This window comes from Gobius niger (genome assembly GCF_951799975.1).
Source record: "Gobius niger genome assembly, chromosome: 7".
NCBI lineage: Eukaryota > Metazoa > Chordata > Actinopteri > Gobiiformes > Gobiidae > Gobius > Gobius niger.
This window is the reverse complement of record NC_136858.1, coordinates 38,147,336-38,291,514: the sequence shown is the minus strand read 5'-3', so window position 1 is coordinate 38,291,514 and position 144,179 is coordinate 38,147,336. Positions and strand designations below refer to the sequence as shown.

Here is a 144,179-nt window from a genome sequence, read left to right as displayed (position 1 = left end):
ACATTCAAGTCACGAACATTTTTTTGTTGAACCAATTTATAATATTCACAGTTACAGATGAAACATTTATAGTTGGACTAATGAATATATATCATTATGAACAACTAGTAACATGCAGATGTGAATGATTTCTATACATTTTGCAGATTAAGCCGATGTTTTACTTTTCTCCCCTGGGGAGATTTGTGGTTTGTCATGGTGTAGTTTTGTTGCCGTGCGCCTCTGACACGTGGGAGGATGAGGACGATGACTCATCAAGGCCCTAAAGTTTGTAATAGTTTAAAAAGAAAACCAGCACAAACCGAAATCTTTACACCACAAAACAGCACAGAGGTACAGGAAGCGGTGACACCTCACCGCTTCCTGTACCTCAGATCTGACCAATAAAACAATCATCAATATCTCAAAAACAGTAACAGCACAAAACAGCACAAACGATGGACATATTTTTCATGTACATTTGAGTTTGATGGGGGGCCAGGTTCTCTCTGCAGGTGCGGTTTTAGAGTGGACACATTTAGGTCCAGAACAAGCTCATCCACGTCTGAACTAGAGGCTCCTCCGCCTGGTTTATAAGCGCGTGTTTCCAACATTCATTTGCGCAGTGAAGGATTCAATAAAAAAAAAGAGCCGGATCTCGGAGACCTCAGTGATAGATACGGCCATGACTAACTCCTGCTGAGCCACTGCTGCTCTCAGCTGAGTGGACAGAGGACTGACCATAGACAGAATCATCAGTCCAGACCTAGCGCTCCATTCAAACTATTGGATCCCGTTTTGGGACAGTTCAAACGTGTAATGACGTCACTGACCTGAAAAGCAGAGAATCCTCTTCAGGGAAACAGCAGAAAGTCTCTCAGAGCGCGTCCTTTAACCCTCAGCCTCCGGACAGATAACTGCTCTGTCCTGGATCACATGTGGCCTTACTGTAATAAGTGAGGAGCCAGTCCTCACGCCTCCTCCGTCCTGGGACCACCCCCTGGGCCAATGTTATTTGACACCTCATTACACATAAATTATGGTGCTCATCCGCAGGCCCGCCTTATCCAACGGGCTAACAGGGGCTGGAGCCCAGGGGCCTACTATTGTCAAGGGCCTATCAGAATTAAAGGAAAAAGGAAAAAGAAAAGATGATTCGTCGATTTCCATGTCAATCACTTCACTTCACGCTGTGTACCTGGAGTAGGCCCGCCCTTCTTGGCCCAGAGGGCCTATCAGATATAATCGAATTCCATAATATTGTAATTTGTTTGTTTTACCTGTCAATCACATACTGCAGCGTCAACTGACCAATTGGCTAGAATTTGTCATCGCATCGCATTGATACTATGACAAATTCTAACCAATCCACGCGCATAGAAAGACGTAACTTCTGTACGTAACGCATCTATTCACTTTCACACTTCTTGATGGCGACTCGTAGCGACAGACAGAAATGTCAGGGAAGGAAAAGTTTGAGAGCGGTGCACAGAAAAGAAAGACGCAAAAGGAGAAGGAGCGTCGTGATACAGAGCTGATGAGCCATATGCCGAAGCTAACGGGCTTTTTAAAATCAACACCCAGAGGTGGAACCAGCGCCGCGGACGCAGGCACCTCCACACGCCTCGGCGAACTGGCCCCCGCAGCCGCTGCAGCAGCGCCCCTGACACGGGAGGCGCAGGCCGCGCAGCTGACAGCGAGAGCCAAGAGGAGATTGTTGGCTCTCAATCCGGTGAGGAGGAGCTGCTAGAGGAGGTGCCACTGCCTTCCCCGTATAGCCAACCCAGCCTTCAACCAGTAGCTCTGCAGCTGCCATTTCACCGCTACGCCCAGACGAGTCGGGGGGGGGAGAGCGCGGACCAGTTAGGAGCAGAGAAGGAAAAAGACGCCGCTGAAGCTCCTCCCGCAGCAGGAGGAGGAGAGGAAGAGGACTCGAACATTGTGGACCCTTTTAACTCAGACTCTGTTCGATGGCTGGGGTCCTTTTCAAAGCTTTCATTGGTAAATCTCGCCTGAGGTCAGGGATGCACCAAGAGAGACTTAGCCATCTTTCACTGATGTCACTTGAAAATGACATCGCTCGTGACTTGGACTTTACGGACATAATTAAAGACTTCTCAGCCAGAAAGTCAAGAAAAAGACCTTTTTAAGATGTAAAGCTATGCTCATTTTTATTATTTCTGCCATATTTTTGAAGCATGTTTTCTGTTTGCAAGAGACAGTCTGTTTTAGTTGAGTTGTAGTTTTTTTTTAAATTTGCATTAAAGATAGAGATTTTGATACACATTGCAAGATGTCATTTAACATTTATTTTTGACACATGTAGGAGTTGCAGGTTGGGTTTTTTATGGGATTTAGGGTTAGGGTTTGCGCTGAGGGGGGGCCTACAATTCTATTCAAGCCCCGGGGCCTATGGGTACATTAAGGCGGGCCTGCTCATCCGTATGCGAGCGCGTGGTGTTGTTGGAGCTTTGTCAACTATATTGTGGTTTGACACCACTTCTGCTCTTCTGCATTCGAGCGTATCAGGGGTTGCGGGCAGACTTTGTTTGCAAACCACATATGCACCACACACACGCGCATGAATTAAAATGTCATTTTCATCACTGCTTGAATAGAATTGGGTCTAAACATAAGAGTTACATTATTCCAGCATTTTAAGGCTTTGGAGAAAAAAGCCTTAAAATATTATATAGATTAATATTAAAATATTAATCTATTATTCTATAGATTAATACAGAATAATAAAGAGCCTAATTATGAACTAGGACAACTCCGAACTAAACCAGGATTAAACCAGGGCCTGGACAGAGCCGGAGGAGAATGTTGGCCTGTGGTCCATGTCCTGGTCATCTGTTACACGGTCAGTTATGATGAACAACATCACCAGTGACAAAAGGGCTGCCCTTCATTGATCAGGAGCGTCAGCGCCGCCGCGGCTCCAGAGTAGAGATTAGATCGGGCCCAAAAAATCAAGCCCGACCCGACCCAAGCCCGCGGTTATAAAGCCCGACCCGACCCAGCCCGAGCAATTAACGTGAATTGTCAGCCCGAACCCGAAACAAACCCGACGTAAATAATGATTTATTTAAGGCTCAGATCGGTGCATCTGCACAGCAGCACCATGTTTGTGAGGTACGCGGCTACGCGCACGGCACACGTGCACGCAGCACGCGGCGCGGAGCAGCCAGCGCCGCAGCTCAATGTGTCTGTCTCCTCTTTTCCGTCTCTCTCTCTCCTCCTTCATGTTTCATAAACATGGCGCTGTATTTACAAAAGCTACTTTTACGCAGTAACAGGAACCAAACTGCTGATTTATCCACTGTTAATAAAACGCTGTCCTGAGAGAAAGACTGAAGAGTGATGTTCTCTGTGTGGCGCCGGTATCACAGCCTGACCTGCTGCTGAAACACTTCACTTTTTACACTCGAAGAAAAACGAACCAACCGTAGAATAACAGTAAAAAGCGCTGTCAGAAAAAGAGCAGGACCTGATCCGTGTTTGGTTCAGAATGAGCTGAAACTGTGACAACTGTGAATTTACAGCAAACGATCCGTGAAATTCAAATGACAGAAAAACAGAAGGTAATAAAGGTTTATTTTCCGTAAAGTTCCTGCTCCTCAGAAACGGGTTTATATGTAGATACATTAACTACATTTATAGTTTATATCTTGTGTTTAAACTTTGTTTTAATTCAACAGAAAACATTATTCAAAGATAATGGGCGAAATCTTTCTATTTATTAACAAACCAATGTAAAACAAATCAGTTTAAAGACACTGAACTGCCCCCCCCCCCCCCCCCCCCCCCCTTGGTTTAAACGCGGCTCAGCTATAGGCCCATCTCACAGATCAGCTCATGGGGCAGGAAGTTCAACTTAAAAACTCCTGACAGTTTTAAGGCGAGACACTGCAGGTGAACAATGTAGCGATATTTACAGTTATCAATTTGAAACTGTTGCTGTCGATCACTGGCATAAATGTGAGAAAAAAATACAAGTTTTCTGTCATTTTATCTTTTCATATAAGAACAAGGTGTTTTATGCCTAAAAATGCCCCAAATTTCACATCTTTTCGGCGACTAAATCTGAATAATGGACAGAGCTACATTCAAACTTATGGTTTCATTTTATTAATGAATGAGTTACCAAGACTTTCTCAGAGGGGATTTAGGATTTCTTGTTTAGTTTTAAAATAAGCTGTTTTTTAGTGGAAAATGTTGTAAAAATGTAATTTTCACCTTATTTTCTGACATTCAAAACTCAATAAATGGGGCTTAAGGGATTAAATAATAAAAAATCCCTCTGAGAAAATCTTCCAAATCTTGTTCAGTCCAAGGCTGGAAAATGTGACGTCTTTAGGTCCGACTGACGTGGACATAGTGTCGCCACAATGACAGAAACATGTGTTTGGAGAAAAAGGCCCTTGAAATTGTGTTCTCCCATATAAGTCTATGGGGGAACATTGAATCAGCGCAATATTTAAACATGTTATTGTGAAGATTAGGTATATTTTCTGTGAAAGTTTATATGTTCAGAGACCAAGTTGGCCCAAAACCCCTTAAGTCAAGAACAACTTTACAGTTTCAGCTCATCGCCTTAAAATCACCTTTTCTTTAGTCCCATCAGTTTGTTTTAACCAAAACCCCAAAAAACAACAAAACGGCAAATTGCAGATTTTTACTTTCATAAAATAATCTTCGACGTGCCTTAAGCTGTAACATAGAGTTATTCAGAATGTATTAAAGATACATAACATTAGGGTGTTCATCACATTGTTTTTGGCTCCAACATCTGAAAAATGTGGATAAAGTCTGTCAGAACAAATCAAGAAATGAAACCAAGTTCAATATCATGTGAGTGTTGGTCTCTGGAGCGACACTCTTCATACCAGTGGGCTTGTGTGAGTCTGTGACAGTAACAATAGAACAAAACATCAAATGATTAGATTTACCATCTATAGCCCGATAAATTAGTCCATGTAATGCCACAACATAAAAAAATGCCCCACTATGAGAAACAGTTTAGAGCAGAGGTCACAATAACCGAACATTCTCCGTCATTTACGGGATATTTTTTACTTTGACGAAAAATGTCAAAGTCCGCAGCTCTGTTGTTTTTCATAGTGCGGGGCCCCGTGTGCGGAGCGGGACCGGTAAACATTGTCCCGTTCACCCCGTCTCTTGATATTGATGAGCAGGTGACTCTGAAAGTCGTCTCCTCTGACACTTTTACGCACGAGTTTATTCACATTTCTGTTGCAAAATGTACCAAGACTGTTCAGATCAGGTTTAGTTCAGCTCCATTTGTCCTGCAGTCTCGCATTTTTACTAACATAAATAATGTGCAGCCTATATATATATATATTTATTTAAATTTATTTAATGAGAGATTAGTTCATGACGGATAAAAAATGCTCATGATGGATTTTTTCAACCCTGTCCTTCAAAATGAAGGAGAGAAATTATCCCGAGCGAAACCACTGGTTCAGAGCCAGCGAAATACATAGTAAAAATGAAAGTAAGACACAACTTTAGCCAGAACATTTGCTCACATTTTATAAATAAAAAAGAGCTGAGGATCTTTGGAGGAGTGAGTCTCATCCCCGGCGGCTTCAGGTCAACGAACAAAAACATTAAAGAACATGAACATTTGTAAATACTTTGGTAACAGATGAAACCGGACTCAGCTCTCCTTCCATTGTGACTGAGTCGCTGAGTCCTTCCTCACAGCGTGTGCTCCTCTTCCCTGCATTCTCCACATAAAGCACAACATGGTGGACACTGAAAGCCTTCATCTTCATCCTCACAGGCCTTCAGATCAGCAGCTCCTCCTGTGTTTGTAAAATGGACAAACACACTGAGGTCAGGACGCTTCACCTTCACACAAACATGGCCGTGGTCACTTTACCTTCTTTGTGCTTCAATGAGCTCCAGTTTAGTGATGCTGTTTTTAGACTTGTTTCTCTGTCTCTGTCTCTGGCTCTGCCTCTGTAGAAACCGTAGGTCCGTCGCTCGTGCGTAATTGCGCACGACTCCGTGTTGTATAAGACCCGACCGGAGAACAGCTGATCCGACAGAGGCTCATGAACAGTCTCGTGCCTCACGCTCATAGACTCTGTCCCTGTTCACCCCCCGCTCTGAGAGGCACCATGTCGTTCCTCTCTCTGCGCAGCGGCTCGTGGACATTTCTGGGCAAAGGCAGTGACGGGCGCGGGCCGGTAACACGCGGCCTGTGCTGCAACAACGTGACCGCGGAAAAGACCCGCGTGTTTGTTAGAAGTGTGCGCGTTACTGAAGGCTTGAAAAAGACTGAAAAGTGGACGCGCTAATTATAGCCTAAGCTTTGTTTTCAATAGGCCTCTCTGTTTTTGCAAATGAAGCCTTAAAATGTCGCCTACAGGAAACTATAAATCACTAAATCACTCAGAGCCACGAAACAAACAGACATAAAATATACAATATTCACCTACAACAATATGTTTTATTGAATATAGAAACGAAAGATTTAAACACAAAGCTCCCTGAGATCTCTGATCTTAGCCTGTGTTTGCCTGACCATTGATCGAAGGGCATAGGGGCCTTCACTATTCAAGGGCCTATCACGGGGTTGGGGCGGAGGGGGCTTGAGCCCCTGCCCCTTTTACTCCATGCCCCTGAAGTGCCCTTTTCCCTCCAGGGGAGACTGGGGTCAGTTGTAACATGTGCCAATGTGTGTTCAAATAGTTTCTTTTTTTAAATTTCACCATCTCCACACATACTTCAACAATGCACGTGTGTAGGTGACAGATATGGGTTTGTAGTGTTTAAATGTTATGTTTGTACCACACAGTCCCTGAGGAACTGAAGTCATTGGTTTTGTCCCAATAAGCTTTGTTATCTTATATTAATAAATCAAATAAGAAATGCCCCTGGTTCATCGTGTGTTTCGGCCCTGCAGCAGCAGAGAGCGGAGGGAGGGAGGGCCGAGGCCTCTCCTGCAGAGCAACGATCTCCGCAGCGCGTGCTTCAGATGGATCGCTCTTTATTTAGTACCAATCGGCCTCATAATCACGGACCAATGAGGTCAACAAGCCGACAGTTTGTACGACCTGAAAAATAAACCTTGTGTCAGACGCGAGCGCCGCATCCGCGCGACGTATTTCAGCTCTATGTTCTCTTAAAACAACGTGAAATTCTCAACAGTTTATGTCATTTTCTTAAGCCCCTGTTTTCAGCCACAGCCCAGAGAAGAGCGAGACATGAGGGAGACGGTGGTGAAAGTCTGTGTTTCTGCAGGGGCGCTGCGAAGATCCCTGTGGCCTGGGGCAGAGGCCCCATGCAAAATACCCCACTAGCAAAAGATACAGGCAAGAAATAGTATTAATAAACTGAAATAATAATAGCAGTTGGCTTTCCCCAAATCTATATTTTAGTGCCAATACAGCTCCTTTTACTCTTGTATAAAATAACAAATAACAAATAACAAAATGGTTTCAACATAAATGTGATTGTGATTTAAGAGGACCCGGAATGGTCGGTTTGTCCGGGGTGGCGGGGGGAGTGGTTGGGTGAAGTGCCCTTTTGATTTTTGAGCCCCTGCCCCTCTGTAGCTCTCTGCACGGCCCTGCTGATGAGTGATCCATCAGAACATGTGACTCCTTCATTAACGACGCCTCTTATTGATCCGCTTTGCGCCGCAGCCTCTTTATACGATAAACCTGCAGGCGCGGAGCCGCTGCAGATACACGCCCGCAGATACACGCCTGCAGATACACGCCCGCAGATACACGCCCGCAGATACACGCACCACTCGCACCGTCCCAAACGTCTGCGCTGTTTTGGGATCCACGCTACACGTTGTAAAGAGCCCGTCTGAATCTGTCCTCTTCATACACGCTCACACTGCAGCTGCTGCGTTATTAAGAACCAAAACAAAGCGCACGAGCTGAAACACGCGCTTTTGCCGCTCGCTCGGATCATTCAGAAACTACGACACTGAAGGGCTGAGAACATCCTTCGACCCTCGTTCATAAAAATAGAGCGTCTGCCACTGAAATAGCTTTAAATCCTGTTCATTTAATAAACATTCTACATTAGCTTTACAAAAATGCTTTGAGGAAGTTTATGTCAAAATAGGTCATTTCTTTTCAAATTATAATTTATAGCCTATTTTTAATTGATAAGCGAAACAATAACGTATCAATAAGAGAAACTATCAATGGTATTAACATCAATTAAAACAAAAAAAACATCGGGGCGAGGGGGGGGATCCTGTTTACGCCCCGGGCCCTGTGGGTACAGTAAGGTGGGCCTGCAGGGGCTACCAGTCAAGGGCCAATCAGAATTAAGGGGAACTTCACTTTGCGATGTGCTCCTGTACCTGGAGAAGGCCCGCCCCTCGTTTTTCTGTTGGAGGACAGTCTTTGGTTTTCTAAAGGCCTTACTTGTTCATCTCTCGCCGATTTTATTCTCATTTTATTCATTGATTTGAATGGGCCAGAGCAGATTAATGAGCAGACAACAAGTCTCCCCTCCTGGAGCCGCCACCTTAACGTGGTGGAGGGTTTGAGCCTGGATGATCCTGGAGCTCTGTTGTCGGGGGCTTCGTGCCCCTGTAGGCAGTGGTGCAGTCTTCAATTTTCTTGTGGGTATACTGTATTTTTAGCAGGCGTGGGGGATAGCCAAATATGCGCTGAAAAAAATAGCCCGTCACATACTATTACTAATATTAAATGTATCAGAGAATTAAATAGATTATAAACCAAACTGTGAATATAAATGTTATTGAAATAACAAGCAATAGACCTGTAGGAATGTTCTAGAAATTCAAAGTCTGTAGCTATAAGGCTGTGGGACTGAATCCAAAATGAAAACTTCAATGAATAAAGCCCAGTCTGCTTTTACCAACCCTCCACCGGTCAAACACCGGGCTCTCGCACCTGCAAACTCCCCCACACACAAAACCATGCGCGCTGCTTCTGGAGAACGACTCTTTTAGGACATTTTTTTAGGAGCGCGCGTGGCTCGGTCAGCGCTGTGGGCGTGGCTCGGTCAGCGCTGTGGGCGTGGCTCGGTCAGCGCTGTGGGCGTGGCTCGGTCAGCGCTGTGGGCGTGGCTCGGTCAGCGCTGTGGGCGTGGCTCGGTCAGCGCTGTGGGCGGGGCACATCCACTTTTCAGTCTCTGTCAAGCGACAGCTTCAGTGTCTGAGAGTAAAGCGCACACTTCGAACAGTCTGCGCGGTCTTTCCCGTGGACTTCAGCGCTTTGTAATACAGGTTGTTTCCCGCCTGCACCTGTTGTTGCCTTTGCCCAAACCCGCTCTCACGCGCTGCTGCAGGGGGGGGGGGGAGAGAAGCGCTCGGCATTGTGGACTCCCAGAGCGGGGATGAACAGGGAAAGAGTCTATGAGCTGAGACGTAGCGACTCCTCCAGCGCCGTGAGGACGGTTAATAAGCCTTTATCATTATTATTATTTTATTTTTTTATTTTTTTTATTTTGTGCTCATGTGCACCGGAGCTGTGCGCAATTGCGCACGAGCACAGCTGAGAGGGAACAGTCGGTCTGTCGGAGGGACAGAGAAAGAGAGAGGGATGAGGCTGTGAGTGGAGTTTGTGCTGGTCTCCAAACGGAAAACGCAAAAATATCACTGCGCAAATGAGTGATGCGTATCTTTTCCCACTTTGTAGTGGTTATACGGTAATTCTGCAGGCCTTCTAGTGGTTATACGGCGTATACCTGCGTATCACGTAGACTACACCACTGCCTGTAGGGTCTCCCAGGGCAAACAGGTTCAGAAGCCCCTTACGAGAGACCAGCAGGCCCGGTTAGAATCGTGAGGCCGTCCTTCTGTGGACCCACCACCTGCAGGAGGCGCCATAAGGGAATGGTGCAATGTGACAGCTCCAACAGCTGCCCCCCCGACCCGGCAACGGACAAGTGGAAGAAAATGGATGGATGGATGTGTGTAGTGAGAATTTGTCAACAAAAACTTAAACTTAAACTGCGACATAAGAAAACTTCAAATAAACACTTCAGACGCGCCCTGGGTTTTTGGTTTACGCAGCGTTCAAAAGAGAGCAATGTCCAAACACACTTAAAGGTTCAAACAGAGGGTTTATTTTCCAGATTTGGACGGCAAACAGCAAGACTTCATGTAAAGGCCGACTTGCTGCCTCTCCGACGTGACTGGTAAAAAACCATTAGCCCCCCAGGTGCGTGTTGGACAATGTGCGCTACTCCCCTATATCCCCTAGGGGCGCAATAACAGACTAACCAAGAAAAATAAAACAAAAGTAAGCAAACTAGACTTAACTTGTAGAAAACTACATAACAAAAAATAAAACATACTGATGTGCAACTAATAAACAAAAAGTGACATTTTAGCTTTAAATCAAAAAACTGACAAATAGCTCCTACAATGTGTAATCTGGTGCCTGGGACATGGCCTTGTTTTACGTTTGCTGTGTTTTGTTGCTGCACCTTTAGTTTTTAGTTTTACGCACCTGGCCTGTCGCCACGGCAACCCTGCCCATGTGGAAGCAGCAGCAGCAGCGCCAGGACGGCAACATCCCGTGACCACAGGACGCTGATCACACACAGCGGCAGGGGGAACCCGTGAGGAGAGTGTTTATTCTGTAGTGGTGCTCGTTTTGGGCCTTATAATGATTATTATCATTATTTATTGAAACAGGGACAATGTACAGAACCATCAGTCTTTACAAGAGGAGATGTTTGTACCAGATTTAGCTCAGCAGATGTTTTCCATCCGCAGCCCCTGGACAGATGTGAACATAAAACATTACAATTACAATCTATAAATCCAATAATAAAATCACTGTATAAAATACATTCTTTGCTTTTCCTAAAAGTGTACACACACACACACACACACACAACAACAACTAAACTAAACAATCTCTATAGTTTACATTCATTAATGCTGACACGACTGATCATCTAAAATGTACATTTTCATTGGATCGAGCAGCTCTTGTATTTTGCTCAGAACAAAGTCTGACAAAGTTCTTCAGTGGTGGTGGAGCTGCGTTATTGGTGATTTTGAATCTAGTTCTTAGATTATTGTATAAAATTAGAGCAGTTTGTACTTACTCAGGATATTGCAGTGATGATGATGATGAAGTGGTGCCTTTAAAGCCTGATTATACACGGGTCTGAGTGGTCTGAGCCTGGTCTCCTTTGCCTGTGCTGGATAAACAGTCAGTAAAGTGAGGAATTATCATGGCGTTGAAATAAGTGAAGCCGCCGCGACTGTCAGGCTGTTCCTCATATGTTTTAGAGGAAATATTATATTTAATTGTGTTGGTTAGTTTTTTAATCTGCTTTTTGAACGTCAGTGTTTGGTCTAAATAGAGCCCTGAGTATTTTGTTTCTGTTACATTCTTCAGTGCCTCCATTCACATAGATGTCAGGCATCTCTTTTGTGTTATTTGCTTTGTGAAAATACAAACCAACTGTTTTACGAGTGTTTAATGTCAGACAGTGGTGTAGTCTTCAGTTTCCTAGTGGGTATACTGTATTTTTTAGCAGGCGTGGGGGAGAGCTAATTATATGCGCTGAAAAAAATAGCCCGTCACATAGGCCGACTATTACTAATATTAAATGTATCAGAGAATTAAATAGATTATAAACCAAACGGTGAACATAAATGTTATTGAAATAACAATAATAGACCTGTAGGAATGTTCTAGAAATTCAAAGGCTGTAGCTATAAGGCTGTGGGACTGAAGCCAAAAGGAAAACTTCAATGAATAAAGCCCAGTCTGCTTTCACCAACCCTCCACCGGTCACACACCACTGGGCTCTGGGCCTGCAAATTCCCCCGAAACCATGCGCGCTGTTTCTGGAGAACGCCTCTTTTTGGACATTTTTTTTGGGAGATTTTTCTGGAGATTTTTTTAGGACATCGGCATTGTGGACTCCCAGAGCGGGGATGAACAGGGAAAGTGTCTATGAGCTGAGACGTAGCGACTCCTCCAGCGCCGTGAGGACGGTTAATAAGCCTCTGTCATTATGAGCTATTCTCAGGCCGGGTTTTATTTTGTGCTCATGTAACCGGAGCTGTGCGCAATTGCGCACGAGCACAGCAGAGAGGGAACAGTCGGTCTGTCGGAGGGACAGAGAAAGAGAGAGAGAGGGATGAGTCTGTGATCTCTCGTTTTCAGGGGAGGAAATAGTTTGTGGTGGAGTTTGTGCTGGTCTCCAAACGGACAGAAAACACAAAAATAACACTGCGCAAATGAGTGATACGAATCTTTTCCCACTTTGTAGTGGTTATATGGTAATTCTGCAGGCCTTCTAGTGGCTATACGGCGTATACCTGCGTATCACGTAGACTACACCACTGATGTCAGACATGAGGATTGGAGCCAATTTTGGATTTCTTCCAATGCTGAGGACAACTTTGAGGCCACTGTCTGCCAGTGGTGTATCTACGTGATACGCAGGTTTACGCTGTATAATCACTAAGGCCTGCAGAATGACCGTATAACCACTAAGGCCTGCAGAATGACCGTATAATCACTAAGGCCTGCAGAATGACCGTATAACCACTAGAAGTCCTGCAGAATGACCGTATAACCACTAGAAGTCCTGCAGAATGACCGTATAACCACTAGAAGTCCTGCAGAATGACCGTATAACCACTAGAAGTCCTGCAGAATGACCGTATAACCACTAGAAGTCCTGCAGAATGACTGTATAACCACTAGAAGTCCTGCAGAATGACTGTATAACCACTAGAAGTCCTGCAGAATGACTGTATAACCACTAAGGCCTGCAGAATGACTGTATAACCACTACAAAGTGGGGAAAGATTCGTATCACTCATTTGCACAGTGTTATTTTTGTGTTTTCTGTCCGTTTGGAGACCAGCACAAACTCCACCACAAACTATTTCCTCCCCTGAAAACGAGAGATCACAGCCTCATCCCTCTCTCTCTTTTTCTCTGTCCCTCCGACAGACCGACTGTTCCCTCTCAGCTCCGGTGCACATGAGCACAAAAGAAGAGCTCATAATGATAGAGGCTGGAGGAGTCGCGTACGTCTCATAGACTCTTTCCCTGTTCATCCCCGCTCTGGGAGTCCACTTCTCTCCCTCCCCTTTGCAGCAGCGCGTGAGAGCGGGTTTGGGCAAAGGCAGTGACAGGTGCAGGCGGGAAACAACCTGTATTACAAAGCGCTGAAGTCCGCGGGAAACTCCGCGTAGACTGTTCGAAGTGTGCGCTTTACTCTCAGGCACTGAAGCTGTGGCTTGACAGAGAGAAGCCCTGCCCGGGGCGTAAGTGCATTCAGGGCCTTTAGACTCTCCGTGCTGGTCAGGCGGGTCCGGCCTGGACAGGAGCTCCTGGACTCTCCCCTTTCAGTGCTCGTGCCTTTTTAAAACTAGCAATTTTAAAACTTTGTTCTGCAGGTTTTGACTGTTTTAACTTTTATTTAAATCTCTTAATACATTGTAAACTTTTTAAACTGTCTCTTTTTGGCCACACCAGCCGCTCTCGCCCCAGTGTGTTCTCCCTCTAACCACTGGGCCATTAGATTCACACCATTCAAACCATAGACACAAACCCTCCTTACAGATGGACAACAAGTCTCTAATATCCCGGATTTAGCTCCTCAGTCTGCTGTAACCTGTGTTTGTACAGGGGCAGAGACTAAATGTAATGTGTAGATGTACATTATTTGTTCTTGAATTTAATTTAATAACTACTGTTGAATATTCTTTTTTTCTCATTATGATAAGACATTCTGAATCTTATAACCCAGCAATTTTTGTCATTTTTTCATCTAATTTTTGTCATTTTTTGGTCACATTTTTATAAATTTTTTGTCACATTTTTGTCATTTTTTTTGTCATTTTTGTGACATTTTGGCCACTTTTCCATCAATGTTTCGTCACTTTTTTGTCATTTTTTCGTCTAATCTTTGTCATTTTTTGGTCAATTTTTTAGCAAATTTTTGTCACTTTTTTTTGTCATTTTTTGTCACTTTTTTTGTCATTTTTTGTCACTTTTTTGTCACTTTTTTGTCACTTTTTATCTATTTTTGTCACTTTTTTGGTCATTTTTTGTCACTTTTTTTGTCATTTTTTGTCATTTTTTGTCACTTTTTTGGTCATTTTTTATCTATTTTTGTCACTTTTTTGGTCATTTTTTGTCACTTTTTTTGTCATTTTTTGTCATTTTTTGTCACTTTTTTGTCACTTTTTATCTATTTTTGTCACTTTTTTGGTCATTTTTTGTCACTTTTTTGTCACTTTTTTGTCACTTTTTATCTATTTTTGTCACTTTTTTGGTCATTTTTTGTCACTTTTTTTAGTCATTTTTTGTCATTTTTGGTCATTTTTTGTCACTTTTTTGTCACTTTTTATCTATTTTTGTCACTTTTTTTGTCATTTTTTGTCACTTTTTTGTCACTTTTTATCTATTTTTGTCACTTTTTTGGTCATTTTTTGTCACTTTTTTTGTCATTTTTTGTCATTTTTGGTCATTTTTTGTCACTTTTTTTAGTCATTTTTTGTCACTTTTTTTTGTCATTTTTTGTCATTTTTGGTCACTTTTTTGTCACTTTTTTGTCACTTTTTTGTCACTTTTTTGTCATTTTTTTGTCAATTTTATCTAATTTTTGTCACTTTTTTGGTCATTTTTTGTCACTTTTTATCTAATGTTTGTCATTTTTTTGGTCATTTGCCGTAAACTGTGTTTGTACAGGGGCATAATGATTATTAGCACCACTAAACAGGAGGGACTGAGGGTCAATGTGCAGGAATCACAGACTTGAAAACAGACATTCAAATGCCCTTTTACAAAAACTATTGTCTCTGTGGCCGCGCACACAAAACTAATATCACCTCGAATCTCGTATGTGCCAATGTGCTCAGTGACTACACTGGACCTGGTCTGGGAGCGCCATCTACTGGTAAAACACAAGTACTACAAATCCAATATGGCTCTTTGTCAATCAGAGGCGGCTCTTGCACGACTGGATTATGTTAAACACAAAGCGTCTCTTTACTAAAGAGTTGGTACATATTTCCATCAATCAATAAATCTTTAAAGGAGCTGTACCTGATTGTTCAAAGAAACAGCGTCACTCACATTACAAATGGCTGTTTTCTGGTCCAAACTCATCTCAAACTAATGCTTTTACAACATCAACATTTAAAGCAGGTTTTTACAACTTTCACTGTGAAAAATGCTGATACTAGCCTGACATTTTCTGACTGTTTAAAAGGCTTTAAAAGCAGTATTTTTTGGGGGGGATAAATGTCTGATTTTACCAAATACTGAAGGACAAAACAAATTTTATTCCAATACAGAAAATAAAAAAAATCAAGGACAGCTCCTTTAAGAATCTTGAGTAAAAATCCACCCATCGTCCTACAGACCCTGTTTCCATCTCCACACACATGAATGAGAGTCTGTATCTTCATCCTTTTTGAGAAAAAAACAAACACTTTTAATGGAGGTCGATAAGACTAAATGTAATGTGTAGATGTACATTATTTGTTCTTGAATTTAATTTTCATAACTACTGTTGAATATTCTTTTTTTTTTTCATTATGATAAGACATTCTGAATCTTATAACCCAGCAATTTTTGTCATTTTTTCATCCAATTTTTGTCATTTTTTGGTCAAATTTTTATAAGATTTTTGTCACATTTTTGTCATTTCTTTTGTCATTTTTGTGACATTTTTGCCACTTTTCCATCAATTTTTCGTCACTTTTTTGTCATTTTTTCGTCTAATTTTTGTCATTTTTTTGTCACTTTTTTGTCATTATTTTGTCACTTTTTTGTCACTTTTTTGTCATTTTTTTGGTCATTTCTTTTGTCATTTTTTCATCTATTTTTTGTCATTTTTTGGTCAATTTTTTATAAATTTTTTGTCACATTTTTGTCATTTCTTTTGTCATTTTTGTGACATTTTTGCCACTTTTCCATCAATTTTTTGTCATTTTTTTATCTAATTTTTGTCACTTTTTTGTCTTTTTTTTGGTCATTTCTTTTGTCATTTTTTATCTAATTTTTGTCATTTTTTTGTCACTTTTTTGTCACTTTTTATCTATTTTTTGTCACGTTTTAGTCATTTTTTTGGTCATTTCTTTTGTCATTTTTGTGACATTTTTGCCACTTTTTCATCAATTTTTGTCACTTTTATGTCAATGTTTTCTCGCTCTTTTGTCACATTTCCATCATTGTTTTCGTCTCAGTTCTGTCGCTATTTTCACACCTTTTTCCCAGAAGCTTTTGGATTGGGGTAAAGCCAAACTGGAGAAAATGTGCTTGGTTCAGGCGGGAGTTAAGGGGTTAAAACAAAAGCATCCAAAAACAAAAATGCGCTGGAAAAGCAACAAAAACATGAAAAAAACCCCGAAAAACAAGAGACGAAAACACAACGAAAACGCAACAAAAAAATGAGGCGTTACAGTGTTGCTCTCCAGTCAAGAAGCCTTTAGATTTGGGTAAAGCCGAGCTGGAGAAAATGCTCTGGGTTTAGGCGGGGGGTCAGAGGTTCACATGTGTCTTTGTGGAAGTGTCACATTCATGCTCACTTGGGCCAGACTGACCAGAGTCCAGGGCTGGTTTTCGGTTCCAGTCCGGCCCTGGGCAGCAGCGCCCCCTTGAGGTAGCCTACCACCATTACAAACATTACTTGAAAATGTCCGTTTTTTATTATTTTGAAAACGAGGCTGCGGATCAGAAGGTCTCGGAGCGCCATCTGCTGATACAACAGAAGTACTACAAACCCGCCTTCAGAGTGCGGGATCATGTTAAACACAAAGCGTGTCTTTACTAAAGAGTTGGCAGGGCCTGTGTGTGACCGGTGACTTTAAGTGTAGTTTGTGCAGTTTGTGAAGTGTTAAGAAGCCACGAGACACAGCGGTCACTTTTGGAGGCGTCTCCGTTTACTCTGGCAAAAATATATACACATATACAATCAGCAAGAAGATAACAAGATCCAGCCCAGACTACAGGGGACAATATCAGCATCTCCCGCATTACTTCACATGAATACATTAAAACATCGGGGCAGGGGCGGACTGGCCATATGTCCTGTATTCTGGAAGAGACACAGAAGGGCCACCGGCTCCAGGGCCACCGGTCTGGCCTCTCACTTTACCTCACCCTCACCCCCGGGCGAAACCGAGCTTTACCCAAATCTAAAAGCTTCACCTCTTAACTCTCGCCTGAACCGAGAGGATCTTTTTCCTCACGTCAGCACATTTTTTTTACAGCATTTTTATTTTTATTTTTTGTCACATTTTTGTAATTTTTTTGTGTCATTTTTTGTCATTTTTTGGTCACATTTTAATCAAATTTTTGTCACTTTTTTGTCATTTTTGTGACATTTTTGCCATTTTTTCATCCATTTTTCGTCACTTTTTTGTCCTTTTTTTTGTCAAATGTTTGTAATTTTTTTGGTCAAATTTTAATCAAATTTTAATCAATTTTTTGTCATTTTTTGTCACATTTTTGTCATTTTTTTGTCAATTTTTAGTCAATTTTTTGTCATTTTTTTGTCATTTTTTCGTCCATTTTTCATCAATTTTTTGTCACTTTTTGTCACATTTTTTGTCACATTTTTGTCATTTTTTTTGTCACATTTTTTGTCACATTTTTGTCCCATTTTAGTCATTTTGTTGTCATTTTTTTGTCCCATTTTTTGTCCCATTTTTTGTCCCATTTTTGTCATTTTTTTGTCACATTTTTTGTCATTTTTTTGTCATTTTTTTGTCACATTTTTTGTCATTTTTTTGTCATTTTTTTGTCACATTTTTCGTCACATTTTTTGTCACATTTTTGTCATTTTTTTGTCATTTTTTTGTCATTTTTTTGTCATTTTTTTGTCACATTTTTTGTCACATTTTTTGTCACATTTTTTGTCACATTTTTGTCCCATTTTTGTCATTTTTTTGTCATTTTTTTGTCACATTTTTTGTCACATTTTTTGTCCCATTTTTGTCCCATTTTTGTCATTTTTTTGTCACATTTTTGTCACATTTTTGTCACATTTTTGTCCCATTTTTGTCATTTTTTTGTCACATTTTTGTCCCATTTTTGTCACATTTTTGTCACATTTTTGTCCCATTTTTGTCATTTTTTTGTCCCATTTTTGTCCCATTTTTTGTCACATTTTTGTCACATTTTTTGTCACATTTTTGTCATTTTTTTGTCACATTTTTGTCACATATTTGTCCATTTTTCCCCCATTTTTTTTCATTTTTTCGTCCCATTTTTGTCACCTTTTGTCAAACTGTTCTCACTTTTTTGTCACATTTCCATCATTGTTTTCGTCTCAGTTTTGTCACTTGTGAAGCAACTACGACTGAAGCATCATTATTTTTACCCACCGACCACAGAAGGCTCCAGATCCACGTACAGGGCGCGGGGGACATGTTTCCCGGACATGTGTTTCACACCTTTTTTTTCCAGAAGCTTTTGGATTGGGGTAAAGCCAAACTGGAGAAAATGTGCTCGGTTCAGGCGGGAGTTAAGGGGTTAAAACAAAAGCATCCAAAAACAAAAATGCGCTGGAAAAGCAACAAAAACATGAAAAAAACCCCGAAAAACAAGAGCCGAAAACACAACGAAAACGCAACAAAAAAATGAGGCGTTACAGTGTTGCTCTCCAGTCAAGAAGCTTTTAGATTTGGGTAAAGCCGAGCTGGAGAAAATGCTCTGGGTGAAGGCGGGGGGTCAGAGGTTCACATGTGTATTTGTGGAAGTGTCACATTCACGCTCACTTGGGCCAGGCTGACCAGAGTCCAGGGCTGGTTTTCGGTTCCAGTCCGGCCCTGGGCAGCAGCGCCCCCTTGAGGTAGCCTACCACCATTACAAATATCACTTGAAAATGTCCGTTTTTTATTATTTTGAAAACGAGGCTGCGGATCAGAAGGTCTCGGAGCGCCATCTGCTGATACAACAGAAGTACTACAAACCCGCCTTCAGAGTGCGGGATTATGTTAAACACAAAGCGTGTCTTTACTAAAGAGTTGGCAGGGCCCGTGTGTGACCGGTGACTTTAAGTGCAGTTTGTGATGTGTTAAGAAGCCACGAGACACAGCGGAAACTTTTGGAGGCGTCTCCGTTTACTCTGGCAAAATATATACAAAAATACAATCAGCAAAAATACAATCAGCAAGAAGATAACAAGATCCAGCCCAGACTACAGGGGAGAATATCAGCATCTCCCGCATTTCTTCACATGAATAAATGAAAACATCGGGGCAGGGGCGGACTGGCCTTATGTCCTGTATTCTGGAAGAGCACAGAAGGGCCACCGGCTCCAGGGCCACCGGTCTGGCCTCTCACTTTACCTCACCCTTACCCCCGAGCTTTACCCAAATCTAAAAGCTTAACCTCTTAACTCCCACCTGAACCGAGAGGATCTTTTTCCTCACGTCAGCACATTTTTTTTACAGCATTTAAAAAAAAAATTTGTCCCATTTTTTTTGTCATTTTGTCGTGTCATTTTTTGGTCAATTTTTTATCAAATTTTTGTCACTTTTTTGCCATTTTTTTGTCTTTTTTTTGTGTGGCATTTTTGTCATTTTTTCATCCATTTTTCGTCACTTGTTTGTCAATGTTTTCTCACATTTTTGTCTTTTGTTTTGTCAAATTTTAATCAAATTTTTGTCATTTTTAATCAAATTTTTGTCATTTTTTCGTCCATTTTTAATCCATTTTTTGTCACTTTTTGTCACATTTTTGTCATTTTTTTGTCAATTTTTTATAGATTTTTTGTCACTTTTTTGCCATTTTTTTGGGTCATTTTTTTGTCATTTTTGTGACATTTTTCGTCACTTTTTTGGTCACTTTTTTGTCTTTTTTTTTGTCAAATTTTAATCAAATTTTTGTAAATTTTTGTAATTTTTTGTCACATTTTTGTCATTTTTTTGTCCATTTTTTTGTCCATTTTTTGTCAATGTTTGTAATTTTTTTGTCAAATTTGGTCAAATTTTAGTCATTTTTTCGTCCATTTTTTAATCAATTTTTTGTCACATTTCCATCATTGTTTTCGTCTCAGTTTTTTTTGTCAAATTTTAATCACATTTTTGTCATTTTTTGTCCATTTTTTTAAATCATTTTTTGTCATTTTTTCGTCCCATTTTTTGTCACCTTTTGTCAAACTGTTCTCACTTTTTTGTCACATTTCCATCATTGTTTTCGTCTCAGTTTTGTCACTTGTGAAGCAACTACAACTGAAGCATCATTATTTTTACCCACCGACCACAGAAGGCTCCAGATCCACGTACAGGGCGCGGGGGACATGTTTCCCGGACATGTTTCACACCTTTTTTACAGAAGCTTTTAGATTTGGGCAAAGCCGAACTGGAGAAAATGCTCTGGGTTAAGGCGGGGGGTCAGAGGTTCACATGTGTATTTGTGGAAGTGTCACATTTACGCTCATTTGGGCCAGGCTGACCAGAGTCCAGGGCTGGTTTTCAGTCCCAGTCCCGCCCTGGTGCTGCAGTGTTAGCGATGAGCTAACTGCGACTCTTCACAGCATCTTCTTCATGTTCTTTTATGTCATTGTCCCGTACGGCAGTGTTGAGTTCAGGCCTGTTTAAGCCTCTGCAGCACGTCCTCCGGGGCGAGAGACGAGTCCAGTTTGATCACTTTGTCTCTCGACCTCGAGCCCTAAACACACAACGTGTTAGTATAAATAATTACAATAAAGTTACAAAATATAAATGACTGAAACTGGAAGAATGCGGCGCAAAATGCTCTCGATGATAAAGTTTCTATTCAGGGTTTATAAAGGTAGAACAAGGTCAACTGTAATGCTTTTTAATGCCATTTTAATGCCCGGATGTTTTCTTAGGGTTTGATCAAACAGAGGAAAGAAAACTGGACAAAACAGGCAACGTATAAGCAAAAAATGTGGTCAATTTCAGCCAAAGCTACATAATGTTTTAGACCAGAAATTGGTATTTTCAATGAATTTATTGTCTAATAATTACAAACATAAATCTGTCTTTTTACTCATATGGTTCATGAGACAGACCTTTAAAGAGAAAAAGAGAGAAACACAGCTTCTTCTTCTTTGTCCTTTTTTGTCAATTTATTGTCACTTTTTCATAATTTGTTCAAAATTTTTCGTAAATTTTTTGTTAATTTTTTGTCCTTTTTTTGTCAAAGTTTTCTCACTTTTTTGTCACATTTTTGTCACATTTTTGTCACATTTTTGTCATTTTTTAAATGATTTTTTGTCACATTTTTGTAAATTTTTTTGTCACTTTTTTGTCCATTTTTTTGTCCTTTTTTGTCCATTTTTTGTGACATTTTTGCCACTTTTTCATTATTTTTTCTAAATTTTTCGTCATTTTTTTGTCACATTTTTGTTAATTTTTTTCAGTTTCTCTGGCACACTGTATACTTGCAACAGCGTTCCTTTATTAATGCAACGTTTGTACGAAGTAAACCTTCTTTAACCTCTTAACTCCCGCCTGAACCGAGAGCATTTTCTCCAGTTCAGCTTTACCCAAATCCTGTAAGGCCAGTGTAACGCCTCATTTGAAAGCTAAGATCTACAAAACTCATCTAAATGGATCTTTTTCTTCACGTCGTCAGATTTTTTTTCCAGCATTTTTTGGGGGTTTTCAACTCATTTTTGTAACTTTTTTGTCAAATTTTTGTCACATTTTCATAATTTGTTGTCAATTTTTTTGTCCTTTTTTGTGACATATTTGCCACTTTTTCATTATTTTTTCTAAATTTTTGTCCTTTTTTGTCAGTTTTTGTTGAAGTTTTCTCACTTTTTGTCATTTTTTGTCATTTTTTCATAATTTTTTTTGTCACATTTTTGTTAATTTTTTGTCAGTTTTTTGTCAAAGTTTTCTCACGTTTTTGTCACATCTTCATCATTTTTTGTCCATTTTTTGTGACATTTTTGTGACATTTTTGTGACATTTTTGCCACTTTTTTCTAAATTTTTCGTCAATTTTTTGTGCTTTTTTGTCAGTTTTGTGTCACATTTTTTGTCATTTTTTCATAATTTTTTTGTCACATTTTTGTTAATTTTAGTTTTTTCATTTTTTTGTCACATCTGCATCATTTTTTGTCAATTTTTTGTGACATTTTTGTCATTTTTTATTAAGTATTTATTAAGTATTTAAGTTTTTTGTCTAAGTTTTCTCACTTTTTTGTCATTTTTTAAATAATTTTTTTGTCACATTTTTGTCTAAGTTTTCTCACTTTTTTGTCAATTTCTTTGTCCTTTTTTGTCAATTTTTTGTGACATTTTTGCCAGTTTTTCATTATTTTTTCTAAATTTTTTGTCAGTTTTTTGTCAGTTTTTTGTGACATTTTTGTGACATTTTTGCCACTTTTTCATTATTTTTTCTAAATTTTTCATCAATTTTTTGTTCATTTTTTGTCCTTTTTTTGTCTAAGTTTTCTCACTTTTTTGTCACATCTTCATCATTGTTTTCGTCTCAGTTCTGTCGCTCTTTTCCCACCTTTTCTCCAGAAGCTTTTGGATTGGGGTAAAGCCAAACTGGAGAAAATGCTCTCTGTTCAAGTGGGAGTTAAGGGTTTAAAAAAATCTGATTAAAAAGGTAAATGAAATGGCTCCTTCAAGGCTTTTAAAGAAATTTAAATAGCACATTTTGTTGAAAGCGTGTCTTGTTTTTTCTTCTAAAAATGTTGACCTCCTTACAAACCTTGTCCAGTGTGATCTGACTCTTCTTCAGGCCGAGGACTTCAGACAGAAACCGAATGAGCTCAGCGTTGGCCTCCCCGTCTGTAGGGGGCGCTGCAATGGCGACGCCCACCGCCTCCGCAGACACATCTATAACAAAACGAACATCCAGCTCAGTTATAGCAGCGGTGAGACTGTGAAAGGTAGTGTAGCTTGATAATACTAGAGCTTGATGCTGTTGTTTATGAATAAAAAGTGACTCAAAGTTTAGTACCGGTGATGGCGCTGAGTTTGGAGCCTGGTTTGGCGTGGACTGCGATGGTTACGGACCCGCTCTTGTCTTTAGAAACTGGTCCTGGAGGTTCAGGGTCTGTTTTGGCCACAGCCGCTTGTCCCTTCCCCTGTTCATGACACACACAGTCTGATTAGTTTAGGCTGATTTAGGCAGTGGCTGTTCTGTAATACATGCTTTTCAGTCATGTGACTTTTGTTGTTATGGCGGCCATTTTGAATACCGAAGTAGAATTATGCAGTACTACTGTCTGTTTACAGGTGGGTTGAGTACATGAAGCACTGTACGGGTAACATTAGTGGGACAATTGTTAATTTTGAGAAGATGTTTCATTTATGAGAATTGTATGTTTTGGCTGTTCTTTGTACAAAACGACAACCGCCGCGAGCTACCGTTAGCGTCTGGTTACAAAAGACGTTGGTCCGATATTTTCATTGTTGTTTCATATTGTTGACACACATTGGTGTTTTGAAGCAGTTGAGCACATTTAGTGAGCTGGAGATCTGTAACTAGTAATTCTTATGCCAAGTTTAAGGTTGTTTTTCTTTTTGTAGCAGAATATGTATCAGAGACTGACGTCCCCGGTCTCGCGCAGAGTTAGCTCAGTTCTGCGTCAGGTTTTCAACTGACGTCCCGAAAGGCAGAGCCGCGTCTGAAAACTATATTTGTCTGTTTACAGAATAAAGCCCAAATGTTACATCCCAGCCTGTGTCTGTCTTCACGGGGGCAACATAATCTTGGAACATGTAACAATATCTTTACTCAGGATCAAAATGAAAAACAACTGATCATTGCTCAAGAAGTAAAAACACAAGCAGCTCAAGATGTTAGCATGCTACCGGCTAGCATGAACAGTATCTTCAGGGACAATGCACAAACAACATTAGTCTAAGAGAGAAGAGATGTCATGTGCCAGGTTATAGCAAAAAAAATGCTTATTTCCACACGCAGTCCCCGGACAGGGACACACTGTTATACTTACAAAAGTTCATAAAATATATACAGAACAATACACAGAAGCTCACACGATAAAAGCACTTTCTACTTCAGGAATCTATGACTCACTCACAGTTTACAGCGTTCATATCACAGTCATTCAGTGCGTGCATTTTTGCTTTGATAATGACCACATTGGTTTATACTATAGTATAAATGTACTACAAAAACTCCAAAGTTTCCTGAAAGTGTGCCCCTTATAGATCCAAATGTCCCATGGGGCCTGCAACTAATAAAAGAAAAAAATAAAATTACTAGGGCTGCTCGATTAAGCTTCTGGAAAAAAGCTGTGAAAATAGCAACAAAACTGAGACGAAAACAATGATGTAAATGTGACAAAAAAGTGATGAAAAATTGATGAAAAAGTGGCCAAAATGTCAAAAAAATGTCACAAGAAATTGACAAAAAAATGGACGAAAAAATGACAAAAAAGCAAGGAAAAATGTATGAAAAAGTGGCAAAAATGTCACAAAAATGTCACAAGAAATTGACAAAAATGGACGAAAAATGACAAAAATGTGACCAAAAGATGACCAAAAAATGACAAAAAATTGACAAAAAATGGATAAAAAAATGACAAAAAAGTGACAAAAAATTGATGAAAAATTTAAGAAAAATTACGAAAAAATGACACAAATTTGACAGAAAAATAACAAAAAAATGACAAAAATGTGACAAAAAAGTGACAAGAAATGGATGAAAAATTGAAGAAAAAATTGAAGAAAAAATTGAAGAAAAAATTGACGAAAAATGACAAAAATGTGACCAAAAAATGACCAAAAAATGACACAAATTTGACAAAAAAATTACTAAAAAATTACTAAAAAATTACTAAAAAATTACAAAAAAGTGACAAAAAAGTGACAAAAAATTGATGAAAAATTTAAGAAAAATTACGAAAAAATTACAAAAATTTGACAAAAAAATTACAAAAATGTGACAAAAAATTTATGAAAAATGGACGAAAAAATGACAAAAATCGGACAAAAAATGGACAAAAAAAATGACAAAAAAGCTACAAAAATGAGTTGAATACCCAACAAAAAAATGATGGACAAAAATCTGATGACGTGAGGAAAAAGATCTCGGTTCAGGCGGGAGTTAAGAGGTTAACTCAGCTCATTCTTCACCACTATAGTCTGATACTACATCCTCCCCTCACTCATAAAGTATATAACCTTAATATTATTGTGCTGTAAAACAAAGCAGGACCCACTCCCCATCTTCTACAGATCCACAATGTTCATATTTAAACACATTTATTGGTAGAATTAGTCGATACTGGAAAAAGAATAAAGAAAAACTGACCGATTTGTCTTTTTTTTTAGGCATTGGACTCTTCTTTGAGCTGAGCCGCTCTTTACTGCAAACTAACGATGACCGCGGGAAACACCGGGGACAAACCGGAACAAGGAAGGTGCATGGAGGTAAAGTGCGACACGATTTATATATGATTTGTGTTTTTATAAAGCTTCGTAGAGCTAAAGATGTGCGGGGAAACATCTAAAGCTTTAGCCTGCTGCTAGCATTCACACGGGGCAGTATGCTAACGTAAACACGGGCACTTCCGGTTTTCAAAATAAGATAGCTCAATCGCCTCCCACTAAACCGAAACAATTTAGATGTTTTATATTTTGCTATAATTTTGTTTATTCATAATTTTTCTTTCTTTCTTAAAGTTATAATTCCTTGTAGGCTATAAAAGACGCCTTTATTCTATCGTTATTACTTGTTTGCACATTTATCTTGTCTTTCTTTGAGTCTACATTTTCTACCAGAGGTGCCCAAAGAACGTTGGCCCGCCAGAGAGTGACCCACTTTTGCGTCGCATATGGTTAATACTATATTCTCAACAATAATGTTTAGCTGCAGACCCGGAGCCGAGACAAATCTACCGTGAAAAGCGAATCCACCGCGATAGTGCGCCCTCTGCTGGCAAAGACAGATATACGACGGTATTTAGCTCGTGTTTTACAGTTGTGTCGTTGGGATTATTTTGTGTGATTTAGAATGTGTTGACATGTAGCTTAGTTTAGGCGACATGTACTATTATTTGTTTTGTTTTTTAATGAAATTAAAAAAGGAGAGAAATCGGGTTAATAATGTTAGTTTGCAGATGCAAAACAAAGTAAAAAGTAATATTTGTACCGTCAGGGTCGTCCCTGTTTCCTAAATTCAGCAGCAAAACAAAAGATCAACACTGATGTCATTAATGTGTAAAAATCAAATGTTGTAATTCTGGGCTAATGATGATAATGATAATGATGATAATAATAATAATAATAATAATAATAATAATAATAATAATAATAATAATAATAATAATAATAATAATAATAATATGGTCAAAACTAGTCTGGAATGACATATACATGCAACTATGTGCCATTAATAATGGTGCCATAACTTTTTATTTTTTTTGTCCTTTATTTATCCAGGATAAAACTCGTTGAGATCAAAAATCTCAAGACTGTCCTGGTCAAGATTCTTTCAAATTAGAATATGCAGTAATTTACCACAGAAAGTAAAAAGTACCCTTAATACATCATTATGAATAAATTATGTATTTACTTCACAGCCTGCAATTACATTTTTTGGATGGCATGTAATTGGGATTTTTTTTATTGATTTTACTAATTTACAACTACGCATCTACGATTTCAAAACTGGTTCATAAGAAATCAAAAAATGAAATATCTCGGTTAAAGTCTCACGTTCGTTGAGTTGATCAAATCAATCTTCCCAAGACCTAATGCCGTCGTATATCCGTCTTTACCAGGAGAGGGCGCACTCTCACTGTGGATTCGCTTCACGGTATTTGTCTCGGCTCCGGGTCTGCAGCTTTCCCTACTAATTCTCAATGGCAAATGTGGCTGCAGTGCATGTTTTGGCCACCATGATCAAATGGGGGGCGCTGTTTCACTCCTTTCGCAAAGTTAAGGAAACACATGAAGTTTCCGGCTCAATCCGAAACCATCAAATTGTAGCCTCTAAGCACTAACACTAGCAACTAACTCCTTAACCTTTCATGGGGTCGACTGTTAGATCTATGCAGTTAGTGAACTAGAGCTTCAGCAGCATTTGAACAATCCGTCCGTCCTTAAACAGGGGAAAGGGAAGTGACATCACCAACAGCTGTTTTTCTTCTTCTTTAAAGTTATTGGTGGAGTGCAGGTTAAACAAAAGTGCATGTCGCCCCCTAGTGTCCAACAACAACATAGTGTCCAAACAAAGACATTTAAGGAGAAAAATAAATCCAAATGAACCAAACATTTCCCTTTGTGTTATTTTATTTCAACAGCTGTTTCTTAAAACTACATTATGCAAATGATCCATGTGGCTTAAGTTTCTTCTAAATGAAAACAAAAGCATTTAATCTGTTTCCTGAGTTTCCTCTTTAACACTGACATGTGACTGAGCTGTGGGGACGACAACATGGATTTATCACTTTTATAAAGTTTGGCTTGTGCAGAATCTTAATTTTTAATTATTATTGGGTGGGGGGGTTTGGCGCAGTGGCTTGTGGGACGGCACATAGCTCCTAATCACTGGTTAGTTAGCATCCGAGGTCCCTATGCTAAAGTGGCTATGATAGTTAGCATCAGAGGTCCCTATGCTAAAGTGGCCATGATAGTTAGCATCAAGGCTCCTTTTCCTAACTCCTTCCTAACTGACAGACCAATTCGGAGGCAACTTGCCATGGCGGACGCTGACGCACATCCGGTTTGGCGTAAGAGCTCTTAGCAATCTGACCGTTTCGGAAGCAGCCTCCGACTTTTACTGCATTGGTTGTTGACGTCAACAAAGGTACATGTTAGAAATTGACTGATAAAAGAATGAACACTTTCAAAATGATCTAAGGTGGCATTTTCTTGGTTAACAAATGAATGAGGTAAAGTCACTGCAGGTACAGTGTTTGTACTATATCGCTGCAATAGTTGATTTTGTTCTACTAAAACTAGGCTTTTGCCATAGTTAATATTTGTAGTAGACAGATAGAATCAACTACAAATGTAAACCATCAAATCAAATAACTATTATTATTTGCAGTTATGTGTTTACTGAATGAATACAGGCTACAACAGGCTACATGAGTAAAATCATCTGATTCATTAATGCTCTTTCTCTTGAGTTGACGGATGTTTTTCCGTGTTCTTAGGGCGACTTCAAAGTTACATAAGTATTTTCTTTGAGTAAAACCCCATAACTGCCTGTGTTTCTGTCACATCAGCAGCTCCTCAGGCATCTCTATGTGTGTGTCTGTCTCCCCCCTCTCTCTCTTCTCCTTCTCTCTTATTCTCTCTCCCTCTCTCTTCTTCTCCCTCTCACTCTCTCTCTCCCTCTCTCTCGTTAATTGTGGTAAAACAGATGTTGAACACTAAAGCACTGCTGGGAGTGTCTGGTCTACAGCACTTTCAGACTTCCTCCTCCTCCTCCTCCTCCTCCTCCTCCTCCTCCTCCTCTTTTTCTCTCAGACTCTCATTCATCAGAAACTCTGCACAGCCCGAGGACACACAGGCTCTGAACACACTCTGAACACCCTCTGAACACCCTGAAACATCAGCGTCTGCCATGGAGAACACCCAGAGTCTGGAGGCAGAGGACGGCTCGTTTCTCTGGTAAGGACGTGTTTGGGTTCAGGAGCTTTTTGATGTTTTAAGGATTAAGGATTATTGTATATAAAGGATCACAATTAAATCTTGAATGGGTCAAATCAACTATTGTAGCAGGGAAATCAATGTTAGCATTTTCATTTCATTTGTTGACTTCTTTATCAGATTTAAACCAGATTATGGTATAAAATATGGATGAAGTTTTGAAAGTTTATTGTACTTTTGTAATTTTATCTATTGGCTAAATGGTGGTGCTGCCTGTGTGATTGTAGGGTCTTCATGCTTTGATAGAATGAGAATAATTTGCCGGTGAGAGGTTTACAAACTAGGAATTGTCTTTGGTGCAACAGGAAACATAGACAGGCTTTTAATTAAAATGGCCGACAATAGAAAAAGCACCACCTTCAATTAGATAAATGACTTAACACTACTTTAATTCAGGAGCCTTATGTTGAGTTTGAGTTGGTTTGAACTAATCTAATGTGAATGTAACGAGCATGAATCCCACCTTGAAATCAGTAACTTTACCTTTAAAAGTATGTTTTTTTTAGCTGAATCAAGAAAAGAAAGTCTTCATCACATCCTGTCTAAGACCCGACCAGGTCTACTACATTTTTAGATTGAATCTCTTTATCAAGATTTATGTCGTTTCTTCCTTGGAATGATTTTTTTTTTTCAGTGTAAAATGAAAAATAAACATGATACACTGGAAAAATGAGCATTTCAATGACATGAATGATGTAAAATTTCTTCAGTAAAGGCTTTTTAACCTCTTAACTCCCGCCTGAATCGAGAGGATCTTTTTCCGCACGTCATCAGATTCTTTTTTCCATCATTTTTTTGTTGGGTATTCAACTTCAATTCATTATTTTTGTAATTTTTTGTCATTTTTTAATCACATTTTTGTCATTTTTTGTCACATTTTTTGTCACATTTTTTGTCATTTTTTCATCAACTTTTTATCAATTTTTGTAATTTCTTTGTCAAATTTTTATCACTTTTTTGTCACATTTTTGTCATTTTTTTGTCATTTTTTGTCAAATTTTTTGTCACATTTTTTGACACATTTTTTAGTCATTTTTTGTCACATTTTTTATCATTTTTTTGACATTTTTTGACACATTTTTGTCATTTCTTTGTTAAGTTTTTATCACATTTTTTGCAATTTTTTTGTCACATTTTTGTCATTTTTTCGTCAATTTTTTATCAAATTTTTGGCATTTTTTGACACATTTTTGTCTTTTTTTGTCCAATTTTTGGCATTTTTTGACACATTTTTGTCTTTTTTTGTCAAATTTTAGAAATTGTTTTGTCAAATTTTTTCACATTTTTGTCTTTTTTGGTCATTTTTTGTCACATTTTCGTCATTTTTCTGGTCAATTTTTTGGTCAATTTTTTGTGACATTTTTGTGACATTTTTGCCACTTTTTCATCCATTTTTCGTCACTTTTTTGTCATATTTCCATCATTGTTTTCGTCTCAGTTTTGTTGCTATTTTCACACCTTTTTTTCCAGAAGCTTTTGGATTGGGGTAAAGCCAAACTGGAGAAAATGTGCTCGGTTCAGGTGGGAGTTAAGGGGTTATTGTTAAATTTTTGTCAGTTTGAATGAATCTAAGATAAAAGTGTGAATTGTACGAGTATAAATCCCACTTCAGACAAATTCACTTCTACTTTTCAAAATATTTCTTTTTTACTTGAGGAGAAAGAAGAAGTTTGTTCCATTGACAAATCTGATCTAAGGCGAGACCAAACCCGATTGATCTTTAGATTTAATCTCTTAATTCCTTAAAGGGACGGAGTTTTAAAGTGATTATGTATTTTCCTCCCTTTACTTGTTCCAACAATGTCCTAATGTGTAGAATGAGCTCAGACCTTTTCACCACAACTGCCGTCACGCACGAGCTTAATGTAGAAGGTGCAGTTACACGTGTGACCTGAGGTGGCAGTAGTGAGTATAAAATGGCCAACTTGCATCTAACTCCTTTAACACCTTAACTCCCACCTGAACCGAGCACATTTTCTCCAGTTTGGCTTTACCCCAATCCAAAAGCTTCTGGAAAAAAGCTGTGAAAATAGCAACAAAACTGAGACGAAAACATTGACAAAAAAGGGCGAAAAATTGATGAATAAGTGGTAAAAATGTCACAAAAATGTCACAGGAAATTGACAAAAAATGGACGAAAAAATGGCAAAAATTTGACAAAAAAAAAGACAAAAATGTGACAAAAAATTACAAACATTTGACAAAAAAAAAAGACAAAAATGTGAGAAAACATTGACAAAAAAGTGACAAAAAATGGATGAAAAAATGACAAAAATGTGACCAAAAAATAACATAAATTTGACAAAAAAAGACAAAAAATTGACCAAAAAAAAGACAAAAATGTGACAAAAAAATGACAAAAAATTGATAAAAAATTGATAAAAAAAATTGACGGAAAAATGTCAAAAAATTACCAAAAATTACCAAAAAATGACAAAATGTGACAAAAAAATGACAAAAATGTAACAAAAAATACATTCTAAAAATGTCAAAAATGTGACAAAAAATGACCAAAAAGTGACAAAAATGAGTTGAATACCCAACAAAAAAAATGATGGAGAAAAATCTGCTGACGTGAGGAAAAAGATCCTCTCGGTTCAGGCGGGAGTTAAGAGGTTAAGGTGATTATTTTTTCAGTGTAGACTCAGGTCAAACTGGCTCAACCATAAATATACAGAACATACATCACCAACACTGTGATATCTGGATTACATGTTGAGTATTTCATATCTGGCTTACATGTAGAGTATTTGCTGATCAGTGCGAGTCTCTCTGTTGGTGGTTCCGCGTTGGCTCAGTTTTTTAAGGCGTTCCAGGTTTACATTCCTCGTGAGTCGCTGAAGGACAGGCTGAGACGTGGCAGCCGCCAACACAAAGGAAACGGACACTCAGCAAAAAAAAAAAGTGTTTCAGATCAGCGGTTCATGTGGTGGAATGAGGTCGTGCACTTGAGCAAGACACTCACTGACACCTACTGACATGACTGTGGTGGGTCGGTGAATGATTGGCCGACCACCCCCTTTTGTGAATTCACAGCTTTCAATGATTTCAAGCAGCAAAACGTCTGACATGGCCTTGAATCACATTTATTAAGCTGTTTTCTGTATCTGCCAGCGTAGGGTTAGGTTTAAGGATGAAGAGTTCCAGCGTATGTGCCAGTGCAAGGCCTCATTTGAAAGCCAAGACCTTCTAGTTTCCAAAAATATGTGTAAGATCTGTGTGATTTTTTTGACTTTTTTGTAGAATTTTTGTCACTTTTTTGTTGAATTTTTGTTGAATTTTTGTTGAATTTTTGTTGAATTTTTGTTGAATTTTTGTCACATTTTTGTTGCATTTTTGTTGAATTTTTGTCACTTTTTTGTTGAATTTTTGTCACTTTTTTGTTGAATTTTTGTCACTTTTTTGTTGATTTTTTGTCACATTTTTGTTGATTTTTTGTCACATTTTTGTTGAATTTTTGTCACTTTTTTGTTGAATTTTTGTCACTTTTTTGTTGAATTTTTGTCACATTTTTGTTGAATTTTTGTCACATTTTTGTTGAATTTTTGTCACTTTTTTGTTGAATTTTTGTCACTTTTTTGTTGAATTTTTGTCACTTTTTTGTTGAATTTTTGTCACATTTTTGTTGAATTTTTGTCACATGTTTGAATAATCCCTGTGTGAGTGAAGAACAACTTACATCACACTTGCCGATCCTAAACCAAACCTAAACATATCTCCCTGATCGCCGGCATGTAACGGGTTAAGGCCTGAGATGGCTTGATTCCAGCAGGTCATTAATCTAATCTAATTAATGTATTTTTTTATAACATGCTGTTACTTGTGGACATTATTTGCTTCATAATTTCAGTGGAAATATGTTCAGCAGCAAGTTTTGTAGCTCGTATTTTTCTCTAGATGCAAGTTGGCCATTGTTTACTCACTACTGCCACCTCAGGTCATACATGTAACTGCAGCTTCTTTATTAAGCTCGTGTGTTCTACACATTAGGACATGCAGTACTAAGTAACGTGTTTACCTTAATAAACCCTCCCCGTAGTCCCTGTGGGGGTAACACAAGTGTTTATGGGATGATTGGAGGGTCTTTCATCGCCCCCTGGTGTCTCTGGCCACAAAACCACAATTGCAACTTGACTGCCACCGGACCGGAGCCACCAATACACACTAATGGAATCACGAAGAAGGAGCTAACAGGCTAACTGTGTGCTAGCGCCACTTTAAAGGGACTATACAGTAAAAATGTTAAAATGAAGTGTTTTCCTCCCCCTACATGTTCCTCCATCTCCTAATGTGTAGAATGAGCTCAGACCTGTTCACCACAACTGCCTCTAAAATCCTGCACTGCCGCTCAGAAAGGTGTTAATCCGCACGAGCTTAATATAGAAGCTGCAGTTACACGTATGACCTGAGGTGGCAGTAGTGAGTATAAAATGGCCAACTTGCATCTAGCCCCTTTTAAACTGTATTTACAGCCAAGTTTGAGTGAAAAAAATTATCTCCATTGTGTAATTGGATGAATAATAACCCTCTGTCCCTTTGTCTTTCCTGTCAGCGTAGTATTTACTCTCACGGACAATTAATGAGTAAAAAAATCACAACTTGCTACGACACCTGCAGTGGCGGTTATGGCCTCTAGGGGTGAGAGTTACTTAGTCCTGCTTTAAAGCTTAAACTACTACTATAGAATATATTACAATTTTAAAGTATCTTGCCCAACACTGGTCACAAATGATATTAGCCCATCCTCCACTTTTGGAACCCTACTTTATACAACATATTATTGTAGAGCTGCTTTGTTGTTTCATGTCTTGTAAAACTTTCTCGTGCAGTTTCCAGAGAACTCCGTCCCTGAGGCGAAAGTGGAGGAAGCGCTACGGAGGTTTGGACGGAAACAAACTCCTGGAGCCGAGCAAAGACCAGGACTCCACAGGTCTGGACTCGGGCTTTAATGGTTATTTTAAAGAGGGGTATTTTGCAAAATGTACTTTTTCCAGCTTTCCATCATGTTATTCTGTCACTCCCTCATTAAAAACATGGCTGAAGTGTTGCCTTGGCACATTCACGTATTTCTGAGTAATCTGTAAAAACTCTGATGGCGGCCATTTTAGGGATAGGTTTGCCTGAGTCCTCCTAGGAACGCCCCAATCCAAAAGCTTCTGACAAAAAAATTGACAAAAAAATGACAAAAAAAGACAAAAAAAGACAAAAAAAGACAAAAATATGACAAAAAACTGACAAAAAATTAACAAAAAAACGACAAAAAAACGACAAAAATTGACAAAAAAATGACAAAAATAGGATAAAAAATTGACAAAAAATTGACAAAAAAATGACCAAAAAATGACAAAAAAAGACAAAAAAAGACAAAAATATGACAAAAATATGACAAAAATATGACAAAAAAACCACAAAAATTGACCAAAAAAATGACAAAAAAATGACAAAAATATGACAAAAAAAAACAAAAAAAATACCAAAAAAAGACAAAAAATATGACAAAAATATGACAAAAAACTGACAAAAAATTAACAAAAATTTGACAAAAAAACGACAAAAATTGACAAAAAAATGACAAAAAAATGACAAAAAATATGACAAAAAATTGACAAAAAAGACCAAAAAAAGACAAAAATATGACAAAAATATGACAAAAAACTGACAAAAAATTAACAAAAAAATGACAAAAATGTGACAAAAAATTGACCAAAAAAAGACCAAAAAATGACCCAAAAAAAGACAAAAAAAAGACAAAAAAAGACAAAAAAAAGACAAAAATATGACAAAAAATGACAAAATATGACAAAAATATGACAAAAATATGACGAAAAGTAACCAAAAATTCACTATTTGACAAAAAGTTACTAAAATTAGTTGAAACCCCCCCCAAAAATGATCTGATCTAAAAAAAAAATATCTGACGACGTGAGGAAAGAGATCCATTTAGATGAGTTTTGTAGATCTTAGCTTTCAAATGAGACGTTACACTGGCCTACAGGATTTGGGTAAAGCTGAACTGGAGTTAAGAGGTTCTTAAAGAGACAGAGGCCTATTTCAAGACATTCACTACAGCCATTTTGAGAGAGACATTTTATACAAGGCAGTTATTCTAATTTACTGCATTTACAGACCAACAGAAGGTTTGTCATCATTGTAGTGAGATATAGACTGGTGCTATGGGACTGACAAAAGCAGAACACCCCCTCTTTAACCTCTTAACTCCCGCCTGAACTGAGAGGATCTTTTTCCTCACGTCATCAGATTTTTTTTCCATCATTTTTTTGTTGGGTATTCAACTCATTTTTGTAACTTTGTCGTTATTTTTTTATCAATTTTTTGTCAATTTTTTGTCATTTTTTTGTCTTTTTTTTTTGTCATTTTTTGTCATTTTTTTTTGTCATTTTTTTATCAAATTTTTGTCATTTTTAGTCAAATTTTTGTCATTTTTATCAATTTTTTTGTCAATTTTTTGTATTTTTTTATCAAATTTTTGTCATTTTTTTTGGTCATTTTTTGTCATTTTTAGTCAATTTTTTCAAATTTTTTTGTCATTTTTTTATCAACTTTTTGTCAATTTTTCGTCAATTTTTTGTCATTTTTTTGTCATTTTTTTGTCAAATTTTTCAATTTTTTTGGTTAAATTTTTATCAATTTTTTGTCATTTTTTCATCAAATTTTTCGTCACATTTTTGTCACATTTCCATCATTGTTTTCGTCTCATTTTATACAAGGCAGTTATTCTAATTTCCTGCATTTACAGACCAACAGAAGGTTTGTCATCATTGTAGCGTGATATAGACTGGTGCTATGGGACTGAAAAAAGCAGAACACCCCCTCTTTAAAAGTTCCTTCAGCGAACTCCTTCAGAATATCACGAAGTACGAGAAATGTGTCTGGAGGAGGGGGCTCGGATGAAGCTGTCGAGCCTCTGGTTAGTGGTTGAATACTTCGAAAATACTCCAAAACATGTTGTACCCAGAGTCACTTCCTGGTTGCCTTCATGTCCGTGCTGCGTCAGGAATAGCGTCCCCTTTAACCCACCCAGTGATTAGTGGTAACAGCGACATCCTGAAGAGGGCGTCGTTTCTAAATTAAGCCCCTGCCCTGCCCTCTGATTGGCCGAGGGACCGCCTGACCCCGCCCACTAAATAGGTTTCTAAAGTTAAATCCACCAAAGAATGTCGAGCGCCGCTTTCTCAACATGTGAGACGCTTCTTATTGTTTAGACCGAAAAGCGAATTCATTTAGTTTAGTCCATGTTTGTTTTACTCAGTTTGTTATTTATCCGGACCTGCTTGTTGATTAGTTTAAATGTCTCAAATTGAGTATAATATTGTAAATTTTATTAACCCCTTAACTCCCACCTGAACCGAGCACATTTTCTCCAGTTTGGCTTTACCCCAATCCAAAAGCTTCTGGAAAAAAGCTGTGAAAATAGCAGCAAAACTGAACGAAAAAAGCTATGGAAATGTGACAAAAAAGTGATGAAAAATTGATGGAAAAGTGGCAAAAATGTGACAAAAAAATGACAAAACTTTGATTAAAAAAATTACGAAAAAATTACAAAAATGTGACAAAAAATCGCTACGCTTCGTGTAGTGTTTATCGCAGTAACAGTTTCTGTAAAAAAACAAAATTGATGGAAAAAGTGGCGAAAATGTCACAAAAAGGTCACAAGAAACTGACAAAAAATGTACGAAAAAATGACAAAAATGTGACAAAAAAATGACAAAACTTTGATTAAAAAAATGACGAAAAAATGACAAAAATGTTATAAAAATGTGACAAAAAATTGATGAAAAAATGACAAAAAAATGACAAAAAAATGACAAAAATGTGACAAAAAATGACAAAAATTTGACCCAAAAATACAAAAAAAAATTATTTAAAAAATGACGAAAAAATGACAAAAATGTGACAAAATGTTACAAAAAACAACAAAAAATGGACAAAAAAAAATTACAAAAATTTGATTTAAAAAATGACAAAAATGTGATAAAAATGTGACAAAAAAGTCACGAAAAATTGATGAAAAAGTGGCAAAAATGTCACAAGAAAATGACAAAAAATTGACAGAAAATATACGAAAAAATGACAAAAATTTGATTAAAAAAATGACGAAAAAATGTGACAAAAAATGACAAAAATGTCAGTGGGACTTTAAAGGTTCAATAAAGGTCAAATAATAATAATTAGAATAAGAAAAGACATGTTATTCCACAGGCAGAGTCATGTTTTCTTAATCCCAGTCATTTTAACCTTGATTACACCCCACAGTGTATCAGTGACTTTCTTCCCAGAGTGTGTTGCCAATTAGCTGCAGTCTAGTCTTTAACTGAAACCTTTCCTCTGACCTGAAGCGACTCTGCAAACACCTGGCTTCGTGTAGTGTTTATCGCAGTAACAGCTTCTGGAAAAAAAAAATGGATGGAAAAAGTGGTAAAAATGTCACAAGAAACTGACAAAAAATGTACGAAAAATGACAAAAATGTGACAAAAAATGACAAAAATTGGATTAAAAAAATGACGAAAAAACGACAAAAATGTGACGAAAAATTGATGGAAAATGTCACAACGAAAATGACAAGAAATTGACAGAAAATTTACGAAAAAATGACAAAAATGTGACAAAAAATGACAAAAATTTGACCCAAATATACAAAAATAATTGATTTAAAAAATGACGAAAAAATGACAAAAATGTGACAAAATGTTACAAAAAACAACAAAAAATTGACAAAAAAAATTACAAAAATTTGATTTAAAAAATGATTAAAATGTGACAAAAATGTGACAAAAAAGTCACGAAAAATTGATGAAAAATTGGCGAAAATGTCACAAGAAAATGACAAAAAATTGACAGAAAATGACAAAAATTTGATTAAAAAAATGACGAAAAAATTTGACAAAAAATGACAAAAATGTCAGTGGGACTTTAAAGGTTCAATAAAGGTCAAATAATAATAATTAGAATAAGAAAAGACATGTTATTCCACTGGCAGAGTCATGTTTTCTTAATCCCAGTCATTTTAACCTTGATTACACCCACAGTGTATCATTTTTCCTGATGTGTTGTGACTTTCTTCCCAGAGTGTGTTGCCAATTAGCTGCAGTCTAGTCATTAACAGAAGCCTTTCCTCTGACCTGAAGCGACTCTGCAAACACCTGGCTACGTGTTGTGTTTATCGCAGTAACAGCTTCTGGAAGAGAAAAAAAATTGATGGAAAAAGTGGCGAAAATGTCACAAAAAGGTCACAAGAAACTGACAAAAAATGTACAAAAAAATGACAAAAATTTGATTTAAAAAACAACGAAAAAATGACAAAAATGTCACAAAAAATGACAAAAAATTGACCAAAAAATTGATTAAAAAAATGACGAAAAAATTACAAAAAATGACAATAATGTGACAAAAATGTGATAAAAATGTGACGAAAAATTTATGAAAAAGTGGCGAAAATGTCACAAAAATGTCACAAAAATGTCACAAAAATGTCACAAAAATGTCACAAGAAAATGACAAGAAATTGACAGAAAATTTACGAAAAATGACAAAAATGTGACAAAAAAATTACAAAAATTTGATTAAAAAAGGACAAAAAATTGACTGAAAAAGTACGAAAAATTGACAAAAATTTGACCAAAAAATTTCAAAAATTCCATTAAAAAAATGACAAAAAAATGACTAAAATGTGAAAAAAATGACAAAAAATTGATTAAAAAAATGACAGAAATGTGACAGAAATGTGACAAAAATGTGACGAAAAATTGATGAAAATTGGCGAAAATGTCACAAAAATGTCACAAGAAAATGATAAGAAATTGACTGAAAATTTACGAAAAAATTACCAAAATGTCAGTGGGACTTTAAAGGTTAAATAAAGGTCAAATGATAATAATAATCTTATTCCACTGGCAGAGTCATGTTTTCTTAATCCCAGTCATTTTTACCTTGATTATACCCCACAGTGTATAATTCTTCCTGATGTGTTGTGACTTTCTTCCCAGAGTGTGTTGCCAATTAGCTGCAGTCTAGTCTTTAACTGAAGCCTTTCCTCTGACCTGAAGCGACTCTGCAAACACCTGGCTTCGTGTCGTGTTTATAACAGTTTCCTCTCGCTTTCCAGAGGACGCGGCGCCGACGGACGACTGTCGACCCAGATCCTCCGTGACCCCGCAGGTACGACTCGCCCGGACTCGCCCCGGTCCCGTCAGCGCCTCCACTTCAAAGTCCTTCAAATTACCTCGTCTCTCATTTTCTCGCCGCCTCCTGGAAAGATCTGAGAAGCTTTTATTGCCGCGTCGAGGAGGCGCAGACGTATTTGATCTTCGTTGGTGTTTTTCTTTTCGCAGGTTTCCCAGGATGCAGCAGGAGCGCCCCGTCCCGCCCCCAGACTCATACAGGCTCTGACCCCTCTGCAGCGGCCGGTCAGTCTGGTCAGCCCGGGCTCTGCAGGTGAATCGCAGGAGACACATTTCACTTCACTCTTTAGGGAATTTCCCATGTTCCCCGGGAGGTGAAAACAGTCGTTATATTGAACGTGAATGACAGATTGTAAGTAAATCGGGTCTAAAAGCTGTTGTGTGGGCGGGTCGGATGTTCCATTTCATCAGAACTACAGCTTCAATCTTGTAAACTGGACTGATTTAGAATCGACGCCTGCAGAGCTAAATAAGTTGTGTGCGTAAAAGTGAAATAACTCCTCAAGGCCGTGGTTGTTTGGGAACAGCAGGCAATATTAACCCCTTAACTCCCACCTGAACCGAGCACGTTTTCTCCAGTTTGGCTTTACCCCCAGTCCAAAAGCTTCTGGAAAAAAGCAACAAAACTGAGGCGAAAACAATGATGGAAATGTGACGAAAAAGTGAGAAAACATTGATGAAAAAGTGGCAAAAATGTCACAAGAAACTGACAAAAATGTCACAAGAAAATAAAAGGAAATTGACAGAAAATTTACGAAAAAATGACAAAAATGTGACAAAAAATGACAAAAATTTGACCAAAAAATTCAAAAACTTTGATTAAAAAAATGACGAAAAAATGACGAATAAATGGCAAAAATGTGACAAAAATGTGACAAAAAATTGATGAAAAAGTGGAAAAAATGTCACAAGAAAATGACAAAAATGTGACAAAAAAATGATGAAAAAAGACAAAAAAAGACAAAAAATTAATTTAAAAAATGACGGAAAAATTACAAAAAAATGACAAAAATGTGACAAAAAAATGATGAAAAGGTGGCGAAAATGTCACAAAAATGTCAGAAGAAAATGACAAGAAATTGACAGAAAATGTACGAAAAAATGACAAAAATGTGACAAAAAATGACAAAAAATGACAAAAAATTGACCAAAAAAATTACAAAAATGTGATTTCAAAAATGACTAAAATGTGATAAGCAACAAAACTGAGGCGAAAACAATGATGGAAATGTGACGAAAAAGTGAGAAAACATTGACGAAAAAGTGGCAAAAATGTCACAAGAAACTGACAAAAAATATACGAAAAAAATGACAAAAATTTGACAAAATGCGACAAATATTTGATAAAAAATTCACGAAAAAATGACAAAAATGTGACAAAATGTGATAAATATTTGATAAAAAATTCACGAAAAAATGACAAAAATGTGACACAAAATTGACAAAAAATGACCAAAAAGTTACAAAAATGAGTTGAATGCCCAACAAAAAAATTATGAAAAAACAATCTGATGATGTGAGGGAAAAAATCCTCTCGGTTCAGGCGGGAGTTAAGAGGTTAAAAAAAGAAAAAGCGTTTTGGGGGTAAATTTTGTCCCTCAGCGCCCCCTAGCTAAGATATCTTCCCACGGCTCTGTGACTCCTGCCCACGAGTGCCGCATATCGGTGTTTCCTTCCAGGGAAAAGTGTTTCCGGGTTAGTCCTGTTGTGTTGTGATTCTGTGCTGATGTTGTGTCGTTGAGCCTGACTGAGATCCTCGTAATAGCTGCGGAGAATGACTCGCTCTGAGACCAGCCTTCAGTGACCGGCTAATAACCCACACAAAATAGTCCCGTAGTCTGGCAGATTTAGTGAGTTTAGTCAATGAAAAACACATTTATTATAAATGTTAGGTTTGTGGGACCCTGGTATAAGCGGATTAAACAACGAGGAGCCGCGTTAGACGTTATAATGCAGGAGGAACAACACTGTGTCGGGCGTTAGAACCGTCTAATGCGGCTCCGAGGTGTTTAATCCGTACTTAAACATCAAATAAATGATTAATCAAATGTTTAATGTCATGACTCACGTTAGCAAAATGGTGCTTTAGCGAAATCTAAAGCCAAATACACTAGAAAGAACTTTGGCATAGAGCTTCTAATACATTTTCTAGTCAGCATTACGTTTAATCAGATCCATCCATTTTCTTCCACTTTTCCGTTGCCGGGTCGTGGGGGCAGCTGTTGGAGTTGAAAACCCCCCAAAAAATGATGGAAAAAAAAATCTGATGATGTGAGGAAAAAAAGATCCATCCTTTCAAATGAGGCGTTAAACACTGGAACAATGATGGAAATGTGACAGAAAAGTGAGAAAAATGGATGAAAAAGTGGCAAAAATGTCACAAGAAATTGAGAAAAAATGGTCGAAAAGAGGACAAAAATGTGACAAAACGTGACAAAAAAGTTACAAAAACTTGATAAAAAATTTACCAAAAAATGACAGAAATGCGACAAAAAATGTGACAAAAAATGTATAAAAAATTGACAGAAAATTGACAAAAAAATGACAAAAATGTTACAAAAATGAGTTGAATACCCAACAAAAAAATGATGGAAAAAAAAACTCCTTTGATCATTTTTTTTGTCACATTTTTGTCCATTTTTTATCAAATTTTTGTAATTTTTTTGTAATTTTTTTGTAACATTTTTGCCACTTTTTCATCAATTTTTTGTCACTTTTTTTGCCTATGTTTTTTTCACATTTTTGTCGTTTTTTGTCTTTTTTTTGTCTTTTTTTGTCTTTTTTTTGTCTTTTTTTGTCTTTTTTTGTCCATTTTTTGTCCATTTTTTTGTCAATTTTTTTGTCAATTTTTGGTCTTTTTTGTGTGTCTTTTTTTGTCATGTTTTTGTCAAATTTATATCACATTTTTGTCATTTTTTCATCATTTTTTTTATCACATTTTTTTCTTTTTTTTTTGTCATGTTTTTGTCAATTTTTTGTCAAATTTTTGTCAAATTTTTGTCTTTTTTTCACCATTTTTTTTTATCACATTTTTGTCATTTTTTTGTCAATTTCTTGTCACATTTTTGTAACATTTTTGCCACTTTTTCATCCATTTTTTGTCACTTTTTTGCCAATGTTTTTTTCACTTTTTTGTCACATTTCCATCATTGTTTTCGTCTCAGTTCTGTCGCTATTTTCACAGCTGTTTTCCAGAAGCTTTCGGATTGGGGTAAAGCCAAACTGGAGAAAACGTGCTCGGTTCAGGCGGGAGTTAAGGGGTTCTTAAAGAGACAGAGGCCTATTTCAACACATTCACTACGGCCATTTTGAGAGAGACATTTTATACAAGGCAGTTATTCTAATTTACTGCATTTACAGACCAACAGAAGGTTTGTCATCATTGTAGTCCTTCCGATCACGAGACGACAAAGTTTTCCATGATGATCTGAACCCTCTCTGTCTCCTCTCCCTCTCTAGCGCCCTCTGTCTGCAGCTCTAACGGGTGCCTGAAGCCCCCTCTGCCCCAGGCCCCGCTCTCCCCCGAAGACCGAGCTCACACCTGGTTCAGTCCGGTCCAGAGTCCGTCCAGGAAGAGAGCGTGAGGCGCTTTGATCACCGTGAATGAACTGAGACTTAGTTAAAGTCCATTTGTGTGTTTGTTTCTGCTTCAGGGCGGCGGACGTTTTGTTCGACAGCTTCTCCACCGACGGGCGCATCAACGTCAATCATTTCTTTGAGGTAACTTTATTTGAAATGAGAAATGCTTTGTTTTAGAGCGAGGTTTGAGCTGAGGAGGAAGGAGAGTGAGCTGTGGTGGTTCAAGTGTATTGTGATTTCATTAGTTAAACCTCTTAAAGGAACAGGCCACCGTTTTTCCATACTGAGATATGTTCTTACCTGAGCTGTGACGAGTTCTTTAGCACCTGTCTGATCTTCAGTCACGTAAACACAGCGCAGACGGCGTTAGCATTTAGCCTCTCCCTCTCTCCTCTATAGCTCCAAAACAGGTCAAGATAGAAGCTACCAAGCTCTTCCACGTTTTCCCTATTTAAATATGGTTACGTGTAACCTGGCTAACTCCGTGCTGCTGTGTGCGCTCAAATTATTTGGAACTGCACAACAGCCTGGGGACCATGGCCCAAATTTTCGCATGGATTTGGGAACCAATCACAGAGCGAGGAGGGACGGCAAGACGATGACGCGCTATTCGATATACGGAAGCTTGTAGTTTATTTACGGATAAAAAAATAAAACGTTTATTTACGGATCCAACATGACAGCAGCAGACACGATGGTATTTTTTGATCAAGCTTTAGACCTTGTTCTAAATAATTTAGCTCAAAAGTTTACAGCGGGTGCGTCATACGTCGTCTCATACGATGATACGATTGGCTGTGGCCTCGTGCAGACGCATGAGACTTTTTTTTTTTTTTTTTCGTATCGCCCAATAAACGACTATGGACGATCGTAAACCACACCTCTCCTACGAGAAAATGAATTGGTGTCCCCAGACTAAATATCACTTGTGATTTTAGTCTGGTGTTAGCCAGGCTTGGTTACGTGAAGTGTTCCACTACAAAGTATAATTACACAAAATTAAACAATGTGGATTTTCTAAGCGGATAAAAGAGGGGACTATATTGTAAGTAAGGGCGCCCCTTCTGTCGGTGCTTATTTTCCCGATAATGACCAGCGTTCTATACATGATCCGCTTATTATTCGGCCATTTGCCAACTGAACACACAACATAAACTTCGTACACTTTTATGAAGGTCCAAAGGTTTATTTAATGACTTCCGCGACAAATAGTTCCCAAAAGTTTGCGCGTTGCTTGGCAACGTTTGGCTAGGCTAGAAGCAGCAACGCTAGCAGCTAGCCTAGCTTAGTTGAAGGCGCAGGTGGAGGAATGGTGCTGAATCTCTGGGTAAGTTGAAAGTCAGACTCACGCTAACTTCACGAGCGATTCCCCGACTTCTCTCTCAGTGACGGGGACATTTTCTCCAGTTTGGCTTTACCCCAATCCAAAAGCCTCTGGAAAAAAGCTGTGAAAATAGCAACAAAACTGAGACGAAAACAATGATGGAAATGTGACAAAAAATGTGACAAAAAAAATTACAAAAATGTGATAAAAATTTGACAAATAAATTACAAAACTGTGACGAAAAATTACAAAAAAATGACAAAAAGTTACAAAAATAAATATAGTTGAATACCCAACAAAAAAATGATGGAAAAAAAAATCTGATGACGTGAGGAAAAAGATCCTCTCGGTTCAGGCGGGAGTTAAGAGGTTAAAATGGGACCAAACACGCAGCCGCCTCCCCTAACCTTGATAAAAACGTAACGCTGAGCATCATATTTGAACTGTTGTGGAGTAAAAGCCATCATTTTTCAACAGAAGCTCAGAGAGAAGATGGTGATGGAGCCTGAGATGTGTTTTTCTTAATCTTGCATTTGTTCCAGTCGATCTGGAGCTCCGGGCTGCACCGGTCGGACCCGCGGCTCAGAGAGAGTTTCTTTCACATGAGGAAACTGCAGGATTCAGACGGGACCATCGACAGGAGCTCCTTCCACAGGTCACGCTATGTCACATTCAAACATTAAGCAAAACTGGGGTTCTCAACAGTGATAGTGCGCCCTCTGCTGGATGAGGCGGATCTAGACCGGTCAGCTTTTAGGAAGGCTGATGTGGATTGATGTTGATCTACTTCACCCACGTGAGGAGTTAGGCAAGTTATATCAGTTTTTTTCATGAAAACAAAACAAAAATCTTATGCAGACATTTGCAAAGTGTAATGAGATGCTTCTGTTGATTGATAAAGATAACTTAACTTCGAACAGAAAACAAATTGGTTGTTATTTTTGTTCCTAAGCGATCCTAATCTTAACCTAGCGTAATCCTAACAAATCTAACCCTAATTTTAGCCTAACCCTAATCTTAACCTAAACTATCCCTAATCTTAACCTAAACTATCCCTAATCTTAACCTAAACTATCCCTAATCTTAACCTAAACTATCCCCAATCTTAACCTAAACTATCCCCAATCTTAACCTAAACTATCCCCAATCTTAACCTAAACTATCCCCAATCTTAACCTAAACTATCCCCAATCTTAACCTAAACTATCCCTAATCTTAACCTAAACTATCCCTAATCTTAACCAAAAACTATCCCCAATCTTAACCTAAACTATCCCCAATCTTAACCTAAACTATCCCCAATCTTAACCTAAACTATCCCTAATCTTAACCTAAACTATCCCCAATCTTAACCTAAACTATCCCCAATCTTAACCTAAACTATCCCCAATCTTAACCTAAACTATCCCCAATCTTAACCTAAACTATCCCCAATCTTAACCTAAACTATCCCCAATCTTAACCTAAACTATCCCCAATCTTAACCTAAACTATCCCCAATCTTAACCTAAACTATCCCTAATCTTAACCTAAACTATCCCTAATCTTAACCTAAACTATCCCTAATCTTAACCTAAACTATCCCCAATCTTAACCTAAACTATCCCTAATCTTAACCAAAAACTATCCCCAATCTTAACCTAAACTATCCCTAATCTTAACCAAAAACTATCCCCAATCTTAACCTAAACTATCCCTAATCTTAACCTAAACTATCCATAATCTTAACCTAAACTATCCATAATCTTAACCAAACCCTAATCTTAACCTAAACTATCCCTAATCTTAACCTAAACTATCCATAATCTTAACCAAACCCTAGTCTTAACCTAGCCCTAATGTTAAACTAACTCTAATCCTAACGATTTTAATGTAAACCTAACAATAATTGTGAAACATAATCATTAACAAATAATACCGTCGTCAATCTGCTCCGACCAGCAGAGGGCGCACGATCACGGCGGATCCGCCTCACCGTGGTGGATGCAGCTTTCTATTATAGCCCTGGACGACTGAGAAACACCCTGTTAACCAGGCTAAAGCATCTAAATATATGTTTTATAGATAAACTGATGTGTATTGCAGGTGTGTGACTGAAACCATATACACATATCTAAATATATGTTTTATAGATAAACTGCTGTGTATTGCAGGTGTGTGACTGAAACCATATACACATATCTAAATATATGTTTTATAGATAAACTGATGTGTATTGCAGGTGTGTGACTGAAACCATATACACATATCTAAATATATGTTTTATAGATAAACTGCTGTGTATTGCAGGTGTGTGACTGAAACCATATACACATATCTAAATATATGTTTTATAGATAAACTGCTGTGTATTGCAGGTGTGTGACTGAAACCATATACACATATATAAATATATGTTTTATAGATAAACTGCTGTGTATTGCAGGTGTGTGACTGAAACCATATACACATATATAAATATATGTTTTATAGATAAACTGCTGTGTATTGCAGGTGTGTGACCGGCTCCGTGTCTCTGATCCTCAAAGCTGTTCAGGGCCGGTTCGTGATCCCGGACTTTTCCACCTTCACGGACGAGACGCAGAAGCTGTTCTCCGGCTGCAGACAGGTGTCCTCCAGTTCACGAGAACATCACCACAGCACAGACTGCAGACAGGTGTCCTCCAGCTCAGGAGAACATCACCACAGCACAGACTGCAGACAGGTGTCCTCCAGCTCCAGCTCAGGGCGAGAACGTCAGCACAGCACAGACTATAGACAGGTCTCCTCCAGCTCAGGGCGAGAACGTCACCACAGCACAGACAGTAGACAGGTGTCCTCCAGCTCCAGCTCCAGCCCAAGAGAACCTCACCACAGCACAAGTGTCTAAATACTCTCTGTGTTCAGGAGAAAGAAAACGGTGGAGTCGATAGCAGGAAGTGGGGCGTCTCCATCTGCACTGTGGACGGACAGAGGTGATCTAGCTTTTTGGCTTTGGGGTGATTTATCATTTTATCATGAAAAGTGCAAACTGGAAAATGCCATATAGCCACTTAAAGGGATGTTTCAGGATGTTTGACATATATTTGAAGCGTTTCGTGGCGCTAGGCTAGTGCAAGGCTAGTGCATGTCTATGGTATCAGCTAGCCTGCATTAAACACAGTGTGACCCGCTCCACAGAGCACCTGAGACAAATCACTGATAACACCAGACTAACCATATAAATGTCTGTGTCCATAGAGTCATTTTAACCATTTTGCATTTAAAATAACTTATATTTGAGCAGCATCAGCTTCGTGGTTGTATAAGCTACACAGCGGCGGAGTGATCTGCGAGAAAGTAGTCCCTCAAAATACTTTTTGTCGCTTTTTTGTCACTTTTTTGTCACTTTGTTGACATTTTTTTGACATTTTTTTGTCACTTTTTTTACATTTTTTTTTTACATTTTTTTTACATTTTTTTGTCACTTTGTTGACACTTTTTTGTCACTTTTTTTACATTTTTTTTAAACATTTTTGTCACTTTTTTGTCACTTTTTTTGGACTTATTTGTCACTTTTTTGACTTTTTTTGATATTTTTTTGACACGTTTTTGTGTCACTTTTTGTCACTTTTTTGTCACTTTTTGTCACTTTTTTGTCACTTTTTTGACACTTTTTTTAGACTTATTTGTCACTTTTTTGACACTTTTTTTAGACTTATTTGTCACTTTTTTGACATTTTTTTGACACTTTTTTTGACACTTTTTTTTACACTTTTTTTACACTTTTTTTTACACTTTAGCATCACTGTTCACGTTTTTTGTCTCGTTTTTGTCTCGTTTTTGTCACCTGTTTTGCTGCGTTTTCCTCCTCATTTACGTCCCTATTTTGTCCCTATTTTGTCACTTTTTTTGGACTTTTTTGAGACTTTTTTTCGACTTTTTTTTTTTAACACTTTTTTTACACTTTTTTTACACTTTTTTTGTCGCTTTTTCATCACTGTTCACGTTTTTTGTTGCTTTTTTTGTCTCGTTTTTGTCACCTGTTTTGCTGCGTTTTCCTCCTCATTTTCGTCACTCTTTTGTCCCTATTTTGACGTTTTTCTTTTTCAAGCAGCTTTTCGATTCGGGTCAAGTCGAACTGAAGAAAACCTGCTCAGTTAAAATGGGGGTTCAGAGGTCATGTATCATCCTCCTCTCCCTCAGGCTGTCGTTGGGGGACTGGTCCGGCCCGGTGCTGCTGGAGGAACTGTCCTGGGCCCTGGTTTACGGAGCCGCCGTGGATTTACTCGGACCGGACCTCGTTCACAGATACGTCGGGTTCGAGGAGTTTTCCAGATACGATTCTCCGTTCGCCCTCAACAAAACAGGTCCAGAAAAGCGAGATTTGGAAACGTGGGCAAAGGAGGGAAAGAGAATATCTGGGTAGAAAAAAAAGCCAAGGGAAGAGCAAGAAGAGTGTGTTAAAGAACAAGCAATTACACTTAGAAGGCAAATAAAATCAGTAAAACCTGTTATTCTAAGTTAAATAAACCTCTTAAACCCTTAGCCTTAACCGAGTGTATTTTCTGCAGTTCAGCTTTACCCAAGTCTGAAAGCTTCTTACAAAAAACATCCAGAGAGTGACAATGAAGTAAATGAAAAAAAGCAGCAAAAACGCAACAAATCGTGCAACCAAAAAGCGATGAAAAAGCGACAAAAAAGTGTCCGAAAATGGACAAAAAAAGTATAAGAAAGAGTGTCAAAAAAGTGACAAAAAAGACAAATAAGTGACAAAAAAGTGACAAAAAAGTGACAAAAAAAGTGACAGAAAAGTGACCAAAAAGTGACCAAAAAGTGACCAAAAAGTGACAAAAAAGTGACAGAAAAGTGACCAAAAAGTGACCAAAAAGTGACCAAAAAGTGACAAAAAAGTGACAAAAAATGACAAAAAAATGACAAAAAAGTGACAAAAAAATGACAAAAAAGTGACAAAAAATGACAAAAAAGTGACAAAAAAGTGACAAAAAATGACAAAAAAATGACAAAAAAAACGAACAAAAATACGACAGAAAAGTGACCAAAAATCGACAAAAAAATGACAAAAAAGTGAAAAAAATGACAGAAAAGTGAAAAAAATGACAGAAAAGTGACCAAAAACTGACCAAAAATTGACAAAAAAGTGAAAAAAAAGTGACAAAAAAATGACAAAAAATTGACAAAAAAGTGACAAAAAAGTGACAAAAAAAATGACAGAAAAGTGACCAACAAGTGACCAAAAAGTGACAAAAAAGTGACAAAAAAAGTGACCAAAAAGTGACCAAAAAGTGACAAAAAATGACAGAAAAGTGACAAAAAATTGATCAAAAAATGACAAAAAAATGACAAAAAAGTGAAAAAAAAGACAAAAAAATGTCAAAAAGTGACAAAAAAAACAACAAAAAAGTGACCAAAAAGTGCCAGGAAAATGACAAAAAAATTACCAAAAAGTGACAAAGAAGCGACAAAAAAAATGATTAAAAAGTGTCAAAAAGTGACTAAATTAAACTGGAGAAAATGTGCTCGGTTAACGTCGTGGGGGTTAAGAAGTTAAAAGCAGAAAAACACTTCCGTAAGTTCTGATAAAAAACGGCCTCAAAGCAACAACTGCATGGGATATACTCAGTTCATTATTGTATTGTTTTACTCAGTTCTTTATTGTATTGTTTTACTCAGTTCTTCATCAGTGTATTGTTCTTGTAAAACACTTCTGAAACGTTTGTGTCTGCAGGGATTCCTCACACTCCTCTGACCGAGACGGGAGCCATCGTCACCACGTCACTACTACAGGTCAGTTACTTTTTAGTTTTTCCTTTTCCATTGAGCTGATTTTTGTGTTTTTTTGCACGTGCAGCTGACAGGACGGCCGTGCGCTGACGAAGAGGAGAAGTACGACTCGGTGAGCGACTAAACACAAATACTGTTCATGTTTTTTAATCGCAGAGATGGTCAGATTTGGTTTTTGTTTTCAGGTGCTGAACGTGATCCGGCGACTGTGCAACAAGGAACACGCCAATCTGAACTGCACCAGGTACTTTCTATGCAGATCTGAATCAAAAACTAAAACAATACGTGTTCATTTCTATTGTTTTAGTTACAACAGCAGCAGAGACTCCAGCGTCCGTCTCTCCGCTCTGTTCTATTATCTCCAGGAGAAAAAGGTTTTAAATTGACCTTTGAAAAGCTCATCATTTGCATTTTTCGCTACATTTTCGTGTCTGAAATTCTTTTGTTTCCAGTGTTTTCCGGAGAAAGTGGACATTAACGCGGCGCTGGACCTGATGCTGCAGGTAAAACTGTCCCACAATGAAGAACTGAGTAAACGTCTGAAGTACTTAGTTATTTATATACATTTCACTTCACAAACAGTGAGGCTGATCTGTGCCACTCACTCAGATGCTGAAGCCACTCAGACTGAGGGTGAAGTGTTTGCACCTTTGAACTGCAGACCTTCTTTTTAACCTCTTAACTCCCACCTGAATGGAACCCATTTTATCCAGTTTGGCTTTACCCTAATCGAAAAGCTTCTTCGGAAAAAAACACCAAAACAGGAACAAAATATGAGAAGAAAACAAGGATGTAAACGCGACAAATATGTGACAAAAATTCAACCAAAAAGTGACAAAAATGTGACAAAAATTCAACCAAAAAGTGACAAAAAATTCAACAAAAATTTAACAAAAATTTAACAAAAATTCAATAAAAATGTGACAAAAATGTGACTAAAATGTGACAAAAATGTGACAAAAATGTGACAAAAATTCAACAAAAATGTGACAAAAATTCAACAAAAATTTGACAAAAATGTGACAAAAATGTGACAAAAATTCAACCAAAAAGTGACAAAAATTCAATAAAAATGTGACAAAAATGTGACAAAAATTCAACCAAAAAGTGACGAAAAATTCAATAAAAATGTGACAAAAATTCAACCAAAAAGTGACAAAAATTCAATAAAAATGTGACAAAAATTCAACAAAAATATGACAAAAAATCAATAAAAATATGACACAAATTCAACAAAAATATGACAAAAAACCAATAAAAATATGACAAAAAATCAACAAAAATGTGACAAAAATTCAATAAAAATGTGACAAAAATGTGACAAAAATTCAACAAAAATGTGCCAAAAATTCAACAAAAATTTGACAAAAAATTGACAAAAATTTGACAAAAAATCAATAAAAAAGTGTCAAAAATTCAACAAAAATGTGACAAAAATGTGCCAAAAATTTGACAAAAATGTGACAAAAATTTGACAAAAAATCAATAAAAATGTGACAAAAATTCAATAAAAATTTGACAAAAATGTGACAAAAATTCAACCAAAAAGTGACTATATAATGGCCAAAGAGGACAGAATGCATTTGGTTTAGGCAGGTGGTAAGAGGTTAAAAGACACCGTTCACTCTGTGGAGAAACCAAAATCCCTGTTACTTCAAAATACTATATTACTTAAGAGGAAGCAAAGTACTGTGTGACAAAAGTACTTCAGAAACCACAGACCTGCTGTTTAATGTCCCCAGTGCTCGTCCACTGAAGTGACGTGTGAGTCCGGCGCAGCGCTGGCCGCCTCGCTGGCCAACGGGGGCCTCTGTCCGCTGTCATGTGACCAGGTCCTGTCTCCCACGGCGACCAGGTCCCTCCTCTCCGTGATGCAGACGGCGGGACTCGGACACTTCTCCACCGCCTTCCACTTCAAGGTCTGAGCTTGAGTAAGTCCTTGTAGTCACACAGATCTGCTGACCCTCGCTTTGCCCTCAGACCTCGGTCCCCGCCGCCTCCACTTCCCAGGGTGCTTTGCTGGCGGTCGTGCCCGGAGTCCTGGGGCTCATGGCCTTTTCTCCGGAGACGGACTCCAGCCGGAACAACTGGAGAGCTCTGCACTTCTGCCAGGTTCATGCAGCTTGTTTATTACAACTCTAACGCCACGGATTTACAGGAAAAACTTTAACTTTTTATTACTGTATTCAGTTTTTCCTACAAAGGTGTGTCAACTTTGCACTGAGTCACAGTTTCTCCATAACTTTACATGAAAAACTGTAAATTCAAAGCCCATTTACTCAAAAACACAACATTTTCTAGGTTCATACCTACATTTTTTGAATGGATTTCTGAGATATTTTTCAGTGTCTAATTCAGGGGGGCCCAAACTTTTTTTCTCCGAGGGCCAAAATGAAAAAGTGCCTGTGAGTCACGGGCCAAACATAGCGATGTCAAGCGTGAAACACTGTGCTGTCAAAAGTTAATGGTGTGACAGAATTTGTTTGGTAATAGTTTAGTTGAGCAGCAGAGGGCGCTCTAGCAAGTGAACTTGAACCTGACTTGATTAGCACCACTTGGACAGGTGTGTGGCATTGTTGCCTCACAATCAAAGGTCAATGCAAGCAAGAGAATGGAGACACTGTTGGTATGTAATCTATAATACACTATAGTTAGCATTGTTCATATGCTATAGCTAAAACTGTGCTCTGATATAATCTGTCTAAAAAGGCATACATAGCCTAAATACTTATTTATTGTATTTTCTTTTCTAAGGTTTTCAAACTGCTGCTGCTGTAAACTAAATTCTGCTCTCAGAAGGAAAACAACAAAGTAGAAAATAAAAAGACGTAATGAAGCTTAGTTGAGCCTCTGTCCTCCATCTACGTTTGGCTTTTTCAAGTTTAGCCCACATTGACTTTTAGAAAACTTGACAAACACATATAACTGCATATAATAGTAGTTGCTTTATTTTCTTCTTTGGTATACATTTGCATTTAATTGCAGCAATATAGTGCAAAATGTAAACAACCGTACCTACAGTGACTTTAAATCTAAATCTGATCCTGTATTAATCTCTGTAGAGAAATGAGTTCTCTGCATTTGACCCATCCTCCGTGTCGCATGGGGCGACCTGTAGAAGCAGTGAGCTCCAGCCTGGGCCGGCGCTCAGGGACCCGTCTCCATGATGTGGAGCCAGGCTGGTGGTCAGAAACACCTGGCTGGAGGATTCACCTATTGCACATGTTTTTTATAACCTACCACTAACCTACGCAGACACGGGGAGAACATGCAAACTCCACACAGAAAGGCCCCTTCTAGGTGGGAATCGAACCCGGGAACTTCGACCTGTGAGGCACAAGCGCTAACCGCTGCGCTACTGTTACCTCATTCACTTAACTCAGAGGAAATGCGATATCTGTTCAGCATAAATTCTTTTAGAAGTAAACATGTACCTTTGTTGACGTCAACAACCTTTGCAATAAAAGTTGGAAAAATGGGAAAGTTGATAAACACCAAGACACAGGCTGTTTCCCAATGTCCAGGATCCTCGGCGTCTCGACCACTTCAGACGTCATTCGCGTCATCACGGCGCCGCCAAGTGGTTCCATTTCACCTGGACCACTCGCCCCCTCGCAGCTCGACTCCTCCGTTTGGCTCATTTACGAAGGATACAGCAGTGGATCCTCCGCTGCCTCGGAGAGCTGACATTACCCATGATGCACTGCAGCATAGTTTCTTTTTTCTTTTCTCGCAAAACTTTATTAGTTTGAACTCACTTTAAAAAAGTTGTGTTCCACATAAACAGTTTCCTGGCCTCTGTTATTCATAAAACAGTTGTTTTAATGAGCATAGATTGACACGTGACCTGACGCAGCCGCTCCGGAGGCCGTTCCATCTGAGCTCAAAGGCGGCGGGGAGAGGACACTCTGGAGGAGCCGCCACCGAGGACGTCAACGACGTGGCCAAACGGATCCTCGCAATTGAGAAACAGCCACTGCAACAGTGTTTCCTTCACTTTGCGAAAGGAGTGAAACAGCGCCCCCAATTTGACGCTGGTGGCCAAAAAGTGTACTACATCCATATTTAGCATCGAGAATGAATGGGAGAGGGGGCCAAATTTGTCCCCCGGGCCCCACTTTGGGCACCCCTGGTCTAATTCCTAAAAGTACTATAATCATTGGAGTTTGTGCTGATTTGGATTTTCTTATTGTCAATGGAAAAGGAGTGATTTTTCTTGACTTTTTTGTGTCTCATTTTAAGTTTCAAGTTATTTTGTCTTGTTTTAAGTGGAATAACACGTGTTCTATTGGAAATCTCAAAATCAGCTTAATTGTCTTGTCATTTTCTTCCTGTGTCCAGTTTTTTTAAAATATTCTTCCTCCCAGTAATAAATTGCTTTTTCAAAACTAAATAAAATATACAAACCAACAAAGCCTTAAATGTAAACTTATCCATTATTTAGATTTATAGGAAGTTTATGAATTCGGCAAACTGTACAAAAAGGAAAGAAAACTTGCAACACATTTTCTTGTCTCGTCTTGATCTTTCTGCTGGTTTATCGGTAGGAGCTGGTGTCTCGGTTCCAGCTGCACAGCTTCGACATCAGGACCCCGTTCAGGCAGGTCCTGGCCTACAGGCAGTGGAAGTCCGAGTCCGAGGTGAGTCCAGCCCCTCGAGCTCCTGGAAACCTGTGAGTTTATGCCGTTTAATATAGTGAGTATGAGCAATCGAGCTGGTGCTGCTCTCAGGTTTTGGCCTGGTGGATGTGGCTGTTCCGCAGTCGGCTGGACCTGGCCCGTAGACTCCGCAGTGTCCTCCGCCTATTACAGTGTGTTCTTGTGTTGCAGGGATACCAGATCATGAACCTGCTCCTGGCTGCTTTCAAAGGAGACGTGCAGTCACTCAGGAGGTACATTTATTTATTTATCTTTTGGACTGTCTGTGTGTGAATGACGGCGGCGATTTCCCGGCGCAGGTACTTCCTGTCGGGCGCGGACGTGAACGCGGTGGATTACGACGGCCGCTCCGCGCTCCACGTGGCCGCGGCCGAAGGTCACGCAGAGGTCGTCCGCTTCCTGCTGGAAAACGCCGGAGCGAAGCCCGACGCCGGCGACAGGTCTGCGCTTTCCTCGTAACTATGGCAACCACCCTTTCCCCCCACCGTGGTCGCAGGTGCAGAGAACGTCATAACGGGGTTTCAGTCCAAATCTGTGACAACTTCTCAAAACAAGGAGCGTTTTCTCTCATTCCTGTGTTTTAAGGAACGTTTTGTGTAATTTAATCACTTTCCTGGTTCAAAGGTTTGAGTGGGAAACGCAGCAACGTTTAATGAACTTTCTCACGGCACAACCTCTAAACCCCCGTCTCAGCCAAGTGCATTTTGTCCAGTTACAGCCTGTAGGGCTCATTTGAAAGCTAAGACCCACAAAACGCATCTAAACTTTTTGCTTGCGTTGTTGCCATGTTGTAGTCGCTTTTATTTCTTTTCTTTGCATTTTCGTCACTTTTTCGTCATATTTTTTACACTTTTTGGTCACTTTTTCGTCAGTTTTTGGACATTTTTTGACACGTTTTCGTCATTTTTTTACACTTTTTTGTCACTTTTTTGTCACTTTTTCGTCATATTTTTTACACTTTTTTGTCACTTTTTTGTCACTTTTTCGTCATATTTTTTACACTTTTTTGTCACTTTTTCGTCATATTTTTTACACTTTTTCGTCACTTTTTCGTCACTTTTTCGTCATATTTTTTTACACTTTTTTGACACTTTTTCGTCATATTTTTTACACTTTTTTGTCACTTTTTCGTCATATTTTTTACACTTTTTCGTCACTTTGTCGTCACTTTTTCGTCATATTTTTTTACACTTTTTTGACACTTTTTCGTCATATTTTTTACACTTTTTTGACACTTTTTCGTCATATTTTTTACACTTTTTTGTCACTTTTTTGTCACTTTTTCGTCATATTTTTGACACTTTTTTGACACTTTTTTGACACTTTTTCGTCACTTTTTCGTCCTATTTTTCACACTTTTTTGACACTTTTTCGTCATATTTTTGACACTTTTTTGACACTTTTTTGACACTTTTTCGTCACTTTTTCGTCCTATTTTTCACACTTTTTTGACACGTTTTCGCCATATTTTTTACACTTTTTTGACACTTTTTCGTCATATTTTTTACACTTTTTCGTCACTTTTTCGTCACTTTTTCGTCACTTTTTCGTCACTTTTTCGTCATATTTTTCACACTTTTTCGTCACTTTTTCGTCATATTTTTTTACACTTTTTTGACACTTTTTCGTCATATTTTTGACACTTTTTTGACACTTTTTTGACACTTTTTCGTCACTTTTTCGTCCTATTTTTCACACTTTTTTGACACGTTTTCGTCATATTTTTTTACTTTTTTCTCACTTTTTTGACACTTGGTCATATTTTTTTACACTTTTTTGTCACTTTTTCGTCATATTTTTTACACTTTTTTTACACTTTTTCGTCATATTTTTTACACTTTTTTGTCACTTTTTCGTCACTTTTTCGTCACTTTTTCGTCATATTTTTTACACTTTTTTGACACTTTTTCGTCATATTTTTTACACTTTTTTGACACTTTTTCGTCATATTTTTTACACTTTTTTGACACTTTTTCGTCATATTTTTTACACTTTTTTGACACTTTTTCGTCATATTTTTTACACTTTTTTGTCACTTTTTCGTCACTTTTTCGTCACTTTTTCGTCATATTTTTTTACACTTTTTTGTCACTTGGTCATATTTTTTTACACTTTTTTGTCACTTGGTCATATTTTTTTACTTTTTTCTCACTTTTTTGACACTTGGTCATATTTTTTTACACTTTTTTGTCACTTTTTCGTCATATTTTTTACACTTTTTTGACACTTTTTCGTCATATTTTTTACACTTTTTTGTCACTTTTTCGTCACTTTTTCGTCACTTTTTCATCATATTTTTTACACTTTTTTGACACTTTTTTGTCACTTTTTTGACACTTTTTCGTCATATTTTTAATACTTTTTGGACACTTTTTCGTCACTTTTTCGTAATATTTTTTACTTTTTTTTACACTTTTTTCACACTTTTTCGTCACTTTTTCGTCATATTTTTCACACTTTTTTGACACTTTTTCATCACTTTTACATCATATTTTTTACACTTTTTTATCACATTGTCGTCACATTTTTATCGCTCTTTTGTTGCGTTTTCATCCTCGTTTTCGTCTCATTTATCTTTTGCTTTTTCTAATGAGCTTTTAGATTTGGGTAAAGTCAAACTGGAGAAAAAGTGCTCGGTTCAGGTGGGGGTTAAGAGGTTAAAGTCAGTCAGATCCCTGTTATTGCTCCTGTGATAATTGTTTTGTGATGTAGTTGCGTGTTGTGTCCAGGTGGGGGAGCTCTCCGCTGCACGAGGCCCGCAGACACAACAGAGACGCCGCCGTTCAGATCCTTCAGGCCGCTTCAGCTTCAGCTTCAGCTTCAGCTTCAGCTTCAGCTTCTTCTCCGGCATCAGACGCTTCCGGTCCTCAGTCCTGAGCAAAGACACGAGGGATTAAAGGGATTATGGGGAAAAGAACAGAATATGTAGAAGAAGAATGAAGTGGAACTGGCAACTATGCAACTTGTTACTGCAAGGTCAATTACACACAGATATGAACTTTTATTTTCACATAAAAAGTAGGGAGGCACCGATACCACTTTTTCTAAAAGCGATACGAGTACTTGGATTTAAGTACTCGCCGATACCGAATACCAATACAAGTACAAGGCATTTTCTTCAACGTTCTTACTTTTTTCACAGATTGGTTTGTAATTAGTAAATTTACATTTCCTTAAGTAAAGTCGGCGACACATTTAAGAGCAGTTATATTAGAATTGTGCTGATGACATTTATTTATTTAGTTTATTTTCATTCAATATAATGTTTTATTTTTATGTCTCTGTCCATCATAGACAGAAAAGCCCATGTCCTAAAGCTCCCAATGCCTGAGCTTTATTCATTTATGTGTTTTTCATTTCTGTCATTTTTTCGTCCATTTTTTATCAAATTTTTGTCACATTTTTATTTTTGTCTTTTTTTTCATCAAATTTTCGTCACATTTCCATCATTGTTTTCGTCTGATTTTTGTCATTTTTTGGTCAAATTTGTATAAATTTTTTCTCACATTTTTGTGACATTTTTGCCACTTTTTCATCAATTTTTCGTCACTTTTTTGTCACATTTCCATCCTTGTTTTCATCTCATTTTGTCACTATTTTCACCTTTTTTCCAGAAGCTTTTGGATTGGGGTAAATCCAAACTGGAGAAAATGTGCTCGGTTCAGGTGGGAGTTAAGGGGTTAAAAGAAAAGCATCCAAAAACAAAAACGCGCTTGAAAAGCAACAGAAAAGTGACAAAAAAGTAATGAAAAAGCAACATAAAAATGAGGCGTTACAGTGTCGCTCTCCAGTCAAGAAGCTTTTAGATTTGGGCAAAGCTGGAGAAAATGCTCTGGGTTAAGGCGGGGGGTCAGAGGTTCACATGTGTATTTGTGGAAGTGTCACATTTACGCTGATTTGGGCCAGGCTGACCAGAGTCCAGGGCTGGTTTTCCGTCCCAGTCCGGCCCTGCTCTCTCCCCTATACTGTTTAAAACCCATGTTATAAACTCAATTTCAAAGGTTTTGCTCCCCTAAAGTAATATAAGAGTCAATCACTTTTTACTGTGGGGTGTGTGGGACGTTTAAGTGTCCTGTTTTAGTGTAGATTCTTCTCTATTCTTCTTCTGTCTGGAAAACTCCTCCTCCTCCGTCTGACTCCGGTCGACTCTTTTCACCAAAAGCCGTTTAAATTCCTTTCACGTCCTCGGCTCGTTCTGCTCGGACACTTTTCTCCTGCAGAGGGAAAGTTGGACTCGGCCGTGGTGGCGCAGTGGTTATCCCGCCTGCACTTGCTGAGGTTCAGAACAACTGCTGGATGGAAAGTGAAGTTCAGTCGAAGCTGGAGCAGGAAACAGAAGGAAGATCTTTCACAATAAAAGCTGAAATGTTACAGTGGGCTTCAGTGTGGCGTCTGTGTGTTGCAAAAGCAGATCTTGAGGTGAGACACTTCAGGGGAATAGTGGAAAATATATTAAATATCAATAATATAATAAATTCAAATTAAATAAGACCTTTGACAAATAGGTGAGTTTTCAAATAGGCCCAAAATAGACAAAGCATTGGGGTCAAGATTATGTATTTTTGAGAAGCAGCTGAACTAATGTTTAAATACAGCTGGGACTGAACCGGCCATCGAAGACGAATTAATTATTTTCACAATACAAGGTCCAATTACTTTAATAAACTCCTTTAACCCTCGTGTGGCCCTTAACCTCGTAAAGCGCTGAAATATTATTTTTGTCTCAGATCTTGGATCTTGGCGTTTGGTCACATTTGAGCTCCGCGTTAGAACATTACACTTCTGCTGGACGCAACAATAAAAGATTGAAATTCAACCATTTCTTCATAATAAGTGTGAAAAAGCCTGTATGTAATTGAAATATTGGTTAATCATTAATGACTCTCTACAAAAACAAACCCTTGACATTTGTATCTGCTGTGGAGTCATGTTTGTCCCAGTTCTGCCTAAAGCAGAAGCTCCGTGACTTCCTTCTTCACTTCTCAGTCTGTGACTGAAGAGCAATGAGGCCTCAGCCTTTTTACTGGAAACAAAGAGCTCACTGTGTTTAGCCTCATGTTACTGTCACTCATGGTGTCTGACCTAAAGTCTCACTCTGAAGAAAGTCAACTCACATTTACACTTTTTTTGTAATTTTTTTGACATTTTTTGGTCATTTTTTGGGCCATTTTTTGTCACATTTCCATCATTGTTTTCATTTTTTTTGTGGTCATTTTTTGGTCAAATTTGTATAAATTTTTTGTAACATTTTTGTCATATTTTGTAAATTTTTTGTCACTTTTTCATCAATGTTTTCGTCAGATTTTTGTAATTTTTTGGTCATTTTTTTGTAAATTTTTGTCACTTTTTTGTCACTTTTTTGTCATTTTTTTGGTCATTTTTTTGGGTCATTTTTCGTCAATTTTTGTCAATTTTTCATAAATTTTTTGTCACTTTTACATCAATGTTTTCGTCAAATTTTTGTCCTTTTTTGTTCAATTTTTTGTCATTTTTTGTCATTTTTTGTCATTTTTTTTGTCATTTTTTTGGTCATTTTTTTTGTCATTTTTCGTCAATTTTTGTCAATTTTTCATCAATTTTTCGTCACTTTTTTGTCACATTTCCATCATTGTTTTTGTCTCAGTTCTGTCGCTATTTTCACAGCTTTTTCCCAGAAGCTTTTGGATTGGGGTAAAGCCAAACTGGAGAAAATGTGCTCGGTTCAGGCGGGAGTTAAGGGGTTAAAAGAAAAGCCTCCGAAAACAAAAATGCGCTGGAAAAGCAACAAAATGTGACGAAAACGTGGCGACAAAGCGATGAAAAAAGTGACGAAAACACGGCAAAAAAGCCACAAAAAAGTAATGAAAAAGCAACAAAACAATGAGGCGTTACAGTGTTGCTCTCCAGTCAAGAAGCTTTTAGATTTGGGTAAAGCCGAACTGGAGAAGATGCTCTGGGTTAAGGCGGGGGGTCAGAGGTTCACATGTGTATTTGTGGAAGTGTCACATTTACGCTGATTTGGGCCAGACTGACCAAACGGAGGAGTCGAGCTGCGAGGGGGCGAGTGGTCCCGGTGAAATGGAACCACTTGGCGGCGCCGTGATGACGCGAATGACGTCCGAAGTGGTCGAGACGCCGAGGATCCTGGACATTGGGAAACAGCCGCTGTGTCTGACCTAAAGTCTCACTCTGAAGAAAGTCAACTCACATTTACACTGAGAAGGTTGGAAGGGCGCCCCCTTGTGTCACCTTGCATCCAAATGCCCGGAACATGACAGCGAGGAGGAAGATCTCAGTTGCACAAAGTGGACGGAACAGCACATAGGAGCAACAGCAGGATCACAAGCACTGATAGAAGAAGATGGCCTGACAATTTATACCTTTTCTTCAATGCTTTAAGGCGAGACACTGCAGGTGAATAGGGAAAAAATGTATATTTACAGATGTCAATTTGAAACTTTTGCTGTCGATCACTGGCATAAATGTGAGAGAAAAATACAAGTTTTCTGTCATTTTACCTTTCTACACAAGAACAAGGTGTTTTATGCCTAAAAATGCCCCAAATTTCCCATCTTTTCGGCGACGAAATCTGAATAATGGATAGAGCTACATTCAAATGTATGGTTTCATTTTATTGATGAATGAGTTACCAAGACTTTCTCAGAGGGGATTTAGGATTTCTTGTTTAGTTTTAAAATAATCTGTTTTTTAGTGGAAAATGTTGTAAAAATTTAATTTTCGCCTTATTTTTTGACATTCAAAACTCAATAAATGGGGCTTAAGGGATTAAATAATAAAAAATCCCTCTGAAACATTCCAAACATTGTTCAGTCCAAGGCTGGAAGATTTGAAGTCTTTAGGTCCGACTGACGTGGACATAGTGTCGCCACAATGACAGAAACATGTGTTTGGAGAAAAAGGGCTTTGAAATTGTGTTCTCCCATATAAGTCTATGGGGGAACATTGAATCAGGGCAATATTTAAACCTGTTATTGTGAAGATTAGGCATGTTTTCTGTTTCTGGGTGAAAGCTTATATGTTCAGAGACCAATTTGGCCCAAAACCTGAAAACTGAAAAAATTTAGTTTTGCCTGTAGTGTCTCCCCTTAATTGTTTTGGAGCCCTTAAGGGGAGACACTACAGGCAAAACTCAATTCAGTCGGACCTAAAGACTTCACATTTTCCAGCCTTGGACTGAACAATATTTGGAAGATTTTTTCAGAGGGATTTTTTATTATTTAATCCCTTAAGCCCCATTTATTGAGTTTTGAATGTCAAAAAATAAGGTGAAAATTACATTTTTACAACATTTTCCACTAAAAAACAGCTTATTTTAAAACTAAACAAGAAATCCTAAATCCCCTCTGAAAAAGTCTTGGCAACTCATTCATTAATAAAATGAAACCATAAGTTTGAATGTAGCTCTGTCCATTATTCAGATTTTGTTGCCGAAAAGATGGGAAATTTGGGGCATTTTTCGGCATAAAACACCTTGTTCTTATATGAAAAGATAAAATGACAGAAAACTTGTATTTTTTTCTCACATTTATGCCAGTGATCGACAGCAACAGTTTAAAATTGATAACTGTAAATATACATTTTTTCCCTCTTCACCTGCAGCGTCTCGCCTTAAGTTGAACAGGTAAACCGTTCCATAGATCAACGCCTTTAACTGATAAACACCTCCTCTTAGTTTCAGTCTTCATCATAGGTTTTGTAGCAGATCAGTTCCTCTGAGGTTGTGTAAGGATTCTCTTATTTGAAACACAGCATGAGGTTGTGATCCTTGTACATCCCCACTGCTGTGTAAACATCAACAAGATCGTGCAATTTTTAAGATATTTAATCTAATAAAAAGTGAATTTGTTGGAGCCAAGTATTCTGCAAGGCTGATCACTCTTTTTGCTTTCTCTTGCAATAAGAAAATAGGTTGTATTTTACTTTTCATAGGCATTCCCCCATATTTCCACACAACAGCTCAGGTGTGGAAGGATGAGGGAATTGTACAGTATATATAATGCGTTGTGATTCACAGAGGTTTTGATTTTACACAGTCTTTAGTGTATTTATCTGCACTTTCCAATTTAACTCTTCCTTAATTTTGAGTTGACACGGTTTGTTTACTTCCCCGTTTCCAAACACAATATATTCAGTTTTATGCAGATTTATGGAAAGTTCATTTACATTTTTTTAGTATCTCAAGTTCAGTTCCTCCTGTATTCAAAAGCAGCTCGAGATCTTTTCCAGAACAGCACAGACTGGCATCATCGGCAAATAGGAGGCATTGTACTTTGCTGAGGACTTCACTGATATCATTAATGTACATGGTAAACAGTTTAGGTCCCAGTCTGAAAGAGAAACCTGAAAACTGTCCAAAGTAAACCAAGAATAAACAAGTTCCTGTACTCTATAAGTATCTCTGTAATGTTATCTCTCTTTAAGATGATGTATTTGATGATGACACAGTCTGGAACAGATTTAAAGAGGGGGTATTATGCTTTTTTCAGCCACATAGCACCAGTCTATATCACACTACAATGATGACCAAACCTTCTGTTGGTCTGTAAATGCAGTAAATTAGAATAACTGCCTTGTATAAAATTGCTCTTTCAAAATGGCTGTAGTGAATGACTTGAAATAGGCCCCTGTCTCTTTAAGAACCTCTGACCCTTTCCGACACGCCCCCTCCACACGCTGTCTGTGGCATCACAACAACACTCCGCTTCTCAACAGTATTGAAACTACGATCGGTGCATTTTAATTTTTATTGTTGGAAAGGAGCTACTGTTTATCACTTTGTGAACAATGGCCACACAGGATATTATTTGGAGACGAACCTTCCACACCGGACGCTTGGAAGGGGCTCTTGCCTGAAAAATAACTGCTGTTTGGAGGCTTCTCTTTGCATCTGCCATGCCCTATGGATCTCTAACTATACCCCCATGGACGACACCAGGATCTGCAGGAGCCCATACCATTCAAAAGACGGACATTATCTGTGCAGGTGGACAGTGTTTTTTCGAGGTTACCCGTTAGCTTGTTATAATCGACTACAGCTCATTGTTGATGAAAAGTCTGCAATAAACCACAAATGTGTAAAGCCAGGCTCATTGTGTGATCATCGTAAAGGCTGCTTCGAGTAGTTGCTGCTTTATTGACGTTATTTGTGCATAATATGCTGCCTGTTTTCAATGAATGTTGTGAAGGTGAAGGTTGTTAGCTTGTCGTGGCTAATAGTGCCTTAGCTCCGGGAGAAACCACTCGGCTACGACTCACTGTAGATGAAATGTGAGCAATAAACTACACAATCAACAAGCCAGGCTCCGTGTGTGATCGTCATAAAGGCTGCTTCAAGCAGTTGCCTGTTTTAGTGACGTTTTCAATGCATAATATGCTGCTTGTATTCAGTGAATTTTCCCGTTAGCTTGTCGCGGCTAGCTTGTTAGCTCCGGGAGAAAGCCACTCGGCTATGACCCATTGTAGATGAAATGTGAGCAATAAACTTCCAAATCAACAAGCCAGGCTCCGTGTGTGATCATTGTTAAACGGTTCTTTATGTGTCTGGTGGTTTTATTGACTTTATTTGTGCATATTTCTCGTTTTCACGTGATGACTCGAGGTTTAGCTTAGCATTAGCTTTCTCCGGAGGCTCTGTGCATCATCAAGGCCCAGCGCAGAACCAGACACTGAAATAAGTGTTCTTGTCACCGGTTTTAATCCTGGGTGTTTCGGTAACAGAAACACTGATGTGTCTTTGTAAAAGTCTTCTGTGGCTCCGGTTCACAACACATGAAGCTAAACCTCCATGATGACTCTGTTTACATCTTAGGGCTAGACACTGCGGGGAGGGGGTTCTGCTGAGGAGCAGTGGTTGGTTACTCGGCTGGTGACGAAAGCTCGGAGGCGTATCCTGGAGGTCGAGGGCGTTCCCTGAAGGAATCAGGCGTTTTATCCCTAAAATGGCCGCCATCAGAGTTTCTACAGATTACTCGAAAATACGTGAATGTGCTAAGGCAACACTTCAGGCATGTTTTTAATGAGGGAATGACTTAATAACATGATGTAAAGCTTGAAAAAGTCCATTTTGCATAATACCCCCCCTTTAAATGAATTAATGGCCGACATTGAAAGAGAAATGACAGTATTAAAGACATGGTTTGATTATAATAAATTGTTCTTAAACTGGGATAAGACAAATAAAATGGTGTTTGGAAATAAGAAAAAATGCATGTACAAAACTAGTTATTGAGGATGTAAATATTGAATGTGTCTCCGGGGTTTTCCTAGGCAGCAAACTTAGCTGGAAGCCTCATATCGACCACATCAAAGGTAAAGTTAGTAAAAATATTGGTATCCTGTATAAGGTTAAACACACTCAGCCTTAGTTCCTTATATAACAGACTGTATTGAAGTGTGGGGAAATGCAGGCACCAGTTATACAGACAGGTTGTTCTTACTCCAGAAGAAAACTATAAGAATTGTGACTCTCAAAGGTCCACGAGATCACACAAACAAACTGTTTATAAAACTGCAGACCTTGAAATTTAATGAATTGGTCAAATTTAAAACACTACAAATTATGTGGAGGGTGAAAAATAAGTTGGTGCCAATACATATAATTCATTTAAATCTGTTCCAGACTGTGTCATCATCAAATACATCATCTTAAAGGTACACTGCGTAACATTTTGGACTCTACTGTTGTGGCAAAACAAAATATGCTCCTAATGACATAGAAAATGCTGGTACTGCAGTGTGTAATAAAAGAATGGATTTGGATGAGAATCTAACCTATTTAAATCTCAAATTCTACTGCCTTTCGTCACATCTCCATGGAGACGAGCTGGAGACGTACCCACTCCCAGTAAAGTTTACAGTCATATCTTAGCCGGGCTGAGCCTCATGAAGGTTTGTTTGTACATTTACAAGGTACTTTTCAATGATGAAAATATCTGTCATGAAATAAATGCTTGCTTTTCAATTGTATTTATTGGGTAAAATTCTACGCGGTGTGGCTTTAAAGAGAGATAACATTACAGAGATACTTATAGAGTACAGGAACTTGTTTATTCTTGGTTTACTTTGGACAGTTTTCAGGTTTCTCTTTCAGACTGGGACCTAAACTATTTATCATGTACATTAATGATATCAGTGAAGTCCTCAGCAAAGTACAATGCCTCCTATGATGCCAGTTTGTGCTGCCAATACATATCCAAAAGAAATTTATGTTCATCACACAGATGGTAACAACAGACGAAAGTTCTGGGTTCCATTTTCACACACTTCACAAAAACAAAAGGGGTTTCTTGTAAAAGGGATCAGTTTATGGAATTCTTTGGACATTGTTCAAAAATCATGTAACACAATCACTCAATTAAATACAATTTATGAAAAAAATGTACTTGGAAAATACGATTTAGATGTAAAGTATTATTGTACCTTGATATGGGCTCAAACAAATCAAAAACAGGCGAGCCGTCTGTTCAGAGCCAGCTCAGATTTTGAAAAAAAAAAAAAAAAAGAGGCATGAAATTTATAAGACAATGTCTTCCTTATGCTCCTATTCAGCACTGAAGACTTTGCTGTTGTTGTTATTATTGTGTCTGTAATAACGCCATGGCTGAATAAAAAATTTGAACTGAACTTAACTGAACTGTTTGCAGCACATACAGTCCGTCCATTATATTATCTCTAATCTTAGCTCAGTGTTTCAGCGCCTGATCTTCTCTTTTATCGTCATCACTTCCTCTCAGATTAGCTCCAGACGTGGGACTGAAATGAGAAGAACCACTTCCTGATCGAGTCGGAGTAAAATCTTCCGCTGCTGCTTTGGTTTTTATCAGACAGTGTGAGCTCGTCGTAAACGTTCCCTTCGTTTCCATGTTCAGTCAGATTCACAAACACCGATGATAAATGTGGACTTGCCACTCGTTTTGGTAATGTTGCTATGCTGTTGCTATGCGGTGACATCATGTAGCATTTTGTCCCGTCATCTTCAGATCTTTATGATTCGAGACACCGTGAAAGAAAGAATACATGTGATTAACCTCTAAAGCCGCACCTGAACCGAGCACGTTGTCTTCAGCTCGGCTTTACCCAAATCTAAAAACGTCTTGAAAAAAGCGTCAAAAACAAGGATGAAAACACGACAAAAAAGTGACAAAAATAGAGCCAAAAGAAAACAACAATAATGCGACGATAAAGAGACTAAAATATGGCAAAAACACAACAAAAAGCAACGGAAAAAATGTTTAAAAAGCTACAAAAACACGGCGACTCCGCAACAAAAAGTCTCGATCAGTTTTGTAGGTCTTAGCTTTCAAATGAACTATTTTTTGTAACTTTTTTGTCATTTTTTGGTCATTTTTCTCACATTTTTGTCTTTTTGGGGGGGGGGGGCAATTTTTGGTCATTTTTTGTCACATTTTTGACATTTTTTTGTCACATTTTTGTCACATTTTTGTCATTTTTTTTATCACATTTTTGTCATTTTTTTGTCTCATTTTTGTCGTTTTTTCGTCCATTTTTTATCACATTTTTGTCAATGTTTTCTTATTTTTTTGTCACATTGCCATCATTGTTTTCGTCTCAGTTTTGTCGCTATTTTCACACCTTTTTCCCAGAAGCTTTTGGATTGGGGTAAAGCCAAACTGGAGAAAATGTGCTCGGTTCAGGTGGGAGTTATTTAAAATATTCAGTAACTAAATACGATTTCAACACTGGTGCTAATACACATGATTCTATTGTGTGTACTGAGGAGGTACTAATTACTTTTGTTAAAAGCAGATTAAAACCCCTTAACTCCCACCTGAACCGAACACATTTTCTCCAGTTTGGCTTTACCCCAATCCAAAAGCTTCTGGAAAAAAGCTGTGAAAATAGAGACAGAACTGAGACGGAAACAATGATGGAAATGTGACAAAAAAGTGACAAAAATGTGACAAAACGTGACAAAAAAGTTACAAAAATGAAAGAAAAATTTGATAAAAATGTTACAAAAAAATTACAAACATTTGACAAAAAAATGATTAAAAAGTGACGAAAAAATGACAAAAAAATAGATTAAAAAATTAACGTAAAAATGTGGCAAAATGTTACAAAAAAATGACAAAAATTTGACAAAAAAATGACAAAAAATTTATAAAAAATTGATAAAAATGTGACAAAAAAATGACAAAAAAATGATAAAAAAGTGACGAAAAAATGACAGAAATGCGACAAAAAAGTGACAAAAATTTGATAAAAATGTGACAAAAAAACAAATTAAAAAATGACAAAAAAATGACAAAAATGTGATAAAAATGTGATAAAAAATGGACAAAAAAAATGACAAAAAAGTTACAAAAATGAGTTGAATGCCCAACAAAAAAATGCTGGAAAAAAAATGTGATGACGTGTGGAAAAAGATCCTCTCGGTTCAGGCGGGAGTTAAATGTTGTTCGGCACAAAATATCAAAGCATAAAATAAAGTGGAGCCCAATCTAGAAAATAAAAATTAGAAGGAGGAGGAGAGGCACCAACATGAAGCTTCAGACGAACACAATGTCTTATTCATCTATAATTATTATCTATAAACTAGATTTTAGGCCGAAGCACAAAGAGACTCAACATGAACTGTTCTAGAAAATCATTGATAATAATAATCGTGGCTGTGAACATGATCACAGTCCACGAGAGAAACCGGGGTCACAGAGAGTAAACAGAGTGAGAACAGCTGATTCTGATGAGTTTGTGACAAAAACTCAACAAAAAAATGACAAAAATTCAACAAAAAAATGACAAAAATGTGACAAAAATTCAACAAAAAAATGACAAAAATTCAACAAAGAAATGACAAAAATGTGACAAAAATTCAACCAAAAATGTGACAAAAAATTAACAAAAAAATGACAAAAATTCAACAAAAAAAATGACAAAAATTCAACAAAAAAATGACAAAAATTCAACAAAAAATGACAAAAATTCAACAAAAATTCAACAAAAAAATGTGACAAAAAATCAACAAAAAAATGACAAAAATGTGACAAAAATTCAACAAAAAATGACAAAAATTCAACCAAAAATGTGACAAAAAATTAACAAAAAAAAGGACAAAAAAAGACAAAAAAGGACAAAAAAATGACAAAAATTCAACAAAAAAATGACAAAAAATCAACAGAAAAATGACAAAAATTCAACAAAAAATGACAAAAATGTGACAAAAAATTAACAAAAAAATGACAAAATAGGACAAAAACTCAACAAAAATGTGACAAAAATTCAACAAAAAAAAGACAAAAATTCAACAAAAAAATGACAAAAATGTGACAAAAATTCAACAAAAAAGACAAAAAAGGACAAAAACTCAACAAAAATGTGACAAAAATTCAACCAAAAAGTGAGAAAAATTCCAAAAAAAAAAGACAAAAAATTAAAAAAAAGACAAAAATTCTACAAAAAAAATGACAAAAACTCAACAAAAAAATGACAAAAATTCAACAAAAAAAAGGCAAAAAATCAACAAAAAAATGACAAAAAATTTACAAAAATGTGACAAAAACTCAACCAAAAAATGACAGACATTCAACAATAATGTGACAAAAACTTGACAAAAAATGACAAAAATAACTCAACAACAGCAAACAGATTGGGAACAGCTGATCCTGATGAGTTTTATTTTGAAAGCGCCCGGCCGCGCGCGCCTGCACGTGTGCGCTCTTGACGTGTCCGTCTGCAGCCTGTTGCACAGACAGACCAGAGAGGCATCAAAACAGCGGAGACATGTGAGCCGCTGGGAGCCTTTTCTCCTGGTTCACGATCACCTCCAGAACATCAGGATTACGGGTGTTTTTCTTCTGAAGAGACGACGCGGAGATGAGGAGGCCGCGCTCGAGCTCGCGCTGAGAGCGTTTCTTTTGGAGAAGTTGCAGAAGAGGTGAGTGCAGAACCACGCGCGGGATGGAGGATGGATTTCGGGGGGTTTCGCAGCTTGAACGCGTGGGTTGTTTTTGTGGAAATTTCACGTCTCGGTGCTTTATTTACCCCGCGCGCACGTGCCAGAGGGAAGCGCGCAAAGGAAGACACAGCGCGTAAAGCCGGAGGTCCAGAGGCTTCTTATTCACTTTGTTTGGTCAGATTAGAGGCTGTTTTATGTGTTTTAGCCTCTTTCCATTATTGGGAGCACAAACAAGTCTTAACCTCTTAACTCCCACCTGAACGGATCCCATTTTCTCCAGTTTAGCTTTACCCGAATCAAAAAGCTGCTTGGGGAAAAAAGCGCCAAAGCAGCGACAAAACATGAGAAGAAAACAAGGATGTAAAAGTTACAAAAAGTGACAAAAATGTGACAAAAAGTGACAAAAGTTCAACCAAAAAGTGACAAAAATTAGACAAAAAATGACAAAAATTCAACAAAAAAATGACAAAAATTAGACAAAAAAGTGAAAAAAATTCAACTAAAAAATGACAAAAATTAACAAAAAAATGACAAAAAATCTACAAAAAAGTGACAAAAATTCGGCAAAAAAGTGAAAAAAATTCAACAAAAAAGTGAAAAAAATTCGACAAAAAAATGACAAAAATTCGACAAAAAAGTGAAAAAATTCGACAAAAAAAGACAAAAAATGTAACAAAAAATGACAAAAATTCGACAAAAAAGTGACAAAAACTCAACTAAAAAATGACAAAAATTCAACAAAAAAATGACAAAAAATTAAAAAAAATGTGACAAAAATTCAACAAAAAAATGACAAAAAAATGACCAAAAAAAATGACAAAAATCAAAAAGATTCTTGGGAAAAAAAAGCACCGAAACAGCCACAAAAAATGTGACAAAAATTCAATAAGAAAAATGACAAAAATTCAAAAAAATCTGACAAAAATTCAACAAAAAAGTGACAAAAATTCAACAAAAATGTGACCAAAAAAAAAACATAAAGGTGACACAACACAGCAACAACACGAGGAAAAAGATCAGTTTTGTGGGTCTTAGCTTTCAAATGAGGTGTTACACAGGCCTATATAATAGCCAAAGAGGACAGAATGCACTTGGTTCAGGCGGGCGGTAAGAGGTTAAAAAAAGAGAAGGAAAAAGTGGTCTCTATATTTCTACTTTTACTAGACCTAGGCTTGTGGCTGGTGGTTGCTGTCGTCGTCTCACTGCTGACACACAATCTTTTTCTTTTGATTCACAATCTTTTTCTCACAATCTTGGCCTATGTGTTGTAAGGGGTGGTGGAAACACTGGGATAAAATACAAACGAGGATTATTAATGAACATTTCAAACCCTCTCCCAGCGGCTGGAACATTGACGCCTTTTATTTTGTCGGGACAACAGGAAGTGTTTCGTTGCTGTTAGCGGAGCTTTGACATCAGTGTCACTGCAGGTTTCTGTTTCGTTTTTACCTTGGACCGGATTATTTGTTGTTATCTTGTGTAAAAGGCGAGTTTAGACGGAGTGTTTGTGTTTGTGATCGATCATGAGACTGACCCGAGAGAAGACGAGACGCTCGCGCTGATGGGAGGAGTTATTTTGAGGCGTGGGACTGACCTGCACACGGAGCAGCTGGACGTGCTTTGAAGACGCGATGGAGACTTTATTAAAACCCTGGAGGGTCACACGACATTTGTCCTGTTTCCAAATATGGTCACAGGAGGTTTGAAAAGTGGCTAAATCTGTGTCAAAGTTACGCTGGGATCAGCTCCTCCGCAGCGTCCCCCTCGGCCCGGGTTCAGTTTGTTACTTCCTGCACGTGAGTTTTCATTTACACCAGTGTGAGACAAACTCCTAACATGGGGAATATTTCTACTGCTATAATTTCTAATAAAAGCCCCGGCCTGTTTTAGAGACCGGCTTTAATTTGCCTCCGCCAGCCGCGAACCCGGCCTCTGTCAGACCCGGCCTCTGTTAGACCCGGCCTCTGTTAGACCCGGCCTCTGTTAGACCCGGCCTCTGTCGGAGACCCGGCCTCTGTTAGACCCGGCCTCTGTTAGACCCGGCCTCTGTTAGACCCGGCCTCTGTCGGAGATCCGGCCTCTGTCGGAGACCCGGCCCCTGTCAGAGATCCGGCCTCTGTTAGACCCGGCCTCTGTTAGACCCGGCCTCTGTCGGAGACCCGGCCTCTGTCAGAGATCCGGCCTCTGTCGGAGACCCGGCCCCTGTCGGAGACCCGGCCCCTGTCGGAGACCCGGCCTCTGTTAGACCCGGCCTCTGTCGGAGACCCGGCCCCTGTCAGAGACCCGGCCCCTGTCGGAGACCCGGCCCCTGTCGGAGACCCGGCCTCTGTCGGAGACCCGGCCTCTGACAGGGACCCGGCCTCTGTCGGAGACCCGGCCTCTGTTAGACCCGGCCCCTGTCGGAGACCCGGCCTCTGTCGGAGACCCGGCCTCTGACAGGGACCCGGCCTCTGTCGGAGACCCGGCCTCTGTCGGAGACCCGGCCTCTGTTAGACCCGGCCTCTGTCGGAGACCCGGCCTCTGTTAGACCCGGCCCCTGTCGGAGACCCGGCCTCTGTTAGACCCGGCCTCTGTCGGAGACCCGGCCTCTGTCGGAGACCCGGCCTCTGTTAGACCCGGCCTCTGTCGGAGACCCGGCCTCTGACAGAGACCCGGCCTCTGTCGGAGACCCGGCCTCTGACAGAGACCCGGCCTCTAATGGAATACAGGCCAGCATTAGAGTCATGTGGAAAGGCCTGGCGAGCTGCTGGTTGGAGATCCCTGGTCTACACTGTCTCGGGCAGTTGTGTTGGGAACCCTCTTTGTCGTCCTCAACCTGTGAGACGTTTCTGTGATGCTCCTGCAATGTCTCCGAGACCTGTCAGACACCAAGGAGATCTCAAAGAGAAACCTCAGAAACGTTTCACAGCTTGAGGACGACAAATAGTGTTCACAACATTTTGCCACAGCTGCTCAACACTCTGAAATCTGACCGTTTTCACCGAGACTTCCTGGAGGGCAGAGCCGGGGGACGTGTCGGACACTCAGTCGAGGACAGATCAATATGTAGTTGCCTGGCAGGTGGAGCAGTGAAATAAATCCATCAGCCATTAGCGGACGTGACGACAGCTTTAGTCCAAGTCACAAATCTGAAGTGAATAGATCAATAGGCAGGTATTTAGTAGTGATCAGCTGAGTGTAGGTTGTTAGGACTTAGAATAACAAAGACTCATAACTACAAAGGCGTTTACCCACAGGTGGGAGTAGCTGTTAATGGAGGGGAGGGGCTTAAAGGGATGTTTCAGGATGTTTGACATAGGGCCTCATTTCCTCGTTATCCAGAGTGTTGCTGATTTCTGGAGATATTTTTTTTTGTAATTCATGCAGTTCTTATATTTGAAGAGCTTAGAGGCGCTAGGCTAGTGCTAGGCTAGTGCATTTCTATGGTATCAGCTAGCCTGCATTAACCCGTTAACTCCCACCTGAACCAAGCACATTTTCTCCAGTTTGGCTTTACCCCAATCCAAAAGCTTCTGGAAAAAAAGGTGTGAAAATAGCAACAAAACTGAGACGAAAACAATGATGGAAATGTGAAAAAAGTGAGAAAAAAATGGATGAAAAAGTGACAAAAAATTGACAAAAAACCGAAAAAAAATGGACAAAAAATTGACAAAAAAGTGAGAAAAATTTGACGAAAAAGTGACAAAAAGTCACGAAAATTTGACCAAAAAAATTGAAAAATTTGACCAAAAAATGACAAAAAAGTCACGGAAATTTGACAAAAAAGTGAGAAAAATTGAGAAAAAAAGAGATGAGAATTTGACAAAAAAATCTAAAAAATTGACAAAAAAGTCACGAAAATTTGACAAAAAATTGAGAAAAAATGGACGAAAAAACGACAAAAATTTGACGAAAAATTTAGAAAAAGTGACCAAAAAATGGACCAAAAAAAAAAGACGAAAAAGTGACAAAAAAGTCACGAAAATTTGACAAAAATGAGACGACTGCCCAACATAAAAAGTGATGAAAAAAAATCTGATCATGTGAGGAAAAAGATCAATTTAGTTTTGTAGGTCTTAGCTTTCAAATGAAATGCAGTAGCCTTGCATTAGCCTAGCGCCTCTAAGCTCTTCAAACATAAGAACTGCATGAATTACAAACAAAAAAAATCTCCATAAATATGCAACGCTCTGGATAACGAGGAAATGAGGCCCTATGTCAAACATCCTGAAATATCCCTTTAACCCCTTAACTCCCACCTGAACCGAGCACATTTTCTCCAGTTTGGCCCCAATCCAAAAGCTTCTGGAAAAAAGTTGTGAAAATAGCAGCAAAACTGAGACGAAAACAATGATGGAAATGTGAAAAAATGAGAAAAAATGGATGAAAAAGTGACAAAAAATGGACCAAAAAAGTGATAAGAATTTGACCAAATTTTTTTAAAAAAATGACGAAAAAATGACAAAAAATGGACAAAAAAAAGAAAAAAAAATGGACAAAAAATGGACAAAAAAGTGAGAAAAATTTGACGAAAAAGTGACAAAAAAGTCACGAAAATTTGACCAAAAAACAACAAAAAAATTGACAAAAAAATGACAAAAAAGTCACGGAAATTTTACAAAAAAGTGAGAAAAATTGAGGAAAAAATGGCCGAAAAGTGACAAAAAATGGACTAAAAAAGTGATAAGAATTTGACAAAAAAATCAAAAAAATTGACAAAAATGTCACGAAAATTTGACAAAAAATTGAGAAAAAAAGGGACGAAAAAACGACAAAAATTTGACAAAAAAATGAACAAAAATTTGATGAAAAATTTGACAAAAAAGTGACCAAAAAATGGACCAAAAAAAAAAAAAAAGACGAAAAAGTCACAAAAAAGTCACAAAAATTTGACAAAAATGAGACGACTGCCCGACAAAAAAAGTGATAAAAATAAACGTTTGACACTTCAACTACAGAGAACTGGAGACGACCCAAGAACCTTCACTGGAGATACTTAGTGGACACCCAAAAGAAGATCCAAGGCTTTACTTTCACTCACAGCTCTCTGTCTCCTCCTCCTCCTCCTCCTCCTCCTCCTCCTCCTCCTCCTCCTCCTCCTCCTCCTCCTCTGCTTTAAACCTCTGTAATTGCATTAGCGTAAGTAGTTTCTCCTGATGCTGGACACAGACGGGCCACATGCTCACGCTAAGTTGCCAGTACCAGATTAGCCCTAACTTAATTTCACTTCAGTTTATGCTAATGTCATTTGCTGCCGTTTGCGAGGATCAATATGAGGGTAATGGGGCTGCGCTCTGTACTTATGATCAGATTTACTTTCACCGTTGTGTCGGGGACAGTTTTTTGGGGGGATCGTCATGAAATAATGCAGGAGGAACACACGGTAGCTTAGAAATCATTAGTGAAATGATCTGATTTAGTTCTCTTGCCTATTAGAAACATAATGGGTTCGTTGTATTGTGAATTGTACTGTGTGATGAGTCTTTGTCGCTGTGAAAAAGATCTAAAGTGAATTCACCACTGGATCTTTTGACCAGATCGACCGATACCGTTTTTTCCTAAGGCCGATACCGATGCCGATTTTGAGGGATTTTTATTTTTTTATCAAGTGTCAATGGCTTCAACACGATAAACACACGTGTTTATCGTGTTGAAGCCATTGACACTTGATGACAGTCGCTAACCGGTAGCATGCTAGCATCTTGAGCAGCTTAAACAGCCTGTTAATGTAACAAACTGAAAAAAGAAGTGTTTTAACTGTTATCTTCTTGAGCAATGATTACAATTCCTCTGTCAATCAATTGTCTTTTATTTTCATCCTGAGCAGAGATTACATATTGGCTGTATCCGAATGTCCACTCTAGTCCCTGACCCCTCATTCACTACATAGGCCCGCACTACATAGTCAACTATATAGGCCAGGGGTAGACAAGTTTGCATCATGGGGGGCCGATTTGCATCATTCCCAAAACGCCCAAGGGCCGAACCTCAACATTGTGGCCTAAAGTAAAGAATTTTTTTCTGCAAATGCCAATGTTTTACATCAGTGGTTCCCGAGTGGCTTTGGGATCCACCATTACCCTCGGATGACGAGCCAAGGACCCAAATAAAACTGTAAATTTGTCATATATCGTATAAAATATTGTATTTTCCACACAAGTTTTGGTTGAACAAGCTGTAGATTTCCCATTAAGACTGAAATTATGATCAAAACAACCCAATAACATTCCCTTTAACAGACACAGTTAGTGTTCCCAGGCAGTTTCAGATGGAAAATATTGAATAAAAGTTCCCTATAGACTCGCGACCCACTGAAAATTGGTTCCGTGACCCAAGTTTGGGTCCTGACCCACCAGCAGAGAATCACTGTTTAACATTATACAGTGGGGCAAAAAAGTATTTAGTCAGCCACCAATTGTGCAAGTTCTCCCACTTAAAATGATGACAGAGGTCTGTAATTTTCATCATAGGTTCACTTCAACTGTGAGAGACAGAATGTAAGAAGCATTTGAAAGTCCTGGAGTGGCCTAGCCAGTCTCCAGACCTCAACCCCATAGAAAATCTGTGGAGGGAGTTGAAAGTCCTTGTTGCTCGGCGACAGCCCCAAAACATCACTGCTCTGGAGAAGATCTGCAGGAGGAATGGGCCAAAACACCAGCTCCTGTGTGTGCAAACCTGGTACAGGCCTATAGCAATTGTTTGACCTCTGTTATTGCCAACAAAGGTTCTATTACAAAGTATTGAGTTGAATTTGTGTTATTTTTTGTCATTTTTTGTCATTTTTTGGTCAATTTTTTGTCATTTTTTTGTCATTTTTTTGTCATTTTTTTGACATTTTTTTGTCATTTTTTTGTCATTTTTTTGTCATTTTTTATCAAATTTTTGTCCAATTTTTAGTAATTTTTTTTGTCATTTTTTGTGCTTTTTTGTGCTTTTTTTGTCAATTTTTTGTCAATTTTTTTGTAATTTTTTTGTAATTTTTTGTAATTTTTTCATTTTTTAATCATTTTTTGTTATTTTTTTGTCATTTTGTCATTTTTTTGTCATTTTTTGTCATTTTTTGTCAAATTCTCTGTCCATTTTTTGGTCATTTTTTGTCATTTTTTGTCATTTTTTTATAATTTTTTGTCTTTTTTTTGTTCATTTTTTGTCAAATTCTCTGTCCATTTTTTTTGTCATTTTTTGTCATTTTTTAATCATTTTTTGTTTTTTTGTTGTTATTTTTTTGTCTTTTTTTTGTCATTTTTAGTCATTTTTTAGTCATTTTTTGTCATTTTTTTGTCATTTTTTAGTCATTTTTTGTCTTTTTTTGTCCTTTTTTGTCAATTTTTTGTCAATTTTTTGTAATTTTTTTGTCATTTTTTTGTCAAATTTTTGTCATTTTTTGTAATTTTTTTGTCATTTTTTTGATCATTTTTTTGTCATTTTTTTGTCATTTTTTTGTCACATCTTCATCATTGTTTTCATCTCAGTTCTGTCGCTATTTTCCCACCTTTTTTCCAGAAGCTTTTGGATTGGGGTAAAGCCAAACTGGAGAAAATGTGCTCGGTTCAGGTGGGAGTTAAGGGGTCACAGGGATCTTGTGTTGTTTGAACAATATATCGGCACATTTTCGTATTTGATGATGTCGACATTGCAAGAAGCCACAAAACGAACAGCAAAATCCCTGAGGTCTTTCATCTGACAGAGATTCACACTTTCTCATTTTGAAGAATTCCTCTTGATGAAGAAAATCCTCGTTTGTCTTGGATGTTGTAGATTTGTGGCTCTGAATGTCTGAAAATGAACATGCTGTTGGACATACGAGGCAGAGCGAGTCCAGATGGAGCGTGGGACAGTTCCTCAGCGTCACATCAACATTTGGTGACATTCTCCCAACATGCGTCACCCAAAACTTCATTAAAAAAAAACATGGAATTACTGATACATTCATAAAAAAATAAGACACAACTATATTGAGTGATTCTTAGACTAATCACATCAGACTTAAGAGAAAAATGGGTTTTCAAGTTAACATTTATTTAAAGAGTGGGTGTTCTGCTTTTTTCAGTCCCATAGCACCAGTCTATATCACACTACAATGATGACAAACCTTCTGTTGGTCTGTAAATGCAGTAAATTAGAATAACTGCCTTGTATAAAATGAGACGAAAACAATGATGGAAATGTGACAAAAAAATGACAAAAAATTGATAAAAATTTGACAAAAAAAAATGAAAAAATTGACAAAAAAATGACAAAAAATGGACGAAAAATGACAAAAAATGGATTAAAAAATGACAAAAAAATTGAAAAATTTGATTAAAAATGACAAAAAAATGACACAAATGTGACAAAAAAATGGACGAAAAATTGACAAAAATTGACAAAAAATGACAAAAAAATAACAAAAAATTGATTAAAAAAAAATGACAAAAAATTGACGAAAATTTTATAAATTGACAAAAAAAATGAAAAATTTGACTAAAAATGACCAAAAAAAATGACACAAATGTGACAAAAAAATTGACGAAAATTCGACAAAAAAATTGACAAAAATGTGACAAAAAATGACAAAAAATTGATAAAAAATTGACAAAAAAAATTGAAAAATTTGACCAAAAAAAATGACAAAAATGTGATAAAAATTTGACAAAAAAATACAAAAAATTGACAAAAATGTGACAAAAAAATGACAAAAAAGTTACAAAAATGAGTTGAATACCCAACAAAAAAATGAAGGAAAAAAAATCTGATGACGTGAGGAAAAAGATCCTCTCGGTTCAGGCGGGAGTTAAGAGGTTAAAGGGGGGGGTGTTCTGCTTTTTTCAGTCCCACAGCACCAGTCTATATCACACTACAATGATGACAAACCTTCTGTTGGTCTGTAAATGCAGTAAATTAGAATAACTGCCTTGTATAAAATGTCTCTCTCAAAATGGCTGTAGTGAATGTCTTGAAATAGGCCTCTTTAAAGGGGGGGTATTATGCAAAATTGACTTTTTCAAGCTTTCCATCATGTTATTCTAGGGCTGCTCGATTATTGAAAAAATAATAATCACGATTATTTTTGTCATAATTGAAATCACGATTATTCAAACGATTATTTGTTGCCTTTAAAAAAATCCATCAAAAAAGTGACAAAAATCCATCAAAAAAGTGACAAAAATCCATCAAAAATAGTGACAAAAATCCAGCAAAAAAGTGACAAAAATCCAGCAAAAAATGACAAAAATCCAGCAAAAAAAGACAAAAAATCCAGCAAAAAAGTGACAAAAATCCAGCAAAAAAATGACAAAAATCCATAAAAAAAGTGACAAAAATCCATCAAAAAAGTGACAAAAATCCAGCAAAAAAGTGACAAAAATCCAGCAAAAAAATGACAAAAATCCATCAAAAGAAATGACAAAAATCCATCAAAAAAGTGACAAAAATCCTTCAAAAAAATTACAAAAATCCAGCAAAAAAAGACAAAAATCCAGCAAAAAAAGACAAAAAATCAATCAAAAATAGTGACAAAAATCCAGCAAAAAAAAAGACAAAAATCCAGCAACAAAGTGACAAAAATCCATCAAAAAAAGACAAAAATCCATCAAAAAAATGACAAAAATCCATCAAAAAAAGACAAAAATCCATCAAAAAAATGACAAAAATCCAGCAAAAAAAGACAAAAAATCCATCAAAAAAGTGACAAAAATCCATCAAAAAAGTGACAAAAATCCATTAAAAAAAAAAGACAAAAATCCGTCAAAAAAGTGACAAAAATCCAAAAATTAGAAAGAAAAAAAAAATGACAAAAATTGAAAAAAAAAATATTGGAAAAAAAATAAATAAATTAGAATCGTTTTTTTGCGATTATGCTAATTTTGTAATCGTTTACTGTTGTAATCGAAATCGTAATCAAATTTCGATTAATTGCACAGCCCTATGTTATTCTGTCACTCCCTCATTAAAAACATGGCTGAAGTGTTGCCTTGGCACATTCACGTATTTCTGAGTAATCTGTCAAAACTCTGATGGCGGCCATTTTAGGGATAGGTTTGCCTGAGTCCTCCTAGTCCTTTAAACCATACTGAGATATGTTCTTACCTGAGCTTAGATGAGTTGACCTGTCTGTCTCTGAGTATGTAAAAAATGGCGGCCTCTCCCTTTAAATTTGACTTGCTGTGACCTATAGAGGAGAATGGTTAAACTTCCTTAACTCAAACCCTGCTGTTGATGGAGTCCAGCTTCGTCCTGCGTTTTCGTGGCGGTCGTGGGGGCGTTCGGCGTCAGTGTTGCCACGGTGACGGTCTCCTCGTCCAATCGTAACTCAGATCCGGTCCGTGTGATGTCCGTGTTTGAAGCCGTGACTTTCATCTGCTGCTGCCGAGTCGGTCACACAACATAATGTCAAATGTATAGAGAGGATTGTGCCGTTGAAACATCCAAGTATTGATGCGTGATCCACTTTCATTATTTATTTTGGCAGTTTGGCTTTACCCTAATCAAAAAGCTTCTTGGGGAAAAAAAGCACCAAAATAGCCACAAAAAATGAGAAGAAAACAAGGATGTAAATTCAACAAGAATGTGACAAAAATTCAACAAAAAAATTACAAAAATTACAAATAAATGTGACAAAAACTCAACAAAAAAAATTACAAAAGATCAACCAAAGAGTTACAAAAATTCGACAAAAATGTGACAAAAAATTTAACAAAAAAATGACAAAAATTCAACAAAAAATGACAAAAATTTGACAAAAATGTGACAAAAAAACGACAAAAAATGACAAAAAATTGACAAAAAATTGACAAAAATTCAACAAAAAAATGACAAAAATTCATCAGAAAAATGACAAAAATTCAACAAAAAAATGATAAAAATTCAACAAAAATGTGACAAAAATTAGACAAAAATGTGACAAAAATTCAACAAAAAAATGACAAAAAACTCAACCAAAGAGTGACAAAAATTCGACAAAAATGTGACAAAAAAATTAACAAAAAAATGACAAAAAATCAACAAAAAAATGACAAAAATTCAACAAAAAATGACAAAAAATTTACAAAAATTTGACAAAAATTCAACAAAAAATGACAAAAATTTAACAAAAATTTGACAAAAATTTAACAAAAAATTGACAAAAACTCAACAAAAAAAATGATTAAAATTCAACAAAAATTCAATAAAAATGTGACAAAAAAGACAAAAAAAAGGCAAAAATAAAGACAAAAAAACATACAAAAGGTGACACAACACAGCAATAACGCGAGGAACAGGCCTATATATTAGGTGTGTTTAAGATGAGCGAGGCGCTGCAGGCGGCTGCAGGCGAGCGGTGCAGCCGGTCAGAATCGCTCTGACGCCACCTGTGCGACGGTGCTCGTATTCTCGTGAGACCGAGGCGGCTGGAGCGCCTTGGGTCGGCGAGCGAAGTTGCTTTTCTCCGCCTCGCTCGGCTGCCTGAACTACAAAGGCCAAAGGGATTGTGGGAAATGAAGTGCTGTAAACATGTACACCGACAGAGGACTGACAGATGATTGGATACGAGTTGTGTTTAGATCGGAAACGTGTTGCCCTGACGCTCTGCAGCTCCTGCCTCATCTTTTCTCATCACCAAGATCTACTTAAATCTGCAGAAATGCTTCAGAGTCTTCATATTTGACAGAAAGTGCCGTGTGTTCAACATATGGCCTAAATTTTAAATATGCATACGTTTATTATTCTAATCCTAAACTGTAAGAGGAGAGTCTGTGATTGTAGCTGTAGTGATGGGTCTGTCTGGTGTGTGGGAGAAGCAGAAATGTGTTCACAAACTTTTAAAACAGTTTTATTCACAAACTCTTTCTAACAAACGCGAGACGCTGCGTGATCTGAGGCTCCTCTCTGCTCTCGGGGCTGAGATGTGTCTGACTTGATTAGAGGCGCCTTTCTCCGCCCTCTGACGCCACCACCAGGTCTCGTCTGGAATCGAGGCGAGGTGCACTTCATCTTAAACACACCTAATAGCCAGAGAGGACAGACCATCCAAGTATTGATGCGTGCTCCACTTTAGTGTTATTTATTTTTGTGAATCAGATATTTCGTGTTTCTGCTTTGCTCCGTGTTCAGCTCGTCCAGTGTAACTTCTGAAGCTCATTAGGTCGTTGCATTTTTTGGCTCTGGGATAATCCTCTTGTTTCTCCAGAACACAAACTTCAGTCACTACAACAAACGATTGACTGAGTCTGAAAGAAGCTTATGGTGAGATGTTGAAATTTACTATGGAGCGAGTTATTAACCTCTTAACTGCCGCCTGAACCGAGAGGATCTTTTTCATCGCGTCAGTTTTTTTCCATCATTTTCTTGTTGGGTATTCAACTCATTTTTTCAAACTTTTTTGTCTTTTTTTTTTCACATTTTTTTCATTTTTTTTGTGTCAATTTTTGTCAAATTTTTGTATTTTTTTTTGTCAAATTAGTATCACATTTTAATAATTTTTTTGTCACATTTTTGTCATTTTTTCATCAATTTTTTATCACATTTTCGTCATTTTTTTTGTATTTTTTGTGTAATTTTTAATCATTTTTTTTTTTTTTGGTCAAATTTGTATCATATTTTTGTCATTTTTGGTCACATTTTTGTCATTTTTTCCGTAAATTTTTCATCAAATTTTTGTCAAATTTTTTTCAATTTTTTGTCTTTTTTTTTTTCAATTTTTGTCAGTTATTTGTATTTTTTTGGCCAAATTTTTATCAATTTTTTTGTAATTTTTTTGTCACATTTTTGTCATTTTTTGTCCATTTTTGTCCATTTTTTGTATTTTCTTGTGTAATTTTTAATCAGTTTTTTGTATTTTTTTTGTCAAATTTGTATCACATTTTTGTAATTTTTTTGGCACATTTTCGTCATTTTTTCATCAATTTTTCATCAATTTTTTGTCATTTTTCGTCAATTTTTTGTCCATTTCTTGTCACACTTTTGCCACTTTTTCATCAATTTTTCATCACTTTTTTGTCACATTTCCATCATTATTTTCATCTCAGTTTTGTTGCTATTTTCTCACCTTTTTTTCCAGAAGCTTTTGGATTGGGGTAAAGCCAAACTGGAGAAAATGTGCTCGGTTCAGGTGGGAGTTAAGGGGTTAACAGGGCTTGTGGTGGCGAAATGAAAATGGATTTGTTCTGGAGCGAGTCCATCAGACCAACAGCTCGTGTTTGCTCTTATGAAGAAGATGGTTAACCTCTTAACTCCCACCTGAACGGATCCCATTTTCTCCAGTTTGGCTTTACCCTAATCAAAAAGCTTCTTGGGGGGGAAAAAAGCACCAAAATAGCCACAAAAAATGTAACAAAAATTCAACAAAAAAATGACAAATATTTAAAAAAAGGGAACAAAAATTCAATAAAAATGTGACAAAAAAAAATAAAAAAAAATAAAATAAAAAACAACAACACACAAAAGGTGACACAACACAGCAATAACGCGAGAAAAAAGATCAGTTTTGTGGGTCTTAGCTTTCAAATGAGGTGCTACACAGGCGGGTGGTAAGAGATTAAGACACGTGAAGAAAGTTTCGTGGCGCTATGCTAGTGCAAGGCTAGTGCATGTCTATGGTATCAGCTAGCCTGCATTACAAACAGTCTGAGGCAAATCACTTATAACACCAGACTAACCATATAAATGTTTGTGTCCACAGAGTCATGTTTGGAAAATAACTGACCTGCATCACATGAACGATCTCATTTTGAGGGACTATTTTCTAGCAGATCACTCCGCCGCCGCGTAGCTTATACAACCAGGAAGCTGATGCTGCTCAAATATAAGGTCTTTTAAATGACTCTATGGACACAGACATGTTTATGGTTAGTTTGGTGTTATAAGTGATTTGCCTCAGGTGCTCTGTGGAGCGGGTCACACTGTTTTTAACCTCTTACCACTCGCCAGGCCATTGTAGTCATTTTTTTGTAGGATTTTTGTCATTTTTTTGCTGGATTTTTGTCATTTTTTGCTGGATTTTTGTCTTTTTTTGCTGGATTAAAAAAAAAAAAATTGCTGGATTTTTGTAATTTTTTGCTGGATTTTTGTCCTTTTTTTTGCTGGATTTTTGTCATTTTTTGCTGGATTTTTGTCATTTTTTGCTGGATTTTTGTCATTTTTTGCTTGATTTTTGTCATTTTTTTGCTGATTTTTTGTATTTTTTAGCTGGATTTTTGTCATTTTTTGCTGGATTTTTGTCATTTTTTGCTGGATTTTTATCATTTTTTGCTGGATTTTTGTCATTTTTTGCTGGATTTTTGTCACTTTCTTGCTGGATTTTTGTCTTTTTTTTGCTTGATTCTTGTCTTTTTTTTGCTGGATTTTTGTCTTTTTTTGCTGGATTTTGGTCATTTTTTGCCTGATTTTTGTCATTTTTTTGCTTGATTTTTTTCATTTTTTTGCTGGATTTTTATCATTTTGCTGCTGGATTTTTGTCATTTTTTACTTGATTTTTGTCACTTTTTGCTGGATTTTTATCATTTTTTGCTGGATTTTTGTCTTTTTTTGCTGGATTTTTTTCATTTTTTTGCTGGATTTTTATCATTTTGCTGCTGGATTTTTGTCATTTTTTGCTGGATTTTTGTCACTTTCTTGCTGGATTTTTGTCTTTTTTTTGCTTGATTCTTGTCTTTTTTTTGCTGGATTTTTGTCTTTTTTTGCTGGATTTTGGTCATTTTTTGCCAGATTTTTGTCATTTTTTTGCTTGATTTTTTTCATTTTTTTGCTGGATTTTTATCATTTTGCTGCTGGATTTTTGTCATTTTTTACTTGATTTTTGTCACTTTTTGTTGAGTTTTCATCCTCATTTTCTTTTCATTTTTTTCATCACTGTTTTGAAGAAGCTTTTAGATTTGGAGAACTTTGGAGAACAGGAGAAAACATGTTCAGGTGGGAGTTAAGAGGTTAATGCAGGCTAGCTGATACCATAGAAATGCGCTAGCCTTGCACTAGCCTAGCGCCACGAAACTTTTCAAACATAAGAACTGCTTGAATTACAACAAAAATATCTCCAGAAATCAGCAACACTCTGAATAACGAGGAAATGAGGCCCTGTGTCAGAAAATCCTCAACACACTCCGTATAGTCCCTTTAAATCCGCCTTATGCCACTAATAAAACTCCCCTGCCGTCCCAATGCATTTGCAAATCGCAGCAATACTGACAGAGAAAATAAATGTAATGCAGGTTTCTTTAAAGTGGGTCAAAGGTCGTGTCGGACGCCGCTTTAGTCGATCTGGCCTCGTTAGCCTCGCCGTGTTTCCTCTGACGGTAACGACTCAGTAATGACACAGGAGCGAGTCCAAACACAAAGGCCCAGGTGCAGACTGACTAAGGACTAACCACCGCGCGCCTCCCCATGTCTTACAACGTGACGGTTTGTTTGTCGACCTACATCTGAGGAGCCGGGGACGGGGATCGTGCTTCAGGGCTCCAGGGTTCCATCATCGAGCCGGACCGAGCCTTTCTGTGGCGTTTGGACGTGTGTGGAGAGGCCACACACTCTGTTTAGACGTCTCCAGTTTCTGCTAAAAACCTCTTGAAAATAAGCGCCAAAATATGATGAAAACGAGACGTAAATGAGGATGAAAAAGCAACAAAACGTGAAAAAAATGTATTGGAACATAGGGCTGCTCGATTATTGAAAAAATAATAATCACGATTATTTTTGTCATAATTGAAATCACGATTATTCAAACGATTATTTGTTGCCTTTAAAAAAATCCATCAAAAAAGTGACAAAAATCGATCAAAAAAGTGACAAAAATCCATCAAAAAGTGACAAAAATCCATCAAAAAAGTGACAAAAATCCATCAAAAAAGTGACAAAAATCCATCAAAAAAGTGACAAAAATCCATCAAAAAAGTGACAAAAATCCATCAAAAAAGTGACAAAAATCCATCAATAAAAAGCCAAAAATCCATCAAAAAAGTGACAAAAATCCATCAATAAAAAGCCAAAAATCCATCAAAAAAGTGACAAAAATCCATCAAAAAAGTGACAAAAATCCATCAAAAAAGTGACAAAAATCCATCAAAAAAGTGACAAAAATCCATCAAAAAGTGACAAAAATCCATCAAAAAAGTGACAAAAATCCATCAAAAAAGTGACAAAAATCCATCAAAAAAGTGACAAAAATCCATCAATAAAAAGCCAAAAATCCATCAAAAAAGTGACAAAAATCCATCCAAAAAGTGACAAAAATCCATCCAAAAAGTGACAAAAATCCATCAAAAAGTGACAAAAATCCATCAAAAAAGTGACAAAAATCCATCAATAAAAAGCCAAAAATCCATCAAAAAAGTGACAAAAATCCATCAAAAAAGTGACAAAAATCCATCAAAAAAGTGACAAAAATCCATCAAAAAAATTACAAAAATCCATCAAAAAAATTACAAAAATCCAGCAGAAAAAGACAAAAATCCAAAAATAAAAAAATAAAAAAATTTGAAAAAAAAAAAAAAAAAAAAATTATGATCGATTTTTTCCGATTATGCTAATTTTGTAATCGTTTACTGTTGTAATCGAAATCGTAATCGAATTTCGATTAATTGCACGGCCCTATTGGAACAGTTAAAAAACATGACCAAAACAACTAAAAAGTAACGCCGTGGTAACAACGTGGTCTTAGCTTTCAAATGAGACATGTAGGTCCATAGGCTATGAACTCTCCAGTCGAGAAGCTTTTAGATTTGGGTAAGGCTAAACATGGAGGAAATGTTCTTGGTTAAAGCCGAGGTAAAGAGGATTAGTAAACTATGTAAGTGTCTAAACTGCTTGATATTGTATTGTCACTGATTTTATTTACATTATAATGAAGTAAAAATGGATTTACATTTTCAACAGTTATTACATAATGGGCTCTGATCTTCCTTCTGCCTCTGAGCACCTTAAAAAAGATTTTTTCTTTTTTTTTTTTTTAAATATTCATCTATTTTTTTCGGATTGGATGAGACACAGACAGATATATTTATGAAATTACAATGTACAAAATACTAGATACCCTGAATTTAAAAACAAAGTAGTTTTTGATCAAAAATACACATTTTTCATGTCATTTTTGCTTTATTTGAGTCTGTGTTTACTAGAAAACGATTTATCGATTACTACATTTCACTAATCGATTAGTTGTTTCAGCCATTGGTGCATGAATGGATTTTTGTCTTTCTTTTTGCTGGATTTTTGTCTTTTTTCTGCTGGATTTTTGTCTTTTTTTGCTGGATTTTTGTCACTTTTTTGTTGGATTTTTGTCATTTTTTTGCTGGATTTTTGTCTTTTTTTTGCTGGATTTTTGTCTTTTTTTTTGCTGGATTTTTGTCTTTTTTCTGCTGGATTTTTGTCTTTTTTTGCTGGATTTTTGTCACTTTTTTGTTGGATTTTTGTCTTTTTTTTGCTGGATTTTTGTCATTTTTTTGCTGGATTTTTTTCATTTTTTTTGCTGGATTTTTGTCATTTTTTTGCTGGATTTTTGTCTTTTTTTTGCTGGATTTTTGTCACTTTTTTTGCTGGATTTTTTTCATTTTTTTGCTGGATTTTTGTCACTTTTTTTGCTGGATTTTTTTCATTTTTTTGCTGGATTTTTTTCATTTTTTTGCTGGATTTTTTTCATTTTTTTGCTAGATTTTTGTCTTTTTTTTGCTGGATTTTTGTCTTTTTTTTGCTGGATTTTTTTCATTTTTTTGCTGGATTTTTGTCTTTTTTCTGCTGGATTTTTTTCATTTTTTTGCTGGATTTTTTTCATTTTTTTGCTGGATTTTTGTCATTTTTTTGCTGGATTTTTGTAATTTTTTTGCTGGATTTTTGTCTTTTTTGCTGGATTTTTGTAATTTTTTTGCTGGATTTTTGTCATTTTTTTGCTGGATTTTTGTCATTTTTGGTGTAGGCGGGGGTTAAGAGGTGAAGATCTGGGCAGATTTCGGCGTGCGTTGATCGTTGCCACGGAGACGAGGAGCGCTACGTCTCCGGCCTCGCGCTTTGATAAACAAACAATGCGACTTTCTGTGACCCGGTTCCGGCGGGACGTCCCGAGAGAGAGAGAGGCGCTCTGTGATCTCCCATCAGCCACCTGGGCGACCCCGCGCTGACCCCGAGAGGCGATGAGAACAGAATCAGCAACGCTACAATGAAGCTCAAGTTCAGTACTCCAGAACTTTGTAAAAAATCTCAATATTTGCTGGAGGTTTCTGTGAAAAAGGTTCACGGTGTCTCTTCATACTAAGAGAAAGAAATGACAACAAGACTGTGAAGTAACATGTGCAAAACTACGTGCAATAATCTCTGTACCAGCGTCACTTATTAACACCCTGCACTCGGACTGTAACTTTACACCTAGGATTGTTGCTTTTACTTATTGTACATAAGACACCTCTTTTTTCTACTATTGACCTGTTTGCACAACCTGAGGGATCTTATTGAAGCCGAATGTAACAAGTGAATTTCTCCGTTGTCAGATCAATAAAGGATTATCTTACCTTATCTCATCTTAAATAAATGTAAAGTAGAAACTGTGGGCGATTTCACAAGAAATATTAAAACTCTAAATTTACATAAGGTCTGACTCCATAAGATCATTTTAAACACATTTAGGACCAGACCTTGTGGCGGCGCACGGGGCGGCGCAGGCTCTTGGCGGCGCTATATGTGCCATTGGCCTCCACCACCTGTGAGGGGGCGTCACAAGAGGAGGCGACTGCACTGATGGAAACACGGCTGATATTCACTTCCTTGTTTACATTGCGCTGTCTTGCGTTCTTTCTTAAGCCTTAGGCTCTCACAGGTCAAACTAAAAACTTTATTTACCCCATCGTGAGCTAAACCATCGTGAGCTAAACCATCGTGAGCTAAACCATCGTGAGCTAAACCATCGTGAGCTAAACCATGTTCACGTCTCCAGAGAAAAAGAGCTACAGCGTCCGCTGTGGCGGATCGGCCGCGCTCGGCGTGAACGCGAAGCAAAACAAAAGCACATGTTCACCCCCCACCCCCACACAACCTCTCTCCTGGACGCGGAGTCGATCTGGTTGGAGGAAAATGTGTGTCTCCACCCACTTAAATGCACTAAGTCTGGAGTGGCAAGATCACAAAGTGCTCTCCGACTGAGCGCAAAATGTAACGCTATCGTCTACGTTTTGATGCACAAGATCGGGCCCTTAAACTGTTAAGTTTAAAATATTAAAGTATCAAAAAGGTCTCGCCAAGCGTGTTCATTGATCCCAAGGTCCGAGGAGAAACCACCAGAATTCAGTAGCTTTAGTCAAAGAAGATTTATTCCCTATAACAATTACACAGATTATCTGAATGCTAAAGTCCCGAACAATATACACACGGTGCTCGAACGGGGCCGTCCCAGGAAACGGCACCGTCTGACTGCACCGTCTAACTGCACCGTCTGACTGCACCGTCTGACTGCACCGTCTGACTGCGCTCTTACAAATATATATCAGAGAAAATGTGACGTTCACGAAGAGACAGGAGATGAGTGGAGCTCGGGCCAAGGTCAGCAGGTCCTTCCTGTTGCCTTATATGGAGTTATTTTTCACATCTCCAGTGAGGGCACCGAACGTCTCCACAGGTTTGAGCAAAAGAATGCAAGAGCAAGAAATGGGGTGTTGTTAAAGCAATGTGCATGTGAAAAGATTGGTTTCAACTGAAACTTAATGCACACAGATTAAACTTATAAAAAACATTCAACAGCATTATCAAATATAACATTAGCTAAAAATCATCAATTTCCCACAGTACCCTAAAAAAACAAAAACAAGATAAAAGTTTTGATGCTGTTGGTCCAAGGGCAGCATTAAAGGAAGTGACTTGGCTGTTTCAGCTCAAATAAAGGTTAAGGTTTACTTTATTAATCCCTGTAGAGAAATTTGTTCTCTGCATTTGACCCGTCCTCACATGGGGCGACCTGTAGGAGCAGTGAGCTGCCGGCGCTCAGGGACCTCCATGATGTGCAGCACCAGGCTGGAGGATTCACCTATTGTACATGTTTTTAGTGGTAGGGGAAACCGGAGTACCTGGAGGAAACCTACGCAGTTATGGAGAGAACATGCAAACTCCACACAGAAAGGCCCCGACCAGGTGGGAATCGAACCTGGGACCTTCTAGCTGTGAACCACGAGCGCTAACCACTGCTAGCCTTTTAAACAGTCATAAATGTCAGGCTAGTATCAGCATTTTTTACAGTGAAGTGACAGTTTTCCTCCTGAAAGTTGTGAAACCTGCTTTAAACTCAGTCCCTGTGACGATGTTGATGTTGTAAATGCATTAGGAAAGTTTGAGATGAGCTTGGACCAGAAAACAGACATTTTGTAATTTGCGTGACCCTGTTTCTTTGGGCCGGACCCTCCAATCAAAGCAACTGAAGTAAAGCATCACTTTCTACATATGCCAGTGTTGTCCATTAAATACACTGGGAAAATGTCCATCTTAAATTAGATAAATGCTTGAAATAAAATCGCTTGAATAAAGTTTTTTTTTTCATGTTAAATTTGAGTCCAGTGGAACAAATAGAAATCTCACTGGAAATCAAACAAATGAACTTTAACTGTAAAAAAAAATCATTCATTTTTCACTTGAAATTATACAAAATAATCTGAGTTAAGAATTAACTTGTGCTTGTTCCATTGGCAAGAATAGGTTTTTATCTGCTTTAAAGGAACAGGCCACCGTTTTTTATGTGGAGAAATGATGGCCTGTTCCTTTAAGACCAGAACAAATCTACTCAATCTTTGGATTTAATCTTTTAATTAAGTAGATTCAAGTCATTTCTTTTAGGATGATGGTCTAAAAGCTGCTCTGCTAAGACATTTTAAGGAATTGACAGTATTTTTCACATTTCTAGAGGACTTTAACAGGCATTTGATCACTGATTTGGGGCCGGTTTTGGCCCACACGCCTGACGTTGCCTACTCCTGCTGTGGAGAGTCGTTCCATTCTTGGACATGAAGTCATTTCCTGAGTATCTGATGCATTGTTGTAACTGTAGTTTATGTGTTTTTTTCCCCCTTGAGGCTGGAAATCTTACACGGCACATCCGCTTTTCTGTGCGATCCGACGCCTCGCAGTTCCTGAAACTTTATACCCGCCTTTTTATTCTTTGATGGAGGTGATGTAGAGGCAGATTATAGAACGAGCAAAGAAACATGGAAACATCTTCTGCCTGTGCGTTGGACGAGATCCTTCCACAGTTTAGTTTTGTGTGTTTGTGTAGAGCCGCTTTAAAGGCTTTGTTCTGTGACGCGTTCGGCCTTTTCCAGACTCTGGATGTGTGAGTTCAAACGCTGCACCGTTCTTCCCAATCACTTTCTTACAGGTCTCACTGTCGTTACCCACGTGGGCGTTGAAGTCCCCCAGCAGAACAATGGAGTCCCCAGTCGGAGCACTATCTAGTACCCCTCCCAGGGACTCCAAGAAGGCCGGGTACTCTGCACCGATGTTGGGCCCGTAGGCCGAGACAACGGTGAGAGACCTGTCCCCGACCCGAAGGCGTAGGGACGCGACCCTCTCGTCCACCGGGGTGAACTCCAACACGTGACGGCTGAGCTGGGGGGATATGAGCAAACCCACCCCAGCCCGCCGTCTCTCCCCGCGGGCAACTCCAGAAACATGGAGAGTCCAGCCTCTCTCCAGGAGTTGGGATCCGGAACCCAAGCTGTGCATGGAGGTGAGCCCGACTATATCTAGCCGGTATCTCTCAACCTCCCGCACAAGCTCAGGCTCCGCCCCCCCAGCACAACCTCCCGCACAAGCTCAGGCTCCTCCCCCCCAGCACAACCTCCCACACAAGCTCAGGCTCCTCCCCCCACTACAACCTCCCGCACAAGCTCTGGCTCCTCCCCCCCAGCACAACCTCCCGCACAAGCTCTGGCTCCTCCCCCCAGCACAACCTCCCGCACAAGCTCAGGCTCCTCCCCCCAGCACAAGCTCAGGCTCCTCCCCCCTGCACAAGCTCAGGCTCCTCCCCCCCAGCACCAGCTCAGGCTCCTCCCCCCCAGCGAGGTGACGTTCCATGTCCCGAACGCCAGAAGCTGTGCATGCGGACCAGGTCGTCGAGGCACCTGCCTCTGACGGCCACCCAGTCCTCTCCGCACCCGACCCCTACGGATCCCTCTGCGGGTGGTGGGTCCACAGGAGGGCGGGCCCACGTCGTCCCTTCGGGCTGTGCCCGGCCGGGCCCCGTGGGCAGAGACCCGGCCACCAGACTCTCGCGTTCGAGCCCCAACCCCAGGTCTGGCTCCAGGGTGGGGCCCCGGCTGCGCCATGCCGGGCGACGTCACGGTCATTGATATTTCACTGTCCATAAGAGTATTCTGAGCTGCTCTTCGTCTGACCCGTCACCTCAGACCTGTTTGCCATGGGAGACCCTACCAGGGGCATAAAGCCCCAGACAACAGAGCTCCTCGGGTCATTCGGGCTCAAACAACCCCACCACGTTAAGGTAGCAGCTCATGGGGGTCGAGTCGACTAAAACTAGACTAAAATTGAAGATATTTTTTTGACTAAAACTAAAATCGAATTACATTTTCGTCAAAAGACTAAAACTAAATTAAAAAACACTCTGGTGAATGAGTGAGTGGTTCCTTGATGTAAAGTAATTATATATGTGACCATTATTTATCACTGTTATTTTCTTCTTGCAGCAGCAGGTGATGAATCGTTTGAGCAAAATTATGCAATAATTTTTCTTTTTTCTCTCTGTTCTCTGTGCAAGAGCTTCCACTGTTCAAGTCTATGGGGAAAAAATCTGGAAAATGAGCTTTGAAGTGGGCGGACAGTGTAAAACGCCACACGTTTCCTCATTGTGGTTCAAAAAGGGGAACGGCCACCGGGCTGTTCTTCTGCACCGGTGCATTAATACGAGCTCGCCTAAAATAGTCACAGAGTGAAGCTATAAATACGCCCGGCCCTTTCAGAGAAGCGCGGCGTGAAAAGAGCGCGTTTACAGTAACTGGAGTCACGTGACCGAGAACGCAGGAAGCTGTGGGTTTTCAGGCGCAGATGAAGAAGTTTCTACATGAGTGTGATGCGCCGCCTCTGCGTGGATGTAAACAGGAAGTGGAGCCCACTTAGACAGGAAGTCCACCTGCTGAACTGTCATCTCACACGAGGCACTTCCCAGTTTGAATCACAGGGGGAAAACAAAACACCCTCAGAAGAGTCAATAAACGCGCCGTTAAAGCCAGTCAAAAGTGAAATTCATGCTCAAAAGTTGCCTCATTTTATCTGATTTACTTCCTTTTTCATTTCCTGTTTCATATAAATGGCATTGGGTCTGGAAACTGAGCAAAACTGGGATGAATTACCATAAAACCAGCAGTAAACCTGAGCTAAACTGGGTTCATAGTTTTACCTGAACGAAAATTAATCGAATAAATGGGTCTCATGCATGTAAACAAGCCACGCCGGATTGTAGTATTGGGTCTGGTCATGAAAAACAGTAAATGGAGACACATACGACCATATACAGACGTCGTGAACTGTAACTGCATCAGGACACAAGGGGACCAGTGAAAATGAGGGGAAAAGAGAACAAGATAAACTCTGCCTTCCTAGATGTTGTCATTTAACCCCTTAACTCCCACCTGAACCGAGCACATTTTCTCCAGTTTGGCTTTACCCCAATCCAGAAGCTTCTGGAAATAAGGTGTGAAAATAGCAGCAAAACTGAGACGAAAACAATGATGGAAATGTGACAAAAAAGTGAGAAAACATTGATGAAAAAGTGGCAAAAATGTCACAAAAATGTCACAAGAAATTGACAAAAAATGGACAAAAAAATTACAAAAATATGACAAAAAATTTGACAAAAATGTGACAAAAAATGACAAAAAATTGAAGAAAAACTGGACGAAAAAATGACAAAAATGTGACAAAAAATGGCACAAAAATTGATGAAAAATTGAAGAAAAAATGGACAAAAAAATGACAAAAATTTGACAAAATTGTGACGAAAAAATGACGAAAAAATGACAAAAAAGTGATAAAAATTTGACCAAAAAAATGACAAAAATGTGACAAAAAATGACAAAAAATTGAAGAAAAAATGGACGAAAAAATGACAAAATTGTGACAAAAAAATGACTAAAATGTGAGAAAATGTGACAAAAAACTTACAAAAATGTGATAAAAAATTGACAAAAAATTGATGAAAAATTGAAGAAAATATGGTAAAAAAATTGACAAAAAAATGACGAAAAAATGACAAAAAATTTACAAAACTTTTACAAAAATATGACAAAAAATGGACAAAATTGTGACAAAAAAATGACGAAAAAATGACAAAAATGTGACAAAAAATTTATAAAAAAAATGGACGAAAAAATGACAAAAAATTTACAAAACTTTTACAAAAATGTGACAAAAAAGTGACAAAAAATGACAAAAAAATGAAGAAAAAATGGACAAAAAAATGACAAAATTGTGACAAAAAAAATGACGAAAAAATGACCAAAATGTGACAAAATGTGACAAAAAAATTACCAAAATGTGATAAAAATGTGACCAAAAAATGACAAAAAAGTTACAAAAATGAGTTGAATACCCAACAAAAAATGATGGAAAAAAATCTGATGACGTGAGGAAAAAGATCCTCTCAGTTCAGGCGGGAGTTAAGAGGTTAAATTTCTTCGGAATGAAGGACTTTGAACAGCGGTTTCTTTTCTGTTTGGGGGACGACATATCGCCCCCCGGAGGCATCAGAGTAAAGCGCGACTGCAAGACATGGTTTTGTCGACCCAAAATCGATGGAGTCTTTTGGACGACTCTTTTCTTCCAGAGTGAGGCGAGGTCTTCAAAACGCACACCAGGAATCTGACTCCACACTTTGACAATGTGGTTCAGACGGTTCTTGTTTTCCACAGACCGGCGTCAAACCAGCAAATAAAAGAAAAGGTTAAGACACTTTCAATAAAAGAATGATAAAAGTTAGTTAAAGTATTTGCTGATGCATTAAAAGAATTGAGTTTCCTCATCAGGTGAACTCGCTCAATTCATCCTAAAGTCAACAACAAGCTTCAGGAGGAATCCAGAGCGCCCCAAACCGAGCTTTACCCACGGGGGAGGAGGTGGAAAAGGTCCACCCGTCGTCCCCCATGCACACTCTCAAACACGCTCTCATTCATCCTGGCCTATTGTACATGTTTTTAGTGGTAGGGGAAACCGGACTGCTCAGAGTAAACCTACGCAGACACGGGGAGACCATGCAAACTCCACACAGAAAGGCCCCGTCCTGGTGGGAATCGAACCCGGGACCTTTGAGCTGTGAAACCCGAGCGATACCGTCCCGTAAATGTCAATATAAAGCGTTAAAGCTGCTCTCAGATCCGTTTTGCCGAACCGGAATGGCCCCCACACCCTTTACCTGGACACTCAGCCTTTACCTGGACACTCACCCTTTACCTGGACACTCAGCCTTTACCTGGACACTCACCCTTTACCTGGACACTCACCCTTTACCTGGACACTCAGCCTTTACCTGGACACTCACCCTTTACCTGGACACTCACCCTTTACCTGGACACTCACCCTTTACCTGGACACTCAGCCTTTACCTGGACACTCACCCTTTACCTGGACACTCACCCTTTACCTGGACACTCACCCTTTACCTGGACACTCACCTTTACCTGGACACTCACCCTTTACCTGGACACTCACCTTTACCTGGACACTCACCCTTTACCTGGACACTCACCTTTACCTGGACACTCACCCTACACACCCTTTACCTGGACACTCACCTTTACCTGGACACTCACCCTACACACCCTTTACCTGGACACTCAGCCTTTACCTGGACACTCACCCTTTACCTGGACACTCACCCTTTACCTGGACACTCACCTTTACCTGGACACTCACCCTACACACCCTTTACCTGGACACTCACCCTTTACCTGGACACTCACCCTTTACCTGGACACTCACCCTACACACCCTTTACCTGGACACTCACCCTTTACCTGGACACTCAGCCTTTACCTGGACACTCAGCCTTTACCTGGACACTCAGCCTTTACCTGGACACTCACCTTTACCTGGACACTCACCCTACACACCCTTTACCTGGACACTCACCCTTTACCTGGACACTCACCCTACACACCCTTTACCTGGACACTCACCCTTTACCTGGACACTCACCCTACACACCCTTTACCTGGACACTCACCCTTTACCTGGACACTCACCTTTACCTGGACACTCACCCTTTACCTGGACACTCAGCCTTTACCTGGACACTCAGCCTTTATCTGGACACTCACCTTTACCTGGACACTCACCCTTTACCTGGACACTCAGCCTTTATCTGGACACTCACCCTTTACCTGGACACTCACCCTTTACCTGGACACTCAGCCTTTACCTGGACACTCAGCCTTTACCTGGACACTCAGCCTTTACCTGGACACTCAGCCTTTATCTGGACACTCACCCTTTACCTGGACACTCACCCTTTACCTGGACACTCACCCTTTACACATTTGATTCCAACATGCATTACATCTAAGTTTTTTTTTTTAAATAGTGGCATTGCTCAATCTTTACACCATAAAGTTTATTGAAATAATGATAAAGATGTGGTCCGAAACACACTCAGTTTGTCAGTTTGTCATTTATGTAAAGCAGGGGTGGGCGGGTTTGTGTCGTGGAGGGCCAAAACATCCAAGGGCCGAACCTCAACATTGTGGCCTAAACTATTTTCATCCGAGGACCCACATAAAACTGTAATTTGTCATTATTTGTCATATCGTATAATAACTATTACACCATGGTCTGGGTGAATACTGGACTCTGATTGGCTGGTGCATTATTTTGGTGTAACCGCACACGTAGTCCGGTGGTTAAATCACTGGGATGTCACTCCGCTGTGGCGTCGCCATAGCAACGCATGACACAGCTGAGTCAGATAAAGGCGTAATTAGTGACTGACAGGAACGTATGAGATGGATTTAGTGTTTGCTAAATGTTTGTAGAGGAGAGTGAGCAGCTAGGTTAGCTACTGTTAATAACATATGAGCTTTACATTTCTATTGGAAACGGTTAAGGCTATTCATCATTTTCAGGCGTACATAAAATGATCCTGCATTGAAGCATCTTTGTCTGGATTAGTAAAGTCAAACATAAAAGTTTGAGTTGGGGGGGCCCAGGTGTGAGCGACTCCACCGCAGCTGTTTCCATAAACAGTTGAGCTGGTTGAGCTAAGCTAGCTTTAGCTTCAGGTTAAACCTTGTAAAAGGTAAATAACTCCTGCCCACGAGTGCCGCATATCGGTGTTTCCTTCCAGGGAAAAGTGTTTCCGGGTTAGTCCTGTTGTGTTGTGATTCTGTGCTGATGTTGTGTCGTTGAGCCTGACTGAGATCCTCGTAATAGCTGCGGAGAATGACTCGCTCTGAGACCAGCCTTCAGTGACCGGCTAATAACCCACACAAAATAGTCCCGTAGTCTGGCAGATTTAGTGACTTTAGTCAATGAAAAACACATTTATTATGAATGTTACGTTTGTGGGACCCTGGTATAAGCGGATTAAACAACGAGGAGCCGCGTTAGACGTTATAATGCACGACGCGGAGTCAAGAACACCACAACACGCAGCGGAGCGGTGTTACTCCGCGAAGTGTTTAATCCTTACATATTTTCCACACACGTTTTTGTTGAACAAGCAGTAGATTTCCCATTAAGACTGAAATTATGAGCAAAACAACCCAATAACATTCATTTTAACAGACAGTTAGTTCCCTATAGACTCGCGACCCACTTTTGGGCCCCGACCCACCAGTACAGAATCACTGTAACATTATATATGACCAAGCGGGATGTTCTGACTGGACATTTTTAAAATACTGACACTATTTCTCGCATTTTAAGATTACTTTTGCATCATAATATTTTTCTAAATCATTTTGGGGGCTAGAGTTTCTGTGCTGGAGGGCCGGATTTGGCCCCCGGGCCTGACGTTGCCGACCCCTGGTGATAGTTTCCCATTGTGCCCAGTTGCTTTGAATGTTTTCAATCACTCCTTTGCGGTTAACATCATTAAATATTGTTCATGCATTGATATTTTGGGTTTGAGGCAGTGAAATGGCTTTAAATTTGGAAGAAGAGGAAATGGAGCAAACTAAAAACAGAACCGACCCAGGACTAAACTGAGGCTACAAAGGGTTTTGTAGGTTTGCTTGGGGCCGTCCCGCTCTGAACAAAAGGGGAAACACCGTTATTAGAACACACACAGGTGAGAGAGGACAAAGCAGAAGAGCTGGAGTTCATTGTTGGGTCATAAAGAAGCGTCCTCTCTGTAACAAAACCTAAAACATGACACTGTTGTGAAGATCGGGGTCTCGACACCACTTACCTTTTCCCCCGTGAGCTAAAGTAACACCAACTAGGGCTGCTCGATTATTGAAAAAATAATAATCACGATTATTTTTGTCATAATTGAAATCACGATTATTCAAACGATTATTTGTTGCCTTTAAAAAAAATCCATCAAAAAAGTGACAAAAATCCATCAAGAAAGTGACAAAAATCCATCAAAAAAAGACAAAAATCCATCAAAAAAGTGACAAAAATCCATCAAAAAAGTGACAAAAATCCATCAAAAAAATGACAAAAATCCATCAAAAAAGTGACAAAAATCCATCAAAAAAGTGTCAAAAATCCATTAAAAAAAAGACAAAAATCCATCAAAAAAATTACAAAAATCCATCAAAAAAGTGACAAAAATCCATCAAAAAAGTGACAAAAATCCAGCAAAAAAGTGACAAAAATCCAGCAAAAAATTGACAAAAATCCAGCAAAAAAGTGACAAAAATCCATCAAAAAAAGACAAAAATCTATCAAAAAAGTGACAAAAATCCAGCAAAAAAGTGACAAAAATCCAGCAAAAAAGTGACAAAAATCCATCAAAAAAAGAAAAAAATCCATCAAAAAAAGAAAAAAATCCAGCAAAAAAGTGACAAAAATCCATCAAAAAAGTGACAAAAATCCATCAAAAAAGTGACAAAAATCCATCAAAAAAATTGACAAAAATCCAGCAAAAAAGTGACAAAAATCCAGCAAAAAAAGACAAAAATCCATCAAAAAAGTGACAAAAATCCATCAAAAAAATTGACAAAAATCCAGCAAAAAAGTGACAAAAATCCAGCAAAAAAGTGACAAAAATCCATCAAAAAAGTGACAAAAATCCATCAAAAAAATTGACAAAAATCCAGCAAAAAAATTACAAAAATCCAGCAAAAAAGTGACAAAAATCCATCAAAAAAGTGACAAAAATCCATCAAAAAAGTGACAAAAATCCAGCAAAAAAGTGACAAAAATCCATCAAAAAAGTGACAAAAATCCATCAAAAAAGTGACAAAAATCCAGCAAAAAATTGACAAAAATCCAGCAAAAAAGTGACAAAAATCCAGCAAAAAATTGACAAAAATCCATCAAAAAAGTGACAAAAATCCAGCAAAAAAGTGACAAAAATCCAGCAAAAAAGTGACAAAAATCCAGCAAAAAAGTGACAAAAATCCAGCAAAAAAGTGACAAAAATCCATTGAAAAAAAGACAAAAATCCAGCAAAAAAGTGACAAAAATCCAGCAAAAAAGTGACAAAAATCCAGCAAAAAAAAGCCAAAAATCCAGCTAAAAAAGACAAAAATCCAGCAAAAAAAGACAAAAATCCATAAAAAAAAATTACAAAAATCCAGCAGAAAAAGACATTATTGAAATATTGAAAAAAATTTGAAAAAAAATATTATAATCGATTTTTTGCGATTATGCTAATTTTGTAATCGTTTACTGTTGTAATCGAAATCGTAATCGAATTTCGATTAATTGCACGGCCCTAACACCAACATTGTACTTTTTCCTGTATAAATATCAAAAGGGATGTTCCGCGGTCACGTATTTGTACCAGATGAATCTCTGACGTCGTTCCCGTCTGTCTCTCCTCAGCCCCGGTGCATGATGGGATCGTTCCGGCGGCCGAGGCCTCGCTTCATGAGCTCCCCGGTTCTGTCGGACTTGGCTCGATTCCACGCCAGCTCCACGGCCCTGCAGCTGTCCAACACCAGCGCCTGGAACAGGTCCAGATCATGTTCTCCTTCTGTAATTCTGAATGAAGCCGTGTCAGAGGAAGTTCCCATGGCTGGACTTTGCATTAGAAATGAGCAGTCAATGAAATGAATAGTAAACTCAACTTTTTGGCAGCAACAGCACCTAGTTTTGGAGTTTGGAGAAGCACAATGGAATATTTTAGTTTCTTAAAGGGGCTGGATGCAAGTTGGCCATTTTATGCTCACTACTGCCACGTCAGGCCATATGTGTAACTGCAGTCTCTATATTAACCCCTTTACTCCCGCCTGAACCGAGCACATTTTCTCCAGCTTTACCCCAATCCAAAAGCTTTTGGAAAAAAGGTGTGAAAATAGCAACAAAACTGAGACGAGAACAAGGATGAAAATGTGAAAAAAGTGAGGAAAAATTGGCGAAAAATTGAGAAAAAAATGGACAAAATAGTGATAAGAATTTGACAAAAATGTGAATAATTTGACGAAAAAGTGACAAAAAAGTCACGAAAATTTGATAAAAATGAGACGACTGCCCAACAAAAAAGTGCTGAAAAAAAATCTGATGACGTGAGGAAAAAGATCAATTCAGTTTTGTAGGTCTTAGCTTTCAAATGAGGCGTTACACTGACCTACAGGATTTGGGTAAAGCTGAACTGGAGAAAATGCTCTCGGTTCAGGCGGGAGTTAAGAGGTTAAGCTTGTGCATTACGGCACTTCAGACCCAAAGTAACAACATTTTTAGTGATAGGGATTTTAGAGGCGGTGGTGAACAGGTCTGAGCTCATTGTAGGTCAAGGTCAAATTTATTTATAGAGCACATTTACAAACAGAAGGCACTCCCCCAAAGTGCTGTACAGATTCATAAAATAAACATTTAATACAAATAGAAACATTCTACACATTAGGACATGGCTGGAACATATTTTTAACATTTTTAAACTCCGTATAGTCACTTTAAATGATACTGGGGTGGAAGGGATTCGTTTTCAATGTGGTTAAATGGGGGTATTATGCAAAATGGACTTTTTCAAGCTTTCCATCATGTTATTCTGTCACTCCCTCATTAAAAACATGGCTGAAGTGTTGCCTTGGCACATTCACGTATTTCTGAGTAATCTGTAAAAACTCTGATGGCGGCCATTTTAGGGATAGGTTTGCCTGAGTCCTCCTAGGAACGCCCCCACCTCCTGGAGACGCCTCCGAGCTTTGGTCACCAGCCGAGTAACCGACCACTGCTCCTCAGCAGAACCCCCTCCCCACTGATGCCACAGACAGCGTGTGGAGGGGGCGTGTCTAAAGGCTCAGAGGTTCTTAAAGAGACAGAGGCCTATTTCAAGACATTCACTACAGCCATTTTGAGAGAGACATTTTATACAAGGCAGTTATTCTAATTTACTGCATTTACAGACCAACAGAAGGTTTGTCATCATTGTAGTGAGATATAGACTGGTGCTATGGGACTGACAAAAGCAGAACACCCCCTCTTTAAGGTCTTAGCAATCTGCTATATGTGTTTATTTTTAATATGAAAGTGTAAGATAGAATCGATAACAAAAAAGTGAGTCTTAATACAGTAACTTTCCTTAAAGGAACAGGCCACCGTCTTTAAATACTGAGATATGTTCTTACCTGAGCTTAGACGAGTTGATGTGTACCTGTCTGGTCTTTACGCATGCGCTCAGTCACGCAAAAAGACCAAACATGTTGTTAGCATTTAGCCTCTCCTCCTCTCCTCTATGGACCCAAACGGGAGTGAAGTTTGAAACAACCAAGCTCTTCCACATATTCCCTATTTACATACGGTTACGTGAGCCTTTACACGATCCAGGCAGAGTTACACCAAATTAAACATGTGGATTTTCTAAGCGGATACAAAAGGGACTATATTGTGCGGCGTAATAACACCAGGAGCACTTCGACGTCTGCGCAGTAAAGTCAAAGTACTCCTATAGTATTATTACGCCTTACAATAGTCCCCCTTTTTATCCGCTTAGACTCCCGTTTGGCCCCATAGAGGAGCAGAGGCTAAATGCTAACGCTGTTTGTGCTCTGTTTGTGCACACGTAAAGACCAGACAGGTACACATCAACTCGTCTAAGCTCAGGTAAGAACATCTCAGAGTGGAAAAACGGTGGCCTGTTCCTTTAAGCTGAGCACATTACTTTTTACCCGATTTTGCAACACTTTTCTCACGGTGAGTCTTCCTGAGTTGCGTGGGTGATTTTACCCTCCCAAAAGCGACACACGGGAAGCAGCCGCCCATGACAGAGTGAAATACACACAGAGAAATAGTAGCAACTTCCCTTTTTCATTTTCCTCTCACAGCAGCGGCTCAAAGGACTAGTTAACGCCCACAAAGGCCACGCGGTTTGGGCTTCGTTAGGTCCCGGGTTCGATCGCCACCTGGACGGGGCCGTTCTGTGTCTGCGCAGGTTTCCTTCGGGTGCTCCTGTTTCCCCGACCACTAAAAACATGTAGAGAGCGGCCGGGACTCCCCTGTGTGAGAGAGAGAGATTCTTACTCTCAGTGGGACTTTCCTGGTTAACCTCTTACCACCCGCCAAAACCAAACGCATTCTCTCCTCTTTGCCATTGTACTTTTTTTGTCACTTTTTTTGTCACTTTTTTGCTGTTTTTTTTGCCATTTTTTGGCCGGTTTTTTTAATCACCTTTTTGCTGGATTTTTGCCGTTTTTTTAATCACTTTTTTGATGATTTTTTGTCATTTTTTTGCTGGTTTTTTGCCATTTTTTGCTGTTTTTTTATCACTTTTTTTGCTGGATTTTTGTTTGTTTTTTGCTGTTTTTTTGTCACTTTTTTGCTGGATTTTTGCCGTTTTTTTTTATCACTTTTTTGCTGATTTTTTGTCATTTTTTTGCTGTTTTTTTGCCATTTTTTTGCCGTTTTTTTTTAATCACTTTTTTGCTGATTTTTTGTCATTTTTTTGCTGTTTTTTTGCCATTTTTTGCCGTTTTTTTTAATCACTTTTTTGCTGGATTTTTGCCGTTTTTTTATCACTTTTTTGCTGATTTTTTGTCATTTTTTTGCTGTTTTTTGCCATTTTTTGCAAATTTTTTTTATCACTTTTTTTGCCGTTTTTTTTATCACTTTTTTGCTGATTTTTTGTCATTTTTTTGCTGTTTTTTATGCCATTTTTGGCTGTTTTTTTTATCACTTTTTTGCTGATTTTTTGTCATTTTTTTGCTGTTTTTTTTGCCATTTTTTGCCGTTTTTTTATCACTTTTTTGCTGATATTTTGCCATTTTTTTGCCGTTTTTTGCCATTTTTTGCCGTTTTTTTTAATCACTTTTTTGCTGGATTTTTGTAATTTTTTTGCTGTTTTTTTGTCTTTTTTTGTCAATTTACATCCTCATTTTCTTCTCGTTTTTTGTCGCCATTTTGAAGAAGCTTTTAGATTTGGAGAACAGGAGAAAACACGTTCAGGTGGGAGTTAAGAGGTTAAATAAAGGTCAAGTTTCGGAAGACTCGTACCTCCGCCTCTGAACGGTGTTGTGCCGACAGTGATCACATGACATTGTTGACCAATCCGGACACACTTGTTTCAAACGCTCACAACCAGAAGCCTGTCTCTGCAGATCTGGGGTCAGTTTTTCTCCTTTAAGTGGTGCGCACTGAATAGGTGCTGCTGCCGGATGCTCTCTCATCTCCATCTGTGAAATCAATAAAGTATCATCTATCTATCTAACCTCTTAACTCCCACCTGAACCGAGAGGATCTTTTTCCTCACGTCAGATTTTTTTTCCATCATTTTTTTGTCAGGTATTCAACTCATTTTTGTAACTTTTTGGGGATTTTTTGTCACATTTTTTGTCCATTTTGTATAATTTTTTTGTCATTTTTTGGTCGATTTTTGTCGATTTTTTTGTCATTTTTTTAATCAAATTTAACTCCCACCTGAACCGAGCACATTTTCTCCAGTTTGGCTTTACCCCAATCCAAAAGCATCTGGAAAAAAGCTGTGAAAATAGCAACAAAACTGAGACGAAAACAATGATGGAAATGTGACAAAAAAGTGACGAAAAATGGATGAAAAATGGACGTAGAAATGTCAAAAATGTAACAAAAAAATGACAAAAAAATACAAAAATATGATAAAAATTTGACAAAAAAAATTACAACAAATTTACAAAAAAGTGAACAAAATGTGACAAAAAATGACAAAAATGTGACAAAAAAATGACAAAAAATGACAAAAAAAATGACATAAAATGTGACAAAAATGTGATAAAAAATGGACGAAAAAATTAAAAAAAAAATGACATAAAAAGTTACAAAAATGAGTTGAATACCCAACAAAAAAATGATGGAAAAAAAATCTGATGACGTGAGGAAAAAGATCCTCACGGTTCAGGCGGGAGTTAAGAGGTTAAGTTCCTTCCAAAGTGTTATGTTCAAAATCTTATTACAAATGTCAAAGTAAAAGCACATCTATTTGTCTGATTCACAAGAACATTAACAGTCATCAATCTGCAGAAGAACATGAACTCTTTGTCCGTGTGGATCAGCAGCAGCTTATCTTGAAGATAAAAGCCCAGGTTCAGACCGCTCAGTCCTTTGCCTCAGTCCTTTACCTCAGTCCTTTACCTCAGTCCTTTACCTCAGTCCTTTACCTCAGTCCTTTACCTCAGTCCTTTACCTCAGTCCTTTACCTCAGTCCTTTACCTCAGTCCTTTACCTCAGTCCTTTACCTCAGTCCTTTACCTCAGTCCTTTACCTCAGTCCTTTACCTCAGTCCTTTACCACAGTCCTTTACCTCAGTCCTTTACCTCAGTCCTTTACCTCAGTCCTTTACCTCAGTCCTTTACCTCTGCCCTCGGGCTCTGCTGGAGTTTGTCATGGCTCCTTTCAGAGTCGTGTCTGTATTTCCTGCCGTTGTGCAGCAGGATGTCCAGGAAGTGAAGGTGGCACCGGGTCACGTCCGGAGGCTCTTTCTGGAGTCTTTATTTTGTCATTTTTTTAATCCAATTTTTGTCATTTTTTGTCACATTTTTGTCATTTTTTCGTCAATTTTTTTGTCAATTTTTTGTCATTTTTTTGTCACATTTTTGTCATTTTTTCGTCAATTTTTTATCCATTTTTTGTATTTTTGTGGTATTTTTTTTGTCATTTTTTAATCCAATTTTTGTCATTTTTTTGTCATTTTTTTGGTCAATTTTTAATCAATTTTGTGTCATTTTTTGTCACATTTTTGTCATTTTTTCGTCAATTTTTTATCAATTTTTTGTATTTTTTTGTAATTTTTTAATCCAATTTTTGTCATTTTTTTTGTCATTTTTTGTCATTTTTTTGTCACATTTTTGTCATTTTTTCGTCAATTTTTAGTCAGATTTTTGTCATTTTTTGTCATTTTTTTTTCACATCTCAAATCAAATCTATTTGTCTGATTCACAAGAACATTAAAAGTCATTTATCTACAGAAGAACATGAACTCTTTGTCCGTGTGGATCAGCAGCAGCTTATCTTGAAGATAAAAGCCCAGGTTCAGACCGCTCAGTCCTTTACCTCAGTCCTTTACCTCAGTCCTTTACCTCAGTCCTTTACCTCAGTCCTTTACCTCAGTCCTTTACCTCAGTCCTTTACCTCAGTCCTTTACCTCAGTCCTTTACCTCAGTCCTTTACCTCAGTCCTTTACCTCTGCCCTCGGGCTCTGCTGGAGTTTGTCATGGCTCCTTTCAGAGTCGTGTCTGTATTTCCTGCCGTTGTGCAGCAGGATGTCCAGGAAGTGAAGGTGGCACCGGGTCACGTCCGGAGGCTCTTTCTGGAGTCTTTATTTTGTCATTTTTTTAATCAAATTTTTGTCATTTTTTGTCACATTTCTGTCATTTTTTCGTCAATTTTTTGTCATTTTTTTGTCACATTTTTGTTATTTTTTCGTCAATTTTTTATCCATTTTTTGTATTTTTTTTGTCATTTTTTTGTCATTTTTTAATCCAATTTATTGTCATTTTTTGTCACATTTTTGTCATTTTTTTGTCACATTTTTGTCTTTTTTTCGTCATTTTTTTCGTCATTTTTTTTATTTTATTTTTTATTTTTTTGTAATGTTTTAATCCAATTTTTGTCATTTTTTTGTCAATTTTTTATCAATTTTTTGTCATTTTTGTCATTTTTTCGTCAATTTTTTATCAATTTTTTGTATTTTTTTGTAATTTTTTAATCCAATTTTTGTCGTTTTTTTGGTCAATTTTTTTATCAATTTTTTTGTCATTTTGGACATTTTTTTGTAACATTTTTGTCATTTTTTCGTCATTTTTTTATCAATTTTTTTTATTTTATTTTTGTATTTTTTTGTAATGTTTTAATCCAATTTTTGTCATTTTTTTTGTCAATTTTTTATCAATTTTTTGTCATTTTTGTCATTTTTTCGTCAATTTTTTATCAATTTTTTGTATTTTTTTGTAATTTTTTAATCCAATTTTTGTCGTTTTTTTGGTCAATTTTTTTATCAATTTTTTTGTCATTTTGGACATTTTTTTGTCACATTTTTGTCATTTTTTCGTCATTTTTTTATCAATTTTTTTTATTTTATTTTTGTATTTTTTTGTAATGTTTTAATCCAATTTTTGTCATTTTTTTGTCAATTTTTTATCATTTTTTTGTCATTTTTGTCATTTTTTTGTCACAATTTTGTCATTTTTTCGTCAATTTTTAATCAATTTTTTGTCATTTTTTTGTCACATTTTTGTCATTTTTTTCGTCAATTTTTTGTCATTTTTTTGTCACATTTTTGTTATTTTTTCGTCAATTTTTTATCCATTTTTTGTATTTTTTTTGTCATTTTTTTGTCATTTTTTAATCCAATTTATTGTCATTTTTTGTCACATTTTTGTCATTTTTTTGTCACATTTTTGTCTTTTTTTCGTCATTTTTTTCGTCATTTTTTTTATTTTATTTTTTATTTTTTTGTAATGTTTTAATCCAATTTTTGTCATTTTTTTGTCAATTTTTTATCAATTTTTTGTCATTTTTGTCATTTTTTCGTCAATTTTTTATCAATTTTTTGTATTTTTTTGTAATTTTTTAATCCAATTTTTGTCGTTTTTTTGGTCAATTTTTTTATCAATTTTTTTGTCATTTTGGACATTTTTTTGTAACATTTTTGTCATTTTTTCGTCATTTTTTTATCAATTTTTTTTATTTTATTTTTGTATTTTTTTGTAATGTTTTAATCCAATTTTTGTCATTTTTTTTGTCAATTTTTTATCAATTTTTTGTCATTTTTGTCATTTTTTCGTCAATTTTTTATCAATTTTTTGTATTTTTTTGTAATTTTTTAATCCAATTTTTGTCGTTTTTTTGGTCAATTTTTTTATCAATTTTTTTGTCATTTTGGACATTTTTTTGTCACATTTTTGTCATTTTTTCGTCATTTTTTTATCAATTTTTTTTATTTTATTTTTGTATTTTTTTGTAATGTTTTAATCCAATTTTTGTCATTTTTTTGTCAATTTTTTATCATTTTTTTGTCATTTTTGTCATTTTTTTGTCACATTTTTGTCATTTTTTCGTCAATTTTTTATCAAATTTTTGTCATTTTTTTGTCACATTTTTGTCATTTTTTCGTCAATTTTTAATCAGATTTTTGTCATTTTTTGTCATTTTTTTTTCACATCTCAAATCACATCTCTTTGTCTGATTCACAAGAACATTAACAGGCATTTATCTGCAGAAGAACATGAACTCTTTGTCCGTGTGGATCAGCAGCTGCTTATCTTGAAGATAAAAGCCCAGGTTCAGACCGCTCAGTCCTTTACCTCAGTCCTTTACCTCAGTCCTTTACCTCAGTCCTTTACCTCAGTCCTTTACCTCAGTCCTTTACCTCAGTCCTTTACCTCAGTCCTTTACCTCAGTCCTTTACCTCAGTCCTTTACCTCAGTCCTTTACCTCTGCCCTCGGGCTGTGCTGGAGTTTGTCATTGCTCCTTTCAGAGTTGTGTCTGTATTTCCTGCCGTTTTGCAGCAGGATGTCCAGGAAGTGAAGGTGGCACCGGGTCACGTCCGGAGGCTCTTTCTGGAGTCTTTATTTTGTCATTTTTTTAATCAAATTTTTGTCATTTTTTGTCACATTTTTGTCATTTTTTCGTCAATTTTTTCGTCAATTTTTTGTCATTTTTTTGTCACATTTTTGTTATTTTTTCGTCAATTTTTTATCCATTTTTTGTATTTTTTTTTGTAATTTTTTGGTCATTTTTTAATCCAATTTTTGTCATTTTTTTGTCATTTTTTTTGTCAATTTTTAATCAATTTTTTGTCATTTTTTGTCACATTTTTGTCATTTTTTCGTCAATTTTGTATCATTTTTTTTTATTTATTTTTTTATTTTTTTGTAATGTTTTAATCCAATTTTTGTCATTTTTTTGGTCAGTTTTTTATCATTTTTTTGTCATTTTTCGTCATTTTTTTGTCACATTTTTGTCATTTTTTCGTCAATTTTTTCGTCAATTTTTTGTCATTTTTTTGTCACATTTTTGTCATTTTTTCGTCAATTTTTTATCCAATTTTTGTCGTTTTTTTGGTCAATTTTTTATAAATTTTTGGTCGTTTTTTTTGTCAAATTTTTGTCATTTTTTCGTCCATTTTTTATCAAATTTTTGTCATTTTTTCGTCAATTTTTAATCAAATTTTTGTCATTTTTTTGTCACATTTTTGTCATTTTTTTGTCAATTTTTAATCAGATTTTTGTCATTTTTTGTCATTTTTTTTTCACATCTCAAATCACATCTCTTTGTCTGATTCACAAGAACATTAACAGGCATTTATCTGCAGAAGAACATGAACTCTTTGTCCGTGTGGATCAGCAGCTTATCTTGAAGATAAAAGCCCAGAACAGTGACCTCCAGGTTCAGACCGCTCAGTCCTTTACCTCAGTCCTTTACCTCAGTCCTTTACCTCAGTCCTTTACCTCAGTCCTTTACCTCAGTCCTTTACCTCAGTCCTTTACCTCAGTCCTTTGCCTCTGCTGGAGTTTGTCATCGCTCAGTCCTTTACCTCAGTCCTTTGCCTCTGCTGGAGTTTGTCATCGCTCAGTCCTTTACCTCAGTCCTTTACCTCAGTCCTTTACCTCAGTCCTTTACCTCAGTCCTTTACCTCAGTCCTTTACCTCAGTCCTTTACCTCTGCCCTCGGGCTCTGCTGGAGTTTGTCATCGCTCCTTTCAGAGTCGTGTCTGTATTTCCTGCCGTTGTGCAGCAGGATGTCCAGGAAGTGAAGGTGGCACCGGGTCACGTCCGGAGGCTCTTTCTGGAGACGAGAGTTTTCATCTAAAACGTCCCAAACTGAGATGGATCTAAGGAGAGGTTCAGGAGGACCGTGTGGCTAAATATGGACATGTTTTTAACCCCTTAACTCCCACCTGAACCGAGCACGTTTTCTCCAGTTTGGCTTTACCCCAATCCAAAAGCTTCTGGGAAAAAGGTGAGGAAAGAGCAAAAAAACTGAGACAAAAACAATGATGGAAAAGTGAGGAAAAAAAGGGAGAAAACATTGACAAAAAGTGACGAAAAATGTATTAAAAAGTGGTAAAAATGTGACAAAAATGTGACAAAAAAATTGATTAAAAAAATTGATAAAAAATGACAAAAAATGACAAATAGCGACAAAAAACGAGAAGAAAATGAGAAGAAAATGAGGATGTAAATTGACAAAAATGGCAAAAATCCAGGAAAAAAGTGACAAAAATCCAGGAAGAAAAAGACAAAAATCCAGCAAAAAAAAGACAAAAATCCAGGAAAAAAGTGACAAAAATCCAGGAAAAAAAGGCAAAAATCCAGGAAAAAAAAGGCAAAAATCCAGGAAAAAAAAGGCAAAAATCCAGAAAAAAAAAGACAAAAATCCAGGAAAAAAGTGACAAAAATCCAGGAAAAAAGTGACAAAAATCCAGGAAAAAAAAGTGACAAAAATCCAGAAAAAAAAGACAAAAATCCAGAAAAAAAAGACAAAAATCCAGGAAAAAAAAAGACAAAAATCCAGAAAAAAAATGACAAAAATCCAGAAAAAAAAGACAAAAATCCAGAAAAAAAAGACAAAAATCCAGAAAAAAAAGACAAAAATCCAGGGAAAAAATGACAAAAATCCAGGAAAAAAAGACAAAAATCCAGGAAAAAAAAGACAAAAATCCAGGAAAAAAAGACAAAAATCCAGCAAAAAATGACAAAAATCCAGCAAAAAAATGACAAAAATCCAGGAAAAAAATGACAAAAATCCAGGAAAAAAATGACAAAAATCCAGCATAAAAATGACAAAAATCCAGCAAAAAAAAGACAAAAATCCAGCAAAAAATGACAAAAATCCAGCATAAAAATGACAAAAATCCAGCAAAAAAAGACAAAAATCCAGCAAAAAATGACAAAAATCCAGCAAAAAAAATGACAAAAATCCAGGAAAAAAATGACAAAAATCCAGGAAAAAAATGACAAAAATCCAGGAAAAAAATGACAAAAATCCAGCATAAAAATGACAAAAATCCAGGAAAAAAATGACAAAAATCCAGCATAAAAATGACAAAAATCCAGCAAAAAAGTGACAAAAATCCAGGAAAAAAATGACAAAAATCCAGCATAAAAATGACAAAAATCCAGCATAAAAATGACAAAAATCCAGGAAAAAAATGACAAAAATCCAGGAAAAAAATGACAAAAATCCAGCAAAAAAAGACAAAAATCCAGGAAAAAAATGACAAAAATCCAGCAAAAAAAGACAAAAATCCAGGAAAAAAATGACAAAAATCCAGGAAAAAAATGACAAAAATCCAGGAAAAAAAATGACAAAAATCCAGGAAAAAAATGACAAAAATCCAGCGAATAGTGACAAAAATCCAGCAGAAAAATGACAAAAATCCAGCAAAAAAAAGACAAAAATCCAGGAAAAAAGTGACAAAAACATAACACTTCTTGTTTGGGCCGGGGGTGTGATATCGGGGGTGTGATACCGGGGGTGTGATATCGGACCATCTCGCTCATCCTAAACCTGAGTAAATGTCTGGTCCGTTTCTTCTCCTTCAGTGTGCAGTCTGCGGTGATGAAGGTGTTTCAGGGAGGAGATCTCCAGCCCAACGAACTCTACTCACTCAACGAAAGCATCAGGTCATTATTCAGCTTCTCAGGCTCAAACTGTCACTCACTGTTAGAAAACCGTCTGGTCTGTTTCTCACAGGTGGCTCCTGAAGACGGAGATGGGATCCTTCATCACCGACTACTTTCAGGTTTGCTTTATTTCACTTAATCGATCGTTCTGCACCGCTGACCTCCATGTCACGGTTCAGACCTGCTTTTCAGTAGAACGGTCTGAACTTTGTGCCCAACGAATCAAGCCCAGACCTGTTGGACTCTGTGAAAGATCGATTTAACGCCACATTCTCTGCATTTTCACTTCTCGCACAGAAACTCCCCCCCAACAACACGTAACAAACACAGTGTTTTCATCGACTTCTGCACCATTTTGGGCGGAAAAAGGGATTTTTTTTTTCTGACTGTCGTGTTTAAAGGGATATTTCAGGATTTCAGGGGGATATGAAGAACAAACAGAGAACATTTTCAAAAATTGCCCTTGTCTGGAACTGTCTAGTCATCAACCTGGCACTTCAGAAATGCATTGCGTCCTTATGTGTTTTTGTCACTTTTTTCTGGCACTTTTGTTACTTTTTTGCTGGATTTTTGCCATTTTTTGCTGGATTTTTGCCATTTTTTGCTGGATTTTTGTCACTTTTTTCCTGGATTTTTGTCATTTTTTTCCTGGATTTTTGTCATTTTTTTCCTGGATTTTTGTCACTTTTTTGCTGGATTTTTGTCACTTTTTTGCTGGATTTTTGTCATTTTTTTCCTGAATTTTTGTCCTTTTTCCCCTGGATTTTTGTCACTTTTTTGCTGGATTTTTGTCACTTTTTTGCTGGATTTTTGTCATTTTTCCCCTGGATTTTTGTCCTTTTTCCCCTGGATTTTTGTCACTTTTTTGCTGGATTTTTGCCATTTTTTTTCCTGGATTTTTGTCACTTTTTTGCTGGATTTTTGTCACTTTTTTCCTGAATTTTTTTCCTTTTTTCCCTGGATTTTTGTCATCTTTTTTGCTGGATTTTTGTCATTTTTCCCCTGGATTTTTGTCATTTCCCCCCTGGATTTTTGTCACTTTTTTGGAACTGTCTAGTCATCAACCTGGCACTTCATAAATGCATTGCGTGCGTTTCAACGATCCAGATCCTCAAAGCCTGATTTTTTTTTTTTTTTTTGGTCTGTATAACCAATGTCTCACATCTAGAAGCTACTTGGTGCTTACAGAGGCTCACTCTCAGTTAGTACTTTATTGACAGGACAAAGAATTCTAACAACATTAGAGCTAAATAAGGAGCCAACTCCTGTGGCTCCCAAGATAATAACATTTATTTTATTTTTTACAAAAGTTTGAATTTGACCTGAGTTAGAAACCCCCTACTCATATTATGGACAATGCTGCTATTTGTATATAATTTTGGTAGATTCAGCCTGCATCGAAATGGACAAAATTGCCTCTGTTTCCACCCCGTGATTTTTTTTTTCTGGATCCGCCCCTGCTTCTTAGAGTAGTTTTTTCTTACAGTACTTTTTACTTTGACTTGAGTAAGATTATAATGTGCTCTTCATGCTTCACTGCTTCATATTAACCCCTTAACTCCCACCTGAACCGAGCACAGTTTCTCCAGTTTGGCTTTACCCCAATCCAAAAGCTTCTGGAAAAAAGGTGTGAAAAAGCAACAAAACTGAGACGAAAACAAGGATGGAAATGTGACAAAAAGTGACGAAAAATGGATGAAAAAGTGGCAAAAATGTCACAAGAACTTGACAAAAAATGGATGAAAAAATGACAAAAATGTGACAAAAATGTGATAAAAATTTGACAAAAAAATTACAAAAAAATTACAAAAATGTAACAAAAATGTGACAAAAAAATGACAAAAAATTTATAAAAAATGGTCAAAAAAATATTAAAAATGTGACAAAAAAAATTACAAAAAAATTACAAAAAAATTACAAAAAAATTACAAAAAAGTTACAAAAATGAGTTGAATACCCAACAAAAAAAATGATGGAAAAAAATGTGATAACGTGAGGAAAAAGATCCTCTCGGTTCAGGCGGGAGTTAAGAGGTTAATGATGAAGTGAATGCAACACTAGATCTTCTGCCATTACAGCTCATTGAAACCATGTGTGTGACCAGTTTTGTTTTTTAATCATTATTTCCAGCTCGCACTGACCTCCATAATCTGTGCTCCAGCTCGTCCCTGAACCAAAAACCTCCAGGACCTGCTTTATTCAAATTAACACAACGAGGTCATGCACACACGGTTAGCGCCGCGGTTACGGGATCTGTTATAAAACGATAATAATAATAAAATATCATAATGAACGTCTGTGGCCGCGCTGCAGAAACTACGTCTGAGCTGAATCATCATAAATCATCTTCTGTTTTCATCCCAAACATCGCCGGGGATTATCTGATATCTGAGTATTTGATCTGACTGTCCAGAGGCTGTTGTTTCCTTGTTTTCAGGTTAAACTCTTTTGCTTTTTATCTGTTGCTTTGGTTGGACCTGGAGCCGCGGTCACCGAGAGGACACGTTTATCCGATCACTAAAAAAGAGTTCATTTAAGAGCGGAGACGGAGGCCGATGGAGACTTTTGGTGACGCTTTACCAGGACAATAAACCTCCTGGATTTCAGCATTTAAAGGTCAACCAACAGGACAGCAGAACATGTCGCCAGAATATGATCCAGGGTTTCAGTCACGGCAAATTTAATGCTTTTTAATGCCATTTTAGAACATAAATACTATATTTTTAATGCCACAAATGCAAAAAAAAATCTTCTACCGGGGCCGCCTTTAAGCAGATACCGAAAAAAGTGCTGGTCCAGGGACTGCCTTAACCCCCGCCTTAACTGAGCACATTTTCTCCAGTTCAGCTTTACCCAAATCTAAAGCTTCTCGACTGGAGTTTACAGCCTATAGACCAGAGTAACTCCTCATTTGAAAGCTAAGACCTACAAAAGATTTTTCCCTTTCGTTGTCAACACATTTTTATTGTGTTTTGTCGCTTTTTCATTATTTTTGACGCCTGTTTTGCTCTGGGTTTGTTGCTTTTTTCATATTTCAATGTTTTTATTTGGAGTTTGGCGTTTTTGTTTATTGTTGTTTTCTTGCTTTTTGGTCTCCTGTGTTGTCGTGCGTTTGACACATTTTTTTTTTCTTATTTTTGCCCCAATTTCTTTCTCATTTTCCCACATTTTTTCCGTTATTTTTGCTAATTTTTATTACTAATGTTTTTCCTATTTCTAAGTTTTTACCCAATTTATTGTCAATTTTTTCCCCACATTTTTTTTTGGGGTCAATATTTTAAATTTGCGGATCTTCCACACATTATTGTTCTGTTTTCTGGTCCTGGATGACAAATATTTGAGCACAGTTATCGGGAAAAGTATCGTTCAAGTATCGGTATAGAAAGAAATGTAACGGGACCAGCCCTAGTCAAGACTACAGTTTGTTTTATACCATAGTATTGTATTTTTGTTGAACGCGCACAGTAAAAATACTTTGAGCAGGATCTGTCTCTAAGAAAAATCATATATTCTAAGAAATTCATGGTTTTCTTAAATTAGTTCCATTTTAGGTTTTGTTTTGGCACATTTTTGGATGAAAGAAATGTAGTACGCTTTTTGTTTGAAATGATGTCAATGATCTGTTTTGAAATGGTTTAGTAAAATGTTGCAATTATCGCTATTACAATATTTAAGACAGTTTTCAAACGGCACAATCACTCCTCACACTGTGCAGCCCTAATCCCTAAATGAAAAAAAGCCTAAATGAAATGAAAAGTGATGAAAATGACATCTCTCAAGTCCTTAAGAACACGCAGTGTATTCTGTTTGCTGATGACACCAGCCTCGATTGTTCTGGACAAAATGTTGAACAGTTGAAAAGGAACTAGAATCACTAAAAAGATGGTTTGACTATAATAAATTATCATGGAAATTGAGAGTGTGTGTGATACCAAATTTTTGGGAGTACATGTTGGTTAAAGACTAAATTGGAAAGTGCATGTAAATTATGTGAAATCAAAGCAGTTGTAAATCAAAAATCACTCCATTTATTATACAATGCTCTCACTCTTCCACACCTAAATGATGGTGTGGTGCTCTGGGGGAATCATTATAAAAGTACAACCCAACCCGTTTTTATCCTACAGAAAAAAGTGGTCAGAATACAGATTGTTTTGCCCCAACAAATCCTTTGTTCATTAAATTAAAACACTAAAACTACACGACTTAGTTGATCTCGGCACAGTTATTGTTATGTATAAGGTTCATAACCATAAACTTCCTGAATGTAAACAAGAAAGGTTTAAACCCAGAGAGACTGGCTAACATCTCAGAGGAACTCATATCTATCAGAAAAGTGCATTTGGAACAAACACCAAAGCCAGATGTGTCTCAGTCAGAGGAGGAAACGTCTGGAATGTTCTGAATGACACCTTCAAAAACTCAACATCCTTAAACGCTTTCAAAAAAATGTTCAAATCTAGTGTAATTATTATAAGGCACTAGCGCAAACTCACATATAAACTCTCCTGTGTGCACTTTGTCTTTACATTACATTATTGATTGATGTGTTGCAATAGGGTTTCACTTCAGCCAAAACCCTTTTCAGTCTTTGTTTCAGTGTTTTCATGTTTTGTAGTCAATCGTGTCTGTGTGAAGATACTGACTGAAATAAAATAAAATAAAAGTCTTGCCCTGTTTTTAATGTGGTCCTTCGAGCCGGATGCTGATCACCTGCGCAGCCACATGAGGAAGTTATTGTTCCTAACGTGGTTATTTCTCACTGGGACTGAGTCTAACCTCGTTGGGTTCAGATCACGGCCCTCAGAGGAAAGAAACGGGAATAATAACGTTAATGTTGTTTTTCAGAACCAGCTGCTCACGCGGGGCCTGTCCGACGTCCTCGACCAAATCCAGCTCACGCCCGGTAAACATTTCATTTTATTTCATACTTATTTGATCTAGAACTTGGACAAAATCATTAACAAGTAAAAATATAAGGTCAGGGCCTGGTTAAACCGTCTGATTGATCTAGTTTGATTTGAGTTTTTCAGTGAAATCTGTAAGTGGTAGAAGTACTTTGGCACTTAGAATAATAAAAGGCATTCAAAATCAGATAATAAATCACATCTTACTGGAAAAGAGTTGTTTTCTTATGATTTGAATGCTAAAATCTTATTCAATTGCACTACAAAAAGTGAACAACGTTTAACCTGAAGCTAAAGCTAGCTAGCTCAACCAGCTCAACTGTTTATGGAAACAGCTGCGGTGGAGTCGCTCACACCTGGGCCCCCCCAACTCAAACTTTTATGTTTGACTTTACTAATCCAGACAAATATGCTTCAATGCAGGATCATTTTATGTACGCCTGAAAATGATGAATAGCCTTAACCGTTTCCAATAGAAATGTAAAGCTCATATGTTATTAACAGTAGCTAACCTAGCTGCTCACTCTCCTCTACAAACATTTAGCAAACGTTTGGTTTTGGACAAAAACGTTGAAATTAACTCTAAATCCATCTCCCACAGCGGAGTGACATCCCAGTGATTTAACCACCGGACTACGTGTGCGGTTATACCAAAATAATGCACCAGCCAATCAGAATCCAGTATTCACCCAGACCATGGTATAAGTTGCTTTAGTTGAACACCTGTATGTCCGTATGTTGTTCTCTCTTCAAACATGTGCTGAGGTCCATGTGATTCTTGTCTTCGTTGTGTAAGTTGTCAGAATGGAAACGCACAGATAGTCGCTCGGCCCTGGTCTCCGTGGTAACTCTTTGTCCATCTGTGTGTTCAGGAGAGGAGCAGCTCGACGCTCTTTCTGTCGTTTGGGAGCGATTTTTCACAGAGACTCTGCCGACTCTGCAGGCCATCTTCTACCCAGTGCAGGTGGAACCAGCTCTCCATCTGCCCCTCGCTGCTCTCGCTCACTCCCTGTCCCTCTATGTCCCTCACATCCACGTCCCTCACATCCACGTCCCTCACATCCACGTCCCTCACATCCACGTCCCTCACATCCACGTCCCTCACATCCACGTCCCTCACATCCACGTCCCTCACATCCACGTCCCTCACATCCACGTCCCTCACATCCACGTCCCTCACATCCATGTCCCTCACATCCATGTCCCTCACATCCACGTCCCTCACATCCACGTCCCTCACATCCACGTCCCTCACATCCACGTCCCTCACATCCACGTCCCTCACATCCATGTCCCTCACATCCATGTCCCTCACATCCACGTCCCTCACATCCACGTCCCTCACATCCATGTCCCTCACATCCATGTCCCTCACATCCATGTCCCTCACATCCACGTCCCTCACATCCACGTCCCTCACATCCATGTCCCTCACATCCATGTCCCTCACATCCATGTCCCTCACATCCACGTCCCTCACATCCACGTCCCTCACATCCACGTCCCTCACATCCACGTCCCTCACATCCACGTCCTTCACATCCACGTCCTTCACATCCACGTCCTTCACATCCACGTCCCTCACATCCACGTCCCTCACATCCACGTCCTTCACATCCACGTCCCTCACATCCACGTCCCTCACATCCACGTCCCTCACATCCACGTCCTTCACATCCACGTCCCTCACATCCACGTCCCTCACATCCACGTCCTTCACATCCACGTCCCTCACATCCACGTCCCTCACATCCACGTCCCTCACATCCACGTCCTTCACATCCACGTCCCTCACATCCACGTCCTTCACATCCACGTCCCTCACATCCACGTCCCTCACATCCACGTCCCTCACATCCACGTCCCTCACATCCACGTCCTTCACATCCACGTCCCTCACATCCACGTCCCTCACATCCACGTCCCTCACATCCACGTCCCTCACATCCACGTCCCTCACATCCACGTCCCTCACATCCACGTCCCTCACATCCACGTCCCTCACATCCACGTCCCTCACATCCATGTCCCTCACATCCATGTCCCTCACATCCCTGTCCCTCACATCCCTGTCCCTCACATCCCTGTCCCTCACATCCACGTCCCTCACATCCCTGTCCCTCACATCCCTGTCCCTCACATCCATGTCCCTCACATCCCTGTCCCTCACATCCATGTCCCTCACATCCACGTCCCTCACATCCATGTCCCTCACATCCCTGTCCCTCACATCCACGTCCCTCACATCCCTGTCCCTCACATCCATGTCCCTCACATCCATGTCCCTCACATCCACGTCCCTCACATCCATGTCCCTCACATCCACGTCCCTCACATCCCTGTCCCTCACATCCATGTCCCTCACATCCACGTCCCTCACATCCACGTCCCTCACATCCATGTCCCTCACATCCATGTCCCTCACATCCACGTCCCTCACATCCCTGTCCCTCACATCCACGTCCCTCACATCCCTGTCCCTCACATCCATGTCCCTCACATCCATGTCCCTCACATCCACGTCCCTCACATCCCTGTCCTTCACATCCATGTCCCTCACATCCATGTCCCTCACATCCATGTCCTTCACATCCACGTCCCTCACATCCCTGTCCCTCACATCCACGTCCCTCACATCCCTGTCCCTCACATCCACGTCCCTCACATCCACGTCCCTCACATCCACGTCCCTCACATCCATGTCCCTCACATCCACGTCCCTCACATCCACGTCCCTCACATCCATGTCCTTCACATCCATGTCCCTCACATCCATGTCCCTCACATCCACGTCCCTCACATCCACGTCCTTCACATCCACGTCCCTCACATCCACGTCCCTCACATCCACGTCCCTCACATCCACGTCCCTCACATCCATGTCCTTCACATCCATGTCCCTCACATCCATGTCCCTCACATCCACGTCCCTCACATCCACGTCCCTCACATCCATGTCCTTCACATCCATGTCCCTCACATCCATGTCCCTCACATCCACGTCCCTCACATCCACGTCCTTCACATCCACGTCCCTCACATCCACGTCCCTCACATCCACGTCCCTCACATCCACGTCCCTCACATCCACGTCCCTCACATCCACGTCCCTCACATCCACGTCCCTCACATCCATGTCCCTCACATCCATGTCCCTCACATCCATGTCCCTCACATCCACGTCCCTCACATCCATGTCCCTCACATCCACGTCCCTCACATCCACGTCCCTCACATCCATGTCCCTCACATCCACGTCCCTCACATCCACGTCCCTCACATGTCCCTCACATCCACGTCCCTCACATCCATGTCCCTCACATGTCCCTCACATCCACGTCCCTCACATCCATGTCCCTCACATGTCCCTCACATCCACGTCCCTCACATCCACGTCCCTCACATGTCCCTCACATCCATGTCCCTCACATCCACGTCCCTCACATCCATGTCCCTCACATCCATGTCCCTCACATCCATGTCCCTCACATCCATGTCCCTCACATCCACGTCCCTCACATCCACGTCCCTCACATCCATGTCCCTCACATCCACGTCCTTCACATCCACGTCCTTCACATCCACGTCCTTCACATCCACGTCCCTCACATCCACGTCCCTCACATCCACGTCCTTCACATCCACGTCCCTCACATCCACGTCCCTCACATCCACGTCCCTCACATCCACGTCCTTCACATCCACGTCCCTCACATCCACGTCCCTCACATCCACGTCCCTCACATCCACGTCCTTCACATCCACGTCCCTCACATCCACGTCCTTCACATCCACGTCCCTCACATCCACGTCCCTCACATCCACGTCCCTCACATCCACGTCCCTCACATCCACGTCCTTCACATCCACGTCCCTCACATCCACGTCCCTCACATCCACGTCCCTCACATCCCTGTCCCTCACATCCCTGTCCCTCACATCCCTGTCCCTCACATCCATGTCCCTCACATCCATGTCCCTCACATCCCTGTCCCTCACATCCCTGTCCCTCACATCCCTGTCCCTCACATCCCTGTCCCTCACATCCCTGTCCCTCACATCCATGTCCCTCACATCCCTGTCCCTCACATCCCTGTCCCTCACATCCATGTCCCTCACATCCATGTCCCTCACATCCACGTCCCTCACATCCACGTCCCTCACATCCATGTCCCTCACATCCATGTCCCTCACATCCATGTCCCTCACATCCACGTCCCTCACATCCACGTCCCTCACATCCACGTCCCTCACATCCACGTCCCTCACATCCACGTCCTTCACATCCACGTCCTTCACATCCACGTCCTTCACATCCACGTCCCTCACATCCACGTCCCTCACATCCACGTCCCTCACATCCATGTCCCTCACATCCATGTCCTTCACATCCATGTCCCTCACATCCCTGTCCCTCACATCCATGTCCCTCACATCCACGTCCCTCACATCCATGTCCCTCACATCCCTGTCCCTCACATCCACGTCCCTCACATCCCTGTCCCTCACATCCATGTCCCTCACATCCATGTCCCTCACATCCACGTCCCTCACATCCATGTCCCTCACATCCACGTCCCTCACATCCCTGTCCCTCACATCCATGTCCCTCACATCCACGTCCCTCACATCCACGTCCCTCACATCCATGTCCCTCACATCCATGTCCCTCACATCCACGTCCCTCACATCCCTGTCCCTCACATCCACGTCCCTCACATCCCTGTCCCTCACATCCATGTCCCTCACATCCATGTCCCTCACATCCATGTCCCTCACATCCATGTCCTTCACATCCACGTCCCTCACATCCACGTCCCTCACATCCATGTCCCTCACATCCACGTCCCTCACATCCATGTCCCTCACATCCACGTCCCTCACATCCACGTCCCTCACATCCCTGTCCCTCACATCCACGTCCCTCACATCCCTGTCCCTCACATCCATGTCCCTCACATCCATGTCCCTCACATCCATGTCCCTCACATCCATGTCCTTCACATCCACGTCCCTCACATCCATGTCCCTCACATCCATGTCCCTCACATCCATGTCCCTCACATCCACGTCCCTCACATCCCTGTCCCTCACATCCATGTCCTTCACATCCATGTCCCTCACATCCACGTCCCTCACATCCATGTCCCTCACATCCATGTCCTTCACATCCACGTCCTTCACATCCATGTCCCTCACATCCACGTCCCTCACATCCATGTCCTTCACATCCATGTCCTTCACATCCACGTCCCTCACATCCACGTCCCTCACATCCACGTCCCTCACATCCATGTCCTTCACATCCATGTCCTTCACATCCACGTCCCTCACATCCACGTCCCTCACATCCACGTCCCTCACATCCATGTCCTTCACATCCATGTCCCTCACATCCACGTCCCTCACATCCACGTCCCTCACATCCACGTCCCTCACATCCATGTCCTTCACATCCACGTCCTTCACATCCACGTCCCTCACATCCACGTCCCTCACATCCACGTCCCTCACATCCATGTCCCTCACATCCATGTCCCTCACATCCATGTCCCTCACATCCACGTCCCTCACATCCACGTCCCTCACATCCATGTCCCTCACATCCATGCATCTCCTCTTCCTGTTTCTTCGCAGCTCTGACCTCAGCTTCCTTCCACACAGATATATTCACTCTGTCCAAACCATCTCAGAGAGTTTAGTCTGAGGAAGTTTGAGTTGTGCTGTGAGCGGCTCATCTCTCCTCAGACCTGACTGTGATGTTTGTGTATAGTAGGTTAGGTCAAGGGTCTGGAAACCATCAAAAGAGCCACATGCCGCTCTTTAAAGCCTCTATTGAGCTTTGATGACTCAACAACCTTCAGCTAGGATTCTTTCATCGTCTGTACTTTGTAGTTGATGGAATAAGTAAACCCTTAATGTGTATTTATGTGAGTGACAATCGGCAACAGCGTGAGGGCGAATCTGCACAGTGGTTTCCAAACCCTGGGATTCATGGATTCATGGATACATGGATACATGGATACATGGATACATGGATACATGGATACATGGATACATGGATACATGGATACATGGATAGATTGATACCAGGGTTTCTGTTAGCCGGCTGTAGCCGGCTTTTGGCCGGTTTGAAAAGCAAATGGCCGGTAAAAGTTATGTCCATCGGCCAAATTGGCCGACAGTAAAAAATATGGAGAGAGAATATAGAAAAATATATTAAACATGTCACCTAAGTCAGTGACTAACATAACAAAGTGTTTTCGAGACAGGCCTAAATATTAAAAAAGGTTCAATATTTCTATCACAAAAGTTTAGATTTACGCCTTTAGCCCGTTTTACAAAGCGCCGTCGAAGCGCCATCATCGCTGTCTGGATATGTAACGCTCTTTCTTCGTGCTTCGTCACATTTTCCAAGAAAACAGTGAACTACAGGTACATTTACTTTTATATAAGTGTGTTAAGAACTCAGCAGCTAATACGTTTGATTAGGATATTCTTGAAATGCGCATGTGTTCAGTCAGACTGACGCGCCGTCCTGCACTGGCTCTTCCTGGGAGAGTGGCCGGGTTTAGAGGCGCTTCCCTCGGTCAGTCTGCGCAGACGCCTCGGCTCAGAGAGTAGCCGGGTTTAGAGGCTCTTCCCTCGGTCAGTCTGCGCAGACGCCTCGGCTCAGAGAGTAGCCGGGTTTAGAGGCTCTTCCCTCGGTCAGTCTGCGCAGACGCCTCGGCTCAGAGAGTAGCCGGGTTTAGAGGCGCTTCCCTCGGTCAGTCTGCGCAGACGCCTGGGCTCAGTTACCGGTGTTGGAGCCGCTCAGAGAGTAGCCGGGTTTAGAGGCGCTTCCCTCGGTCAGTCTGCGCAGACGCCTCGGCTCAGTTACCGGTGTTGGAGCCGCTCTAAAGCGCGGCAGAGCTGGGTCTGTTTTGAATCACTCGAGACTGACTTTTGTGACTTTAGTGCTGTCGATTTGTCTCTCCACAATATTTCCGTGCTGAGGGACTTAATCGTTATTTTACACCTGAAGCCACGTAAAAGCGTGGAAGGGCATCTACAGCCCAGCCCTCGCTGAGCAGCTGGTCAGACCTGGATAAGGACAGCGTTAGGGTCGTAGATATCGGCTACTTTCTGTCTGAGTTGAAGTGCATATGGTGTATATCAGCGTGACACCTGCTGCTCCACCGTCTCCACAACTTCATGTTCAGATTTTCGCTGTTGCTACATTTTTCTCACGTCAGTCTTTAATTAGAAAAAGCCGTGTTTTGGGACCAACTAAAGCACTTGTGTAGCTCTGTCTAAATGTAGATTGTTATTGATAATAAGCCACGTTCATGTATATAAAAATGTATATATTTTTTAATGGCCGGTAATTCTTGCGAATGGCCGACATTTTACGACCCAAAAAAAAAGTCTAGCGGAACCTCTGATGGATAGATATATAAATATTATTGAAGGCTTGTTAATTCAGAATCTTTAAAAGCGTTGTCCGCCTCTGGCATGTGCTCGTGTTTGAGTTCTCTGACTCTCGGGCTGCGCGTGGTCGTGGCTGAAAAGCTAAAGTTCCTGATCCTTAAGTCAGGCCAGGCTCACTGAGGTCAGAGGTTAAGAGATTACCAGGCTAATGCTGAAGCTGAGCGGCTGCTGCGCTCGTCTGCCTGACCCAGTGCTTCGCAGGAATGTAAATCAACCCAGAAAGTGTCAAAATAGAGACACCGTCAGTCCAGTTTACAAACCAGTCAGTAATTCTCAAGTCTGGGCCGATGTCTGGTACATTTTTCCAGAGGTGGATGGAGTAACAACAATATTTCCTCAAGCAAGAGTAACCACCATATATTAATATCAATGTTTCTTGTACTTAAAGTAGGAACATAATAATGCCAACTGGTTATATCTATGTAGGACTATCACAAGGCTCTGCACTTAAAGGCACACCGCGTAACATTTTGGATTATATTGTTGAGGCAAAACAAAACATGTTCCTAATGACCAGCTCGAACACAGAAAATGCTGTTACTGCAGTGTGTAATAAAAGAATGGATTTGGATGTGAAACTAACCTGTTTGAATCTCAAATTCTACTGCCTTTAGTCACATCTCCATGGAGACGAGCTGGAGACGCACCCACTCCCAGCAAAAAATCCAGCAAAAAAGTGACAAAAATCCAGCAAAAAAAAGACAAAAATCCAGCAAAAAAGTGACAAAAATCCAGCAAAAAAGTGACAAAAATCCAGCAAAAAAGTGACAAAAATCCAGCAAAAAAGTGACAAAAATCCAGCAAAAAAGTGACAAAAATCCAGCAAAAAAAAAAGACAAAAATCCATCAAAAAAATGACAAAAATCCAGCAAAAAAGTGACAAAAATCCATCAAAAAAGTGACAAAAATCCAGCAAAAAAATGACAAAAATCCAGCAAAAAAGTGACAAAAATCCAGCAAAAAAAAGACAAAAATCCAGCAAAAAAGTGACAAAAATCCAGCAAAAAAGTGACAAAAATCCAGCAAAAAAGTGACAAAAATCCAGCAAAAAAGTGACAAAAATCCAGCAAAAAAAAGACAAAAATCAAGCAAAAAAGTGACAAAAATCCAGCAAAAAAGTGACAAAAATCCATCAAAAAAGTGACAAAAATCCATCAAAAAAGTGACAAAAATCCATCAAAAAAGTGACAAAAATCCATCAAAAAAGTGACAAAAATCCATCAAAAAAGTGACAAAAATCCAGCAAAAAAATGACAAAAATCCAGCAAAAAAGTGACAAAAATCCAGCAAAAAAAAGACAAAAATCCAGCAAAAAAGTGACAAAAATCCAGCAAAAAAGTGACAAAAATCCATCAAAAAAGTGACAAAAATCCATCAAAAAAGTGACAAAAATCCATCAAAAAAGTGACAAAAATCCATCAAAAAAGTGACAAAAATCCATCAAAAAAGTGACAAAAATCCATCAAAAAAGTGACAAAAATCCATCAAAAAAGTGACAAAAATCCAGCAAAAAAATGACAAAAATCCAGCAAAAAAGTGACAAAAATCCAGCAAAAAAAAGACAAAAATCCAGCAAAAAAGTGACAAAAATCCAGCAAAAAAGTGACAAAAATCCAGCAAAAAAGTGACAAAAATCCAGCAAAAAAGTGACAAAAATCCAGCAAAAAAAAGACAAAAATCCAGCAAAAAAGTGACAAAAATCCAGCAAAAAAGTGACAAAAATCCATCAAAAAAGTGACAAAAATCCATCAAAAAAGTGACAAAAATCCATCAAAAAAGTGACAAAAATCCATCAAAAAAGTGACAAAAATCCAGCAAAAAAATGACAAAAATCCAGCAAAAAAGTGACAAAAATCCAGCAAAAAAGTGACAAAAATCCAGCAAAAAAGTAACAAAAATCCAGCAAAAAAGTAACAAAAATCCATCAAAAAAGTGACAAAAATCCAGCAAAAAAATGACAAAAATCCAGCAAAAAAGTGACAAAAATCCAGAAAAAAAAGACAAAAATCCAGAAAAAAAATGACAAAAATCCAGAAAAAAAATGACAAAAATCCAGCAAAAAAGTAACAAAAATCCAGCAAAAAAGTGACAAAAATCCAGCAAAAAAGTGACAAAAATCCAGCAAAAAAAAGACAAAAATCAAGCAAAAAAGTGACAAAAATCCAGCAAAAAAGTGACAAAAATCCATCAAAAAAGTGACAAAAATCCATCAAAAAAGTGACAAAAATCCATCAAAAAAGTGACAAAAATCCATCAAAAAAGTGACAAAAATCCATCAAAAAAGTGACAAAAATCCAGCAAAAAAATGACAAAAATCCAGCAAAAAAGTGACAAAAATCCAGCAAAAAAAAGACAAAAATCCAGCAAAAAAGTGACAAAAATCCAGCAAAAAAGTGACAAAAATCCATCAAAAAAGTGACAAAAATCCATCAAAAAAGTGACAAAAATCCATCAAAAAAGTGACAAAAATCCATCAAAAAAGTGACAAAAATCCATCAAAAAAGTGACAAAAATCCATCAAAAAAGTGACAAAAATCCATCAAAAAAGTGACAAAAATCCAGCAAAAAAATGACAAAAATCCAGCAAAAAAGTGACAAAAATCCAGCAAAAAAAAGACAAAAATCCAGCAAAAAAGTGACAAAAATCCAGCAAAAAAGTGACAAAAATCCAGCAAAAAAGTGACAAAAATCCAGCAAAAAAGTGACAAAAATCCAGCAAAAAAAAGACAAAAATCCAGCAAAAAAGTGACAAAAATCCAGCAAAAAAGTGACAAAAATCCATCAAAAAAGTGACAAAAATCCATCAAAAAAGTGACAAAAATCCATCAAAAAAGTGACAAAAATCCATCAAAAAAGTGACAAAAATCCAGCAAAAAAATGACAAAAATCCAGCAAAAAAGTGACAAAAATCCAGCAAAAAAGTGACAAAAATCCAGCAAAAAAGTAACAAAAATCCAGCAAAAAAGTAACAAAAATCCATCAAAAAAGTGACAAAAATCCAGCAAAAAAATGACAAAAATCCAGCAAAAAAGTGACAAAAATCCAGAAAAAAAAGACAAAAATCCAGAAAAAAAATGACAAAAATCCAGAAAAAAAATGACAAAAATCCAGCAAAAAAGTAACAAAAATCCAGCAAAAAAGTGACAAAAATCCAGCAAAAAAGTGACAAAAATCCAGCAAAAAAGTGACAAAAATCCAGCAAAAAAGTGACAAAAATCCAGCAAAAAAAAGACAAAAATCCAGCAAAAAAGTGACAAAAATCCAGCAAAAAAGTGACAAAAATCCAGCAAAAAAGTGACAAAAATCCAGCAAAAAAGTGACAAAAATCCATCAAAAAAAGGTAGGCGGGGTGAGCCTCATAGATGTTTGTTTGTACAATTCTGAGGTATTTTTCAATGATGAAAATAATGGTCATAAAATAAATGCTTGTATTTCAATTTTATTTATTGGGTAAAATTCTACACGGTGTGGCTTTAAGTCTAGCACAAATAAATGATGCAAAGGGGCTATACAGCCTACCCTTAAAACATCTGGTTTGTCAATATCATGACATGGATAGTTTTGTCCATGTCAAAAATATGTTAAATACAGAGCCTCTCGAAAGTATTCATACACCTTGAGCTTTTGCACATTTTGTCATGTTTACAACCCTAAACATAAAGATTTTATTTTGATCTTTTTACTGAACGTTCACATACAAGTAACAGACAACTGTGAAGTGAAAGCAAAATGATACATGATTCTGTTATTTTTCATAAAATAGAAAAGTGAAAAGTGGGGCGTGCATAAGTATCATACAGCATTTTCTGAGTGCATTAAATTGCCTTTAAAACATTCCTAATGACTCCAGAATGTTCACTCCTTGGCCTAACGGTTAAATAGAGGTACCTGTGTGTAATCTACTCTCAGTATAATTACAGCTGTTCTTTTAGGCCCTCAGAGCTGTGGTCACTAAACAACATCATGAAGGCCAAGGAGCTCCAGAGAGGTCAGGGATAAAGCTGTGGAGAAGTTTAAAGCAGCGTTAAGTTATACAAAGATTTCCCAAGATTTAAACATCTCCCGGAGCAACTGTTCAATCCATCGTTCGGAAATGGAAAGAGTAAAGCACCACTGCAGACTTACCAAGGCGTGGTCCTCCACCTAAAATATCAGAGCGAACAAGGAGACACTGGTCCGAAATACAACCAAGTGCCCCAAGATAACTCTGGAGGAGCTGAAGTCCTGCTGCTGAGCTGGGGGAAACTGTACATGGGACAACTATAAGTCGTATCTACACAAATCTGGCCTTCATGGACGAGTGGAAGAAGAAAGACATTATTGAAAGGAGGCCATAAGAAATCCTGTTTGAAGTTTGCTAGAAGTCATATGGAGGACACAGCTCCGTGTGGAAGAAGGAGCTTTGGTCAGATGAGACAAACGTTATGTATGGAGCAAACCTGACACTGCTCATGGTCCTGAGTGCACCATCCCCAGTGTCAAATATACAGGGGGGGGAGCATCATGCCCCCCGGTTGTAAACATGACAAAATGTGCAAAAGTTCAAGGTGTATGAATACTTTCGAGAGGCTCTGTAACAATGATCCTGGGCTGTTCATGTTCCTGTGCTCCTCACACAGAGGCACAGTGTCCAGAACCCAGGCACCTCCTCACCTTCTCTCTCCTCCTCCTCTCCCTTCTCTCTCCTCCTCACCTTCTCTCTCCTCCTCACCTTCTCTCTCCTCCTCACCTCCTCTCTCCTCCTCACCTTCTCTCTCCTCCTCACCTTCTCTCTCCTCCTCTCCTTCTCTCTCCTCCTCTCTCCTCTGTCTCCTTACCTCAGCTCACTCTGCTCTGACCCTGGTCTATGCTCAGCCCTGACTTAGTCTGGATAATACAGCTCATCTTTAGAACATTTTAAAGCGCGACAAACAGAACCGCTAAAGTCCGGACGGTCTTGACACGAGCGGCGCTGACGGGCCCCCCCCCGACGGCCCTCTCGTTTCCCTTTAATAATCCAGTCATGTCGCGCTGGCTCGTTCATAAAGTTATTGAATTTACTCAGTTTACTTTACTCCCGCGTCTCACAGTGATGGGCTGTACCATCTTCTCAAACGGGGGGAAACACGGGGACACAGCTGCTCTTTATTGATCAGGAGCATCAGCGCCGCCGCGGCTCGAGAGGCGGAGGAGGAAGTTGTTGAACATTAAAACTGTATTTTCAGCACATGTTGGCTTAATAGGGCAAATATCTAAGAACAATAAAATAAATAATACTTAATATTTGGGAGACAAAAAAACAGGTCTTGAGAAGGCACTTAAAGGGCCCAGGGCAAAGGGGCAGGTGCTTGAGCACCACCTGGGCTCTGTTATGGTAAATATTGAGACCATATTAAATAAAAACCGGAGAGAAGTTGTCGTGAGTCAAGCGTGCCGATTTATTGGACATGTGCACATGGAGACACATCAAGTACCTGGGTACAAGATGCTCTGAAGAACAGTTCACAGCTCACAGTATTTATACACAAAGATAAACAATGATCATACGATTGTGGAATGCCCCCAATGGTGTAATGGTTCAGATTGACCTAAGACATTCAGAAACGCTGACGAAGATGTATAAGACAAACGTTGCCACAGCAAGGACACAGACACCCTGTCTCCAATTCGAGATAAGATGTCCTGCCCCGGCCGAGCAGGTGTCCGAGCAGGTGTCCTTTAACTGTAAACAGGTTACACTGCATACTTGTCAGTCACTCATAAAACATAAGTAATGTGATTACAATAAACATATAATAATATACAGTTGGATTTCCATAATTTCCATAACAGCTCTATCACGTCCCTGTCATACGTTGATGGGAGGAGTGAGGAATCTGTTTTTTAACAAGTCCACGATCCGTGTGTTCAGGGTCAGGAGCTGAGCGTGCGGCAGATGGCGCTGTTGGCGTTCAGAGACCTGGTGCTGCTGAAGCTCCCCCTGGAGGACACTCTGGGAACAGCAGCCTCCGTCCCTCCGGCCATGACGCAGATGCTGCTGGTTCTACAGGTGAGAAGGTCATGGATGGTCTGTAGGGTCAGGGGGAGGAGCCGGCGCCTCATGAGGTTTACGAGCAGAACAGAATGGCTTGAATTAAAGTTCTTCTATGTTGAATTTGAGTCGATTTGAACTGATCCAAAACACAAACGCCAAGAGAAGAAGAATAAAACACACGTGAAATCAAACAAATAATTGACTGATCACGGGAAATGACACAAAATTATCTGAAATAAGAGAATAAGTAAAGGTTTTATTTAATCTAAGATCTGAGCAAATCTACTCAAACCTTAGATTTAACGCCTTAACTCCCACCTGAACCGAGCACGTTTTCTCCAGTTTGGCTTTACCCCAATCCAAAAGCTTCTGGGAAAAAGGTGTGAAAATAGTGACAGAACTGAGACGAAAACAATGATGGAAATGTGACAAAAAAAAAGACTAAAAATTGACGAAAAAAAGACAAAAAATGTGACAAAAAAGTGACAAAAAAGACTAAAAATTGACACAAAAAAAGCACAAAAAAAGACTAAAAATTGACCAAAAAAATGACAAAAAAATGTGACAAAAATGTGACAAAAATGTGACAAAAAGACTAAAAATTGACACAAAAAAAGCACAAAAAAAGACTAAAAATTGACGAAAAAAAGACAAAAAAATGTGACAAAAATGTGACAAAAAAGACTAAAAATTGACCCAAAAAAATTACAAAAAAAGCACAAAAAAAGACAAAAAATGACCAAAAATGACCAAAAAATGACAAAAAATGACAAAAAATGTGACAAAAATGTGACAAAAATGTGACAAAAAAGACAAAAAATGACAAAAATGTCACAGAAAAGTGACAAAAACGACCAAAAATTGACCCAAAAAAATTACAAAAAAATTACAAAAAAAGCACAAAAAAAGACAAAAAATTGACCAAAAAAATTGACCAAAAAAATGACAAAAGATGTCTTTTTTGTCATTTTTAAAAATGACAAAAAAGTTACAAAAATGAGTTGAATACCCCCCCCAAAAAAAAAAAAGATGGAAAAAAATCTGATGGAAAAAGATCCATTTAGATGAGTCTTGTAGATCTTAGCTTTCAGATGAGGCGTTACACTGGCCTACAGGATTTGGGTAAAGCTGAACTGGAGAAAATGCTCTCGGTTCAGGCGGGAGTTAAGAGGTTAAAGAGACAGAGGCCTATTTCAAGACATTCACTGCAGCCATTTTGAGAGAGACATTTTATACAAGGCAGTTATTCTAATTTACTGCATTTACAGACCAACAGAAGGTTTGTCATCATTGTAGTGTGATATAGACTGGGGCTTTTTTGTCGTAATGATTGAGGATTAAAACGGCGTTAAATGTGACTTTGTTTAAACCCCGGCTTTTCCTGCAGGGCATCCACGAGTCCGGCGCCCCCACACAGGAGTACTTTGAGCTGGAGCGTTTGGTGGAGATCGTGGTGTCTCCGTACCTCAGCAACATCTGTCCCAAGACGCACCAGCTCCTCTTAGGTCAGTGGGAACGTTTCTGTTTTCATCACCAGAGCCTCTATGTTTAGGTTAAAGCAGGGGGGCCAAAATGAAACAGTGCCTGTGGGTCGCGGGCCAAACACGGCGATGTCAAGCGTGAAATATATACTGCAAATGATAAAAGTTACTTTATTTTCTTTTTTGGTTTAGCTTTGCATTTAATTCAATCTATGCAATTAACCTCTTAACTCCCGTCTGAACCGAGAGGATCTTTTTCCTCACGTCATCACATTTTTTTCCCATCATTTTTTTGTGGGTGTTCAACTCATTTTTGTAACTTTTTTGTCATTTTTTTGGTCATTTTTTCGTCAATTTTTTTCATCACATTTTTGTCACATTTTTGTCATTTTCTTGTGACCTACAAAACTCATCTAAATGGATCTTTTTCCTCACGTCATCACATTTTCTTTCCATCATTTTTTTGGGGGGGTTTTCAACTCATTTTTGTAACTTTTTTGTAATTCTTTTGTCAAATAGTACATTTTTTGTCACTTTTTGTCACATGTTCATCATTTTTTTGTCAATTTTTTGTGACATATTTGCCTCTTTTTCATCATTTTTTGTCATTGTTTTTGTCCATTTTTTTTGTCATTTTTATGTCATTTTTTGTGTCATTTTTTCGTCCATTTTTTGTCATTTTATGTACATTTTTTTGTCCTTTTTTTGTGACATTTTTGCCTCTTTTTCATATTTTTTTCATTTTTTCATAATTTTTTGTCAATTTTTTTAACCAATTTTTTGTCAGTTTTTGTCACACTTTTGTCATTTTTTGTGTCATTTTTTCATCAATTTTGTGTCATTTTTTTGCTACATTTTGGTAATTTTTTTGTCAATTTTTTGTGACATTTTTGCCTCTTTTTCATCATTTTTTCGTCATTTTTATGTCATTATTTTCGTCAATTTTTCATCATTTTTTGTCAATTTATTTATCAATTTTTTGTCACTTTTTGTCATTTTTTGTGTCATTTTTTCATCAATTTTGTGTCATTTTTTTGCTACATTTTGGTAATTTTTTTTGTCAATTTTTTGTAATTTTTTGTCAAGTTTTTATCACATATTTGTCATTTTTCTGGTCATTTTTTTGTCAATTTTTTGTCACATTTTCATCCTTGTTTTCGTCTCAGTTTTGTCGCTATTTTCACACCTTTTTTCCAGAAGCTTTTGAATTGGGGTAAAGCCAAACTGGAGAAAATGTGCTCGGTTCAGGTGGGAGTTAAGGGGTTAAGTGCTACAAAAGCCTAGTTTTATTAGAACAAAATCAATTATTGTAGAAATATAGAGCAAAATGGAAACAGCACCACCTGTACCTGCAGCACCTACAGTGACTTTAACTCATTCATTTCTTTAAGTCAAAGAAAATGCCACATTAGATCATTTTGAAAGTGTCAGTTCAGCATAAATTCTTTTATAAGTCATAGATGTCAACGATCTTTGCAAAAAAAAGTTGGAAAAATGTGAAAGTTGATGCTACGACGCTGTGATTGATAAACACCAAGACACCAGTGTTTGCGAAAGGAGCGAAACAGCGCCCCCAATTTGACGCTGGTGGACAAAAAGTGAACTGCATCCATATTTGCCATTGAGAATGAACGGGAGAGAGAGTTATTAACCAGATGCGGCGCAAAAGTAGGTCACCCTCTGGGCCCCACTTTGGGCACCCCTGGGTTATAGTGTGGCTGCGTTTCCTGCGACCATAGAGAGTTTGCTTTTAAAGGCTCGTACACAGAATATTTGAGATAAAACCCAGGTCCAGATGTGTGTTTCTCACAGACGGAACACAAACAGGTCTCACACGAGTGACTGTTTAACCTGAGGGGATTCAGCTTTTTACTTTGAAAAGACTAGACTGGGAAAGCATCTGTTGTGACGTTCTGACAGTTTTGTATTAGCGACTTAACACTTAAAGGAAAGGACGACTGAAAGATGAGCCGTTAAACGAATACAAGCATCGTATTGTTTGTTTTTCTACTTTTCTACGTAATAATGCTCCAAAGAAAGGAGACTTTGCAGAGGGAACTTTGTCTCCAAAATAAGTGCAGCCTTTGGGGAGACGCTGCCGGCAAAACAACATTTTTCAGTTCCCACCTGAACCAAGCACGTTTTGCCCAAATCCAAAAGCTTCTTGAAAAAAGCGACAAAAACGAAAGGAAAACAAGGATGAAAACGCAACAAAAAGAAAAGAAAAATTAACAAAAAAGTGATGAAAGCACCAAAAAAAACCCTGACAAAAGCCACTAAAGAGCAAGTGACGAAAGAGAAACATAAAAGGCAACAAAATGCGACAAAAACACAACAAGAAAGTGGCAAATTTGTGACGAAAACGGCATTAAAAAAAGCAACAAAAGAGCAAAAAGAAAAAAATAGATGATAAAGATGACGCTTTCACCCAAATATGGTGTTTTTCCTCCTACGAGACGCCGGAGCGGAAAAGTGGAAGAACGGGCCGAGCATGCGCACTCGCTACAAAACTTCAGGGCTGGTTTTCTCTGAATGAGAGAAGCCGCACTCGGGCAGAGCCTGAGCCCTTATAGAAGCTCCCACAGACTCCACACTTTACAGGCTGAGACACAACAAGAGTCTGAAGGTTTTTTCAGAGGGATTTTTTAATATCTAATTCCTAGCCTGATTTATTCAGCTTTGAAACCAACAAAACAGGCGGAATTAAAATTTGACAAAAAAATTACAAAAATGTGACAAAAAATGTGAGAAAGATTTGACAAAGATTTGACAAAAAACTAACAAAAAATTGACAAAAAATTGACAAAAAAAAGACAAAAAAAACGACAAAAAAATGACAAAAACTTGACAAAAATGTGACAAAAAATGACAAAAAATTAACAAAAAAAAGACAAAAATTTGACACAAAAATGAAAAAAAATTGACAAAAAACAAAGAAAAAAATTGTCAAAAAATTTACAAAAAATGTACTCAAAATTTACGAAAAAATGATGAAAAAACGATGAAAAAATGATGAACATGTGACAAAAAGTGACAAAAAATTCATTATTTGACAAAAAAATTACAAAAATGAGTTGAAACCCAAAAATGATCTGATCTAAAAAAAAAAAATCTGATTTTTACAGATTTTTTCACTGATGATTAGTTTATTGAAAAACTAAACAAAATATCCAAAATCCCCTTTGAAAAAATCTGAGTTACTAATATGTCAATAAAATAAAACCATAATATTTAATCTGGATCAATTCATTATTTTTATTTTGTTGCCCAAAATATTGGCAATTTTGGCCATTTTAATGCTCAAAATGCCTTATTTTTATGTGAAAACATAAAATGACAGAAAAAATGCAATACATTTTTTTCTCATATTTATATCTGTGATGTTCAGTTTCAAATTGACATCTCTACATTTATTTTTTTGTCCCTGTTCACCTGCAGTGTCTCGCCTTAAGTGTTTTGTCTGTTCATAGTTGAAAGAAAGTTGAACTAATGAATAAGGTGGTGCTTTTATTTTGGTGAGCTGGATCGACACAGGAAGTCAGTTCTTGGGCGGCGTTGTTATGATTTAAAGTTATGCCGTCACACCTATAAGGCCGTAAGCTCCAGTCAAGAAGCTTTTAGATTTGGGTAACGCCGAACTGGATAATATACATAAAACATATGAACTTTAACCTGAAAAGAAAAAAACTCTCCAGCCTGGACTTAATATTTTGAGTAAATCGAATTCCAAGTCTGAGTTTTGAATTTCAAGAAACTTTTTTTTGCAGTTTTTGCTGATTTTTCCACTAAAAACAGCTTATTATAAAACTAAACACGTGACATAAAACCCTCTATGAAAAAAAAACATGGATTTAAACCTGGCTTGATCCATTATTCAGATCCAGTTGCGGAAAATATGGGGAAATTTGTTTGAAAACATAAAATGACAGACAACTTGCAATGCATTGTTTCTCATGTTCATACCAGTATCCAGAGCAACAGTTTGAAAGTGTCTGTAGTGACTCAGCGGGAGTGTGAGGGTCCGCATGGCGCCTTTACTTTCCATCACAGTGGTCTCCAGGGCTCCAGGATCAGGCGAGAGGTGAAAACCTTCCAAACAGCTGATCCTGGAGCAACATGTATGTGAGTGCAGCTCTGGCGCCCCCCTGTGGTGTCCCTCCTCCACTCACTACAACAGGGAGGGAAGTTTTCTTAACAGAGGGACAGTTTTTTTCATCGTAAAAAGACCATTAAACATTAAACCCACTTTGAAATCAGACAAATGAACTTTTACTTTTGTTTTTCACTTGAAATGATACAATATAATCTGAGTTAAGAGAATAATGTCTTGTTCCTTTGGCGATGAGATGTTTTATCTGATCTAAGACCAGACCAAATCTAAACCAAAACTTTCGATTGAATCTCTTAACCCCTTAACTCCCACCTGAACGGACCACGTTTTCTCCAGTTTGGCTTTACCCCAATCAAAAAGCTTCTTGGGAATAAAGCACCAAAACAGCCACAAAGAAAAGAGAAGAAAACAAGGATGTAAACGCAACAAAAATGTGACAAAAACTGGACAAAAATTTGGCAAAAATTCAACAACAATGTGACAAAAATGTGACAAAAATTCAATAAAAAAGTGACAAAAATTCAATAAAAATGTGACAAAAATTCAATAAAAATGTGACAAAAAATCAATAAAAATGCGACAAAAATTCAATAAAAAAGTGACAAAAATTCAATAAAAATGTGACAAAAATTCTATAAAAATGTGACAAAAATTCAATAAAAAAGTGACAAAAATTCAACAAAAAAGTGACAAAAATTCAATAAAAATGTGACAAAAAATCAATAAAAAGTGACAAAAATTCTATAAAAATGTGACAAAAATTCAACAAAAATGTGACAAAAATTCAATAAAAATGTGACAAAATTCAATAAAAATGTGACGAAAATGTGACAAAAATTCAATAAAAATATGACAAAAAATCAACAAAAAATCAATAAAAATGTGACAAAAATTCAACAAAAATTCAATAAAAATGTGACAAAAAATCAACAAAAAATCAACAAAAAATCAACAAAAAATCAACAAAAATTCAACAAAAATTCAACAAAAATTCTATAAAAATGTGACAAAAATTCTATAAAAATGTGACAAAAATTCTATAAAAATGTGACAAAAATTCTATAAAAATGTGACAAAAATTCTATAAAAATGTGACAAAAATTCTATAAAAATGTGACACAACACAGCAACAACTATTCATTTCTTCCAGTGCACTTTCTACAAATCCCAGAGTTGTTCATGATGTGACCTAATCGGGTGCATTGACAGTATTTCTCCCATTTAACCCTAAAAACGTTGCAGTTCTTTCTACTATCAGATCCTGCTGCTTTCATGCGTCATCGTGCGCCTCGAAGTCACCTCCTGATCTGGGTTTCTGGAAACGCTCCACTCGGGAACATTTGGTAAATCCTGATTTGATTAGAGCTAATCCTGGGGCCCGTTTCTGCTTCAGACCTGCTCCAAAACCCGTCAGCCCAGGGGCGGACTGGCCATATGTCCTGTATTCTGGAAGAGCACAGAAGGGCCACTGGCTCCAGGGCCACCGGTCTGGCCTCTCACTTTACCTCACCCTCACCCCCGGGCGTGACCGAGCTTTACCCAAATCTAAAAGCTTAACCTCTTAACTCCCGCCTGAACCGAGAGGATCTTTTTCCTCACGTCATCACATTTTTTTTCCATCATTTTTTTGTTGGTTATTCAACTCATTTCTCTAACTCATTTTTTTTGGGTCATTTTTCCGTCTAATTTTTGTCATTTTTTTGGTCAAATTTTTATCACATTTTTGTAATTTTTTTGTAACTTTTTTTGTCAATTTTTGGTCAAATTTTTGTAATTTTTTTCGTCAATTTTGTATCAAATTTTTGTCACATTATTGTCATTTTTTTGTCTTTTTTTCGTCCATTTTTCGTCAATTTCTTGTGACATTTTTATCACATTTTTGTCAATTTTTCGTCAGTTTTTTCATCATATTTTTTTATCATATTTTTGTCATTTTTTGTTAATTTTTTGTAATTTTTTTGTCAATTTTGTATAAAATTTTTGTCAAATTTTTGTCATTTTTTCATCATTTTTTTTTACTTTTTTGTCAAATTTGTATCACATTTTTGTCATTTTTTTGTCACATTTTTGTCATTTTTTCATCATTTTTTTGTAGCTTTTTTGTCATTTTTTCATATTTTGTCAATTTCTTGTGCCATTTTTGTGCCATTTTTGCCAATTTTTCGTCACTTTTTTGTCAATGTTTTCTCACTTTTTTGTCACATTTCCATCATTGTTTTCGTCTCAGTTTTGTTACTATTTTCACACCTTTTTTCCAGAAGCTTTTGGATTGGGGTAAAGCCAAACTGGAGAAAATGTGCTCGGTTCAGGTGGGAGTTAAGGGGTTAAAAGAAAAGCCTCCAAAAAAACAAAAATGTGCTGGAAAAGCAACAAAAAAGCGACAAAAAAGTGACAAAAACACAACAAAATGCAGCGACAACGTGACAAAAAGTTACCGTCACATTTCCAGATTTTATCTTTCAAATGAGGCGTTACAGTGTTGCTCCCCAGTCAAGAAGCTTTTAGATTTGGGTAAAGCTGAACTGGAGAAAATGCTCTGGGTTAAGGCGGGGGGTCAGAGGTTCACATGTGTATTTGTGGAAGTGTCGCATTTATGCTGATTTGGGCCAGACTGACCAGAGTCCAGGGCTGTTTTTCGGTCCCAGTCCCGGCCCTGTGTCCGCCTCAGCCTGGAGGATCTGGGCTGGTTTTCGGTCCCAGTCCCCGCCCCTGTGTCCGCCTCAGCCTGGAGGATCTGGGCTGGTTTTGTGCCTCCTGGTGTGACGTCTCCACAGAGGCAGTGGGAGCAGCTTCACTCCTCACACAAACTTAAACTTCCAACGTTATTCTGACCAACGATCGTTCTGTGAAGAATCCAGATGCTGTAAATGTGTCAGAATGAGTTTGGAAGAAGCATTTTAATCGGTATCTTCTTTGATTGTAATATATATTTAAAAAAACAGCTACGATTTTTTTTTACTTATTGATTGTCCGTGAGAGTAAATCCTACGCTGACAGAAAAGGCGAAGGGACAGAGGGATGTTGTTCATCCACTTACACAATGGAATGGCTTTTCACTTGCAGCAGTCTGACCCTGAGTGCAGTAGCTCGTGAGGTGGTCTGTGAGGTGGTCTGTCTTCAAAAGGAGGTTTAGAGTGGGCTGTGTTGATTGTGGAGGATTGAGGAGCATGTGCGGGATCTCCGACCGTCAACAATAACATTCACTGTGCGTGTGGAAATGTGTTGGAGCAGAAAGTCTTTTATTTATCTTTCAAATGTAGTGGAATAATAAGTTCTCAACACAAATACTACTCGAGTAAAGTACAAATCCTCAAACACTCTCCTCGTGTTCTGTATCGTAGTACCGTAAATTCTCTAATACTGGCCTGTATTCCATTAGCGGCCGGGTCTCTGACAGCTTTTTTTTAACATTTTCATCAATTTTTGGCAATTTTTTTTTTTTCGTTTTTTCATCACATTTTTTTTCATATTTTTGTCAAATTTTCATCATATTGTTGTCACTTTTTCGTCAATTTTTTGTTACTTTTTCATCAAATGTTTGTCACTTTTCATCAATTTTTTTGCTATTTTTTTTTTTTTCGCTTTTTCATCTTTTTTTTTTATATTTTTGTCAAATTTTCATCATATTTTTGTCACTTTTTCATCACGTTTTGTCTTTTTTTTTTTTCACTTTTTCATCCAATTTTTTTAACTCCTTTTGTCTCATTTTTGTCCATTTTTACGGTAACAGGGGCCGGGTCTCCGACAGGGGCCGGGTTTTCGTCTGGCGGAGGTAAATTAAAGCCGGTCTCTAAAACAGGCCGGGGCTTTTATTACAAACTAAAGCAGTAGAAATATTCCCCATGTTAGGAGTTTGTCTCATACTGGTGTAAATGAAAACTCTCGTGCAGGAAGTAACAAACTGAACCCGGGCCGAGGGGGACGCTGTGGAGGAGCTGATCCGAGCGTAACTTTGACACTGATTTAGCCACTTTTCAAACCTCCTGTGACCATATTTGGAAACAGGGCAAATGTTTATGACCCTCCAGGGTTTTAATAAAGTCTCCATCGCGTCTTCAAAGCACGTCCAGCTGCTCCGTGTGCAGGTCAGTCCCGCCTCAAAATAACTCCTCCCATCAGCGCGAGCGTCTCGTCTTCTCTCGGGTCAGTCTCATGATCGATCACAAACACAAACGCTCCGTCTAAACTCGCCTTTTACACAAGATAACAACAAATAATCCGGTCCAAGGTAAAAACGAAACAGAAACCTGCAGTGACACTGATGTCAAAGCTCCGCTAACAGCAACGAAACACTTCCTGTTGTCCCGACAAAATAAAAGGCGTCAATGTTCCAGCCGCTGGGAGAGGGTTTGAAATGTTCATTTTTGATTGACTGCTTGAATTCTTCCGCAGTCAATTATTGGTTTTCATGTTCTTTATTATTATTCCTCTTCCATCTTTTTCCCGATTTTCTCCAGCTTTCAGCACCTTCATGCTTTGTGCAATTTATGCAAGTTATGCATCAAAATGTTCCGCATGTTGAGGAGAAGGTGCTGTTACTTTTGGGACTTCTGCAACTTACGGTTTTTCCGCAATCGGCCAAAATGTCGGAGATTTTTCCCATTGACTTATAATGGGGCTGCCGCAAATCCATGCTTTTCTGCACTTTTTTCTGCATTTTCTGCAATTTCTGCACTTTGTGCAGGTTCAGCTTCTGCAACTTGTGGGTTTTGAGAAAAAATTGTCCTTCTGCAGTTTTCCAGTTTTTTTATACGAGAGTTTGAAATGTTTGCATTGGTGTGTATGTGGGAATCCAGCCAATGAGGAGACTCCGCCTTTCAGCCATTTGTGCTTCTGCCAATCAAGCACTGAGGCCATTTCAACAGTTTGACCAGTTTATGGAATATAAATGTTTATGCAATATTAACAATTTATGCAAAGTAACCACTTTATGCATTTTGAACCGTTTATGCAACTGAAGAGTTGATGCCATTTAGGATTTATGAATTTTAAAGAGTTTTGCAATTTACATAATTTATGCAAATTAACCCATTCATGCATTTTACCACTTTATGCAGTTTATACAACATGACATTTTATGCATTTTACCAGTTTATGCAAAATAGATTATACAAATTAACCACTTTATGGAATTTAAACAGTTTATGCATTTTAAAGCACTAAAATGCAATTTAATAGGGATTTTCGCATGTAACCAATTTATGCAATTTGAACAGTTTATGCAATTTCTGCATTCGCTTCCTGCAATTCCGCAGTCAATCGCAATGGCGCAGCCATTGCATTTCTAGTTTTTTAATTTTTATTTATTTATTTATTTCAGTCATGTTAGTTACATGTTTTCACATTTCAACAACTATACATGCTTTTTTTAAATATTTTTTTTATTTATACATGATTGAAAAGGAGCACGATGAAGACAACGCTTATGCTAAGTGCCCCTTTCTTCAAATACAAAAAGTAGACAAAAAAACAAAACATAAATGGTCTGATTCGCAGGTATTATACAAAAGCTAGAATAAACAACACAGGTACTACTGTTTTTAAAGTTGAAATCTAATATTTACAGTAGTGTGTAAGAGTTGATATTTGTTGATTTGAACTGTTTTTTAAATTGGTGCACTGTGGAGGAGTTCTTTAAATTCAAGGGCAGGGTGTTCCACAGTTTGATGCTCATCCGCTTCTGGGTTGTTCTGGCAAAAGGGAGAGTAAAGTGAAGTTTTCTACGACCGGATGCATCGGCGTTGAACACAAACATCAATTGTACAGATTGAGGCAATCGAAAAAATCTTGCTTTATACATTATTATCAATGTTTGTAATTTAATGAGATCTTGTAATTTTAATAGTTTTGATTTTATAAACAGTGGATTTGTATGTTCTCTACTGTGCGTTTTATTTATTATTCTTATAGCTTTTTGTTGTATTTTTATCAGCGGTTGAATTGTAGTTTTGTATGTGTTTCCCCAAACTTCTGAGCAATAAAGTAAGTGAGGCAGTATTAAAGTGCAGTATAAGACCCTTAAAGATTCACAATTTAAAACATATTTTACTTTGTGAAGAACAGCAATATTTCTACATAATTTATTTCTAATACTGTGGACATGAGATTTCCAATTTAATTTTTCATCCAGTGTCACACCCAAAAACTTGAGTTCAGATGCTCTTTCAATATTTCTTCCATTTAAAGACAGCTGGATATCCACGTTTAATTCACAATTTGAAAACACCATGAATTTTGTTTTAGCCACATTTAGTGACAATTTATTTGCATCAAACCAATCCTTTATTTTCATCATTTCTTTTTCAATTATTTTACTCATGTTCTTTAAATTTAAAAAGAAGAAATTTGTGTCATCGGCAAATAACACAGACTGTAATATTTCTGATGCTTCACATAGATCATTTATGTATATTGTCATTGTTATTTTAGGTGCAAATGGACACAAATCTCGTTTTTCTTCATTTTCCTGGTCGTCCGTTTTGCTCAAATAGAAATAAAGGCCTGTCTCTAATTGTGGCCTGGTTCCAATAAAGGCCTGGTCCTGATGCCCTTGAGTAAATAATAATATATTAGAGCATTTACGGTAACTCTCCCCTCTCTCCCCCCCCAGAATCCCGGCAGCTGCGCTCGTCCTCGTCCCACCCGGAGATCACGGTCACGCATCACCTCACCAGCTCGGACTCGGCGTGCCTGGCGCCCCTGGTGGAGCAGGAGGGCGAGGCCTACCTGGAGAAGTCCGGCGGCGTCCGCAGACACACCGTGGCCACCGTCCTGTCCGCCCCGTTCAGGCCCGAGCCCGCGCGGGCGTCCGGCTGGAGGGGGGGGGGCGGGGCGGCTCTGGGGGCGCTGCTCTTAAAGGGGAGGACGCTGGCGCCGCGGCCCTTCTCCAGCCAGCCGGACGTGATGCTGCCGCGGCACAAGGCGGCGGCGGCGGCGGGAGAGGGGCGGTGATGATGAGGAAGAGGAAGAGCACTGGAGCATGAACTGCTGTGGGAGAGTTTATTATTATAAATATACAAGTGCAGCTCAAAGTGGTTTCAGGGCGGTGACCGGAGAAGGTGAAGACGCTGCAGTTCGTCTTTAGAGAAAATTGAATATTGAGTAACTTATTTTATGGAGTTCCTTTTGTCGTTATTATTTATTTAACCCCTTAACTCCCGCCTGAACTGAGCACGTTTTCTCCAGTTTGGCTTTACCCCAATCCAAAAGCTTCTGGAAAAAAGGTGTGAAAATAGCGACAAAACTGAGACGAAAACAATGATGGAAATGTGGAAAAAATGTCACAAGAAATTGAGGAAAAAATGACCAAAATGTAACAAAAAATGACAAAAAATTGATAAAAAATGTGACAAAAAATGACAAAAAAATTGATCAAAAATGTGACAAAAAATGATGGAAAAATGACAAAAATGTGACAAAAATTTGATAAAAAATTGACGAAAAAAAATAAAAAAAATAACGAAAAATTGATGAAAAAGTGGAAAAAATGTCACAAGAAATTGACAAAAAATGTACGAAAAAAAGACAAAAAGTTTGATAACAAATGTGACAATAATTACAAAAAAAGTTACAAAAATGAGCTGAATACCCAACAAAAAATTGACGAAAAAATAAAATAAAAAATGACGAAAAATTTATGAAAAAGTGGAAAAAATGTCGCAAAAATGTCACAAGAAATTGACAAAAAATGTGACAAAAAAAATTACAAAAAATTTGATAAAAAATGTGACAAAAAATGATGGAAAAATGACAAAAATGTGACAAAAATGTGATATAAAATACAAAAATAATAAAAAAAAAATAACGAAAAATTGATGAAAAAGTGGAAAAAATGTCACAAGAAATTGACAAAAAATGTACAAAAAAATGACAAAAATGTGACAAAAAAATGACAAAAAAGTTACAAAAATGAGCTGAATACCCAACAAAAAAATGATGGAAAAATGAAAAAAAATTGATAAAAAATTTACGAAAAAATAAAATAAAAAATGACGAAAAAGTGATGAAAAATTGATGAAAAAGTGGAAAAAATGTCACAAAAATGTCACAAGAAATAGACAAAAAATGTGACAAAAAAGTTACAAATATGAGCTGAATACCCAACAAAAAAATGATGGAAAAATGACAAAAATGTGACAAAAATTTGATAAAAAATGGACGAAAAAAAAGTAAAATGACGAAAAAGTGATGAAAAATTGATGAAAAAGTGGAATAAATGTCACAAGAAATTGACAAAAATTTGATAAAAAATTGACGAAAAAATGAAAAAAAATGTGACAAAAAGTTACAAAAAAGAGCTGAATACCCCACAAAAAAAATGATGGAAAAAAAATGTGCTGACTTGAGGAAAAAGATCCTCTCGGTTCAGGCGGGAGTTAAGCGGTTAAAGCAGAACGAAGTAACTCATGCCCCCAGAGCAGTGGTTCTCAACCTTTCGGAGCCGCGACCCCCATTATAACAGTTCATTAGGATCGTGACCCCCGCCCGGGTCAGACCATGGGAAAAACAGGGACATTAACCCAGGGGTTCTCAACCTGGGGGTCGCGAGACAGATTTGTGGGGTCGCCAGAGCAGATAGATGCAAATATATATTATTATTATGGTGTCGTAGCACATGCTGTTTTACCAGGGTGCTATTATTTGTTCTAAATTTGATCTTTTTTTCTTTGTTTTTTAAGAGTTATACAGGTTAATATAATGGGGGTCGCGTTTCCAAAAGGTTGAGAACCACTGCATTAACCTATATCAGGGGTTCTCAACGTGGGGTCAGGACCCACTAGGGCAGGGATGTCCAAACTTTTTTCAGGGGGGGCCACATATTGAAGCGTACACGGGGTGAAGGGCCATAGATCGGTGGTTAGTGCCATGAAACCTTTGACAAGCAGAGGTTTAAAATGTGCCCCACACCGTCATTTATGCTTAAAACCTTCGTGCAGCTCTTTGTAAAAGGTTCATACTGTCTTCTTAGCCTATTATAGTTTTGTTCTTTTTGTACGACAGGTTTAGTTTACCTGCTTTAGTGTTGATCACTTCCTGTGATCATCCTCCATGCCAGCTCTGTCTCACAATAAAATGTGAGACAGAGCACATTTTATTGGTTAGTTAGGTTAGAAACAACTAGGTTAGTTGTTTCTAACCTAACAACTAACCTAGTTGTTGGGTTAGAATGGTGTTGAATTATTACATTTCAAATAAAAAAGACCATCTCTGATATTTACTGATTCAAAAAAAAAGGCCAAGGGCCAACACAAATTGGTCTGAGGGCTGCATTTGGCCCCCGGGCCGCACTTTGGACACCCCTGCACTAGGGGGTCGCGAGAGCATATAGATAAAATATGTATTTTAATATTATTATTATGGCGTCGTAGCAAACATGCTATTTTACCAGGGTGCCATTATTTGTTCTAAATTTAATTCATTTTTGTTTTAGCCGTTGCTTTTTCTTTGTTTTTTTAGAGTTGTATAGTTTAACCTCTTAACTCCCGCCTGAACCGAGAGGATCTTTTTCCTCACGTCAGCAGATTTGTTTCATAATTTTTTTGTTGGGTATTAGACTCATTTTTGTAACTTTTTCATCATTTTTTTTGTCATTTTTTGTTACATTTTTGTAAATTTTTCGTCATATTTTTGTCAATTTCTTGTGACATTTTTGCCACTTTTTCATCAACTTTTCGTCACTTTTTTGTCACATTTCCATCATTGTTTTCGCCTCAGTTTTGTTGCTATTTTCACAGCTTTTTTCCGGAAGCTTTTGGATTGGGGTAAAGCCAAACTGGAGAAAATGTGCTCGGTTCAGATGGGAGTTAAGGGGTTAATGTCCCTGTGTTTGCCATGGTCTGACCTGAGTGGGGGTCACGATCCTAATGAACTGTTATAATGGGGGTCGCGGCTCCGAAAGGTTGAGAACCACTGCATTAACATATATAATAACCTATGTGGCCCCCAGGTTGAGAACCCCTGGTCTAATGCGCGGCTCCGAGTTGTTTAATCCTCACCTGAGTTTGAGTCGATTTGAACTAATCCAAAACACAAACGCAAACGCCAAGAGAACAAGAATAAAACCGACCTGAAATCAGACAAA

The 144,179-nt window shown here is 38.2% G+C and overlaps 3 protein-coding genes across 3 annotated transcripts; 2 read left to right on the top strand and 1 right to left on the bottom strand.

Annotated features, from left to right (window-relative positions):
* Positions 1-20,500: 20,500 nt before the first annotated feature.
* Positions 20,501-25,436, bottom strand: cUnh15orf40 (chromosome Un C15orf40 homolog). Its single transcript, XM_079560196.1, has 4 exons — positions 25,217-25,436; positions 22,895-23,021; positions 22,643-22,770; positions 20,501-20,618 (listed from the first exon to the last, which is right to left on the bottom strand). The coding sequence occupies exons 1-4, from the start codon at positions 25,409-25,411 to the stop codon at positions 20,535-20,537; spliced, it is 534 nt and encodes a 177-aa protein (XP_079416322.1). The 5' UTR covers positions 25,412-25,436; the 3' UTR covers positions 20,501-20,534.
* A 3,027-nt stretch (positions 25,437-28,463) lies between these two features.
* Positions 28,464-56,967, top strand: glsl (glutaminase like; the record flags this gene model as incomplete). Its single annotated transcript, XM_079560007.1, has 21 exons — positions 28,464-28,527; positions 33,396-33,496; positions 38,691-38,743; positions 38,917-39,019; positions 42,226-42,346; positions 42,420-42,486; positions 44,212-44,324; positions 46,163-46,481; positions 46,556-46,623; positions 47,834-47,997; positions 49,377-49,435; positions 49,500-49,544; positions 49,618-49,676; positions 49,740-49,806; positions 49,885-49,935; positions 51,175-51,351; positions 51,413-51,544; positions 53,980-54,072; positions 54,262-54,323; positions 54,390-54,530; positions 56,820-56,967. Exons 1-21 carry the CDS (start codon positions 28,481-28,483, stop codon positions 56,965-56,967), a joined length of 2,190 nt encoding a protein of 729 aa, XP_079416133.1. The 5' UTR covers positions 28,464-28,480.
* Positions 56,968-68,854: 11,887 nt separating this feature from the next.
* Positions 68,855-141,049, top strand: LOC306965532 (proline-rich protein 5-like; the record flags this gene model as incomplete). Its single annotated transcript, XM_079560006.1, has 9 exons — positions 68,855-68,983; positions 98,903-99,033; positions 110,036-110,116; positions 110,187-110,235; positions 114,965-115,022; positions 115,896-115,987; positions 128,384-128,521; positions 129,894-130,011; positions 140,709-141,049. The coding sequence occupies exons 2-9, from the start codon at positions 98,912-98,914 to the stop codon at positions 141,047-141,049; spliced, it is 999 nt and encodes a 332-aa protein (XP_079416132.1). The 5' UTR covers positions 68,855-68,983; positions 98,903-98,911.
* Between the last annotated feature and the right edge of the window lie 3,130 nt (positions 141,050-144,179).

Excerpts from the sequence above, each read along its gene's own strand:
- cUnh15orf40 (XM_079560196.1), bottom strand. The coding sequence starts at position 25,411 with ATGTTTCCCCGCACATCTTTAGCTCTACGAAGCTTTATAAAAACACAA. Across the intron at positions 23,022-25,216 it reads CTAAAAAAAAAGACAAATCG|GGGAAGGGACAAGCGGCTGT; the intron begins GTCAGTTTTTCT and ends TGTCATGAACAG. Across the intron at positions 22,771-22,894 it reads CAAACTCAGCGCCATCACCG|ATGTGTCTGCGGAGGCGGTG; the intron begins GTACTAAACTTT and ends GTTTTGTTATAG.